Below are 106,706 nucleotides of genomic sequence, written 5' to 3'. Positions count from 1 at the left end.
GTAAATACACACAAACTTTAGGGCTACTTCTAAAAGTCATTGTGCTCTTTTTCTTTCTCTAAATAACATATACTGCCATTGTGATTGACAGACTCCCTTCAGTTTAATTTAGGCACATGCTTGAATTTATGGTTCTCCTGGATTTATGGTATCACTTTTAATGGCACTTTTCTTAGAATGTAATTTAATCAGTCATGAATACAACCCTCCAGCCTTGACACAAAATGGCGTATATGCACTTAATAACTGAAAAATGAAAAACTTTGAAAAAATATCAAGATTTGTGTGCTTCCATGTGAACAGACTGTAAATAGGCAATTTGGTCACTATACTTTGTTCAAATGAGCAGGAGTTAAGTAACTGTGAATCTTATCTACTGCAGAAACATGATTAAAGATAACAACGAAATTATTCCACTAATGGGCAAGAAATCAAATCCGTCTGGTATTCCCCCTTCAAACCAGCAAGAGAAAAAGCCGACTGAAGGCACTCCCACAAAGAAAAGGTAGGACTCTAGCTTAGTCTAAACCACTAAAAGTCCCCAGTTTATCTCCTTTAATAGATATTTGCACTGAAATACCACTAACATCTTTATTCACGCTGCATATATGAATGAGAGAGACCTGATGAACACAAGGTGCCTTTAAAAAAGCATATGCTTGTGTTGTTGAGAAGTGGAAAAGTATCCTGCTTGGGCAGACATATGATGTGTTTACCCTAATGGGCTAAATATTTAACCCCTATCCTAGAGACATCAGACTTATGCACCAGTCTTTTACGTTTGTGTCTCACCTGGGCTTTCTGCAACCACACTGTACACCCGTACAAGCTTACAAGAATGTGGTCTAACAGTGGTCTGTTTCAATAGGAGAAGGCAGAGTGATCTTTTTTTTTTTTTTTAAGACTTCACGTGGCAGGATACATCAGGTTTTATGTAAGAGATGCTGGCCTGAAAAAAGGGAGCATTTCAAACTTAGCCTCACATAAGAATGTGACAGATTATGGAGAGGCAGAGGTGAATTAAAAGATGAGGGCTGGGACAGCAGGAGATTTGAAAAATCCTATCACAAACAGAAACCTGAATTCACTTTATTTTTCATTGTTCTGATTAACAAGACTTCATTATTTTATTTTCTAAAATACTCACCTTCATGCATTATTTAAGCTAGAGAATTAATACAAGGATTAAGGGTTTGTATTTGTTATGAATGGGGAAATATAAGCAGTAATTCATCCCTGATACTATGCTACTGAAATCCATAAGTTACTGTACAGTGAGGATGAATTTTCATTCATAAACTTTTTGCTCTGTAGCTAATTACTAGCTATTAAGGCAATTTTTGAAACTCTGAAGGCCTAAGCAATTGTGGCTGTTCTGACATTTATAATTCTTAATAATCGGAGGAGTCACTTTCCACAGAATGGTGTCATTAGTTACCTGAGACCCACTGCCTGGGTGGCCCAATTTGTCCTTCTGTCATTAAATTCATAAAGAGAAGCTCTTTGGTTGTATAAGGGGGAGATAAGTGTCTGAACAGCTCACAATACACCCAGTACTTCAAAAAGAGGCAATTCCATGGAAGATTATGTAGTTAAAACAAATACTGGCAAACACTACCCCTCAATTACTTAAGTTCATATCTCCCACTCAGTTTAGTGGCATCAGTAACAGTAATCTTGGGGTTTTTCCCACCTCTCAACCAAGAGCTCAGGGTGCGGCCAACAACATTCCTGTAATATAAGAAACGAAGATCACGTGAATTTTAATGCAGAGGTTTAACGTGTTCTATTAATTATATGTTTCTATGCTGCTACACTTCTGTTGCTTCAAAATGCTTCCTTCACCTGTGCCACTAAGCAGCTAGTGCACCTCCATGGGTGGCACTTCTCACTTGACAAAATGTATTAGCAATATGCACTTTCTCAAAAGACGGTGACTTCCCCTTCTTGAAGGTCCTGGTGTTTGGGTGGACTAACAGTATATAATTAAGTACAGGAAAACCAACAGGCAGCCAGACTGGAAGGCAGAGTGCTGACAACATTGTCAGAGCCTAATTATATCTGTGGGTAGTGTTCCTGAGAGTGTGCACCATGGCCACGTAAGCTCTTGGGTATTTGTTGGCAACTGTCCACCTGCTTTGCACAGTGGCTTTTGGGTTTTTTTTTTTCCCCCATGGTATCCTCAGATAACCCACATGCCAGGATAGGTTAGGTATGTCAGCCTCCAGAACAGGGTCCACTTCATAGCTGCTGTACATCTACTGGATGCCAGAATCTTCAGCATGAACACACTTCTGCTGAGCCAAGGGCAGGTGATATGGTCCAGCAAAGCCTAGAGTGTGGCAATTCTGGCTTTCTGGAGGCTCATTGTGGCCTCCAACAGCTGTATGCCTGTTGCAACAGCTCCTGCACATCATGGTCAGGAAATGCAAAAAAGCAGGATGAAACCATGTTTTTCCCACTCCTTCGTAGTCTCTCTGCCAAGTGCAGGCTCCAGTAAAACAAGCATTTACAGCAGCGGTGAATCTGGCGAGCGTGGTAGAAACGGCAATGGTCCTGTTTCTGTCTAGGCTTTTCCCGTACTCTGAAAAGCACCCCTTGTCTAATTAATTTCAGGGACACTGTCCTGCTAAGCAGACGTGGCATTTGACTTGCTGCCTGCTTAGAATATATTCGCAGACAGATCTCAAATGTTAAGAGGTCATATAAGTTTAAACAACTACATAGTGAATTAACACTTTGATCAACAAAACACTGGAAAATGAGATGAACTAGGGCCATTAGATTATTATGCTAATTAACAGGTTGTTCAGTTTTGTCCTAATAATTTACTGCATTTTAGCATCACTATGTGTACTTTAGTTTAACAGGATTCTTTGGGGAAGATGCATTAAAATAAATAAATAAATACACTATGGACTAAACCATAAATACCAGGTGAATTGGAAACACTTTCCAGATGGAATATTTTAGAAATGTAACAGTTTCTGAACAATAGGCCATATGGGAGTCACTACATCCAGCACTTAAACTCCTCTGTCTTTGGTGAAATGTAGCGATGTTTTAATGAGGTCTAGTAATACCAAGTTATTGATGTTGCCTCTGTTAAAGGGCAAAATTTTCCTATGCTTCTCATGCTCACTTTTCTGTGTCATTTCAAATTTCATTTCTTTTCCCTGTAAACAATTATTTATAGGGAAAAGAAATAGTTAAATGTCATGCACTGACTGGCAAATTACACATTCAGTCTTGGATGGTGGAAATGCCTGATGTCATTTAATATGTGACCTTTCAAACTTTCTGACTTAATGATTATCACTGCTGATGGGTTTGAAATGATCCATCTTGATGGCTCCTGGCTGGAGAAAGAGGGACTAGAATGCAGTAGATTAAAAAGCATATGCATGTGTGTGTAGGCATACATGTATGGCTGTTCAGTGAATGTCTGGTGTTGCATTTAGCTCCTGCACAGAAGGTGGATGCAAGGCTGTTTTTAGGCTGCTGGGGTACCCGCTTAGACATGTCTGGATCTGATGCCATGTGTCTTAAAAATATCTCGGGATCTTTTGCCCATCTGCCAGCATGGAAGTACTGGAGACAGTGTTGGAGGTTGGGATCCCCCCAAGGAAAGTAGATAAGCCTATTCCAGCGTCCTATTAGGTATAATGCCAGAAAATACAAATTGTCAACCTTGTCCTAGGCACATATGTGTAGTGCTTTGCTTACTTTATGGTTGAGCTTGCTTTTTTAATAATTTTTTTTAAATGTCCTATGTTCAACAGTTCACACTTTTTTCTGGAGATTGATGGTTTTGAAAGCAATGCAACTCCAAATAATACGTCTCCCCCGGTGTTTTCAAAACCAATGGATTCAAATATTCGTCCATGGTAAGTTATAGATGCATATGCAGTAGTTGTAATGCAAATATATCTATTTTCTTTTCAGCAGCTACTCCTTATTTCTCCTTAGACTTTAGAGATAAAATTTCACATGGCTTTTCTTAGCTTTTGGTCACTTCAAAGACAGAATTCCACTGGCAGTCAGTTGTTGCTAGATGACTTATCTTTGAGCTTATCTACTGTTGTCATTTACACTGAATAAATCAGGCCTCAGATTTGAATAAATCTGAAGTCAGTACTGTCTTCTTTTTTAATCGTAGCCTCTCATTTATGGTATGTTAGGGCAAACTCCACGCATCCATTTGCGTATTTTCTACTGTGTGAAGACCACAGCTTAATTTAGCAAACCCTATTCCCAGCTGTGTGCTGACATCCTCCCTCTGTTGCTCATTAACTGTCAAATAATGTGAAGATGCTGAGTCTGAAATATTTAAAGGCAGCTATTTATGCTGAATGAATAGAGAAAAATTATGACTGGGAAGAATGCACTTAATTTTTAAAAACGTGTGGGATACTAACAGCCAATAATTACGAATAAGGGAAATATGCATCACATCTAGCATAAGGCCAGAATGACCAAATGTTTTTGTGTCTGATGGATGTCTGGCCAGCTTTTTGGAATTAGCTAACAGTCTTATTTTGGTTTCAGAGGAGAAGTATCCAAATTTCTCCCTCTTATTCAGGGACAGACCTGCACAAGACACACATACGCTTTGTCACCAGATTCCTCATGGTTTTCTGCAGAGAAGTGATGGACTGAATAAGAATGGACTCTGAGCTACTAGCCTTATTTTAAAGGGAAGGGAATATCTGCAGAGCAATGCTGAATCCGTGCAGTGCTGAATCCTTGCATTACTGTCCCTACATCTGTTTTGTCAATAACAAATAGTTCAGGTTCCCTAAGGAACCTGAGGTAGTTCATCACAACTGAATCTTATAGAAAACAAATATACAAGTAAGAAAAATTATAACAAATTAATTTTTAAGTCAGATCTACTTTTAGGAATGTCTGGAAATTATGTACAGCAATTACAAAATACCAATGCAATTGAAATCCTTTAAATTTATTACCTAAATATGTATTTAGGGCCCAGTCCTCAATTTCTTTTAGCTGAAGCTTCCATTCAAGTCAGTTGCAAAATGCTCCTGAATTGCCTACAGTGTACTGTGTAGTAAATCTTTAGGTAAATCACTTTCATTGTGTACTTGCAACTCATGCACGGTTACTGATTTAGCACTTGTTTTGTGGCAGATGACAAATTAATCATGTGAAAAGGAAGAATGGTAAGCTTCAAGCATTGAGTGATGCATGAAAAGCAGTAATCATTAAAAAAAAAACCAACTTCCCACAGTTTCAGGATCTGTAATGAAATAACATAGTAAAACACAAAACAGGTTGCTTTCCTAATGTTGTTTTTTTTTTTAATATAATAAAATCCTTTGTGTCTCTTCATTTTTACCGCTCACTTTAAAATTCATGCAGGAGATAATACGATAGAATTAAAAAGCAGAATGTCAAGTTAGACTAATTTCAGCTCTACTGTCAATACTGCTTCCTAGTATTGACTGATGCTTCATGCAATTTGCAAAAATGTCTTCCAGTATCTTCCTGACTTAGCACTTCTGCTTTTTGGTTTTCTCTAGTGCATCTGGAAATGGAGAAGATATGGATTCCCCACAGTCTCTTCAGGATGACGCAACTGAATATAGCCCTAATGTAGACAGTTGTTGGTGAGTGGAGACACAAAATATCTCTTAGTACATTTTCAACGGATTAAGTCTATGGATTAAGTCTATTTTGCCTGCTGTTTTAGAAATAAGGTCATACGTGCGCATGCATTTCTGATTCTTCAGTAATTACCTCTGCTTTTCTCAAATCTCATTTTTAGTGTGAGGATTCTTTATATATAATGTGTTCTTCCTAGATGACAACACAGGACCTAGACACCATGCACAACTAGGCATGAGCTAGGAGTATTTCTGACTGGGGGGAAAATGTTAAATCATTCTTACTCCAGAATCATGTATGATCAGGAAAGTTGTGTAAGAAGATGTGAGGTTAAAAATTATCTTCTGCTGTGAGTAGGAAGGTGGAGGTGCAGCATCAGGGAACTTCTGGCACAGAAGTCAAGTTGTGGACAGATCAGAGAAGTATTTCTTAGCCTTTGTTTTAGAAGAATGGATAAACTGGAAAAAATGCAAACCAAAAATCACTTGGAAATTGTATATTTTTATTATAAGAACCCTATCAATAGCCACTTATGTTCAAATAAGCAATCTACAGAAATATTTTGAGATCCACACAAAGATATATGTGGAAGCAGAGCAAGCATATCTAGTCTATGGCAAGTAATATATTCCTTTTTCCTCTTATGTAGAAAATAAAACACAGTGCTTTGAATCAATGATTTCCTTATTATTTCTCATCATTCAGTGCTAACATATCAGAAGGACCTGAGCAGACCAGTGCTCGGAAGAAGTTGAAAAAATACATATTTTGGGCAGTATCTGAGGGGAATATAGAAGAATTGCAACGTCTGCTCGCAGAGCTGAAGGAAAGATCAAATGCGTGTACAAACATGACCATGTCAGGTAAGCTGTGCAGCTTCCTAAAGGAAGATTGTTAGCTCTTCTGGCAGCATATGCATAGTCTAAAACTGGGAAATATCTCTGTGCAACAGCTACTTGCCTGTGTAAGGCAAGCTCAAGCTATTCCATCAGCCACCTCCCTGCTGCCTCCGAGACAACCCTGGAGAGTACTTGTCTCTACCTATGTTACACGGAGGGTCCGTGTCCACTATGTTCCCATAGCCACACCTAAGCCAGCCTTCTGCAGTGCGAGACTCAAAGCTGATGTCTCTCTTCAAATTGCAGTATAGCCAGGGCTTGTGATGCGTGCAGCATGGTAGAACAGGCAGAGAAGTTAGGAAAAGGTTCTGCATCTGGAGTTACCATGGCAGTGGGATATCCAAAAGAAAAACCATGTGCATTGGCTACCATATTAATTAGTACCGCATCTCTGAATGCATTGTCTCAGCAAGTATACATAGCTCAAGTACAAAGTGAATAGGATGGACTAATTGTTTGGCAAATAATTTATTTCATCTATATCCCTCAGATTCCACCCCTAATAAACAAAACATTAGAATTATTTTCCATCTGCTTTAATAACAAATGATGATCTAATCTTAAAATTCACTCTTGTAGATTATCTGATGAAAAAATTCACAGCTACAGATACTGGAAAAACTTGTCTGATGAAAGCTCTGCTGAACATCAACCAAAACACAAATGAGATAGTGAATATGCTACTATCCTTTGCAGAAGAAAATGGAATTTTGGAGAGATTTATCAATGCAGCATACACAGAGGAGGCATATAAAGGTACTGCCATCTGATACCAATTTCAGGTATATGGGTAAATATATCATCCATAAAAATAATGTTGTTTTTCAAACATTCTGATGGTTTAAATTCCTAAACCAACTTTTATTCATTATTATTGGTGCTATACATTGTGAAACATCACTAATATTTCATAATGTACTTAAGAGATTCAATGCTAAATACCTGTGTCTGTTGTTTCAGGCCAGACAGCTCTAAATATTGCCATTGAAAGGAGACAATATGAAATAACTCAGAGCCTTATCGAAAAAGGAGCTGATGTCAATGCTCATGCCCAGGGTATTTTCTTTAATCCCAAACATAAGCATGAAGGCTTTTATTTTGGTAAGTGGAAATGCAATGTCTCTGGAAAAGTTAGGACAGTATGGAAGACAGGCAAGTGTGAATCTTTACTGTAGCTAAACCTAGATTAGGAAACTCGCATCATAAGATATAAAAAATGGCATACTAACTTTTGTAAAAGTAACTTGCCAGAGTGCAGTGTATTATAAACACTCAGAAATAATTGTAAAATATTTACCAAAAAATTGTAAATGCTTAATGGCAAATAAAATGTAACATATTTGCTTTTGAATATTTTCTCCAAATAATGTTTTCATGCAAATTAAGCTTTTATAAAACAAGAGCTAAATTCAATACAATCAATATGTAAATGTGCTTTCATATATTAAGATGCTTAACGCAGTCAATCTTTTATAATATGATTTGAGTGCCTGTAATAAAACATGAACACATGTTACATTTTACAATTTTGCAGGTGAAACTGCACTGGCGTTAGCTGCATGTACCAATCAACCAGACATACTTCAACTGTTAATGGACAATACCAGGACTAACATTACTTCTCAGGATTCCAGAGGAAACAATATCCTCCACGCTTTAGTTACTGTGGCAGAGGACTTTAAAACTCAGAATGACTTCGTAATCAGAATGTATGATATGATTTTGTTGAAAAGTAAAGACAGAAATTTGGAAACAACAAAGAATAAGGAGGGTTTGACACCACTACAGTTAGCTGCAAAAACTGGGAAATTGGAGGTAGGTATTATTTCAGTAGCATCTAAGAGAAATTAAATATGGAGAAAGAGTCAAGGCCAACTACATACTCAGACATAAGTGCTCTGACGTGTAGTTTTCCATGCTGGTTATGCTGTGTACTGTGCATCAGTATTATTTGGTAAGCTAATTCTATTAAAAATAAAAGCAAGTATTTCTATTGCAGTGTTGCTTCTACCCTTCAAAGTTTCCCTCTAACAACCCCTCTGTATACAAAATATACATGCTATTTAAAAAGAGCCTTGCAAACCCTTCTGTTCTACAGAAACACTGCATTTATTACAATACTACACTTACAGCACATACAGTCTTTGCAAACTCACTAGAACTGCTCTGCTCTGCTGTTGGTAGAATTTGGCTCTCATAAATCAGCTGTATTGTGGGAAAGAATTGACAACAGGCTAATTTAGACAGTAATTGATTAAGTTAAAGGAAGATATAATATGAATACATGGAAAATTGTGCTTTCATCCTTTAGAAAAATGTCTGATAGAAAATCTGGAGGTATTAAAAATACATATTTATTTCCTAGAGGTCTGTGATCTGTAATGCTGCTTACTGAGTACCAGAATTACAAATACATTGAATTGCACTACTGTAGCAAATGTGGTAGTGCAAAAGGTAGGGGTTTTGGCAAATATATGTGTATGCTTTCTCCTTTCTCATGAAGAACACGTCAGCTTACAAATGATTCTGTTAATGTTTTAGATTCTGAAATACATCCTGAGCCGAGAGATAAGAGATAAGCCTAACAGGAGCCTGTCAAGAAAATTCACAGACTGGGCTTACGGTCCTGTTCAATCTTCTCTTTACGATCTGACAGAACTAGATACCACTGCAGACAACTCAGTATTGGAAATTATTGTCTATAATACAAATATTGGTGTAAGTTACCTGTTTCTAATTTTTTTTTTCTAGCAGCACACTAATCTTAGATGTGTCAGTGTATACGTTTGACTGAATTACTGGTAAAACAGTAACCAGTAATTTTTGGTTCTCAGTTTTGTATCAGGAACAAGATGAATTGTATACCTCTGTAGATTGTCAACTGTCAATGAATTCAGCTTCTCAAACACTGGCTAGGCATTTTGGGACTGTTTTTTTTTTCTTTCTACATTTGGAGCGTTAATTTCCTTTGCATAGAAACATAAATACGGCCCTGCTGGTCAGACCAAAGCTAGTGTCTGGTCTCCGTGAAGTGGCCACTAGCAGCTCCCAAAGTATGGCAGGCAGGTTATCTCAGCATGAGTTGGAGTCATCCCGTTGTATCTTGTCAGGTTGGGGTCTGACATGTATGATGTGTTAGAGTCTGAGCACAGATGTGTTTCTAGATCAGCAAGACCGGATGCTGAATGAACACATGCCTGAAACGCTCAGTTTCCTTACAGATGGCAAGTTCAAATCTTAATTTTTTTTTTTTTTTTTCCTACAGAATCGTCATGAAATGCTGACTTTGGAGCCTCTGAATTCACTCCTGCGAATGAAATGGAAGAAGTTTGCACGACATATGTTTTTTATGTCATGTTGTTTTTATTTCCTATACAACATAACACTAACATTAGTTTCCTACCACAGGCCTAATGAAAATGAAGTGAGTATTGCAACTTAATCTCAGCAAATTTTACTGCTTTAAAATGCAATAGTATTTTCTGAATTGTACTTAAAATGCTAAACCAAAATCAGGTGTCGAAATATTTGACTGTAGTGAGACCGGGTTCTCCCACATCAGGTCTTTGTATGTGGAAGGAAGAGCAGTAGTAATAGAGGAGATTTGCATTTTGTGAAAGTGACACAAAATAGAAATACATAATACAAAGACAGGTAGTTACATTTCTAAATGTGTGGGGAGAGGTTTTTGTTTTTATTTTAAGAAAGAAACTTTTGCTATTTCAAACATACATGTCAGGGGGCTGATTCTGTAAACCCACCGTGAAGAAAACTCTCAGTGAAAGGGAAGAAATCAGGTACCCAGGGAGCTACATACAGGAGGCTTCCTGTTACTTTGCCCTTTGCCCTTCAGGTACAAAACTAAAGTCTTTCATTTTGGACCTGTCTTGCAGGCTCCACCTTATCCACTAGCTCTAACGCATGGTGTGGGATGGCTGCAGTTATCGGCACAGGTGATGGTTATGTTAGCAGCAATATTTTTAGCCATAAAAGAGGTAAGACTTCTTAATAACAAATACATAATAAAATAGGTAAAGAACTTCTCTAGATTTATGAATCCACTGACGATGACCTTGGAAATATGTTTGGAATATCTTTATACGTGTAACATCTAAAAGTCTTTGGCACAGTACATCACTTATTCAGAATGACCTTGGATATATATTTGAATGCAATCGTATTACTCTGTGAAACAAATATGAGAGTTTTTTCCTTTCAAATTCTGAAGACTGAGATTTGATATTTGTATAACATCGATATTGTCAAATTACTGGCCTTAAGGATACTGTTGAATTAGAACTTGTAACGGGAAAAAAAAAAACAAGGTATAATTTTTACCATGTACTATAATTAAAAGCAGTAACTGTTAAATTATGCCAGAGGTGACAGATATTTACACTTGGAAGTTACAGCTCTATAAAAATATATTTTAATTCTAGAAGTTATAATGTCTTATCAGTAGATGGATTTTTTTTAGAACACCAACTTCAATTAAATTATTTTGAAAAATCAATTTTGAGACCTGCTTTCTCTTACTGCCATTTCTGTGTTTTATATATCTGTCTACACAGAGCGTAGCAATCTTTCTGCTTCGGCCGTCAGACCTGCAGTCAATTCTCTCTGATGCGTGGTTCCACTTCGCATTGTAAGTCTGTCATGCATATATTTTGTACTATATATAAAATGCTTATCTACCTCAGAAAATGTACTCTTCTGGCAGATGCTCGCTTTTTCTTTACATTATCAGTTTTTAGAGGGTTGGACTTAATCTTACATGCAGCTTTTCTGTAACACACACTAATGGTTGCACGGGTTGGTAACAATACTGGAGGTTGATGTGTATTGACTGGATTTTTTTCCAAAGTACAGTACTGTTTTCAGCTCCTCCTGATGCTGTATCGCTCTTTAGAGCTGTACATAGAGAAATGTGTCTAAGAAACCTCGTTAATAAACCTCCTATAGTTTCACACTCCTCTTGACTCCTTCAGGAAGGAAAAATAGCACAAAGCTGGTTCAGCTGGCTGCTGGGAGTGTCCCATCAGCTGGCCTAGATAAAGCACAGATGATTCCCTCTCATTTCTAGCATATGACTGTAGGATCAATCAATCAATACAGTAAGGTGGCTTAACTCTACCTTTCTTCCTTCTACAACCACACTGATATTGATCTTGTGCTTGTGAGAATCTGCTCTACATCCTATCACAGCACATCACACCTCCTAGTGTCTTCCTTGTTCATAGAAAATCTGTAATAATTCTAACAATTCATTAAGCTAAAGCTTGAATTAAATGCCTTCAAAGATACTATTAAGAATTCTTAATGTCTTTGTCAGCAAAATGTGCATTGACCAGATATTTTGGGGAGAACAGTTCACTTAAAGTAAGCTTTAATAAATATAATCCTAATATGATAATACACTTATACTGCCTCTACTAATCTATTTTATTGTTAAACTATAATGGTAATGTTCATAGGGGAGAACAGAATGTAGTATGACATTAGAATTGAAGCATAAGAAATAAAGAAGTCTTGTTTTCATATTTTTCCATTATGTTGTTGGTTTTGTGCTAGTAATTTCACTTTTACATACATGTGTTTGTTTTTTAACAGTTTTATACAAGCTTTGCTTGTGATCTTCTCTGTCTTTTTGTACTTGTTTTCCTACAAAGAACACCTAGTGTGTCTTGTTTTGGCAATGGCCCTAGGATGGGCTAACATGCTCTATTTCACCAGAGGCTTCCAGTCCATGGGCATTTACAGTGTGATGATTCAAAAGGTAGGTTTGTCTTGTTTTACCTGCCTTGTTATGATGCTTACTTGTTATGATACAATCCCAATCAAGCATATTCAGCAAGTTAGATGTATTTTGTAGTTCATGCTGAAATATCTTTTTTTTTCAGTTTATATGTATTATTTCAGCAGAATACACTATATAACTTCAATGGCAGAAACGAGTTTATAGCTTAAAATTAACATTTTATTACATTAAATATGTAAGTAACTTGTGTTTTCTCAGCTAATGTAGTTGTGCTATTTAACTGCATCATATGGTGTAATGCCTATATTGTACAGTCACCCTTAGAAGTACAAAACACATGAGGCTCTCAGTCGCGAGATAAAAAAATCAGACCTAAATCTTTTCTGGGTTTCACACTGAGACTACAACCAGTCTGCTCAGTGAAAGCAATCTGATACTTCAGTGTGCACCACACCTGTACCCCTGCAGAATTCATAAGCATAAAACTAGTTCTCAGGTTTCATGTCTGATAAATATTTAATTTGATTTTTAGGTCATCCTGCAAGATGTGATAAAATTTTTAGTTGTCTATATCGTGTTTTTGCTGGGATTTGGCGTAGGTAAATATTACTGGAGAAAAGCACTGATGCTCTGTGTGAGTAAATATTTTAGCATTATTACGAATAAGAACCCTATTGTCATGATGAGCGCTCATGTTGGGGTTTCTTCTGGATATTAAAAAGCCAAGTTTAGAGATTTAAACTGTCTAGAGACTATCTGAACAGATAAGGACTTTGACTCCTGCTTAGTTGTCTGCAATTTCATTTGGACGTGGGCTCTTTCTGCTTCCTGGTAATCTGTCATCTAGCAGCTGCTGGTGTATGTTGCTGGGCAGCTCTAGCTCTTTATTAAGCAGTGTGTTTTGAATTTTTTAGGATAAAATGCCACGTATACATAAAGCATTCTTGTGATTAAAGTTTTCTCGTGTTTCTTCTCAGCTCTTGCTGCGTTGATTGAAACTTGCCAAGATGGCAGTGAATGCCATTCCAACAGCCGTCTGGGACCTGTTCTGATGGATCTTTTTAAGCTCACCCTAGGACTGGGTGATCTGGAGATCCAGCAAAATTCAAAGTATCCTGTGCTATTTCTTCTGCTCCTCATAACTTTTGTTGTGTTGACTTTTGTTCTTCTCTTCAACATGCTGATTGCATTAATGGGAGAAACAGTGGAAGATATTTCTAAAGAGAGTGAGCACATCTGGAAACTCCAGGTTTGTTTGGGAGTTACTTTGCTTAGTGAAGTATAGGTGCATTGGCTAAAATCTTTAGAGCTGTCCCTATGGTAACTTACCATGCTGACAGAAGGGGTTGGGTCTGAACAATTATAATCCCCGTTTGTATATGTGTACAAATAATGGAAATGAGTCGTTCTAGTATTAGAGTATTGTAATAACTTCAGAATTAACAGCTATCCTAAGGGTAATCTTAGGGCTCAGATTTTCAACCTCATGCACTGTCACATGCCTTTATGACTTTCATTCTCCTTGATATGTCAGGAGGAAGCTGTGTTTCATTATCTGCCCAGGAATCTGTAACGCAGCACGCTCTGCTATTCCATCCCTTGAGTTTGAGCAATGCATGAGTTCATTCCAATTCCTCATACCTTATCTGAGCCTGGTCTTTTACCAAGGCTAGACAGCTCTGAGTCCCAAGCTGTCATGGAAAACACAGTCATAATTAGGACTGGAGCTGCTTTCTGCGGTGGGCAACATCCCACTACAGGTTATATATTTATCCCTGTGGCAGGGCGTTGCATGAAGGTGTTAGCATTAAACCCTAAACACTGAGTCTAGAGGGAGATTTCTTGATTCTTCTCTGAGTATGCCTTCTGCAGTGGGGCTAACTACAGAAAGCTGTGGACTCCCCGTTTGCGCAGGTCAAATAAGGGGCATATTAATTACTGTTGTTGGAATCAACGTTGGTTACGGATGGCTGTTGGAGGCATGAGATGTTATAATGAAAGGTGGAGCCTGCAAACTGTATCTGCTGTGAAATCAGACAATTCTTAATATGGTTAACTATATTCATGTTACTATTTATTGTTAATAGAGAGCCAGAACTATCTTGGAATTTGAAAAATTCTTACCAAAATGTTTGAGGAAAAAATTCCAACTGGGAGAACGGTGTAAAGTGGCAGAAAATGACACCAGGGTGTGTTTAAGGTAAACCAAAGCTAGGATATTCTGCTATCAATTCTGCTCTGTATGTTTCTTCAAGGTTATTTGTCCTCAAAAGCCTCTTTAAAATATTTCTACATCTCTACAAATTATACTAAGTGTACAAAAATACAATTTGTTTTGTTTTTTGGTTGTGACCAATTGTTTAAAAAGGGAAAATGTATAGGTTTTTTTATGTAGACAATTTTTTGGTAAGAAAACAGATTTTCAACTTCGTATGTTTTTAATGTGCAAGATTCAAGTCTATTTGCAGTAAATACCAATTTGCCATAATCTCCTTTGAATGTTAGCATAAAAGTAATTATATTTAAATTTATTGCTAATTGATAATTACCATACTAAAGAATATATTACTATGCTGTTTTATGAAAAAACACTTAAATATTCAAGGTGAGTTTCAAGACTGTACTCATAACGTGTGAAATTATAAAGTAGTTTTGTTATCATTCTCATCTTTGTACAGTACATAACACTGCAAAAGACATCCAGCCTTTTAGTACTAGCAAAGCAGATGTTGATGGTAAAGTATGGCAATCCCAAGAAGGAATAAAGAAATAAAAGGGGAAGTGAAGGTATGCAGCTGGGAGATAATGCATGCTAATAACACTACTTCTATACAATACAAACAGGATTAATGAAGTGAAATGGACCGAGTGGAAAACACATGTTTCATTTATTAATGAAGATCCAGGGCCAACAGGTACTGCAGAATTTTATGACGCCATATTTGTGAAATTGTTTTTTTCTTAGAAATGCTTTGATATAGTTTTATAGCTTTAAAAATATAAACTCTCATAATCTAGATATTCAACTACACTTTACTGCTAGGGAAACTCATGGCTAATGTGGCAGGGGTGTTAATTATTTTATAAAGATTTGGAGAGAGGGTTGGTTACAAACTCTCTATTTACACCTTGGCACTGAAACACGGTGGGTTTACCATTTCTTTATTTTTCTCTAAGCAGTTATGCTTGATCTAAGTTTTACATTCTCTTATGGCATTTGAATGGTGTAAAGCTGGAGAACTTTTTAATAAACAGAAAATATTATTTTGAAAAAGTTGTCATAAAGTACATTTAGTCCTTAAATATTACATATAGGATTGCAAAATTTGGCAAATCAGAATTATTCTACCTGACAGTACTACAGTCTGCTGTTTTTAACCCTAGAACATTAATGTTTATGTTCTGTGATGTATATTGGATGACAAACTGCCCCGGTGAATGTTGAGCAGGAAATTCAATATATCCATCTGCTGACAGTGTTGGAAGTCTAATAGAGAAATGACCTAACTTTGAGGTGTCAGATGTCCTGGCAGTGGGCGTCAGAGTTTGATAGGGGCATATGAGGATCTGGGAGACTCGTTCTGAAGTTTGTTCTCGAGTCAATTAGCATTTATATTGCTTGGTAGAATAATCTCAGTAACAATGGAAAGAGGCAGACAGAAATTTTTCTTATGGTATGGTAGTAAACTGACAACTGGCTGTTGAAATAAATGCATGGTTTTAAATAAAAAGTAGATGTGCAAAACTTTGATCTTGCATATGCAGTTTCTACCATATGTTGGTTTGTTTATAATGCATTTTTTTGCAGATCCAAGCAAAGTTCAAGATAATTCAAGAACTAATAGCAAAACCACCCTGAATACGTTTGAAGAAACGGATGATTTGCCTGAAACTTCTGTTTAGTTGTGCTGTATTTGACATGTGGTCGTTCTGAAGGTTAAAAGCATCAGCAGTGGATGTTGAAAGCTTTGTTGATATTTTGGACAGCTGTAACCAGCTGGAATACAAACTTTCAGTGACATGGCCTGATGACTTTAACCCATTTAATCAGGGCAGCTAAGCCAAAATAAAATGGACTATTTCACTGGTTCAGTTTTGAGCCTCTTGAAAACCGTTGCTGTCCAAGTTTGCGTGATGCTACTTAAACTTGGCTCTAGACTTTTTACTGGATAAAAAAGGTCAAATGTGAGATATTTCTTCCTTTTGTGGAAAACTAAGATCATCGTGATCCCAGTCCACTGTCTTTCATTTTGGAATCTCCAACTCATGAGAAACATTTTGTACACCCTAAAAAGTTAAGTTCTTGTCACGGAGAAAAGAAAGGCATTTCATTTCTGAAGACTGCTAAATGAAGTATACTATTCTGAAATAACAATGTTCTGGATATGTTTGAAGCTTTTGTATTGACTGCCAGTGTTACTGGAGGCTTGATCCCACAAGTTAGAGAAAAGACCTGCAGGTCTTGTTAGCTTTGCCTGGTCTGTTTTCCTGTGTGTAATAGTATGTATTTACTATGTATAAATGCCTTCCCATAAAATAACAGGGTAGAAACATAATTCATGGTGGAGAATATCTCTGAGTTTGTTTCATCACAAGGTCTTTACTTTTCTTGCTCAGCTTTTCCATGCTGTTGCATCTTGCCGCATAAAAAGGTTATTGCATCAGAAGTACTTTGAGCTTAAAAGTAAATTAATGTCTATATTCAACCACTTCAGGAAAATAAGTCAGTATTTCTTCCCCAAATTAACAAAATAAGTTAAAAGCAATGCAATTCCAGACTTTAAAACATTTTTTTTTTTTATTCAGAGGACTATGTAATGCATTTCTGTAGCACTTTTTATTTCACAACGTGTGATGACCTAGTACTATGAATTATATTTTTAGTTTTCTATTTTATGTGTGTATGTATAAAGAAATACTTGTTCTACGTACTTTTAAATTTCAATTAATACATTACGTGTCTTCAGTGTCATGGCTTTTCATCATGTCTATTCATTTGGTGCCTGTTTTAAAGGTGCTATTTAGGAAAGACTCAGGTGAATTCTGTTCTGCATTTGAATGATAATATGAATTGCATTGAATTCTTACAGCTAAGCCTGCTGTGGGCAAAATGATTCAAAAGACTTTCTTAACACAGAAGAGAGCGTGAGGGAACTCTCCAGCGGAAAGAAAAGCACAAAGCTATTTGCAGGAATGGTGAACATGGTTCTCGCTGCCTGACTGGTCTTCTATAGATGCCGGATCCTGTGTTTCCTACCGTGTGTGGCCGGGATGGATGGGATCAAATTGAAATCTTCAATTCAGTTATGCTTTTCCAGGGCACAGGAATTTGAGGGGAAGGACATTTATGCATATCAATAGACCAATGTAATATCTGAGCATTGTTTGGCCTTCTTAGTAGGATATGTGAGTACATGAGAAGAAAAATTCCTCTGGTCTTGGAATCTTTCATCTTTGCTAGGTAATTTTGCATTGAAACTGCCAGCAAAGAATATTGCCTCAGGACTATGCAGTTGTGTTTGGATACTTTGAGTGCCAGTTTTTGTAACAAAACAAAAACAAAATCCACCAAAACAAAACAAAACAAAAAACCCAAAACAAACCCCAAACCTCTTCACATACACTCAGGAATCAGAATAAACTAGCCTGCGCTGTAGTCCCTGCTGCTATACATAGACTTGTCACTGAAAACAAGTTCAGGTACCTCTGCGTTATACTGAGGTCACACTGTAGGTGTAGCCATAAAACAGGGAAGGCACAAAAAAACGTATGGAATGTGCTATGCCAAGGTCCAGGTACAAAACTGTGTAATAAAACTGAGGAAGAAGCTGGGATGTTGTTTCTAAAAGCTCTTTGCTAAGAAAATTACCTCCTTCTGTGGCCACAGAGCCTTGGTAGATCACACGTACTGTCTCTTATCTCAAGGGTCTTATCAAGAACAGTATGAATAATGACTAGAGCAGATAATGCTGTACTTTTTATACAATGTTTATTTAAATACAAAGAAATAAAACTTGTAAATTGATAAACATTCTGTCCTGTGTTTTTATTTTATTGCCATAGGAGTTACACAAAGCAAGGAAAAAAGGATTTTCGCTTAGAAGTGAATACAAAGACATCACTTTTGAAAAGATAAAAGTTTGAGGGTTATCTAGACAATGAACCTTTCAGTAAATAGCTAATTATTGTATCCTTCTGCAAAGTTCTTAATGTTTTCTCTGTCCTCGATTATTGTCAAACTATCTTTAAAACAACTTTAGAAAATTAATTAAATTTATATTTTCTTCTCTATTTCAGCTACTATGACAGGCTTTGTCTCTACAAATACAGGACAAGTCAGTCTCAAAATTCTGGGAAGTCTCTTGATATGGAATTCTTCTTAATTTCCATTCGGAAATGCTCAGGTATGATTTGTGCATTGCTCTTCATCAAAACCTGACTCATTACCGAACCTTGCCACCTTCATTGAAAACTTTTGGGCTACAACAGTTGATTAAAATTCTATTTGGAAAGTGTTATACGCAGTAAGTGGATATACTTAGAAAGTTATAATGCTATAAACTAATCTTGTCTCCATTGCAACAGAAATTTTCTTCAGACGTTTCCGCATCATTTTCCTGAAGCTGAATATTGCTCCAGTATGTTTCTGACTAGATACTGTCTAAATTCAGACCTTTTCGTCTTTAATGTTGAAATGGAAACAGCTTGAAATAATCTTGCAATACATTAAATTTTAAAAGCTTTACATTTCATTTTAGCATTTTTTTTTAGAAACCATGTTTTTATCTTATTTTGTATCTTCATAAATATAAAAACAAAACAAACCCTAAGGCTTCCACTTCAGCGCAGCAGGGGTTAGTCACATATGCAGATAATAGAAAAGAATTTTAACACACATACCCTCACTCTGTTTCTCTCTCCTTAGCTTTTCCTTTTTCTTGTATTTTTTATGTTTATCTGAGGAATTAGTTTCAAGGAACACCTCATTTTAAAAAGTGTTGGTTATTGGAGGTTTGGGTTATAAACTAGAAATGCTGTCAATTTTTTTTTGTGTAATGACTTTTTTATGTAATGACATGTAGTTTTGTGGATGAGCATCTTTGACACTGGATGTAAGTTTTATAACCACTAACCCATATGTAGTACATTGTTTAATCATTTTATATAGTCTGAACTAACAAACTTCATAAAAATAATATTTATTCTTTGCATCTATAGTCATGTATTAGAAGAAGTAAACAATCATAATTAGCATTATGACAGTATGCTTCATCTTAAAAGTGCTCAGCAATGTTAATTAAATTACAATTTAAAATTAGATTCTGCATTTATTTATTTATTCCATTAATTGCTACTGAATGACACTGGATTTCACAGAGAAGAAATCTGCTTTTTGTATTGAAAATCTGTTATAAGCCTTTATCAAGTGTTCTTGTCTAAGACTGACATCTGATGTGTCTTGCAGTGAGTTTCATTTTTACTGTTTTTACAAAAGCTTGTTTCTTTTCATAATATGCAGCTTCGTTAATAAATGTTGGATAGACTGTACAGTCCCCTTTATATGCAATAACTTCTCCATCAAGAGTCAAAAATAGAGGATCACCATTGTTCAGTGGCTGCCAGTCTTGATCCTTAGAGAAAGAAAATAAATAGAATATATTTACTTTGAAGTTTTTGTATATTTAATGCAGTTTCTGAGTTTACGCTCAATAATTAGATTCTCTCCAGTTTATGGCAAAAGCTTTTAAAATAATTCCAGTACGTAAATTCAGGTTTCTGGCTCCTGTTTTCAGGCTTGTATAGAATTGATTGGTAAAGGTGAACTAAAAGAAAACTGCATTGGCTCACGATGGATTAAAAACAGGCCCTATTTTAGAACTCAAAATTAGATTTCTGTTTTAGAATATAAAATATAAGCTATCCTACTGCCTTTTTCTTTTCAGTTTCAGGTTCAAAATTGATGTTAGATTCAGTGATTCCCAAGTCAGTCACTGAAATACTGTATGACGTTAGAGACAGAACTTACTATAGGGAAGGTGTGAAGTATTTAATAAACCCATTGGCTATACTGTTATTTAAAATATTTACTATTAAAATATACTACAATGTGGCAGAAGCAACACAGGAATACTTATAAATGTCACAAATTGAAACTATTTTAGAATTTACCTGCAGTTTAGGGTGAATAATAGCAATAACTTCATCATTCTTATTCCTCGGATAATCTACTTTCTCCATTATTTTAAAAACCTCTATTGTACATGGTGGAAATTCCTTTCCTAGAAAGAATAAGTGTAATTTAATATCAGAATGAACAACTGCCTGTTAAAAAGAACAATGCATTATTTATTTTCTTCAGAATGGCTTAAATCATTAGCTGATTTTCCCTGTCCATGGCAGGGTGGTTGGAACTAGATGATCTTTAAGATCTCTTCCAACCCAAACCATTCTGTCATTCTATGATTAGCTCATATATCATAAAAATGTCTAGCTCCAGATTTTTTGTCCCCTGTAAGATTAAGATCAGGTATACTTATTGAATCTTCAGAAAGAGGAAATATCCTTAAAGCTACCCAAAGGAGCTATACAGGAATTTTGACTTTCTGATGCCACACTTAGGTGGTCTAGAGAAATCCTCCCCCTCCCCCTTTTACCTGTTTGACTGTAAAATGTTGTAGCCCAACCTGTTTATTTTTTTAAAATATTCTCCTTAAATAGTCCACTGACATGACACAGGTGGTTACTACTCTACCTTCATTAAAAAGTTGCACAAAATCAAGGCCATGTTTGACAATCTTCCTCATTTTGTCCAAAATATCAGCTCTAGCAACACCTTGTGGCTGGGGACCCACCTCCACACCTGTTTGCAGATGAGGGAGATTATTCATATAGCCATAATACATCACAAGCTTAGATTACACAGCAAAAAGAGATGTCTGATTGGGTCTGTGTTTTATGTTTAGGAGGAATTTTAAAGTCCAGAGTTATGTGATTTTGTAAGGCAAACAGAAAATTTAGCTCACCCGTCAGGATCAGTTTAAAGAACCGTATGGACAATTTTGAGTGTGTTACTAGAGTAAGGGAAAGAGTCACTATATTTATTCATTTCTCTTACTCTTTTTCTCATCCTATCTTTCCATGCTGCGTTTTAGATAACTCATTGTTTAATATGAAAAGTAAACTAATGTTTTGGGTTTTTTTTTTTCTATGGTTATGCGTTTGATTCCAGAAATTAAAAACTTCACCAGTTCCATGCAGAATGTAATTTCTCTCTTCCTTCATCACATCATCTCTTTCCCCTGTCTTGGCTAACAACCAACACTTCAGCCAAGGCGTATTTAGAGGAAGTAAACAGGAAGCTGTTATTTCTTCCTTATCCTTATAAGGATATCTTTATATTTTATTATAAATATTTTTTGCAAACAGTGGGTTAGCAGAGTTTAAGAATTTCCATCTAGCTTCTGTATTTTGTAAGCCAAGCACAAATCAGAACTCTTCTGAAGAAGATAATTATACACATTTGATTCAGTAAATATATTGTCAAACAAATAGCTGCTGGTGATCAGAACACTCTGTGTAATGAAATGAACAGAGCTGCAAACAGGCATATTTAAAAATAATTTACGGTGGGTTAAAATGGTCTTTATTTTTCATATTTACCAACAGGATGTTTTGCTACAGATCGAGTTGTTGCGTATTTCAAGCTAGGATGTTCAATCAGCAAAACAGGACAGCGTTCTGGAGCCAAAGCGTTCTGTGGAGATTGTTTAAAAATAGCTTTGTTATGCAAATATTTTAAAATGTTGTGCCACAAAAGATTACTGATGCAGAAGTGATTTACACAATGTCTTCAAAATGTTGCCTTTATTTCATGGTCCTCAAAGAAGTAGGACACCTTTAGAAAACACACAAAGCTGTATTTGTTAGTCTCCTTTCCATTAACTCATGCTAGGCATGCTCCACTGAACTCTGCTGTCTCCTACTACAACTGAACACAGTTCTAGTCTTAAATTGCTAACAGGAAGACAAATTTACTCCTCAGTGTTCCAAAACTTGGAACCAAAATACCCTACAGCAGTTTTCAAGTATTTTTTTGTGTTAGACTGAGATTCTCTTATGGGTACATAGTAAATTAAGCCTTATTTTAACCTTTTTTGACACAGAAACCTTATTTCAGGCCTTTTCCCTAATATCTGCCTATCATTGATCTTCATATAATTTTAGTCATAAGCTTTCTGTATCTTCAAATATTTTATAAACATTTAAATGGGGATACATGTAGTAACTAAAAAAAAAGCAAATGTTGAAATATACTTTGTTTCTAAGGAAAAACAACAAAAAAAACCCAAACAAAAACCAAAATTCCACAGTGTCAGCCTAACCTCGATTTCATCAGTCATTGTGTAGGTCACTAGTACTGATAATTACTAGTACTAGGTTACTAGTAATCTGGTCACAACCAGATGATGCTTAAGCCAGCACTTTTGCAAACCTCACTCCACCAATACTTATCAGTTTCAGGAACAGCAGAATCAAACAGCTTCCAAAGACACATCACTATTCCTATAAATACTGATGAAGGGAACATTTGTCATTACCTAGTTCCATTATGTTTTCCATGTCTTTATTTCATGAAATTAATGTTTAACTATTTAGCATGTGACCCAAATTTATTCAAGTTCCTGACGGATCACTGTGAAAGCAGATTAAATTACATTCATTTTCATAGATGTTATTCTAAGCATTCCTCTTTGCCTGTCAGCCTTACTAACGCGCATTTTAATATATGAAGATTATGATGACTTCAAATCTGAATTACCTAATATTATAATCAAGTTATTAATTATCTCTGATTTTAAAAAATTCTATAAGTATTTTAGACAGTTTTGCAGAATAAAAAATAGTATATTTAAAGAAACTACAAAATAATATATAGTAATACAACATTACAACTAATAGTCTATTTTAATAGTTCATTTAAATTAGTTTTACCTTGATATAATGAAACATTTGAATTGTAAAGTCATCCCTGGAGTTTTCAAGAATAAGGGTACCACCCATGTTAGAAGTGGTGTTGTGAAGGTCAAAAATAAGGTCATACGCATCATCGCTACCTTTGGGACCAAATATCTGATTGATTTCCTGAGCCCTTCTCACTTCATATGGAATATCTTCCACCACTGTCCTGCTGTTAACATCAGTACAAAGAAATTAGTAAACTCATTCCATGGCTTTACAGTCAACAAAATATGTATACTCTTTTCTTTTTACTTTAATTCTATAATTGACTGGAGTGGAAATAATCTCTTTAATTACCAAACTGTTAAAAATTGATGAATTTGTGCTTGAGAAAAGCAAGTATGATTGTTAAACAGGTCTTACTATTATGTAGCTTGTGTAGAAGAGTGGTAAGAATTTTTCGATCTCATTTTAGCTGGACACTATTTACTTCCCTCTTACTTCTTTACACCCCAAATTTCCCCCTATGCAGAAAATGAACTCAAAGTTTATCAACAACTTCAACCACTTCCAAGACTGGATACACCTCCTACTGAGGACGGTATTTAAATATTGGTCCATGCTCTTTTACTGTGGACGTCAGTCACAAGGTCTTTTGTAACCTGCTTCATTTCTTGTCTTCTCATGTTCTGATCAGACTTCTACAGTCTATTGTTTTGAGCCCTCCTGAACTTCAAAGCTCATAAAAGATTTTGCTACCTCAAATCTATTCCTCCTAAGTTTTAATTCTTGTAATCTCAGGTGACTATGTCTGTGCTACACTTGAAAAAAAAAATTGTCTTAGGCTAAGGAAAAGTCTGAAATCTGCTTCCTTTCTGTATAAGGGCTCTATAGGAAACTGCCGTATGACACAAAGACATCTATCTTGCATATTAACAGTGTACAAAGCTGCTGTAACTTCTGTCTTGTTCCACATAGACAGCAAATCTGGTTTCGATGACAGGCTTGGGATACTACCCAAGTACAATATAGAAACACCTAATATACTTTGCGCTAAAATCAAGGGGTTTTTTTCCTCAATACAGCTCAAGCTTGGTAATATTTTAATTCTGTAAGAAATACCGGTATTAAGTTGCATAAAGAAAGGTTTGTTAAATACTAATAAAACACCTTACTAACTGCATGGATATTTAAGCATCAGAAGAGGTTGCTGAGGAAAATTAGGGGCTCACCACTGCTGGAGTGTAAGAAATGGCAAGACCTAATTTATAGGAATGTCTATCTGCAGTTGATCTACTGGTGGGACATGAGGTGGATTAGAATTTTTACATGAGTCCCTCAAGGTCCTTTTTCTATTTTTATGATTCTGTGTATCACATAATCTACCTTTGTATTCCTTAGTTCTGTCTCTGAAATTCAAAGTTTCTTCATGTAAGACTGTTAAATTAATACTTTTTATCAAAGCCAATGGGTCTTCCACCACTACTTTCAGTAGTATCAAGATTTCACCCTCCTTCTTCTTATTTTGTAAAATCATTTGTAATCTTAAAGGGTCTACACTGAAAGGGATCAGGTGAAGGTATTCCAAACATTCAGCAGTGTTGAAACAGGACTGGACCATTTAATAGGATTTACTAAGTAGTATTAGTTTAAAAATGAAAACAACCTGCAGGTGTCTTAGTCTGCTATTTTTTCAAGTGTTATATGTTCAAAGCAGCTGAAAACAAACACAACCCCTTTTTTTTTTTATAATGTCTGTCCTAAGAAAGCAATTAAAAGAATGGCCTCAACAGTTATGTGTTAAAAGGTCTGTTTATCTTATATGAAATAATCAACAACAAAATTCTAAGATGAAAAGCCAGATTAAAAGACTTCTAGGGTAAGAATAACCATGCTTACAAAATATATGTGAAACACATTTCTTTCACCCTTATCATTAAGACCTTTCTAAAACATAACTACTTATTTAGCATGCTACTATATCAAGTATAAGAGTGTTTACACAGCAAAGTACACATCTGGAATAGATATCTCAAAAGCAGAGAAACATAAAATCCCATTAAAATGTAAAATCAATTACTATTTTACAGTAATTATAGATTGTATTTCTTCTAAAATAACAAGTCAGTTAAATTACTGAGACTTTTAGGCTATCATTTTGCCATAGAATATATTATTTCTAACTTAGCTAACTTCATCTCTTATTGTATATAACGGAAATTAAATACACTTCCCTGATTTGTATGCCATATTTTCAAATACTCAGATGTCTACTCTTAAGTTGCTTTTATCTGCAATCTTCCTGCAAGTATAACTGTATTCAGAAGAGCTCCAAAGCTGAGTGCTCAAGAAGGCATGAGAGACATTATGACTTTGCAACTCAGAACAGCGATACTTAAGTTTACACAAATACAGCTAATTTAATACTAATTTAAAATGCTATGTTCAAGATTATGTGTTGGTTTGAGACTCATTCTACTAGCAGTAGTTTTAAAATGAATCTGTTAACACTCATGCAATTTGTTCTTTTTGAGTTAAAGGTCAGTAATTTCAGTTATGTGACTGCACAGTTAAAATAGTAATGGAACTTTTAATCTGGAAAGGAAGCTCTTTACAATTAAAAAAAAAACAAACCAGAAAAGTAAAACAACACAAAGTACAACTATTCTTACCCAAGATTATCAGAGTCAAAAACACGGTTCAGATCACAGTCAATGTATCTAGTACACTTCTTCACAGCTCTTGGGTTGGTAAGAAATGGTTTCACTTCCATTCCTGCTCTTTGAACCTCAGCTCCATTCTCTTGCCAGTGCTTGACCAAAAATACCCCTGATAACTCATTGCCATGAGTTCCCCCGAAGATAGCAACTCGTCTTACTGGAGGTTTATCAACAACAGAAGAGGAAGTCATGCTTTTCAGCAGCTCTAAGAATTGCTGAAAGCAAAACAGGAAATAATGATAAAGTAAAACTTCTGTCTCTGGAAAAAAAAATACTTTTTACTCTTTTTAATAGGAAATTATTTAAGCCAGATGTCAATGAAACTATATTAACAATTCTCTAAGAGTTTTAGACTCCCCTTGCAAGGCAGGGAGTTGCTAACCTGACACTCCCCCCTCTCCAAGAGCCCTCCCCTTCATTTACCATATTTAGTCTCCAAGTCTGTTAACGGTACCGTTTCACAGTTCAAAAGTTAACTTCTCCAGGCAATCTCTATTAATATATGGTATACAGGTAAATCTTGTACTAATGACAGTGTGAAAAGACTTTCTAAATGTAAATTTTAATAATGCACTTAAATATATCTGACATTTTTGCTTGGCAAACTAGGCATGACAAGTATAGTCATGTATGTTTATGTTTAAAGTTACATGAACATTAAAGTATACCACAGCAGAACGATTTAAAGTAAGCAAAACCAGTAAAATATGAATCATATCTTGGCTCTAGATCAACACATAATGCTGAAACATCAAGTACTTTCATCTAAAAAAACAAGAACAGCTGAGTTCCTTAAAGCATGTTGTTGCTTGTATGACTTTTTTTTTTTTTATAATATCTGAAGAACAGTGATTAGAAGGAACACTAGCTGAAATGAAAGCGCAATTTATCCACAACTGACTTACCCGGTATTCCTGCCTCTAGTTCTGTCTCGGGATCTGCTATCACAGACCTCTAACACATGAACAACTTTGTCAGTGATGACCCTTCTAACTTCTGCAATCTCTTAATAAAAATGAAACAGATAGAGACCACAATGGGACAATAGTTGTGTTCTCCCCTCAAAAAAAAACCTTAGTCAACAACTTGACTCCTCCCATTTCCAAAAGCATTGATAGGCTTCTGAAACAAGCCAAAGAGCAGCCGTAAATTCCAGCATGAGGATCAAAATATTTAGAATAAAAGGTCTTAACAACAGAAAATAAGTTTTAGTGCTGTAAATGACAGATTTATTTGCAATTAGTATGTGACACATGATATAAATACAAAAAAAAAGTTACATTGCAAGGGAATAAAGAACGTTTACTGAACAATTCCTTTTTATTAAGATTCTAGTCCAGTGACTGAGAGTATTTGGCTAGTACCTGGGAGAGGCTTTATAACCCAGGCTGACAGACTGTAGGTTTATGAAAAGAAAGCTAAACATAGGATTTATCTAGACAAATGCTGCCAGGAATACATTTCCTACAAAAGTTGCTCTCTTATGTTTCAGCTTAGGCACACAGATTTGCTGAACCTTACAGCGAGTTAATACAGAGACTGTTTACTTAAACACTCAACTGTATTACTGCTGTACTTAGAAGCTGTCAGATATTTAATCATAGTAGGTAATTTATTAAACAAAGCAGTAAAGTTGTATTTTACAGCACTGGACAGTCTGTACTGTCCTTTGAACCCAGTCTCTTCAGCAATGGTGCCAAACCGGCTATTTACACGCTGCCTGAAGAAATGACTCATGCTGTGGGTCTTGGTTTGCTGAATTTAAACACCCCAGCAGTTTGAAGAGTAAATGTCAAAATGCAAACACACAGTACTAGTACATGTAGTTTATCTTTTATTGCTGGTTGTACTGTAATGGTTATAATTCCTTGCAAAATGCTGAATGAAATTGATCATTTGTGCACTTACCTTATTTAACATGCAAGAAGTTTGTCTCCTAAGAAGAGCTTTCTTAGGACAGATACAGTGCATTTCCAAACATGAGTTTAGGAACTAAAGCCACGGAGGCTTCTTTTATACCCTTAGAGCAAGTTAACTTCCAAACAACTTTTAACTCCTGCTCTCCCAGGACATTACAAGCACTCATGAATTTGTGGCATAAATGCAGGCACTTGAAAATCTTTCACTCTTCCAAATTAAACACTGGGACCAATCGTTTATTCCTGTGCTTTGCCAATACTTGCACTTTGAGAAATTATGTAGGATCATATTTAGTTTATTAAGAATTTATTTTTTATGTACTACATACAAACATCTGGTAGTGCATCTGAAAGCTTCGAATGTGTGCCACAAGCTGAAAAAACATGTGTGACAATAAAATAGAAGTGAAATGAAGTCTAGTGATCAAAGCCACAAAGGTGTGTATATATAATGTGTGTAACATGGCTCATCAAAGCCTTCCAAGGCACTGGGTGAAGAAAAGGGATTGCTAAGAAAGGATAAGCTCCAATGCTGCCTAGTGCTAAGATTTCACACAGGAACCATTCAGAAGCTATATGGTTGCAAACAGCCACGTGTAAAACCCAGAACCATGGCTGAAGAGAAAAACAGGGTGAAGAATGCAGACAGTTTTATTTAAATCCATGTTTGTGTAACATTTCATAGGTATTCAGCTCCTGCCCTGGGTTCCCTAAGTACTGAACATGACACAACGTGGGCGACCACCACCACCACGGGTACGAAGATAATTAATTAAATCCTACAGAAGACCAATTTAATCATTCTTTCGAGCTGCCTCCTTCCTGCTCTCCCCCACCTTGCGACCGGGACCTGTAGCGCTCAGGCGCCCCCTCACTAACGGCCTCTCGCGGCCAAGTGCGCCTGCGCCAAGACGAGCGGGCGCCGCGCCCCGCCTTTGAAAGCAGGGCGAGGTGAGCCCCTTCCCGCCCTTTGCGCGCTCGCTCAGGCGCGAGAGGCTGGCCGTTTGGTCCGTTATTTTTGGCGGGCTTCGCCTCAGCTTTATTGCTCAGGCTGCAGCGAGGACTCCAGACGCCTTTAGCCTGTGACTGGTATTGCCGCTGTGTGAAGTACTGCGGAGGCATACCCTGGTATCTTCTGTTCTCCATCCTTAGCTTACTTTTTTTTTTTAATTTTCTTTTATTTATTTATTTATTTATTTTTCCCTACAGCTTTAGCTCTGGGTTTTAGTTGCTTATCTTCAAGAGAGGACAGAAAGCAAAACAATAGGGTTTGAAATCCTATGCAGCACCAAAACTGGCTTCATAAATTGAAATGTCAAGTTTATAGGGTTTTATTTTACAAGTATATCACTTACTCATGGTTGTTAGGCTTCATAGTGCTAGCAATATAGTTTAAATTGTAGCAGCAATGAACTCAAAGCTGCTGCAATGTTGTCACACATGTAATTGATGCATCTCAGGGAAATAAAGAGTAAATTGATCTGTAAGTCTAGCTGTGGTAGATACTTGTGCTTAACTCTTAGCAACATGTTTATTGGCTGCATATAGTTAACTGCCAGATCAAAATAAATGTAGAGGTAATGTCTTATATTATTTATACACACAATTATGCAGTATTATTCATATGCCACTAAAAGCAATATGCACCAGTAACTAACTTCGATAGAATAGCAACTAATGCTATACAACAATCTGTGTAGTATCCACAAGGTATACAGTAATACACAGACATTCACTATAGAAGTAGATTAATCAGAAAGCAAATATGGCAAACTATTTGTACCTAGTATGCTAATATACACTTTTTCTGTTCATAATAATTGGCTGATAATATTTTTTGTGTGTGTGAGTTATTTTATATATGGGAAAATTGGCTCAAGGTTTAAGGTCTGTACCATAAAGTACCAAAAAAGGATTTTTTTTTTTTTTAAGCGTGACACTATTTTTCACTGAATAGTTAAATCAGTTTTTCACTCAAAGCTGTGTACCTTGCTATTACACTTTGCAGCAATGTCTAAGTATACATTTTCTATTAGTATTCTATCCTTGTGTTTGAATGTGTATGTGCTTTTAAATTCAGAAGTGAATTCCATATTCTTAAACCACTTTTAAAAAGTAGATAATATAACTTTTACTTCAAGAATTCAATCACTTGAGTCCTTAATCTGCAAAGAGCAGTTGCACGTTACTTGTGTACCCATGAATCTTCTAAATTCAGTACAACTGCTCACATGTGTTAGGCTTGTGTCTGAAGTGATGCACGTAACTGGGTATAGAGAGAGTTAAGAGGAACCACAGAAAATTTGGAAATGTTTCCAATATTAATTAGTTTACTTTGTCTGCTTATCTAACTTCAATAGAGCAACTTTGGAGTAATCAATACAGTGTTGCCTATTAAGGTACAGCAAAGAAATGAAAAGGAGTCTAGCTGACCCTTCAACTCGCAGCACCGCAGGTACCATCCATTCTTTTGTGCTTTACAGTTCATACTTCATTATACTTTTATATTTATGAACGTATATAGACATATATGCAGTATTCATACAGGATATACAGTATTCAATCCTAGACCTCCATTTCCTGAGTGGACTTGTATGTGTTGTCTATTTTATTGCAGCACAGGGCAAGTTTTTGAATGGAGTCAGGTGACTGGTCACTAAGGGAAATGCTTCTTCATTCACAGGATTATTGGCAGGATAAAGAGCTAGGAGTATAAATTCTGTGAGGCAATGGCTGGTTATGTGTTTATGAACCATAAATTTTAATTCCTATGGATGCTGTAAAATAATTATTAAGTAATTTTATTTACATATTTTAAGTGCAGATTGTGTATTCTTTTCCTGTTGGTATAGTATTATTATTTGAATTTTAATTTTAGGTTATCTGCCTGTACCTCTTTTCAATCAGAAAAAAAGAACTAGACAGCCTCTCACTTCAAATCCACTTAAAAATGAGCCAGGTACCAGTTCTGGGACTCATACTTACGACTTTTCTCCCACATCATTCGGTAAATAAGACAGATATATATATAGAGAGATATAGATATATTTTTTTATGGCTCTAAGTCCAAATAGACCTTAACTTTATGATTGTGTCTTACTAAATTAGACATTGTCTTTATAAAGAACCATATGCATCCTTTATGTTTATTTCTGAAAAGTTCATTATGTAAAAAATGTCCTCCAGGAAATTTCTTTCTTCTCTGTACAATTGAGCTTTTTATACTTTGTGCCTAGAGGGAGTTTGACTCTTTGTGTGTTAGAGAATGAAGTAGCATTGGCATTTAAATAGAGTCTCTTGAAACTGACCTTTTGTTTTCAGTTGATTTCAATCAACATTCAAGTCCTGTGTTACAAGAAGAAACATTTCTAAGATGTCTTTCTTGTAATTCAGAAGAGAACTTTTGTTCTTCAAATTGTGCTTGGAAAGAATGATGCAGAATTCTGCCTTTATTTTTTTCATTATGTTTTACTTAAAGTAAAAAAGTTTACTTATAATAAAGTAAAAGTCTCTGTGCTAATAAGTCTAATGACTATACTTAACCATTGTCTAGAGATGTAACCTACTTGTTAGAAGTTGCCTTATAATTACAGATATCAAAGGATCACTTTTTTTTTTTTCTCCTTCTCCTTCCTGTGGGAGACTGTTTGTGCAGAAAAAAAAGTAGGAGCCCTGAGCAGACCTACTACCTTTCAAATACCTTTTTCAGTTTATATCCATATTCAATCCTTTGTCTTTTGAGAATTAGGCTGGGGAACTGCAAACCCAGAAGTGCCTGAACTACAGAAAGCAGCAAACAGTGGGTATGTAAAAGCAGATTATTTGTTGCTTATTGATTTTTATTTGGTTACTAATTGTTTCACAAACTATGATCCGTGTGTCTGTCTTACAATAAAGCTGCTATTATGTTACTGATACTTTAAACTTATCTTTGAAAGCCGAACAGAATATCAGATGGCTGCTTCCCTTGTGAAACCACCAAATGCATCAAAGTCTAGTTTAGCAAATGCTGGAAAAAACTGGTATGCCTGCAGGTTGGTGGAGTCTTTAATTTTTATTATCCTTCCTTAACCAAAATTATTCTCATGTGAAAATTTATCTTACATTTTTCCATGTTCCTGTGGCATTCAGAGAGACCCTTTTAATTCTCAGATCATCACTGTAGTCCTAAATAATTACATTGTGCTTATGAGCCAAAACCCACTGAAATGAAGTATCTTTCCAGTGTATGTAATGAGGCCTATTAATTAGACCCAATATCTGGTCTTATTGGCCTAAAATTCAGTCTTTCCATAGAAGCTGATTGAATCTTGCTGGTCTTGGATGTAATTTTTTGAGATTCCCCTTGAAGTTTTGCGCACTTTCAAACCAAATTTATCAATGGACTCGAATAAATTTCTATCAGTGTATGGCAATTTTATATCAAAACATTTAATCAAAACTGAATATAATTGTGAACTCCGTGCTTTGATAAACCAAGGTAAAGCTTACAGATTCAGATGCTTGAAGCTGGCAGGAAAACTTCCAGCAATGTTATAGTTGTCCTATTTCTCGCTTCCCTTCCTCCTGTTCCTTTCCATTGGCAAGAAGAGAGTGAATCTTTCAGACAACTGCCTTCAAAGGCAAAATGGAATGGAGGTGGAAGGAATTTCTGAGACAGCTTTGTAAAATGAAGGGTGTTAGAAATAATGTCAGCACTAGAGTTTGTTATTAAATTATTTCTTTGGAGATGGTGGTAGAAGAATTCGTAGATATCACTGTCAGAAGAAACTTTGCTTATTTTATTTTGGAGTTATGGAAAAGATGTGAATCTTAGGTCAGGATGGATCCCTTATACAGGGCAGGACAATAATTAAGCAAACTTTTAAGGCCTATTCAATTCAGCTGGATTTAAATACAGGTGTGATCACTGCCCTGTATATGGATAAATTTAAGTGTATACTCAAGTGCTTTGAGTCTGAATATTTAACAGATATATACATAGATTTCACTTATATAATTTAAGTACATATCTGACTATTCAGAATAGATACTGTGATATTGAACTTTGTTTAATGTTGTACTGCAGGGCAGAAGACAAGGCTCCCAGTACTAAAGTTTGGAACAGAAATGAGTATACTCCTTTAAGTGGCATAACAGATTCAAGATCTGATAGTGGAGTTATTCGAAAGTTTGAGAGCCTTTCAAATAGTTTGAAAACTGTTCAGCAGCAAAAAAACCCTGATAACCATAATTCATCTCAGCATATCAAAACAACAGAAACCAGCCAGACATATACATCTAAAGGACAATGGCCAGGGAAACCTAACACTGTTTCAAGAAGTCTGAAGGATCATAGTCTGGCATATAAATTTAACAACAATATTCAACAAAATAAAATGAATGAAAAACAATTTAATTGTGTTCCAGAAAACAACATTCAGGTAAATTTATGGAGAGAGTTAATAGGAAGAAACAATGAAGAAAACAGTAAAGAAAAGTGAGGAAACATGAGGCTTTCATCAGGTTCTAGTTAGTAAACCATTAAGTTTCTGAAAATTTAGAATTGAGATTTTCATACTATAATAACCTACAGACCTCAGCATGATTATATAAATTGCCAGGTAGCTGTTTGTATAATCCGAACAAATACTCTAATTTTAATGTAAATATTGGATATTTAATAAATCTGTAAATGTCTGTGTGCCTTTTAAAATTGCGTATCTCTAACTTGAGTTTTCATCTTCCTCTGAAAGGAAGCTTCATCGTCTCAATTAAAAATTAAAGAAAAAAATAATTCTTTGCGAATCATTTCTGCAGTCATTGAAAGTATGAGGCACTGGAGTCAATATGCTTATAAGACTGCACTACTATTTGAAGTTTTAGGTAAGCACGGTAGATTGTGCTGTACGTGATAATAATGGTAGGACAACAGCCAAAAGAAAGTGTTATTAACTGTAGGAACAATAGCCAAAATGCTTAAACCCACTGAATACTGGCCTGAGCACCACCTAATTTTCCTGCTGGGTGATCCATTCAGCTATCAAATATAACTAAAGTAGGTACAAAATTAATAATACAGTTATCCTCCAACATTTAAGCTCTTTCTATCCTGTATCTTTTATTTGCTTATTTTTAGAATGTATTATAATACATTTTCCTATGAAAAAGGAACGTTCTGTAGAGAGGTACAGTTTTATAGTAATTTTTAATACAGTTAATCTGGGAATAAATTCAAGTCTGGAGTATTTCTAAACATAGATGACTTAGTGTGTTTCACTTTGCATTTTAATTGTTATTATCTGTGAAATTAACATTACGAAAGACTTTGACTAAACTTTAACTCAGGGTGAATAAGAATATACAATGTAATGGCATCTCAGAAAACTATTGTTTTGACAAGGTTGCAAATATTTAAAGTTGATTTGCATATGAAGATAAATAAAACTTAGATAATTGTGTTGTGCTCTGCTTAACAAGGGAATAACCTGTTTACAGTGATGATTATGAAAACCACAGTTGGTGACTCAGTTTGGAGAGACATCATGTACAAATTTACTATTCAAAGACTATATAAAGCCCATAATTTGTATTGGAACTTCCAGTGCTGTCAGCACAACTTCTCACAGAAAGCTGATCTCATTTGATATATCTTAGTGCTTTTGGGCAGTAAATGTTGTCGTAGTATCTTTGTATATCATACTTACTACTGCTCTGATGCTTACGTAATGTTTGTTTTTTTTTTTTCTGAATGGTATAGGCACACTTGATTCTGCAGTCACACCTGGAGCATATGGGGCAAAGAATTTTCTTTTGAGAGATGGAAAGGAGAGTCTGCCTTGTGTATTTTACGAAATTGTAAGTATTCTGTGTCCCTACATAACACAGACACCAGTAGCTAGAATCCCTTTTATGAAGCCAACAATTTCTGATATGACAGAAAATTACTGTGCAGAAAGAAAGCTGGATACATATACCATATTGTTCCCAAAGTGGTCTATTTTGGCATCCTTAGACTTTTCTTTCAGCAAAAATGGTGAGAGTTTCAGTTCAGCTTCTAAGCAGCAGATAATAGCAAAAAAAAGCTGACGTAAATTGCTTCTGCATTTCATGTAGTCTTCAGAAATCCACTAATATCTAACAACTGGACGTTCTGAAAATATGTATGTTAGAAAGGTGATATAATTTTTTAATTTGTTTATTATGCTTTTGATGAAGGACCGGGAGCTTCCAAGACTAATTAGAGGTCGAGTGCACAGGTGCATGGGAAACTATGATGCAAAAAGGAACATTTTCAAGTGTGTCTCTGTAAGACCAGCAACTATTCAAGAACAAAACACTTTCCAAGAATTTGTTAAAATTGCAGATGTTGAGATGACAGCATATGTAAAAGCAATGAATGAAATATAAAAGTCAAAACGGTTGTCCAAAACTGATTTTCACTCATCGTTACCCATAGAGGCAGGACATCTTAAAGCATTTACCAAAACTAATACTGAAAATCTGATTAAATAATTGAAAATATCACTGTGCTGTGTTGTCCAGCAAATGTTAGTAACAATGTTTTGTTTCCACATTACTTTTCATAGCTTAACTTTTCTCGTTATATATGCAATAACAGGATTTTGTTATAAGTAGATTAGATTTTACCAGGGAACTCCTGTTTAAGTTTTGCAGTAGTGGAAGTGTCTTAGAAAAATATCATCCATACTAATTCAGATTGCCATTGCTTTTCATTATCTTCAATTTTTAGAAATTGCTTCAATATCTATTTCAAAATGTGGACAAAATACTTCTTTTGAGGAGTATTTGATCAAAGTTTAATAGCTAACAAACGTCAACTAAGATCTCTTTGGCTCTGCATATTGCATTAAAACTGCGCTTTGGTAGAAAGTAAGAAGATAGTCTTTATTCCACTTCAGTTCCAACTGACAGGTTTCCTTTCCTTTGCTGGGTTACAAGAACATGTGTAAATGCTTTTCTAGAAATGAACATAATAGATACTACAGAAAGATTTCACAGGATGCAGCTGTATATATTAGGTATTCATATGATTCCTGTTGATATGTTATCTGATTAATGTTTTTGTTTTAAATAAATAATCAGTATAACACCTGTATAAAATAGCAACAGACCCTGATGTTGTAGGAAGATTGCTCAAGGACACAGAGGAAGTTGGAGAGAAATAATTATTTGAACACAGAACTTCCTCACTTTTCCTATAGAAACATCTTTCATGTGGGATGGACGTGTTTATGTGCCTTTGCCTTTAAACATTAACTTTCATAGATTATTCCTGCTGTTTCTACTTCCTTTCCCCTTAGCTAGTTTCCCTACTTCAATAGCTTTGTACCAGATCTGTTGGGAATCGTAAAACAAAAGAGTTGTCAAGAAAATAGTGAACAGTGTGGTGTTGTTTTTTTTTTTTTTTTAATTTTATTATACAGTGTTGGCAATTGGAAATTTCACATTTAAAATAATTGAAAGATTGTACCCAACAAGTCAAATACAGAAAACAGTTAATATTCTAAAAAGGAGCCAGCTAGTCAACGCAGAAACACATTAATGGAAAATACAGCTTTTAGTTACACTTAAAAAATTATATATTTAGAATAAAACTTGAACCTGGTCCAGTAAATTGTTTGACTTATAACAAGAAAACGCTTTTACACAGTTTAACGCGCAGACAGTCATTATTTTAAAAAGTGATCTGTCAGTGTTAGCACATGTATTGTTAGCAACACCCCCCTTCATGTTCCAATTGAGGATCTAAAGTCTATGCTTTACTAACTGTTGTAAGAATCACTTGCACTATCATCTCTGCCTTCTGTGCGAAGCTGGTTCTGAGCATGGATGTTTCAAGGAGAGTTTCATCTATCCAGTTGTAGAGGTCATATACATATATTTCATTTCCTTTATATATTATAAATATTAAAGAAAGTTCCAAATGGAAGCATTAGCTTAACTCATAAAAGGTGCAGAGTATTACAGGATGTATAGCTTGACAATGTTCATAACAGAAGAAGCTGAGTTTTAAGAAGTAAAGGATTTGGTACAGCAGTGTTGTAAAATTGTAAGAGTCCATTGTAACAGTAATTTAAAACTACAAAGGAAGCTTGAACTATGGGACCAGACCTGCAGGCATCTGTGCATGTCATCAACATCACACAAATGTTGTAGTCCTACTGATTTCGGCTGAATGATTGATGGTTCCAGTTCTGCACATGTGAAAGTTTCGTTAATAAGTAATGACAGGAATAGGTCATTTGTGTCTACTAGGTATGTTATGGCTGTTAATAAAGCTCTAAAATAATTTTACTTTCAATAAGTGTTTAGATCTTTGCAAAAAAAGCTTTTTCTACTTCACACTAACAAATCACTTTTTCTAGTGAAACATTAAGTGAACAGTCGTAAACATTACACAAAACAGAAAAAAACCCTACGTAATACAGTTTATACACATTACTCAACATTTCTCAGTTGTTCGTTGTTTTGTGTTTTGTTTTGTTGGTTTTTTTTTTAACCCATATTGATCCTGTCTTGTATAATGGTTCTAGTATAAAGGCACAGCTTGGTTAGGAAAGAAAAGCCTGCATCTCCGTCTCTCTGCTTTGCGGTGATGGTTTTCTTTTTACATGTTGTTTGTTATTCCTCACTTTTCGGACTCTTATGAAAATTGTAAATTTCAGTCATTCATTAAAAGAAGTGTAAGACATTAGTGAAAAGTACATTACTATACAGAAGTGACTGAAATTTATTCTTCTTACTTTAGAGGTGTTCCTTCAGCCTATTTTGTTAAATATTTGGAAGATTTAATTCCTTAGTCACTGTGACTAAAAACGCATAGCATATACCCACGTTCTCTCTTTCTCAGTGTACTTAATTCTACATTGAAATCTGATTTTCAAAGATTAGTAATGGAACTTGCTAAGTTCGTGTGCAGAATTTGCTTTTAGAGTGCATGAAAATGTAACAACAGACAATTATTTTGGAAAACAATGCAAGGTTCCATTGAATTTTAGAAGGGTGAGGAATGTAAACAAGACTGCAGAAGTCTTTGACATTTGTTAAAATAACACAGTGATTGTTCTATCTGTTTGCATTTTCTTATACATCCTCAACATGTCTCTGTCTGTCCATGTACACTTTCCATTAAAAAAAAAAATAATAAATTCAGGAATAAGTTGGACTCAGCTAAGTGAAGAACAATAAATTTGATCACTTGGTTTGTGCCAAAATACAAAACTAAGTAGTACAGCTCTGAATTAAATATAATCTATGCGATTATTTCTTTTAAAATAAATAATAGAAAATAAAAGATGAGAATAGAATTAGAATTCAATTTTTATTTTAAATGAAAAACCTAATGGCGGGGTGAGATTAGAACCCAATGTTTCTTTTGCTTAAGGCAATCAAGTGCACTTATTTCAGTGCTTGATAGTGATGAATTCAGTGCTATTGTGGAAATCAGACTTCACAAATTTCACATACAAACTCACGAAATATGGCCATTTGCTAGTTCTGACGCCGCATCAGATTCTTATTAGTCCTGTTCAGTAGCATTTCACCTCACTTTTTATTTTTTTCTCTTTTTATCTTTTTTTTTTTTTTTTTTTTTTTTTTCCAATAATGGGCTCTTAATAGTAATGGAAATATTAGAATCTAGTTCATTCTGGCATACATTATCACTACATATAAGGGCCATTGGGCACATACATTTCTGTAAACGGAGATTTTTCTTTTCTGCCTTAAAAAACAAGCAACAAAACCCAAAATCTACAGTTGTAACAGTTCAAATAATGTTGTAAAAGTCCACCTAAAATTATAATATAAGAAATACTAAAACCAAATTCTTAGCATTTTTTTTTCCTGCTGTTAAACTCATGAAGCCTTTGGAAGTAGTTAGATCTCTCTCTCTGAAAAAAAATAACTTAAATTTTATGCAAGTCTTCATGAAGGTGACTCTAAATCTTGAGATCAGAGTCATGTTAAGAAGTGTGCTGACAACTTACAATATGCAGGTACTACTAATACATATAGATTAAAAAGAAACCTTTTTCTTGTATACAATTCTTTTTAGATATCAAGCATATTTTTAGGCTGTGGCTACTAGTAGGTGCTTTTTTTGCTAATCAAAATAATTGTAACAAAATACCATTATTGATTTTCAAATTATTGGGTTCATAAAAGTTTTGACATTTAATAATATATAAAAAGTGAATTGAAGCTTTTAAAAGAGTTACGATTTTGAGACACAAAAGAAACTGGGAGGTAGACAGATGTTTTGAGGATAAACAGATTTTTTTGTCTAAGGCATTATGCCGCTATATGTTTAGAGCAGTATAAAGGCTGCTGATTAATCTTATTTCAATTCCAGAGTGTTTGCTGCTCATACTTACGGAAGACTATCAATGCACTTTTGGTCTTTCTGAATCTGACCTTCTCTTCCCCATCTCCTTTTTCCTCTCTTTAGCAATACAGCTAAATGGAAGTGCTATCATAATTTCTGCCCATTGCCTGTAGACAGGAATGTTCTGTTCTTAAACAGTAATAAAATACTATAAAATAGTAGGTATTGGAGTTGGAGATATGTGCTCTTTTGGTGCATATTTTGCAAAGAATGGTAAAAAGACAGACAACATGACCCCGACAATTGCCAGCATATACCCCCAGCCAATCTGGCAGTCTCCTGCATAGTAGATGTCTGAATTCTCACAGAATCTCTTCACAGTAGCAGAGTTGAAACCAAAAGGGTAAACCAAAAGCCCAGAAGCCATTATGAACACTAGAGAGGAGAAAAAAAAAACACAACCATTATTATTGAGCACTTAGTTCCTTTGAAAAAAAAATCCTTCTTTTAGAAAGGCAAATATATGTTATATTAAAATCAGTGAAAAAAGTCATAGCTTAAAACTTATTATAGGCAAATTATCTTCCTTTTCATAATTACCTCTTATGGACAGCAGTGTCATAACATGGTAGCAAGTTGGCATTGGGATTTTTTTCAGGAGAACTCTTGCCCATTATATCACTTCAGAAACGTTGTAATCCCAATGATGTATCCATTAAAAAAGTAAGATGATTCAGATACAGTGGAATCCAAAGGAGAATTCCTAAATTTGCAGATTCCAAACCAGCTGGATTTTCTTCTCAATAGCATTCTTGTACTTGAGACAAACAATTACTTTGTTTTGCCAAATAAAAACTCAATGAAAGCATTTAAATGTAGTTTTTCAAATTCTGCTGATTAGGTTCTGATAATGTAAGAACTTTCTTATTATTGTCAGTATTACAAACCCAAAATTGTTTAAAAAATCCTGCATTTGACCCAAAGATTATGAGATGAAAAGCAATACAATGTCTTCTTTTTATTTGGCTTTTAGCACCAGTGTTTCAGTTTTGTTTTTTTTTTTTTAATTTTCTCTGTAAACTTGAGGATTAGAAAAATATTCGATGTAAGGTTGAGACCTAAATTACTAACCTGAAGTTCCTATATTACCTGTTATTGACAACTTAGGCTCTAAAAACACACAATAAACCTAACAGGGCATGCTGTAGAAATCTAAAGGTTCAGGAAGTAAAGGCACAGAGTTAAAGGAGCGGGAAAACTCTCCCAGTGAACGATGTTTTATTCCTTGTGGCCAAATACAGTAGCAGATTAATCCAGTGCATAATGGAGAAATGTGTCTAAAATACAAACGAAGCTTAAGCCACTTCTTGATGTTGGAAAGCCAGACTTGCCTCCTGCAATTACACTCTCTGCTTTTACTAGAACTCCAGAGATTTTACGGTCTTTAATGGATACGTTATATTGAAATACCATGGCTTATGCAATTAATTTCATGAACAGCAGAACTATTTTTCCAGCTTTGAAGATAAGACTGCCCAAGGTGTAAATCATGACTATCATAAAGACGCATTAAGATACTCCAGGTGCAGTTTTCGGAGCCTGTTTCTGCCCACCTTGGAAGGTAAGGAGTGCTGAGCTGGGCTGATGCAAAGGATTAGGCCATCCCACCCTTTGTTTGAGAGAACACTGAAAAACATTTTTTATTTTCTATCCTTCCTGCTAATGAATAACCACTGTATTAAAAACCTGTAGTCTATTTTAAAAAGCTTTATTTTATGTACCAAAAAGATACCATGAAGCAGTCCCTTTTCCTACCTTCCCATTCTTCCAGGTTAGTGTTTTGTTCAAATTCAGGGTGGATTGCTAGTGATTCAAGAATAGTCATAATCAGAATTAACTGTTATGTTTGAACTGGTAGATAATTCATAACCAGCAAACATCTAATGAAACATTAGGTTTATAAAACAAACAGTACATGCTATTCTCTGTATTCGTAATTGCCTTTCAGGTAGTGCATGTACATATTACTCCAATTATAATATTGAAGAAGCTTAATCTTAAAAGTATCCACTAAAAAAGGGCAATCACACATTAATCTTTTTTAATTAAAAAAAAAAAACTTTAATAAGCTTGAGGGCTAGATGAAGTCAAAAAGTTTAACACACTCAGCCTGTAAAGTCCCTGAATAATTTGAATTAAACCTTTCCTCCTAGTTTAAATGGAACTGCTGAGTTAATCCCTTGTAAAAAACATTAAGATCAAGAAAATGGAAATTAAAAGGAGAGTAACTGGAACAAAAGCAAACTTGCAAGTCTGTTTCCCTCTAGATAACTCATGTATTGGTACAAAGAGGAACCGCAGAGCTCTCTGAGAGCAAGGTGCTTCTACCTGCCCTTGCTCCCACAACCACTCTCTTTTCCTTTAAACCTTTATGAATTAAAGGTTTTCAGTGGTTCCCAAGGAAAGGACACTGTGGCCTTTGCCTCTTTCCAGGCTCCAGGTGTGCGAAGCTGGTGCTGCAGGAGCTAGTTAAGGGAAAGGCCCTCCCCACGCAGTCAAGGTCTTGCGGACCTCTCACACACATGATATTCAAGCAGCTGCACCTGCTGTGGGTGCCCAGGGCGGGAGGGAGCTTACAAAGCTTAGCACTGAGTTCTTAGCAGCTGTGCTTGTGCATTGAAGCTCTAACATGAAACAAACATACAGAAGTTAAAGCTAAATACAAAGAATTAAGGTTTATTATGCAGATCTCCCTTAACTACACAGATTGGACACCACTAAAAAAGATTACAAAATGAAAATACAATTAAAATGAAGCTAAGCTAGACGCACAGACAAAAATCTTGTCTATCAAAGGTCACTGAGCTTTCCCAAAAGAAGGACAAGAGCTAAGGGCCAGCACGCTTCCTTCGTTCACGGCCTGAAAGTTGTGTGACTCTCTTGCATGCCCAGGCAAATTCCCCAAGCCCACCTCTGTTGGCAGAAACATAGGAAGCAACCTTAGAGAACAACCAGAAGAAAGGGAGACTTTTCCTACTGCTGTTGTAAACTTTGAGAGTGTTAAACCACTAAGCTGATCAACAAACTAAGCCATGTTGATCCACAGACCTATGCAGGTTGCAGCATTCACTCGTGGGCCAGTACAGCCAGGAATGGGAGCAGTGTGCTACATAAGAGACCCAGGCTGCTCAACTGCATGAAGAATCTTGAAATAGCCCGTGGTGCAAAATTTTAAGGTAAAATGTTGGGCCCATTTGCAAAGGAAAGCGAGCCTTTTTTAAGAGAAACAGCAACTGCTCTAAGCAAGAAGCAGGTCTAAAATTAAAATTTCAGTTCATCTTTTCAAAGCCAAAATAGACCACACATCTCGTTCAGCAAAAGAAAACATTATGCAGAATTGGAGGCAGTTGTTTTATCATAAAATCCTTTGAAAATTTGCTAACTGTTAAAATTTGCTCATTTTCTGACACTGTCTCAACCCCTTGATCTACTTCACGTATCTGTCCATAGACATGTTTTCCTTTTGATTGGGTTACACAGAATTATTTTGAAGGTTGTCTTTTACAGTGTCACTAGTGTTTTGATTACTACTTGGTGCTGATGTTGTATGGTGTGATTTAATGGAAGAAGCTTTTTTTTTTTTGAAGGCTAGAAATAATCTGTCACAGTTGAATGTAATGTGTTCACATATCAAACGGGCTAAAAAGTTGCCCATGGTTTCATATCCTCAGGCATGTCATAGAATGACCTCATTATTCTTATTTAGGTGCCCTCTTTCTTACAAAGGCTCAAAATATTGAATAGCCTGTTATTATCAGCAGAAGCCAAGCTTTCAGGCATGGTGCTAATGACTGCTTAATAGTGCTGTCTGTCAGCAGTGCAGTTAGCTGGGAGAGCATACAAAGAGACAGTGGGGCTCCATTTAGGCTCCTCATATGACATTTATGCCTCTGCACAGTTTTCTAACAACAAACATCACTTTAAAAGGTGTCAGAATACAGTAGTGAGTGGATCTTACCATTATGTGTAGTGTAATCCCGCTGTCATGCAGGATGATGAGAAGGCTAGACAACATACTTGAGTCTGTTCTATAGTGTGAACATATGGAGCGTAGAAGGGACTTGCTGGTACAATGGATATTTGGAGTTATTTTTTTAACATAGCTTGACTGATCATTTGATTCATCTCCCATCAGCTATTGGGTCTTGTTAAAAACATGCTTTTTTTGTTTGCTTGTTTTGATATCTGACACATGGTGTTTGTTATTGCTAGGTCCTCAGCCTTTGAGTCCTCACCAGTAAATCACAGCCACTACTGACTGCAAGGCGGTTTAAAGTCAAGTCCACATGCATTGGTTAAACTGTAAGTCACTTTTTATTTCTACTTTCTAATCTTCTGCCCTCCCAAACAGTTACAGCACCCTCATCCTCCCGCATCCTCTTTACTTCACTGGTCTCCTCCAGCCAGATGGTAAATGGCAGTTTCTCCTCTGAAAGGTTTGCTAATCAAGGCAGCACCTCTGTGCTGTGCTTTTGCTCCCTGTGCAAGCCCAAAACTTAAAAAATAGAATTTACCTGTATTTTTTTAAAGTAGATTCCTGAATTTGTCAATTTCTAAATAAAATAACTTTAATTAACAGGAATAAGATATTATTAGAAAGGAGGACACTTCTTTTTAGGGAAAAGAGGGCACTTTGTAGAAAAAGTTGTAAATTGTTGGTGATAATACTACTGAATCAATGACACTTCTACTTAGGGAAAATAGCATTTTCTGGTATTTTAAAATCTAATAAGCTGTCATTGCAATGGTTCGTACATTTCATTGAGCTCCTGAAATACTGTTTAATTATTTAAATCTATCACATACAATTTTCACATTTATTTTAAAGCAGACAAACCAAGATAATGCAGTTCTCTAGAATGTGTGTAGAGGGCACCAATATACAACTCTCTTAAATACTATGCATAAAGAAATGGCTTTTTCCATTTCCACTTCTTTTGGCAAGACTGGTGGAATTTTCAACATATGAAACACAATAATTGAATAGTTTTCTATATTGTGAAGCAGAAATGTGAAAACCTGGCTAAGGTTATGTGTATATTTCTATATTAGTGTTGAAATGGATGGAAATCCAGAGGTAGACAGCAAATACTATAGAGATCAGAAAAAACTATTTTATTTTATTGTATTTGTTAATGTGTTTAGATTATGTGTAGTAGTGGTACTGATTACCAGTCATAAAATATGATGTGTGCATGAATTATCTTCCCGAAATTACCTGCTGTAAGAAGATTAGTTTGGCTTAGAAGTTTAATTTGCGTATTTTAGGAGTATATTATATTCCTGTTACTTGTGACAATGACAGATTAATTGCAAGATTGCGGGACGTATCAGACAATCACGAGAATTAGGGCTGAATCATAGGCGAGCAAGAGTATTATTCCAACTCTATTACAGATTATGACAGTCTCATCTCTTTTTAGAACATTTTTATTGACAGACCTTAATCTACCAAAGCAGTTTTCACTCATTTAGTGATTAGTGATTTCCTTTCGGCTGCTTCAGAAAAGGAGGAATTACCTAGAGTAATTTTGGTGAGAGCTGAAATACATCTAAAATCGGCAGGCATCATTTTAAATGTCAATTAAGTATAAATAAAATGAATGGGAAAGTGACCTGTCAAAGATAAAACAAACCAAAATCCTACTGTTACAGAAGCAAGATTTTCCAGGGGCAAGGCAAACAGGGACCACTGTTAAATGCCATTCTACTCTGCTGAACTCCTGGCAGGTGCATGTCAGGTACCTATAGTTCAAACTCTTGAAAGCAGCCCTAGCAATTACTCCCTCCAAGGAAAGCAAAATGGAGAGAGGGAAAAGGGATAATAACACCCCTATACTTGGTATCAAAATGTAGCTATTTTCCTTTGTAACTGAACAAAGAGCTGGAACTCTTAATAATGATACAGCCACTTCTCACATATTACACTTTAGCTTGTCTCCTTTGTAAAGAATTATTCCATTGGCTTCATTTCAGTCAAACATGTTGTGATTTGAAGAGCATGTATCAGTGCTGGGCTGTTGCCAAATAAGTAGATTATACCAGTTCTTTTTCGAGCTTTCCTAAATGGTACAACTCACAAGTCAGCACTTAGCAGCTATAATAGAAATGTGGTTGTAAGGAAAGCTATGTCGCTTGTCAAACCCCTTTGTTAGCTAACAAAGGAAATATATTAGTTTGTACAGTGTCTCCAAACTCTGTATTTAAATAAATGCTGACTGTGACTACGGCTCACAAGCTACGGAATTGCATCAGATATAGTAACTTGTGGTTTTATATATGTATATATACGCAAAACTCCTGGGAAATAGATGTATATAAAAAGCTGAACAGTGTTCTCCATTTCAGTTTATTTGGATTTAGTTGAGGTAGAATAGGAACAGGTTATTTTAAATAAAACTAGCACTGAAATAAGAATGCCCATGCACCTTTTTGCACATCTTTTTAGTACCACTTAAATACCCCATTCAAGTTCTGTTGGCACAACTTCCTTATTCGGATGAGCCCTTATTGCACAAATAGCCTGTTTCAGAAATGTCTAACAATTGTACGAATAGCTGAATCTGCCTCACTTTTTAACTGAAGGGAGTGGAACATAACTATCCAGACTTTAGAAAAGAAATTCTCTGAAGCCAACATAGAGGTAATTGGGCTTGGTAATTGCTGCATTAGCTGCAAGTTTATTAAGGGCCACAAAAGGAAATCCCATCCCAGTGACCTTTGAGGTTGCGTTTCACAGCATGTTTTCTACATGAGAACAAATGATGAAACTTCACTATTTCTGCCAACTGAGTGGTAGCTATGGTGAAGATTTATGGATGTAATCTGGTAATCTATGGGCCTAATCATGCAGTTATAGAGTTGCGTGTCATTTACTCAAAAAGGCTGAAATGATCTAGCACTGTGTGGACTATGGTGAAGGAGTACATTTTGTCACCTGCAAGGTTAGGAGATATACAGCCTATTTAGCAGACTGTAAAAGGGGGAGACAAGAGCTAATGTTTCTCAAAATAGCGGACAGTTACACAAAATTTTACAAGACTCAGAGAGCTAAGAAATGGGGACTGTCAGATGCACTCTAACTTGGAAGTCATTATGATTTTCCTTTTTTATATTGCTTCAATAATTATATAGATTTTCTATTTATTTTTTTTAAATTATGTAGGTCATGCTCACTTCATCTCTTTCAGAACAGCAAACACAGAAGCAGACTGATATTATAATATTGACATATTTAAGTGTTGGATTCTTTAGATAAGAGCAGCATGTTCAGAATGTATTGTGCCTTTAATGTGCCTGCATTCCCTTATCTCTGTGTTACATTTTATTCAGCAGTTAAGAAGTGCTAATAAGAAGTGCTAATAAAAAGTGCATATTTCAGTTGTTCTATTTTAGGTAAACATAATATGCTACACATTTTCTAAGCAATGCACATTGATTAACTGCTCGATTCCATTTCTACAAATAGAAATAAAGGTGGCAAATGCTTTGCTTCTCTTCTTAATTAACCTATCCATGCCAGGACCAGTATGTTCTCCAGCACAGGCAGGGAATTAAATTGATGACTGAAAATTTAAATTAATACTCCTTCATGTGATCTTTTGGCTAAGAACAAGTGCAGCTTCAGCTCACCATCTGATGCATTACCTAGCAAGGAACAGTATCAGCCTGGGTCCATATGCAGCTGGAAGTAGTGAGGGAGCAGAAACGTTTCCTTGCAGCATATTGTCTCTCCTTTGGAGCCAGCTCTCCTGGGAAGGGGAGATGCTGCCCAGCCTACAGCAGGGCTTGGCTCCTGCTCTGGCTGTCAGTTCCAAGTTCTTAAGTAGCTATTTAGAGCAGAGGCTGAGGTCCAAAAGATGGGCAGTGATGTGTAGATCACCTGAAATGTCATGATTTGACATGACACATTTGCTCCCTTCTCTTCCCCGCCTGCTCACCTCATAAGTCTGTTTTAAATCATTCTTTTCACCTATCCCAAGACTCACAATTTAAGCAAAGCAGATGCTCATGAGAACAGATTTATTATGAAGCTGGTGGCCGTTAAATACTAGCCTTACATCAGAGGTGACCTTATTGTAAAGCGTTGTACAGTGAATTTATTTTGACTTTGCATGTTCTGTACCTTGTCTCCCACATCGTGGAGACGCACGATGTGGCAGCCGAGTCAGTGGTGGTGGGAGGCCTGATGCCTGAGAATAATGCCCACGTCTCACTTCGTTACAGTTGCACTTCACATCTCAGCAGTCTTCAAGCCTCAGGGATATCGCATTCATTACCTCTTTCAGAGACACGTATTTTACATAAATGGCTGAAAGGTGATTAGAATCCCTGACAGAACAGCATTTTATCTAGAATGCAACCATGAAAAATACGTGCCTAAAACAAAAAAGGCATCCTACATCTTTCTCCTAATTGATTCAAGCTACAAAGAGCAGCTTCAGTTTTCCCAGGGCACAGAAACTACCAGGAAGACACAAATTGCATGTTTTCATATCTCCTAATAAAAACTCCTTGACAGGAGGTTGAAACCAGAGTTTTCTATTTCTCAGATGTCCTAGTCCTGTGAATGTCATCACTCAGCAGAAGCACACATATGGCCACCTGAGCATAAAAACAGTTCTGTAACAACCCTCATTTCACGCTACTGATTCCAGCCCACCATAAATCAGCCACACCACAAGTAATGTTGGAAATAATTGTCTGTTCCCGAGCTCCCCTCTTTTTACGGCCCAGGTGCCACACAGCTGTAGCCATATAGTAGTGCCTGTCCTACTGAAGTGGGTTCTAGCAGCATCTCCAACAGGAAATACCACCTGAGTACTTGCAAGCTTTCTAATGCTGCAAATTGGAAAAGTGCAGCTTGCACTTACGCAGTGGTTTTCCTAACCTTTAAAAATGTTATAAAAGGAATCAGCTCTGGCCTAAACCAGATGCTCTGCAGATAGGAAATAGGATAGCAACTGCTAATTCACTGAAAGCTGCCTGGAAATGCAGCAGGTGGTCCCAGGGCTGATCTGAAGAGAAGTCTGCCCGCGTGCTGCACTCTGACCTGTCCTCCCTCACTCAGTGCACCCTCTTTCTACCATCCAGCTTGGTTTTTTTCCTGAGCAAAGGTTGCTCATGCTGATTTCCAGCTGTGCAAATGAATTAGTGCAGCACAGCTAACATTTTGACTTGAGCCAGGAACTCCTATGTTCCTTAGCCACATCTTACGCAGCAACCTTTAGGAACATGTCCTGTTAAAGCAGATGGTCAAAGCAGTACCAAGCTGGTCGTGCTGGTGAAGCCACACACTCAATTAGCAGCAGACAAGTGTACTCTTAAGAACTACCAGCCACGTCCCACACAAGAGGCTGATTTAGAATCATAGAATAGAATAGAGTCATAGAGAAGAAGTAACTGAGTTCTGAGGCAGAGCTACTTACATTAGAAAAATAATGTAGAAATCCAGGGTAGTGATAGGAATGCCCAAAATTGCTAGCTAAAGAAAAGTGATCTGGGATACCTGATCATTTTTATCAGCTTGGCACAGCTATACCATTTCCCATCTTCAATTATACCAAAAGGCCCACACTTCCTCCTTCGTTAATGCATTTGAAGGATTTAATGAGTTACTTCATCACGTTAATAAATCCCTTCAATAACTTTATTACACTTTGATACAATTATTCAAGTGGTGCAGCTAACAAATGATCATCATTTATATTTCTTGACAGAATAACTCAGTTAATATATTTGGACCGTGAAATACAAAATCCATAAATAAACTATGTGGACAATTGAATGTCTTTGTGAGGGAGGGTTTTTTTCCTATCTCCAGTTAAGGTAGCATTGGAAATCCTCTGTCTCTTCTGCAAGTAACTTCAGGCAAGTGCTGAGAAGAACTGCAGGAGGTTGGTGCCTCCTAGCACTGTTCTGCTTCCCACTGAGTGCTTAGGAAGGAGGCAAGCTGCTGCAGGATATGTACCACTGCCTATAGGGAGATCTCTTAAAATGCATCGGAAGGGACATAACCTGTATTTATTTGTTCCAGCACTTTATCAGGTTTAAAACCCAGCTTCATAAAGGCTGTTCCATTTCTTGAGGTTAAGATCTTTGGCTAATTTTGACAAGGTGCAGTGACACCATCAGAAAATAACATTATATTCTGGAAATTATTTTAAAACTAAATTGAATTGGTTGCCATGCCATTTGTTTTTTTCTGTGGCATCATAGTAAATGACATCATCAATAGAATAACCTTAGGGGCAAGTATGTTTTCAGAATCTTAACTTCCGAATCGCCAGCAGTATTACAGCTTCCTATTACCAGAGTAATAATATTTATGGTAGGTAGACTGCAAGAATGGAACCATACCATTTATTTACTTATACTTGATAGCCACCTCTGGCAAGAACAAATTTCCCATTAATCAATCATCTTATCTCTGTAAGAAACAGTTACTTTCAAGGACATCTGTATTATTCCCTTTGTTTTATTAATACAGAAAATAGTGCTGCAATGAATCTTTTGACACTGAACTTTATTTATTTTGTAGACTTTCTTTTTTAAGGGGAGCTGAAATGCTTAAATAAAATAAACATTGATCTTTCTTCAAAAGCAGACTACTTAAGACCCCAATCATAGCAAGGAACACATGCATTAGAAATTTACCTGAATATATTTTTACATTAAAAATGGCAAATCAGTCTCTCTTCCTTCTCTTTTTTATCTGCTGAAACTCCAGTTGTGAAGTCTGAGTTTCTCTTGGGAGTACAGATGACCTTGTTAAAATGTGAGAGTGCCAGAAAAGCAGTGCCCTCCAGTCCAGGGAGTCAGGGAAGTAAAGACAATTTCTAAGCTCAGATCTTAGCTTGTAATAACAAAATGCATATTTCTCTTCCTTTTCACATAATCTTTAGTTAGCATTTTAAAAAATTGATATTATATTGAGCTCCAGGCTGATTTGTTTTTCTAATTTTTCAAGAGCACTGCATCATGTATTTTCATCTTTAAAAAGGAAATCAATATAGGCCCAGCAGGGGACAATATGAGACAGACGAATTCTCTTTCATGTGAGAAGCTTTTCTAGTGGAAAGACTTCCACAAGCTGAAATTTGTGGAAGTTTCTCCCAGTCAGTGGGTTTCATTCTGTTCAGTTTCCTAAACCAAAAGTTGATCACAAATAAGCACAGATCTCAGGTCAGCTCAGAAGGAGCAGGGCTCTTCCAACTAGCAGCAGACTGACTTCTGTGCAATCTGCTTTGAAAAAATGGAGCCACAGTTTGCCATTTCCTTTCATTTTGTCTCCAAGTGCCACACAGAGCGCAGGGCTGCAGGGCCACTCGAGTCCTGTGATTGCAGAGGAGATGCAAGCAGCGTTTAATGGCTGCTTTCCCATGCAGCCGCCTCTCAGCTCTGTCTCAGTGAGCGCTAACTGTTGGCAGCGGGATCTGGTGATGCTCGTGAGTTTTAGACAGAGCAAAGCAAAAGGCTCTGCCACCACCCAGCCCTGTGCCCCCTCCCTCTCCATCTGTCTCAGCCCAGGACACAGAAGGCAGCCTCCACATTGCCTGTCCTCATCCATCCTGCAGGCCTGAGTGTTCTTTCCATGGAGACCAGAGCCTGAAGATGGAGGAAAGGAAAGAAAGAAGAGACCCAGTCCATGCCCTCTATGGCATGATGGCCCCTCTTCAGGAGTGGCCAAGTCCTTGGCAGGAAGGAGATGCCCTGTTGGCCAGAAGCAAGTAATTTATCTTGCGATAGGACAAGCCTTCTGCAGCACCAGAATTAGGTGGTTATGCTAGTGGAAGGGGGACCTATTCATTTTAATTTGCTGTTTAATTAGGTGTCCAATAGCATACAATGGTGAGATGCTTGCTTGGATGGGATGAGCCACCTAATTGTCAGGCGAACGTGCAGTCACGCCTGCCTCCTAAACTCAAGCACTGCTCACACAGCAATTACTCTGGAGTCTGTCAAATGTGATTTAACCAGTAATTTGCTTGCAAAATGAAAGCTGCACTTTTGAATGTAGTAAAGGGCTCTATCCTCTGTCCTGCCCCTGTGCCACTGCTGGGTCCAAGCTATGCTGGTCCTGCCAAGGATGCTGCCCAGCACAACTGTCTGTATGGGATGGCAGGTGTGGGTAGGGTTGCCTGACCCAGGAGAGCAGAGCCCAGTATACCCTCCAGTGAATCTGTGCTAGAGTTTGGCAGGTTACGGCGACCCAGCGGTTCAGTGTGTGTCAGCAGGGATGTAAGGATGCTGTTGGGAGGAACGCCAGCCATGCAGCTGGGTTTCTCTGACTCCAGCGGGAGAGCAGGGCTCAGCCTCAGGCACTCCTGCTCAGCTGTGCCTGCCGAGCACCCCACCACCCTGCTGAGAGCTGGGACCCCCCTTTGCCGCAGGCAGCGGCACCGAGGCTGCAAGCCCCACAACACAGCAGCAAGAAACACCCCAGGCAGCTGCTGGTTAGTCCATGACAGGGGCCTCCTTCAGGGATGACAAAAATAACCCCACAGCATTTCCATCTTCCTGTATTTAAATGTTTGAGTTAATAACATTTACGGGGCAGCACAGAAAAATGAACTTACATCCATCACTTCTCGTCTCAGGATACCGAATCACACTGTTACTGAAAGAGGTACAGAGAAACCTGTCTAATAAACAGTCTATTTTGCACAATTTACTTTGCATTTTCCATATCCTGCAACGAGCACAGGATAGTAAGGCTTCTTAATGATGATAATATATGTGCAGAAAGAGCAGTTCCCTGAGGGCTACTGATTAATCAGGGAAATACTCATTTGTTCTGGCAGAAGTGATGTGCATCTAGGCAGGGCAAATGATGAACCCTAAGTGCATACAGCAGCCATCAGGGGCCAAAAGTTTCCATTCATTTAACTAATTTTCCCTCTAAGAAAAGAACACTTTTCAGCACAGCACCAGGACATAATGGCACTTGTTCTCCATCCTAATTCCTTTAGGGTCTTGTATGATAAAGGCATAAAGAGGCCCCATATTCATTTTAGAGACTATAAATGCGTAAGAGTCAGCTTTCAAACTAAGACATCCCTGCTGCTTCCTTAGATATGCTGTTCAGGGGAGGACAGAAGGTCTCAGCTGCAGTGTCTGATTACTGTGTGAGGGACTTGGGAACAAGTTAGAAGATTTAAAGGGTTTTTCATCAGCTGATCTAAATCCCTGCTTGGATTTTTAGTACCAGAGAAACACTACATGCCCACTGTCTGCAATCCTTCCTGCACTCCATCATAATCATAATCATTCTGTGGTTTGGCACAGTTGTTGCCACCTAGAAGTCTGCAACCTGGTGTTTGCTAGCAACGATGTGCAACCTCTGTGCTGTACACATATTTCTCTAGTGCTCATTTTCAAATTAGCCAGAGAAAGTACAAACTAAAAGCAGATGTGTCGTACTTTTCTCTGTACACTTGGAAGCTCAGTCATGGAAATATCTTTGTCAGATAAATGAATTCCAGGTCAATGGGATAAATAGATGCAATAAAATACTTTTATGTAGAAGAAATGCATACAAAAATGTGATCCAACAACTCTTCAAGGAAATTGCTGTGTAAGAGATCCAACTTTGAGGCTTACCTCAGGCTTTTGCATAACATGATAGTTAGTACTTTAAATTGGAGAAAATGTGATGGGATCTTTCCATTTTTTTCCACTTGCTTTTTCAAATTCGTGGGATCAGCAGAAAGCAAAGGGAACCAAAGCTGAACTAATGCTGCGCTTTTCACTCCACCGCTGCCTGAACACACGGCAGGGATCGTTTGGTGGAGAAAGGAGTATGTGTTACCCCTCTTATGGGCATCCCAAAATTGCCAGAAAATGTGGGTTTTTGAGTTGTTTTCAACATAGCATGAGAAAGAGGAAAACCAGAAATAAATGGGAAGGCTGAAACATAATTGGAAAACAGAAGTTATTTAGTTTGGCTACCAATTTATAAATGCATTACAGTTATGCACTCAGGAATAAACCCTCACTTTAAAATGTTCTTCAACTCTAGCAGGGATTATTTACAGGAAATAAAAACAGTTAAAGAATTAGAATGAGATCGTGCCTGTACTGAGTCAACAGAAATGTTGCCACTGACCTCATTAGGCCAGGTTTTGCCCCCAGATATCTACAAAGAGCCACAATTCTCTTGCAGTATAAGTATAATCTAGCAGATTAATATTTGACACCACCAGTTTATCTTTCCCTACAGAATCGTTCATTTTTATACAGCTGGCCTAAAAACTTTGCTCCGTAAGTCTGCATTTCAGTGCAAGACAGACACTGACCTGTGCTCCTTTTCAGCCTGTTTGCCCAACGTGGCCAGGCCCATTTGACTTAAGCACCTTCTGAAATTATTATTTTGCCTCCATGCTCCTTATAATAATTTTTTTCCTCTGAGGTATCTGCTTTCTCAGCAGCAACTTTAAGGCATTTCAGGCTACTGATGAACTATAAAATTAACACTGAGCTCATAAATATCATAAAGAACATGCTCCTTTAACCCTGTCCTTCAAAAATCCATACGCATTCGCTGTACTTCAGCAATTTGCCATATGCTTTTGCAAAGGAACATTTTGCACCTGCCACTACAATACAGGAAAAATGCCAGCTTTGCAGGAGAAAACATTAACTAATTTACACAAAGCCTTAGGTGGTCTATTAGCCCTGCATAAAAACAAGAACATGTAATTACTGGATCCACAGACAGAATTAAATTTGATTGACTACAAAGAAGCAATGAGTGGAGCAATTAACAACAAAGCCCAAGTAAACTCTCTGATCAGGAACCCATGGCCTGACTGAATGATGCTGACAGCACAGTATCTACCACTACTGTCCCAAGAGACATGTCCACACCAAATTTTAACTCAACGCAAACAGTTAAGCTTCTGTCAACAACACTTTTCAGCTGTCTGCTGAACTACTGTGGACTGTTTAAGATACAAACCAATAACCATATAACCAATTCAGCACAGTACTAGTCTTCTAGTATCGTTAATTTTGTCAAATCATTCTTTCTCCTGTGTTCCTGGATGTGGATAGCAGCCCCCCGAGGTGGTTGCTCTTCTGTGGCTGATGCCATCTGGGGAGGACGCAGTGTCACTCATTAGAGTGCCCAGCAGGGCAATGCAGCAGATACTGTCTTGCAAGCATGATGGAATAGTTGCTCCGTAGGCTTAAGTTCATTAAGATAATTGCAACTGGTCAGATATACAAGTGCACAGTTAAACTTGGGATGGCAAAATCCATCCAAAAGAAAAGCATCGCCACTTTGCAGCTCCCCAGCCACGCAGGTTAATTTTAAGTATTTTGCCAGCGCCTGCGGTAAGGGGGGAAGCTGAGGTGTTTCCGTCGCGGCTTCCATCCACGATTTGATTTAAGGCCCTCTATGAGCAATTGCATCTCAGTGCTTGTAATAAGAAAATGTCATAAAGGAACCCGCTGCCTGGTCCAACATCTTTTGGCTTTGACAGTTTAAATTTACAGCTTTAATTCAGGAGTCTGGAAGCCTGGTATTCTGTACACACTTAGCAAAGGGCTGAAGGAACAATATTTTATAAAATGTTCACCTGTGTTCAGTGACCCATGGAGGATATAACCCCTCAGACCTTGTGGAATGACTTGCAGACAAATTCATAGTCCAGGTTGTCCAGTGGCAAATTACAAAGTTCCAGTTAAACCCCTGCGTGCCTGGATGTCCTGACTTGAATGTTTTGCCTCCGTACAATAAAGAGATGAAGTTTGAAGCAGCTTAATTGAACAAGTGCACAACTGGGTTCTCTCAGCCTTTTATAAGATCCTCTCAAGCCTGATTTCTTGATCATGTATACAACAAGCTGCATTTCAAAATTTTCTCCTGTTCTTACGTTTCTACAACTTTTTTCCTAACAGAATTATTTTGCCGAGGAATGAGACAGCTGAAATACACAAGCAATTATCAATTAATTCACCACCAGCACCTGAATTGCTCTTGCTGCTTTTTGGGCAACTTCAGAGCAGGATGACTGAGCACACGAACTTATCAGGCTCTCCCATGGCCACAAGAGGTGGGTGGTGCAGAGGGCAGCTGCACCTATGCCATGTGCTTGGGTGCCATGGGCTGAGGGTCTGCCACAGCTCCAGATGTGTGCGGCATCCTCACTAAAACCTCAACCTGCCACTGAGTCAGAAAAACTGACTTTCTCTCTCCTGACTAAAATCAGTAGGACTCAGGGGATTTAGTGGTTTAAATTCTGACCTCTGATGCCTGCCCCTTGCAACATTTCCCTTATCAGCATTGGCACTAGCCCTTTTTCCAGGGAGTTTGGCCTGTTTCAGTGAGCCAGAATACGGGTGGCTCTGGGGCCAGGGCTAGGACAGCTTGCATGCTGAGAGCAGGTCAGATTTGGTGTGCCATAAAGATGGCTTCATCAAGCAGTTTCTGTAGCAATGGTGATTTGATTTTCCAGGTATTTCTTTGTGTTCTCCGAAATTGTTTATAAAATACTATGGAAGTGTTACTGTGCTGAACACTATTATAGATGTATAAGCCTTGTACAGTAAGCCTAACACAGCCCTGGATTTCTAAAGACTGAAAGAAACTGTCGAGGAGAAATGTACATATAATTTCACCAATTTCAGGAAAGATCAGATCCTTTCTCTCAGTTTTACAAAGTCTCAGAATATAACATTTAGAGAGTAGCATCAATCAAGTCACGATGTGCCGCAAATTTACTGGCACAAGACTGACTTGGAGCATAGGGCAGGCAAGAGAGGTCACAGCCCAGCCCGCACACCTCAACCTGTGAGGAAGAAGCCGGGAAAGAGGTCAGACGTGCTGTGAGCATCCACAGCAGGAGGAGGAAAGTGCCCTTCAGAGCTAGTGTGATCTTCCTAGCCCTGATAACAGAGTGAACCAGGCAGTTCATTACACGGGCACCGTGAAGGCAGACACGGAGTGCAGCTTTGCAGGCAGGGGCTGTGGCTTGCTCTCTGCAGGAGTCACAATATGTTTCACAAAACCAGCACAAGTGAAACACAGAGCTAAGTGCGCCCATATGAAAGGTGCTGACACACATCCCCCTCACTTGAGAGGCTCTGGACAAAACAGCTATGGGATTTCCTTTAGGAAAAGAGGAGCTGTGCGTGTGGCTGTCATGCACAGGACAATGTCACCCTGCTGAGCACAGCAGGTCGGCAGGAACTGAGTAACCAAGCGTTAAGCAGAGGTGAAGGGAGGCAGCACCCCAGCCATTGCCCAGACCGCTCCCCTGTCAAGGGGGGAGGCCAGCTTTGACACTCCTGCTCCTTTTGCAGTCCAATTTAAGTCCCACGTCTCTTTTACTGCTGTGTTCCCAGGGGTCACGTTTGGGGCTGTTATAAAATGCAGGCACGCTAGCATTGCAAACAGCCCCAATCTGTGCCGTATATGCAGCTGTTTAATGAGGCCTGCTGTCATTACAGCAAAATGACTCAAGGACTTTCTTAAAAAAGCCTCTTATTTATAGTGTCATAGATTACCTTAATGTCTTTTTACTGGGAGGTGCTTTGAAATACTGTGCAAACATTACAAAATGGTCCTGAAATAATATGAATTTAAACAGAATCTAACAAGGAAAACATAAATATTGGATGGAAGAGAAAGAATTTGTTGAAATTTCCTGAAATCTTCAGCAAAGGAGTATTTTAATGAAAAGTATATACTTCTGAGCTGGAGTTTTACAGCGTATCTTGCACATGGGAGTCAGTGCAAGTGTGCACTCTAGCACAAATTCCTGATGGAGAGATCTATGTGCAAAATATAAAGATTAGTAAGAATTTTATCCTACCAGCAAAACTACCTAAGAAACAACATTACAAGCAATGCTATTATTCACCCATAAAATTAAGAAAGCAAGAGTTACTTTTTCCAGGCAGTGTCTCAGTTTTCAAAGAGAATGTCAAAAACCTGTATTGATCTCCAGTCCTCCTCAAATCTTTACATAACCCTGACTATAATTTAATCTTTCACCTATGTCACCTCAGTCTGTAGTTTTCCTGCTTATGGAATTTCATGTGTTTTCTCTCTGCTCTCAGTTTTATACCTGTGGCTATGACTTACTCAGAATTATCTCCGACTTCTACTGGCACATCAAACTTCTTCCATCCTTTCCATCACATTTCAATGACATCCTCACTTTTTTTTTTTGTAAAATATAGACTAAACTTTTATATTGTGTCCGTTTTTTATTTTATGGCATTAGTTATAGCTTGTGGTTTAATCTGTAGTGGAGAGATGGAAAATTTGATTTGTACCAACCTCTGTGTGTGTTAATGCAGGCTTTCTCTTAACAGATAAACATAGCCTAGACAAGCCCTCCATGAACTATAGCTATACAGCCCTGTTTGAACAAGGAAAATATTTCAGGTATCTATCTGGTGGATAAAGGAGGTCTCTGGGGCATGCTGATTTGAACCTGGCCAGGTCCCCATGTTCCTACAGTGGATAATTACAGGTGGAATCTTAAACGGAAGTGTATTAACCAGAGTAGGATCTGCTGCCAATGCCTTTCCCATCAAAACTCAAGCAGCAAGGAAATGAAGCAGTAATGACAGGGCTTTCATTTAGCCTCCAAATCTTTTTTTCTTAGGTATCCATATTTTAATAAAATGTATGTGCTTTTTAATGTAAGACACATTTTGATGATCTTAAATACAGTCTCTAATTAAACATTCTGTAATTAAACTTCTTGGTTTATCTGTGTAAAATGCCAAGGAATTAGAACAAGCCTTATTCCTCCAGGTTAAGCCCTACTTTAACTCAAAGATATGCAGGGAAGACTGTGTCTAACACCAGGTTTTATAAAGCTGTCATGGGAGCAGAAAGATGTCCCTATTCCACAGAGGCTCCGTGGAGCAGAGCCAAGGAAAGCCCATGCCATTTGTGCCGTGTCAAGGCCGATGGGCTGGATGTGCTCCCAGCCCAACAGCCCACACGCCTCTTGGCCTGGCTCAGTTAGAAACTCTTTTCTCTCTTAACTATTTAATCATTTACATGTCCCCACCCTTTGATGAGATTCCCATATGGGATGCGGCATTTGTGAGCCATAGATTACTTTAATCTGAAAATAACGTTTTGGAAAACATGCAGAAGACACAAGTATATTGGGTTTTTAATGTATTAATTCTCACATGCCAAGGTATAACATTGTATCCCAAAAAAAAATTTTAAATAATAATTTTAATTAATTTGCGGAGGGTTTGGCTTCTGTCTTACAGTCAGATCTATGCCATACTCGCCTTTGTTTGATACATCTGTGAAACATCCATTATTTTTCCATGGTGTAAACGATCTCATTTCTGTTGCTTTCCCTGCAACACAGTGCCATGTTCATTCCTCCTTCGAAAATTTCAGAAAGAGAAGCAATTTGTAAGAATGACAAGAAAATGGCTTCTCATTTGTGTACACCACAGCAATCTGACACACAGAAAGAGGCTCTGGTGAGATTCACAAATCCTAATTCCCACTGAGTTTCAAGCAGTCTAGATTAAAAAAAAATACACATCGACCAATTTGATCTTAAAGATTCTAATTCAGCACAGGTTAATTGAGAAGTCAGATTTCCTGCTATCACTTCTGGAGAGGAGGGAGATAGGCGAACACAATGACTCTTTATCAACAATATGGGGACTTCATTTAAAGAGAGAGCATTAGGTTACAGGCTAGAAGATTAGTAGCAATCAGACTGCTCTCAGAAAAGAAAACGCGCTGGGTAATAAAGATAGAAAGCATGAAGCTGGATGCATAGAAATGAGGTTTGATGCCAAATATTACAGGTCAAATCTGAGCTATCTGTCAAGTTGGCACTGATCATTGCCGATGCACAATTATTATTATTCACCTGTGCTCAGGTCATTTACCACTATCAAGTCAATGGCTCCTCCCACCCATTCCATTTGTTAATAGCATTTTAATGAAAAAAAAAGTCCATCTATTATCTCTTTGAGACCACTAACCATTCTATTATAGTACATAGTATATGAAATACATTTACGTTTTCCCAATCACCCATAAAAAGATATCAGCTGTTATTCTGTTCCTGAGCCACAGCCCCATAAATCTGAGTGCAGTTCTGCATTTAAAGGTGGCAGGCTTATTTTCCCTTTTTCTTTGTGTGCCATGTGTTTTCCATACCAAAAAGTGCCTGTTTTGTTGCGAGTGACAGAAGGAGAATTTAAAGGGATGCTAGAGGATCATAAAGACTCCCCTCTACCCAATCCCAAGCATGCATTCGCCTTATTGTTCTGCTGACTAAAGAATTAGAAACTATTAATATTGTCTCTGCTGGCAGGTCAGAAAAATACTTATTCTGTAGTCGAGCAGATTAATCCGAGGGGGGAAATAACCCTGCAAAAGCTGGCTGTCTAACCAATCCATTTTCTAGACCCAGATGTTTTCAATCTGTTAAGTGTTAATCTCACGATACTTCTTTTTATGCCTAGAGAAATTATTTCAACATGTATTGAGCTATTAGAAAATTCATATAATTAGTGCAGTTATTATTCTTTATGAAGGAGCCTTTTGAACAAAACCCTATCTGTGAGTTTGTCAGTCAGACGCTCACATTAATTATCGAGGCATGCTAGGACCTCTTGCCATTAGCTTTTTTGATGGGGTCTGGATACTGCCCAACTTTGGATACTTTTTTCAAAGAAATATATAGTGAAATCAGAGGCGGTATAATGCCAGGTATGTCATAAATTAAATTCTGACATTCTTCTGTGATGAGAACCTGAATAAACTGAGATTCAGGCTTCAAATAAGATGATTGAAGGGTTTAGTTTAGGGAAGACATAGAGCACTTGTCCCCTCTGCACAAGGGCAGGGAATTTCTGACGCTCGGTGCCCTCCCTGGAGAGGTGATCTGAGTGAAACAGTTAAACTGTAAAGCAGTTATCACAGCATTACACCCGATGACTAGCTGAGGTTCCTGGGCTGACCAGGAGGAGTGGGCAGAGGTTGAGGTCAGAGGTACTGTTTTGCAGAGCCCGTCATGGGTGTGCAGAATAGATTTGCAAATGTAGGCACTGAAATACAGTCTCTGAGATTTAATCAAGCAAAAAATGAGTAACTCTATGAAATGTAGTTATAGTTAACCATTTTTTACGAAAACTGGAAAGAATTTTTTCCTTCTTACCACACATCCCTCTTACATCTTTTCTTGGCATGATTTTGGCCTCCTCTGATAAAGAGCTGATTTGAAATACGACAGCTAGACTGTGCGTTTTAAGCTGAGACCTCTTTCGTGACAAGTGCTGATGGGCCCTGCTGTCTGGGCTCACTGTGTGAAGAATAATGGTTTGTGAAAGGAAGGTTACAAATAAGGTCACGAAGCAGCTCAGGAAGTCTTGCATTTCATGTCAAGGATCTTAAAGGTTATAGGGAGGCTGCAAAACCTTTCCTCTGGGGCTGCAGACTGACAGATCAGTGTCATGATTATAGCCTGATTTTGATAAATCATGTTGATCTACCATTTGCAAAAGGCTTTAAGATCGCTGTTGGTGAGTCATGCGTTCCCGCGAAATACTAGATCAAGTCCATACAAAAAAAAAAAAAACCAGCTTATGCCTTCCTGTATGTCCTGCTGGCATACATACTGCATGGTAGCTGGCCCATGCCGTCCGAGAGCAGCACCTCCGCCCTGGGGAGCTGCCCAGCCTTAAAGTGCAGCACTCCGAGGAGATGCTTCCAGTTTTGTGAATCTCCGTAGACATCCCAGCCCTTGAATCCCTAAGCAAAGTCCCTTTGCCTAACAAGCAGCCATTAGATTTTGTCTGTGGGAACTGGCTGACCGAGAATACGTGTAGTTGCAAATGGCTATGCTTACCCACACAGGGTGAGGGGTTTATCATGGGGCTTAAGGATGCTTCTTTTCTAAGTCTGATCTGAGACAACGGAGAGGAAGAATCAGTTTTAAATTAAAATGAGGATTTTTCAACTCGTCCTTAATATTTATAAGGCTCTTTTTGCCTTACAGACAAATCCTTAAAGAGAAGATGGAAAGTTGCTCATCGTTATTTCTTGTGCCTTTAGTTCAGCTTCTCATTCTTTATACTATAAGCAAAATAACTGTTCTGGAAATGCAGTCATTTAAAAAATCCAGCCTACTAAGCCTTAAACAGCAAAGACATGTCCTGCTATGTTTGTTCCTTTGTTGTTGCTATGGCATTACCACACATTTTTCCATGTAGGAAGGGAAATCCCATGGAGACCAGATAATAAAGGCTTGAATTTCCAGGGCACAGTGTCCGTCTCGCCTCTTGACCTGTTTGACACCCTTTTTCACCAAACCTGCATTCACTGAATCCAAATAAACAGCCAGCCATCAAAGGAAATATCTTAAAAGGATTGCTCATGGTTAGCCTTGATGAAATATACATTGGAAGACCTGCATTTTAATCACGTTTGGAGTTCTGCATTTTAAAAATGGTTTTGTTTAACTACATCAGACTTGTCATTCAGGGAAGTTTCCTTCCGTAGGATGCCTGCATTTAAAAGTCAAGTTAACCAAACCCAAACAAATTTCCCAGGAGGCTATAACAAGCCAGACAAGCATCTCACACGCTCGGCGCCTGACCTCCACACTGTACCCGGTGTATCTGCCTGCTATCTGCAAGAGTCCGAGATGCTGCAAGTTAATACAGCCTCACCAATTCACAACAGGGTGTCATGAGGATTTGTCAAAATATCATCACTGCATGTTGCTTGTTGGCACAACCTTGGCTTAGACCCTGCACTTGGCTTGACATTAGTTTACAAAGATTATTGCTGTGTCCTAGGCTGCCTGCTCTGCCTAAAGCCCCTGGTCATTCTGGGTTGCACAGAATCATTGTGCCTTATTTTATTTTAGAAATAGCGATTTCATGGTGTTACCTGAAATGATCCTTTGCATATATGTTAAAATTGATGTGTTATTACAAGTCTGTAAAATGCTCTGGGCCATTCATCCTATGTAATTTTTCATTCAGGCCAATACATAACCTAGTTGTCATAGTCAGTGCCATCGATCTTCAGCTTATAGATTGTACATCTAGTTATAATTTAAGTAAGTGTCACCTGTTGATGTAGCTATTAGGGAAGAATGTACAGTTCACAACTGACTAAAGACCAAATGTCTCAGACTCAGAATTGTTCTGATGCAAAATGGCATGGTGTATTCTGGGCCAGACTTCTTGGGCTTAATTTGTTGTCTGTCTTCCACTGCTGTCGTTTTTGTGTAACATAATTCAAAGGCACTGGCCTAGCCATCCAGGCATATTAAAAGTGCCTTGTATCCTCTCATCTTTCAAATCCACATATCCATTTTGCATATAGGATATTGCAGCCAGAAGACACAGCCAGCCAGCAGAGGATAATCTGCCACAGGCAACATACAGCTTGTGGCCTTCCAAATTCTTCAGACGACACAGGAAAACAAACAGCAGCCTTACAGACTTAATGGACTTTTAATGGATTTGATGGATTCTGCATCAGCAGTTTCTAATGCAACATCTAAAGAGGAAATATTTCCTTCCTATAGAGATTCCTAGGAGAACGTGAACTGGCAAAGGCTCCTATTCGCAATGCTTTGATGCTGTGCAAGGGAACTCAATGGCAAGACTCAAAGTCTTCATCTCTTCTGAAAAGTCATTGACTTTTCAGCAGACAGTAACTGAGCCGTGTCCGTGCCATAGGCTTGTCACGTACCACAGCAGTCAGTAGTGACAAAAGGCACCAGTAAACCCCATGAAGTCTGTGGCCTCCTTGATCAGGGCCATTTAACTCAACTCCCCAGAGCCGGTGAAGAGGAGGCACAGAAACTGGGGCTAGAAGTCTGCTCTCATGCCCAGAGGGAGCAGACTGTGGTTTTAGATGGGGAGTTGTTCTGCAGTTATCAAAAAGAAGGCAAAGCCTAAAATTCCTTTGTTGAATCCAGATAGACAGCAGTGGTGATACATTCCTCTTAGTCACATATCCTTGACTTTGCTATTTGTGCATAATCTTTTAACTTCAACTATTGATAATTTGGTTTACAAACCAGAGAGTAAATCACCATTCACTGCTGGGCTACTATTGTGCCTCTGATTTGTAAGGCAGCTTCCAAGCTTGTTTTTTAATCAGTTTGGCTTGACATTTTGTTTTCCTACTATTATTTATGAGCTGTATCTTATGAATGGATTATGTAAAATAGTTTAATTCCAGTTGTTGCAATTTCTCAGATGCCATCACACAAAAGCTTGTTTCGAGTAGAACACTCAGGTCCAGATTTTGTTCTCAGTTGTGCTGATACAAATTAGACCATCATCCACTGAGATCAAAAGGGCTTTCCTCAGATTTACAACCGTTATAAGCTTTTAGGAAAAAAATCCAAGCAATTCTCTTCTCAGAGTAAGCAAAGGCACATCACTGCCTCCCAGCAGCAGATTTCACAGATGGGGTTAACCCACTTATCCAGTGTCCTCGGCTCAGTAAGTGAACCCAGTGATTCTTGTTGCAAGGAATTATCAACTGCATTCAGCTGTGACTTGACTGCTTTTGTTAGAATATGTCAGAAACCTGGATGGGTGGATTTTATAACATTTGCTTTCTAAGATTGTGGATGCACTCAGTCACTTTCAAGCAACTAAAACCTCAGTGACTAATTAAAGCAAGCACCATTAGTCCCCTTTTGATGGCAGGTGTTAGCTCTTTTCTGTAGAGAGGGCTACTACAGAAGTAAACCAGCAGCTCTTAAGTGTTTTCTTGCACAAACTATCTACAGATGCCAAAAATCTCACCAGTTATTACTCTCCATTTCACAGGTTTCTCTGATCTCTCAGCGTCTGACTTCACACCTGAGTGTGGAACAGAAAACGTGTGAAAACAAGAGTTTTGTTGCTAAGGAGCATTTGGTATGTATTTTTGCTATTTATTTCCCTGTACTAAATGCTAGTTCATTTCTCAGGATGAAGTGTATGATGTGGCCTGCAGCAGTTGTAGATAAGGTGCAGGATCACACAAAGGAGAGAGAAAAAACAGTAACTACAAATTTCTACTTCGCATTGGCTTGCTCAAGTTATTGCTCCGTGGTTGCCTGGACTCAGGTCAGTGGGCCAAGTGCCCAGTTGCTGTACTTGCCCAGCATTTTGTCCGAGCCCAACCCAGTGTCAGAGTGGCAGCTGGCCTGTGGGAAGCCCTGCAAGGAGGCAGCCTGTGCCCTGCCACTTGCAAGCCAAACCAGTTAGATTTTTCATCTCAGCACATGGAAATAGGTACGGTTAATTTGTATGACATTGTTGTGACAACACGGAGCTGTGAAGATGACGGATGCCACAAAAGCCATTACAGGGCAGTTTTTCAAAGATGACTACAGACACAGTGGAAAGGAAAAGGCACACAGTTTTTTGCATGTAAATGAGGAAATTACAACCAGAGGCATGCAGACTGCTCATTTGGAAAACTACAGATCCCTTGTCTGAAGAAGCGCCTCTCAGCTGAGTTACACACTGCTTTCCAAGCTTGCCTGGCTTTGCATTCAGACAAGGAGAGCAGGTGAGACCTGCATGGCCCGGACTGATGCTCGAGGCCTCACACTGCATGGCCAACGAGTTTTGCCTGTGCTCTGCTGGACCCAACACATCTCCTCCCTGTTTGAACTATAGGGTCCCAAATACCAGCCTTTCCTGGGAGTGGGGAATACTCCCGCACAAGGTCTTCAAGACTAATTTGTCCTTATTTAGAAAGGCATGTTATTCTAATGGCATACCATGCTAGGCAGGATACAGTTTAAATGTTCTTCACTGGTTACAAATGTGACCTTCATTAACTCGTCTTTGTGCGCATAGATCTACAGGAACAGCTCATTGCATTTTCAATTTAATTTAATTTGAATGATAATTTAAAAGTTGTTTGATGCAAATGCGACCATCTGCATCCTCACAGCTGACACAGTTTTCAAAGATGAGTTTGTTGGCAGGGGCGGGGGAGAGCTTGATGGAGGATAAGAGCTGGAGGCTTTGCAAGGTGGCTTCCTATGGGGTGTGGAGCATGCCAGGAGCAAGCTGTGAGTGCCTGGAGGGTGAGTTGGGGAGAGGAGCCAAGCCAAGAGATTGCTTGTTACCAAATTTGTATGTGACCATTTAAGTATGGAGCGGTGATCACAACTCATCAAGCCATCCCAGCTCACGGTGCTGCTTCTCATCTGAGCCAAGGTAACCACCCCATACATGGGCTAGCCAGACCTGCTGTGACACAAAACGCGTGGGAGCCTAAACTGCCAGGAGGGGCTGAGCCAGGTTCTCTGCTGCGTTGTGCATGGCACTCCAGTGCCTAGCAGAGACACTGGCTGTGGCTCTTGTTATAGTTTTTATTTCTGTCAGTAACAACACTGTCCTCAAACTAAGAGCTCACAGTGACTTTGATCGGGCAGGGGGGAGATGTAGAAAAACTCTCTTGTTTTGCTGTGACTAAATCTAAGCGGTAGGTTTCTGGGAGCAAGTGCCTGCCTATTCTTTCCCTCTGCTGTGCACTACACAGGCCTAGATGCTTGAGGACAGTAAATAATAATGATAACAGTGCTAATGGCTGTCCGTTCACAGTCACTACCTGGCTGTCAAACTTTGAAGAACTTGAAAAAACTGAGACCCTGAAATGTTGCACTGCCTTTTCCAGAATGTGATCTGGGTTCACTACTGATTTCCTCCTAAAGCAATATGATAAAATGGGCTCTGTGTCCAAATCAAGCTCTTGAAGAGGAGCCAGAGGAACCATTTTGCCCCTAATGCTTTCCTGTTGGCAGCCTCGGTCAGGTAGGATGGAAGGTGAGCTCCTTGCTGTGCCCTTGCTCTGCAGCAACAGTGCTTCTACCTGCACCTCAGGGAGTCATGCTTGGAGACTAGTGTCCCATGTGGCTCTGACAAAACCTATATGAACCTTACTGGAAGGGCTAGCAAAGGGAAGGGAGCTGGGGAAGGAATTAAAACAAATCACTTTCTGTCCTGTACCCTGAAAGTCTTCTGTACTTCAAATAATGCTTTTTTGGCACCTGTGTGCAACAGCCATTGCACTGGTGCTCAAGGGACCATGGTTGAAAGCTTTTAGCTAAATTTGCAAGCATCATCTCCCTTGCCATCGTGAATCTGGATAAGGGGAATGAGAAAAATGACCCCTTCTAATCAGGAGGAGTGGTTGGGTTAGCATTGTCTGTTGCTCAGGAGACCTGGTTTTAATTCTTAGTACAACTCTGTGTTCCTGAGAGGCTGAATTCTCTCTTCTGTTTTCTAGTGAAACTCAAGCACTACCACTCCTGCAAGAGCAGGCCACCCCCATCTCTGCTCTATTTTGGGGATACTGTTGTGTCCTGCTGTCTTCTCAAAAGCAAAAAAAACCAAGCATGTGCTGCTTCAGCACAGTGGGGCTGTAAGTGTGGTCTATGCCAAAGTGCTACTGAGGAAGACAGGTCCCTGATTAAAATGAGCGTGCGTGTTATGAACTGTAGAGTTTATTGTCTTCAACCTAGGAACCGGGATGAAATATTGTTAGAAAACCATCACAGCAGCTTTCTATTGCAGAGACTCAACTACTGATGCATACATCTAACATTTTTCTTGCCCTTCATTTAAAACCATGTTTCCGGCTGTTTTTCTTGTGCTCTCTAAATTGGGACATGAGAGATCACAACATCTTTGACAGCAAGAGCAATTGCCTAGAATTCCCCATATGGCTCAGTTGTGTTACTGCGTTGTATTTCAGGTGCCTTCGAGAGCTGTGTCAGTGGTCGCTCAAGAATACCAAAGCTTGGGGATACTTGTATGGCTGTGTCTTAGATGGAGAGATGCACAAATAACTCTGTTAAAACTTGGCCCAGTTTGAAGTTCACCTTACAAGCAGTCTGTCAGCACCCCTGGCGCTCTATCTGACAGTAGAAAACTAAGTGTAGCAACCTGATTTCTAACGGATGGTGCTTACTCTATAAATTATCTTTTAACTCTGTTTAAGGGCATTTAAAATGTTATGTAAGTCTGCCTCTGGACAGAAAGAAGAAAGGTACGTGGTTTTCTTATGAGAGATCAGACTGAGTGAATAAGGTGAACAGAAAAGCTGAGAAGGTGGTTGGGAACAGAAGCTTTAAATTGTGGCTGTAAGCCTGATTTCTGATCCTTCTGCTATGTGTCAGTACTGCTTCTCACCAAGCCCATTAGAGAAACACTTAACAGAAAAAGGCAACCCCGCCGCCCCCAGGAGAGCCTTCCACCTCCTGTAGAGATTTGGAAGAAAGCTCACATCTACCCATTAGAAAAAAAAAAAGTACTTTTAGCTTTTAAGTTCAAATTATGGATCCAAACAACATATGCTGGAACTGAACACAGTCTTGCTGGGAGGGGACTTGCCAAATCTAAGGCTGCTCTAGCAATAAATAATAAACCTAATTACGCTCCTTCTCTCTGCAGCATCCAATTTTGTGATAGTGATACAACAGGGCATGAGAGCCTGTCTTCTTAACAGATATTCAGAACAGGAAAAAAAAAACCAACCTAAAACCCACAAACAAACAACAAAACCCCCACTTTTCTTGAGAACAGCATTATAGACAGTCACATTACTTGTGGTTGTATTTTTCTACCACTGTACATCATCTACTTCTGAAAAAAAAATAAAGAAAAAAAAACAATTAAACAGCAGCTGCTCTGACTACTGTGCATTGCTTTGCAAGAGAGGGAAAGCAGCTATTTTATATGAATACTGATTGCAATGTGAGAAAACCATGGACACTCTTTATTTTTCTCACAATACTTAGTTTCCTGGTATCAAACATCTCTTTGATAGAAACCTTATAGTTTGGCTTTCAAGAGGCAAAATCACTTTAACTGGTGTGTTAGAAGGACTGCAGATTTCATCTGTCACTGAAAATCCTTCTGTGCTTCCTCTACAAACACACAAACATCAAATGGTGGAGCGCTTCCAAGGCTGTCAGCTCAAATATCCTTTTCTGGCCTGGAAGATGCTTAAAATGGGAAGTTTTAGAAACAGAGATGAGAGGACTCGTGTTCCACTTTCTTCATGCTTGCTGCAAAAACTCTCACTATGTGCGTTGCCCCTTGCTGGTAGTTCAGCTGCAAGGCTGGGAATTCATCTGTCTTTTCTCTCTGGATCTGTAAGCTTTGGCTCTTCCCTCTGCATAAACCTTGAAACCAGTCACAGGAAGTGAACGATGCTTTTCCACCTCCAGTTCTGCCAAGCCCCGTTGGCAAGCCGTTGCTGACATGCCATTTAGTCCCATGAACAGCCAGCAATACTGGTGCAAGGGGGGCTGTTAGTGCCTTTGTTGTAGGAGGAGAATTTTTGCAATGCTGGGGTTGGAACCCCCCAACAGCTTGGTAGCTGAGCCCTTTCCCCCTTGTGTCCTCATAAATTAAACATAACGGCTGCCGCCCGCTCCTGCTGACAGCCGTATTCTAATAAATCATGTAAATAGAGTCTTGGAGATTCACTGCCCTTTATTTCACTTGAGTCCCGTAACTCAGCTGTTAATTGGATCTGAGGTAAAATCTATTTTACCACATGTTCCCTAAGCAGGATTCTGAAAAGTCCTCTCCAGAATAATAACCTACAGCATTGCCCTCTTTGTTTTGCTCCTCTTCTGCACTGTGGAGGAGAGTGGTAAGGCAGCACAACTAAGCTCAAGAGAAATTTCCTTCCTCATGGTTCTCCCAGGTTGCTCCTTTTTGGCCGCTGGCTCCGAGCTACTGGCATCCTGGTAAAGATTTGCGCTTTTTTTTGCAATGGCAGCACAGCTGCCAACTCAGGGCTGCTTCTGCCTCCAGTCCCAAAGCAGTGGTTTCCAAGGGGCCTGGCAGAGCATAACCCCCTTGGAGCAATTATACGCAGCTGTTCTAACCAGCAAATATTTTATCCTAACAGTCAGCTTGTTTTTCAGAAAGATCTTAGGAAGTTCTGGTGGTTTAATTGGTGTAATGCACCTTTTCAGCTGGGAATTTCTTCGATGAAACAGACATGGGATGTACAACCAAAAAGGGGTTTGGGTTTTTTTTCCCTTGGGGAAAGGGAGCTCCAAATCTTCTGTTTGCTTCTTACTTTCTACCAACTGCCACACAGAAGAAATTTGAGGCCTTTTCAGGATAGCTGTTTAAGGAGATTAATAAAACCCGCACCTATGCAACTGAGGAAAGGCAAGCTCTTTTTCAATATTTTATCTCAAAAATGAAATCCTAAAAATTTTAGCCAGAAGATTTGCTGTGAGGTCTCTTGTCTAGAAACTGTCATCTCTCTGGTCCTGCCCTGTGCAGAGTGGGTGCCATCAGCTCAGGATGTAGCTCCTGTCCCCTGCAAAGCACCTGGCCTGTGCCTGCTGCACAGCAAGCATCAAGGGCAGAGCGATGCCTCCATCCAGCACTGTACAGAGCTTCAGCTTTGCCTGGGTCACACACCAGCACCACAGCGGTTTGGTTACTGTTTTTATTGTTTATAGACCTGACCTGAACCAGTATCTAGAAGCAACAGCAACATAATTAGCTTTGGCAATTAACACTGCTTAACTGAAGCTGTTGCAGGACCAAAGGCACTTTTTTAGACTGCAGAAGCAGCAATTAGCGTTTCATTAAAGTAACAAGCCTAGGTAGTCTTCTGAGCCTGCCAGGGTCTGTTGATCTAATTTTGGGATCCATCAATAAACCCTAGGGTCATTAAAGTGAGATGCATCAAGTCTTTCACCACCATGTTTGAAAAGCCTGACTGGAAAGCAACAGGAAGATTTTTATATTTTCTTTGTTAGTTGATGGTCATCTCAGTGTATGTGTGAGGAATCACAGGGCAGCACCAACTGAAAAAAAACCAACCAACCAAACAAACAAAAAAACAACCCAGATGGGTGCAATTGAGTTTGTACATCCCAAAGATTGCAATTTGGGCCTTGCTGGACCCTGGGAGGCAGAGGTCGTTCAGGGAGGCTCTTCCACCTACAGCTTTCAGGTTCTACCTCCAGTCTAGTAGTAAAAAAATCAATTTCTTTGCTGTCCATTCTGTACCCCCAAGTGAACATCCTTTTTGTTAGTTTCCTGAAGGAGAATATATTTCTGTGCCAGTTACGTATTCAGTTATTTGGCTGGTTTCTGTTTGAAAAATAATGCATGTGTTGGGAAACATACTTTTTTAAGTCTTGCCTGCAGCTGTGGCTTGATAGTTCCTTTACCTTAAATCTGAGGTCAGTTCTGCCTTGAAAGCAAGGGGCTGACACCACTCAGCCCAGTGTTAGTGCTCAGGGGTTGGTCCCCGCTGTGCTACTGCTGGGCAGCAGGCAGCCAGGATGGTAGAGATGCATTGTGTGCACACAGCTTTCAAGTGCCAGGTTTGAAAACCCATTAGCTGTAGTACAGTGATTCACATCTTGTGAAGCCATCTTTTGGATGCTTTCGTTACTTTGCATCCACGAGATGAGTTGGTAACCTTCAACAATTTGTTAAAGTTGTTCCAGATCCTACACAGAAGGCAGTCTCATTTTCTTAATTGACATCTGCTTTTCCTTATCTTTCTTGCTTGAAATACCGAAAACATGAGAAGCACGGTATGACTTATTATTTGCAGTGATTCTCATGATGAAAACCATAACGCAGCAGTTTATTGGGTTTTCCCTGGGAGTGTCTTCACTGTCCCCCGTTTTATACGGTGTTTAGTAGGTGTTCATGCCATGTTAGCCTCAGTTTGTGAAAAACACTTTGTCCTTTGGTGTACTGATTATATTTAAACTGGGCTGGATAAATAAGTGCACTGAAAAACATAGTGTTTCATTGGCAAAGGAATGAGATATATCTTGATAGATATTCCTGGTTTTGAAGATCCAGGATAAATATTTGCAGAGCACCTCCCTCCCTGCCATCATTCGTGCATATTAAACTCCAGCTAACATACCAAACAGTATTTAGTGGTTTTGCTAGGAAATACCACTATTGAATCAACAGAACATACCTTTTTTTTTTTTTTTTGACTATTCTTTGGCATAACACAGGGGAAAAAACATCCTGCTGTGAAGCTTTCTGATATCCGAAGGGTTATTACCCAGCGCAGCTGTTAATATAGCTGCTTTTCCTTGCAACCTGCTTTGCTGTTTTCTGTGCTTTACTATAACCAGTAATTTCCAGTAAACTGGAAGCTTGCTAAAAAAATAAGCACAGAGCCATACTTTTGCGAAACAGACAGATATGATAAAGTCAGGAACATTCTAAATAGCAGTTTTATTGGGAAGTGTTTCTCTTGCAGCCAACAACGGGGAGGGCTTTGCTGTGTCTCTTCTGAATCAATGCTGTTGGGGTTTGAAGAAACACTCCTCTGGGATCTGCACTTTGCGTTTCCTTAAGGACTTTCTCAAAAGAGCCTATTTCTAGATATGCCAGAAAAATAGGAATGCTTTCCTGTTTCCTGAAGACAAAAACTTATTATGGAGGAGAAAGCGTGTTTCCCCCATTCACTGTTTACTTTGATTATATGAGAATTTTTAATGCAGGGCTGTGTATCAGGCTGGGGGAATTTTGAAGCTGAGGAATAAGACAAAAGTCTCCAATCTGGTTTCCATGAAGTTTCTGCCACTGAGCTGCGTGGAGGGGAAGGGGCTTGGCAATGGGACACCCGTTTGGCTCCCTCCCAGTGACATTGGTGTTCAACGCCCACTGAAACTCTCTGACCCCAGCACTGGTCACAATCGGCAGCTTTTGTCACAGCTCATTACACAGCAGGAATGTGGAAGCCCAGTGACCTTTCCCAGAGGGACAGGCAAAAAAGCAACAACACAAAAGAAGGAAGAAAATATTGTACACTTTAGAAGAGAAATAATTGAATGTTATTGTGATGGAAAGCACTGGGCTGACAATGGGCAGGGACAAAGATTTTCCTTTTCGGGTGCTGGTTGTGGGACACGTGAGATTTGGACATCTATTCATTCAGCTGGGTTCAGCTTCCCTTCCTGCCCCCACCTTGGCTAGCAGGGAATTTTGGCAGGCTGGGGAACGGCTCTCAGGTCCCAGTGACACTGGGGCATGGGGGATCTGAGCACTCTAGTGATGCACTGGAGCAAGGATCAGAGGTGGGAATGCTGGGGCCGCTTTGCGTGGCCTCCTTCTGCCAGGCAAAGGAAGCAAGAGGCCTAAGTGTGATATTTCTAAACCTATGAGAGAATTAAAGGCAAACTTTCAGCGTTTCTTCCCAAGGCTCCTCAGCTTCTGTAGTGGGGGACTAGAGCCCCTGGGACTCCTCCTAGCCACGACTCCAGAGTTTCTCCTTCAGATAGGTCTGGGTTTCCAACCACCTTGTTCCCCCCTTCATTTCACTTCCAGTTTTTATTTAATCTGACTTCTCCAGTCTCCTGAGACAAACTGATTAATTCTTTTCCCCTCTGTAGTCCCCTGAGTCCCTTGTTCAATCTTTCCCACCTCAGTGAGATCTTAATAAATGCTGCCTGTGGCTGGAAGTGGGATTGGGTCTCAGAACTGTAATTAATTCTTTACTTCCTCCATTGCTTCAATATGTTATTTACAGCCGTCAGCCCATGCAGAAGGAGAGGTTTTCAGGCTTCCTCCAACTTCTTTTTCTGATTAATGTGTTATATCCACCTTTCTTTCTCCTTGTTCTCTTGCATTTTTGGGTTTGCTTTGTATCCAGTTTACTGTTGACACATGAAAACACTGATGGACTTCTAGTGAAAATGTAATCCCAGAGACAATTGCCAGGCTTTTCTATTTGCTCATGCTCTGTTATTCGAAAGCCTCTTAGTCTGGGCTGGCTGCTTGTGACGGGACATCCAGGCCTGCTGCAGCAGCATGACCATGGTCTATCTGTAATCTCCCTAATTGCTTTGTGTAGTCTCCTCTCCAGTAGCAGCTTGCAGGAGTTTAACGCCAGGACACTGATTTAGCAGCCCAGGGAGGCATTGCACAGGAGGAGGAGGATGTAAGCAACTTGGAGGGAGGTGGGTGAGACACAGCAGAAATGATGAAGAGAATCAGAAGGTCTGAATGAGAAAAAGCTATTTAAAGGGTTTGTGGTTGTTGGCAGATCAGTAGAGGGGAGCACAGTGAATGCTTGAAGCCTGTAAACATTACAGAATTATGTAGGGTGATACCACAGAATATAAATAAGAGACGATTGAAATTAATCTCGGGATAAGTGGGCTGAGTGGGAGAGCTGGTCTTTACTGGCTGTGGGAGCCTCCTCAGGCAGGGCTGGGAGCCCCTGGTGCTGGCCCTGTTTTATACTGAGGGAAGTGCCTCAGCCTTCTGCCTGGGACCCACTCAGGGTTTCAGCAGTGAACTGGAAAGCTGCATTCAATATGCCAGTGAGGGAGCGAATGCAAATTCCCTCCTTCTCTCTCTTTTGGGTGAGATTTATGCCACCTCCACATGCACAGCCTCCTGGCAGCGATAAATCACAGAGAGGGAGGGAATGCCGCAAGGAAACTGTTACCCTGCAGTTTGTGTGTGGGGAATCGGCCAGCCGCTCCCAGGCACATAGCCCCAGCATCGCAAACCTTCCCACTGCTACGCCAGAGACCACCCCCCAGAGCCTGGGGAAAGACAGATGGGATTTGCTTTTAAGCCATCCACCTTCCCTTCCCTCTTGTGTTGGTGTTGCATGTGTGCCCAGGTACCGGAGGCTGGGATGGAGCCGTCCACCTCATCTTGGCAGACAGGTTTATTACAGAGATCAGCACTTTGCCTGCTCTGTGCCAAAGCCATCCCTAGCGTGTGATGAGCTGGGCACGCCCCAGACCGGCAGGCGTGGGCTGCATCGCAGACCTACAGCTAGTCCATTAGCAGTCACCTCACCCATTGGGACTGGTCAAAAATACCAGTGGGATGGAGGGCTTGATTCAGCCTGAATTGTGGCAGAGCACAGTTCTGCCAGTAACTGGTGTGGGGTGGGAAGCTCTGCTTTGTCCCAGTGGGCGTTAACTCTGCTCGCTCTGCAGGTCCAGCACAGCCTCCTTGACCTCTCTGTCATCTGGCAGAGGTGTCTGGGTTCAGTCCAGGGAAAGCAGAAGAGCCACAGGGAGCAGGAGGTGCACGAAGCAAAATAATCAAATGTGCCCTAAGAGTCTCTCTCATCTGGGGACTGGAGAAGCTCCAGCAGACCCATCTCCTTCAGCATTTTAAGTATTGCTGTCAGGTGTCTTCACCTCTGCACTGCAAAGCAGAAATGGAGGCAGGGCGAGGCCATGGGCAGGCACTGCAGGAAAGCTCTCAGTACTTGTACCAACTCTGCAAGGCTCAGTGTGCTGCTCCATTTTCCAACTCCCTGACAAAAATGCCCAGCTGATCTCTGATAAAACCTTCTTCTCTTTCCCCAGTAGCCTCAGCCACATCCTTGCCTTACCTTGCAGCCCCCCTGCTCCTGGGACTCTGGCCGGGCAGCTGTCAGGACTGGAGACACAGGAGATGCTGAGTCCCCTTCACGCTGGCCACAAGCAGCAAGCGCAAGAAGACAAACTGGGGACAAGTTCCCTCCAGAGTGTCATGCTGAGCCCGAAACGCTCTGCTCCCCGCCTCCCTTGCAGCTTGGCAGGGCTCGGCCAGGGGAATGAGCCCTGCTCCAGAGGATCTGGGTTCAACCTCTGGGAAAGGCATTTGGCTGCTGCCTGTAAGCACCTGACTGCGGTTTAATCCACTTTCAGTGCAGAGCTCTGACAAGCCCCCAGCAGAACTAGGACAGCTAAAAATACTCAATGCAGAAAGAAAATAGTAATTCGGGTAGGACTGCACCAAAGTGATTTGTCTCAAAAGGTTCAAAAGGTGCAAAATGTCGTCTCATCAGGTCAAGCATCAGAAAAGGAAAAAAGATATGAACCAGTCACAGGGCTTAAGAAAAGCAGCAAACTCTGAAGATTTTGCTGAACTTCACAAGAGCAGCAGAGCCTGTACCAGCAACGCAGGGAGATGCATGCTGATTTCCCCACCATACACTGACTTTACCTTTGCTGTCAGTCTAAATTCTGCCAATTATTAAATTATCCAACTTGCAGCAGGAACGCAGTTAGATGTGATCCAAATGGTGTCACTACAATTATGGTAATTATCTGAAAACAAGCCAATTACCTCCCTCCTCTTCATGCCAGTTGGTACCAAGATAGCAGCTGTTCGAGGCAAATTTGTTATCACGTTACTGTACATTTGTTAAAGGTTGAGGTTATAGATTCTAGCCTTCTTTTAAATATTAAAATGCTGTAAAGTCATGGAGTGTATAACTTATTGCGATTTTTTTTTTTTTTAAATGTCAGAAAGGGAGAAATTTTTTATATGCCAAGAGAACCAATGGGAAAGTGATTTACTAATAATTCCTTGCTGGAAATGTGTACTTTGCAATCAGCATACAACTGAGCTATAAATTAACCTGTGTCAGCTTGTTTACCTCTACCCATGTAAAATGAACTAAATGCAGAAGTTTCCTGAGGATCTTTTACATTTCTCTTTCTTCAATTTTGGCATTCAGGATGCTTAACGCATCAGGAGGCATCTTGCAGGATTGGCCCCTCCACTGGATTCACTTTCAGCAGCTCATTCAGTTTGTCAAGTGCTTTGGCTCACTTAGTTGTGTGAGAAGCAGCAACGCTCACTGACAGAGAGCGAATGCAAAGGATGGCTCAGCTCTGCCCCAGGCGAAGCAAGTTGGGCCAACATCGGGCAGAGCCATGGGAAACTCTGCCCACATGAAGAGGCTCCTGAAGAGTCATGTTATCAAGGCATCTTTTACTTTTAAACCTGTTCATATTAAGGACAGCCTTGCTTAAATTGCTGAAGGTGTCACAATGTACAAAGCCCACCGCTTGCAGCTACTGTCAGAGGTGCAAATGAAGTGCCCTCAGACCACAGATCAGCGTGACCTCTCGTTTTGCACAGACCTTCCTTCTAGCAACTGGAGTCTTTCATCTCATGTTTGCTACCATATCCCCCCTTGGACTGACCTTAAAGGTTTTTTTTTTTTTTCATGTGATGTTTTGAAATCTTGGGCTTTGATTTGTGTAAAACACTTCTTTCAATAAATGTCAAGAGCAGATTAAAGAAAATTAAACGGTGGAAAGAAGAGATACTACCTTTTGGCTTGAACAGCATCTTCATGACAACTGAATGAATCAGCTATGAAAAATGTGTGTTTCACTCTGTGCTCAAGGTACATGCCAGTAGGATCTGTTTATATCTGTGGGCTTAACATACACCCCTGTACATCTGTAATTCCGTGCAGCTTGTGTGCGGCTACACAGTCAAGGCATAGGGCAGAGCTCAGTTCCCGGGAGCAGGTTAGTGGCATTAGCCTGCTGCTTTGCTTGAAATAATTAGCCTTGCTCACAGATGACCTTCACAGCAAGCCCTAAAGGCTGACAGATTTGGGTTATACTGGAGTAACAGAGAAGCACGTTTCAGAGTGCTCCTCTTGGAGAAATTCCTGCTGCTCACTCTGCCACCAGCCCCCAGGAACTGGAACTGGGCATCGTGGCACCCAGGCACGCACAGCAAGGGGGTTTCTCGCTCCTGCAGACCACAGGGTGCAGATGCAGCCACTGTGCTCTACCACCTCCCTGGTCATCCCTGGTACCTTCCTGCTGTTCTTAACTGATACCACCTGCTTTCCATTTTCCTTTCCCAGAAAGTCCCTGTTGCTGTCAGAGCAAAATGCCAGGGCTCTCTCCTTTCTGCATTTGGGGTTGTGTCCAGTTCCTACTAACGTGGCAGGATGAGAAATACCACCTCACACAGGAGAATGCAGGTAAGCTGTTCCTTACTGATTATTCAATTCTTACTCAGTTCTTCAAAACTTACTCAATTCTTCCTTGTTATAATTTAAAACTTATGTATTACCTTTATCCTTTTGCTTCACATAAAGTTATTTTTACATTTGTTACCCATTAAAACTGCCCAGTTCAGATTTCTCCCTGTTAAGCAGCAGCAAGACATTTTAGCCACAAGGATTACATTTGATAGTGTTGAGGGGGAAAAAAAAAGTTAAAAAAATAATTCAGGCAGTCCCCTGCCCAATTGTGGTATTAGATATGAGTGAGCGTGTAAACAGGTTTCTGCTTATCAGTCTGGCTGCTATCTGCTGCACACAAACTGCTCAGCCCCACAAAATCCAATTTCCAAGAGGTTAGAGGAGGGAACTGTTTGCAGAAACACAGCAATACAAATCTACAAAGCCACAGCCCTCATTATGCTGATGTTGAAGGAAGAAATGCTGCTTGACTCCTTCTGGCACCCAAAGGTGACATTTACTTTTGTGACTTTGATTGGAATCAGCTCAGCTTTGCCATGGGATTCTTTCCTCCTATTTTCCCCTGCTTGTGTGGCGGGTTGCCAAAAGCAGCTGAGCCCTCTCTGCAGCCACTGTGCCTGGAGCAGATGCTGGGCATGGGGGGTCTGCAGTGCACCCTGGCCCTGAGCACAACCATCACCTTTAGTTTCCCCCAAAATGGCTTGGAAACTTGACTTGGAAACACCAGTCACGCACCGGCAGGAGAGGCAGGAATGCAGCCTGCTGCCTCCCGTGGGGTGCCCTGCACCGGGCATGGAGCGAGAGGGTGAAGTCCTGTGTTCGAGGCTCCACTGTTTTGAGCTCTTGCCCAAAGCCTGGAAGCGGACAGATGCTGCAGCTCATTCCTGAAGGGACTGAACCCTCCAAGTGCCCTCTAGCATTGGGGAGGAAGGGACGTGGCACTGGGGATGCCATGGGCTGGACCCTGTGACCTGGCTGCTGTAGGTGACAGTGGGAGGGATACAGAAGCATCCAGTAGCAGCAAGGCTGTGAGGTGCAAAAGGCAAATGTGCCTCAGTCCCCGACACAGGCACAAGCTCGTTGTTTATTCCTAGATAGAGTGATCAGGCAGCAGGCAGCCCACCTCTACTCCCAACACCTCCTGTAAAGGGCTGTTGCACAGAAGTTCACTGCATCAGTAAAAATGCAAACTGTAAGCTGATTAGATATTCATAGATACTCTTTCTTGATTAGCTCACCATTAATATTTCAATGTCAGAACTGGATGCACACTGCCTCCCTGCTCTCTTCCTTCCTGCTTAATTAATTTTGACCATCACCAAAACCAGTCTCCGACAGATAGCAGAAATTAAAGTGGGCTGTTCCGTGACTTTGCTTGCTGTAAACAGCTATTTGCAATTCCTTTTCATATATCACCCACCCGCGACAAAGAGATCACAGTAGCAGAAAATGAGTCTTTCTTATAAGGACTTCAGAGCTCCAAAAGAATATTTGCTTATTGGATAAAAATAATCAAAATGACAATGCAGTAGGCACAACTCAACAACAAGATTTGTGTCTCACCTAGTAGTCAGCTGGCTGTTATGCCATTAAAAAAAAAAAAGAAAGGGAGAGAATTGTTAATTTATCTTTAAAAAGAAAGGGCCTTTGATTTAGGGTAGCTCATAAAAGCCATAGTATCACCCAGCTGTAAGGGGATGTGATAATTGCTGCAACCCCAGCAGTCATATGAGCAACTCACTTCATAAAATGCAGGCTGCATGGCTGCCCGATGCACAGCACACACATCCATGGCCGATAACACAACATGCTGCTAGTAGTCTGCTTGATTTTATTGACATGCTCAAGATATATGGGAGCAGGAGGAGCAGTGAGGCAGAAATTATACAGCGGCATTTGTTCCACCCCAGCCCAGGGGACTGTCTGTCTTTGTCCATCCTTCTCCTGGGCCCGGAGGGATGGGGAGCTCTCCTGCACGGCAGGGGGGCAATTTGCCACCTCCCAGGTCCACAGTGTCCTGACACAACACACACTGGAATTGCTTTCACAACGTGCCTACCTGGGACCAAAGCAGCACTGGGTTTGCAGAAAAAAAATTTTGCTGTGCTTTGCTGCCACCTGCATTGCACTCTGCTGCTGCAAAAGAAGCCCTCTGCTACTGGACACCTTCCACATCTCCGTCCATTCCTGCAAACCATCCTGCCCCATCCTCCAGCCTCTCCTTTCCCGGGGAATACACCATGATGGTGGCCCAAGGCAAGCAGAAAGGCAGGAGAGGCATGTTGCAGCCTTGCTCAGCTCCATCCCTTCCATGCAGTAACTCAGGCCATTAAACGCCTGGCCAGAGCTCGCCATCTGCTTCCAGTCTTCTAGGAATACTGCTGCATAATTCAATCAAAAAGGAGAAGATCCTTGTTTCACTAAATCATAAGTCACTCTTCAAGTAATTATATTTTTATACCCCTATCAGGAGCAACAGGGGCTGTTCATTTTATAGGCTTTAGCAGCCAGAGCCATACTTCTGCCAAGGTTACAGCTGGGACTGGAGAACGATTTAACGTTTCCTCAGCCACCCAAGGCTTATCCGTGATTTTAACTTTTTGGTTAGGCACGTGAATAAAGCCCTGCAGGACTAGGGCTTTTGTCCAGAATTGTTTTTATTATGGAGCATAAAAAATGCTCTGACTTGGACCAGAAGAGCTGACCAAACCATCAGCATGAAGCTGATTCCCAGTGGCATGAACATGCCAGACCTGCCCTTCCAGGGCAATGCACAGAGCAGCTCCTGCAGCACAGCGATTGCTGCCTGACCAGGGAGTAAAATCCTGCAGGAGACACACAACTGCCTCCCTCGCGTGCTGCCTTAGAAAGGTCAGATGAGATTAGTTCAGGGGAAAAGCCTACCAACTTGCTCCGTCTGAAGTGCCTGGGATGCAACTCAAAGGACTCAAAAAAAAAAAAAAAAAAAAAAAAAAAAAGTAACTTTGCTGGAGTCTTCTGCTGCTCTTTGGGGTAATTTCCCCACTTTAGACACTTCCACTACCCTACAGTTTGTGCCCTCTCCCCACACAGCCATCGCTTAGCACCACTGGCCTTTCTTGGGTTAGTTCTCCACCTGCTCTTTCACTGCCCCAGATGTTCAGTCTTTTAAACAGATTCATTCCCGCAACTTTGAAAAGGGCTTCACCATGTTTCCATCTGTGTTTATACTCAGCGCGGGGTAAATTTCTCCTCCTAGCAGATCTGTTCCATACCAGCAAAGAAATACGACTCAGCATAGATTAAGACAGGAAGGCAGAGCAAAACATTTCCGAACAAGCGCTCACTTGGGAGCTGTGCTACGTGCCCACACAAGGATGGAGACCTCCGCCAGACTACCTTCATTATCAGACTTTGCAAAAAGGAAGTGGGATCTGGCCCGGAGCCACTGCTCACACGTCCACTTTCACGGCCGGCTCCTCAGCTCACCCAGCAGCCCAGATCACACAGCAGCACCTGACAGTTGTTCAGGATGCTGAAGCCAAACGTTCATCTAGACCAGGACCTGCATCCCTCCAAAGGGTCTGACCCAGGCAGCTGGGACTCTGCCAGTCAGCTGGGGCTGGGGGTGTTGGGAAGACTCATTTTGTCACACCTTTGCAGCTTCTTTCTCAGGGAAATCCTCTCTCTGTGTATGCCTTCTCTTAAAGCAGGACTGGCTGATGCACGAAAGCAGCCGTTTTTAACTGCCTGGGCAATTTGCGACACAAAGGACAGTGAGCAGCTGCAGCTCAGATTTTTCACCTTGCTCACCAAGGCTAGGCCAACACATTCCCGCTGTACAACAGCAGCAAGGCCCCACAATCACTTCTCAGGTGGATCTACAGATAGCGTGAGATTCATCTAATCTCCAGAAAACAGATTTTGAGACATTTGTGGGCTCACTGCTGCACCCTAAACTGAAATAAACCTTCAGGTTTCAGGGCAGTAAGTTGGTGCTGGCAGACCGGTGTAGGTGCTGCTCTCAGTGCTGTATGCTGCCCTGCTCCGTGTCCTGACGGGTCCTTGCCCCCATGTTCAGATGCCTGCTAAATTACAGCCAGAATCCAACCCAGCAAACAGCCAGAGACTGTCTTCCGTGCTGCTAATATTGGTTCAGCCATCATAACAGGCCAAAAACTTCCAACACTGACAGAGAGGGCTGGACACTGGGGCTGGCCAAAGCTCCCTGACGTGCGTGTATCCTTCTCTTGAGCAAACCGAACTGCAAACTGCCCGTGACAGTTCCAAGCTCCCTGTTAGTATCAGAGAGGAAGGGGAGGGGTTTTTTTCTGTGTTACATTATACACTCAGTCCAGATGGATGAGTCAATAAAGATGATGTGACCTCTACACAATTGCTTTGGGATGCATGAAATTCAGCTAGGAGCTCCATTCCCCACAGCAAGGGAGGATATTCAGGTGGTCCTGGAGGGGGTTTGCAAGGGTCTGTCTCCATCTTCCCAGTGACAGCAGATGCAAACATGAGCCAAGCCAGGGGGAAAAAAGGGAAAAGACGAGCCGTTTATGAAGAGAAACATCAGCTGAAGCACATAATCATATAGCAAGGAGATAAGGAGACATGCTTCTTCCCAGTATTGTGGGCATGCCACTAATGACAGCTATTAAATGATAGATGCTCTGAAGCTTTGCAGGATCTGGTTTATTATGTCCCAGCTGTGCTAACAGGAGCCTGACCTTGCAAGGGAAGGAGGACCCTCTCATGCAGTGGTTCTCTCCTGAAGCAACCAACAAGTACAATGAAGCTCCATGAAAGGTGAACCACTATCAAAGCTGTATCTCCCAAAAAACTCATGTGAGCAAGCGAGCCTGCTTGGAAAGGTATGGCTCAAAGAGCTCTCCAGTAACACCCTTGAGCTCATACTGGTACCTTGAAAATGTTAGAATGAGAGTAAACGTCCTGTGTTGTAGAATAAGGCACAACTGCCTGCAAACTGAACGGAAAGTCACAGGCAAAGGGAAGCAAATTCCCTCTAAAACTGGAGCATGGGTTTCCCATCTGAAACACATGGTGCTGGCATGGTGCTGGAGTCCTTGGGGCTGGCTGATGTTTACTCAGAGGCAGCAGCTTTGGAGCCCCAGCGGCACTTGTTATTTGTTGTTCCCTTCTATTGCAAAGCACTCTTATTATTTACAAAATATACTTTTTATGGACTGTTACTGCATCCAAGTGCAATAACTGGTCTAAACTCAAATCCCTTAGAGAACTGTTGAAAGAGAAGCAATTGAGCCACATATTAATATGACAAGGATTTCCCCAGGTTTAAGGGAATAGAAAATATGTTTTGTACAAGTGAACTAGTTCTTTCTTGCAGTATAAAACTGCTTTTTTTTCCAATGACTGCAATGAAGGGATATTGCTTCTGTCACTGATGCCACTGGAAATGTATTGCCCCTCTCCAAGAAACCAATGAAAGGACATGGCTGGTTTATTCTCTAAATGAGACCACTGAGAAATACGCAGCTCCCGGCATTAGCCCAGGCAGGCTGCTACCGCTGTGTCCCCAGCCTGAAGGGAGGGCAAAGCCACCAAGTCAGCAGGTTTGTGCCAAATGGCAAAGCCATACCTGGAGAAAATCAAACTGTAGTTTGAGAACTAAGCAGAAGAAAGAAAAGTGTCCAAATGTTGGATGGAAATGAATCCCTAGCTTCTCTCACCGAGGGTGAAGCAGGGCTCAGCTGCTGTACGGCACAGCCAGGATCTGGCCCCTTCTCCTTCAGCAGCTCTGCACCTTGTATGAAATGAGCTTACGCCCTGGGGAAGGCTAATCTACACTTAACCTGTGGCAGGGAGCCTGGCCGTTAGGAAAGCAGCCAGCCCCTCTCCCTTTTACTGTGAAGTTTAATGGTCTGGCTCTCTGCTGAAGATTTTAGGTTTTGAAAGTAAAATCACAGAATGGTTCTTGAACAAAGATGATCTGTCACATGAATGTATGCACCAAAGTGAGCACGGAGAAATTACTCTTTCAGCAGAAGTAAAAATTTCCTCCATGAAAGGCTGAAGTTGAGTCGATGTTTGTGGTTTCTCTTTCATGCCCGTTGATCTGAGGATCTGGCAAGTTCATTTTGCTCCCCTGCAACATCCTCCCAGGTGACACCTCCCAGATGGAAAGTAGACAGAAAAAAAGTCAATTAAGTGGGAATTCATCAGATTCTTAAACATGCAGAGACTGGTAGAATAACATCATCTGGGCTTTGGTGCTGGTGCCCAGCATCTCCACAGGATTCAGAGCAGTCCCTCCTCCAGGACACACCAGCCCAGGGCCTAGGATGGTGATGGCTTTTACTGAAGTGAGTTATGAAGAAGATTGACAAAAAAAAAAAAGCAGCAAATTAGAGGATTTGCTTCAGTGGAAGTGGAAAAAAAATTAAAGTATGCGTTAAGTCAGGCATAAGTGATACTGGTGCTGGAGAAAACCACTTCTCAGGGTGAGCTGCGACAGAGCCCCCTCTCCAGCTCCTCGGCAGTGAGCTCCTACCATCAGTTAGTTATTAGTTGTGTCAGGAATTAGTGAGAGCTCACTGACCGAATAATAATGTGCCAAAGGCAGTTTTTCGACTTCGCTAATGTAATTAAAGAAAGCAGGGGGGAAAAGCCTTGCACTGGGGAAGGAACTGGGGCTTGCAGCAGTGTTGGTCACTGTCTCTGTTGCAAGGACGAGATGTGAAATGTGGAGGGGAAAGGACCTCAGCAGTGGCAAGGAACATGCAATTGCTCCCAGCTGTGATGGAAGCGCTGCTCTTCCCAGAAAAAGACAAGGGTAAAACAGAAGAGCTGCCTTTGTGACTCAGGAGCTGGACCCATCTCTGGGTTCAGGTTTTATGCTGCTGGTTTTTACTTTCATGCCAAGCACCTTGCATCAAGGCTGGACTTTGCTTTATTTTTGGCACTTCTCCTCTTGCTTAGCCCAGTCTTGCTGTTTTGGGGACCTCGTGTGAATGGGTGGAAACAGCTTTATGGCAACTTTTTTTAATGCTGCTCTGGTGATTGAACACAGCAAGCACTATCACTGTATTAGGCCTGAGCACATTTTTCAAGCCCCACAAGAAGAGGGACCACATGAGCTCTGCAATAAAAGCTAAGATGCTATTTTTAAAACAGGGATGAGGGAAGCTTTGGGTGACTTTAAATCAAATCAATGCCTGGACAACAGGGTGCTGCTCCCCCCCTGCCTCTGCTGCCAAGTTCCTCTTCCAAATCCCAGGGCTGTCTTCTGACAAACAACCCTCGGCGTCAACAGGATGGGGCTGTTTGGTGCCGCAGCCATGAAAACGCCCATCAGGAAATCAGCTGCGGGTCAGCCCCCAGCCCAGACTGTATGGGAGGGGGTGGGAAAGGCTGCACAGTCTGGGGCCAGCTCAGACCTTTGTCTCCTCGGCCATTCCTGAACATCTTTAGTGTCAGTCGCAGCGTTGGCCACCCAACTCCAAACTGTCCCCTGCCTTGGGCAGATGTCTGCTCCATTTGTCTCCTCAAAGAGGTGCTGCAGGGCCGTGACACTGCCTGCACCCCACAAGCAGTGGGCATGTCTCCACTGTCCAGTGGCCCCTGCAACATCCTTGGACATTGCTCTCCAGCATCCCAAACAGCTGCTGGTGCCACAAGTCCTTTAGGACATTGGACGGTGGTATTTGGCAGGGTGCCTTTCCCAGGCAATTATTTCAATTGTGATTTCTTGGTGAGGGGCAGGACGGGAGGGATCTGAGACCTCACCGGCAGCTGCTGAGGGTTGCAGGCTGGCCATGCGCCCTTGGCGTAACTGAAGCTCTGTCAGCTCACAGGATCTTTTGGCCCTAAAAATGCAGCACCCAAGCTACAGAGCAAAACTCAGGGAGGCAAGCAGGGCTTCTCTCTGCTGAGTCATAGCAACAGCACCACTGGTGCCCGGTCATCAGAGACCCCATCAGGCTGCGTTCTGAAACCACCTTGCATGGTAGTGATGACAGCAGGGAAGGGGAGATTTTCACAGTGTTTTTAATAGCAGGTCAGCAATTACCAGGCAGCCATGACCCCTCTATTTGCTGCCACTATGGAGATGCTAGCAAAGATCAGCGTACCCAGGCAGCTTGGTTGTACATCCTCTTGTGCTATTTTTATCTAAGTTCCTAATTACACATTACCTGTATGTCACCAGGCTAATCAATACTAGTCTGAGGAATCAATATGGATGTGGATGATGGTGCTGTTTGCCATTCAGAGCCTGCACAAGCTGGGAAAAACAGGGCACCATCGATCCCAAAGGTAGGCTGAGATGCAGGGTGGGATGGGAGACACAATGGGGCCAGTCACCACACGCTGCCTTCCTAAATAACACTGTGACACAGGCACTGGGCCAGCCTCCTGGCCAGGAACCTGCTATGTCCGTGCTGTCCCCCAGCACGTGCCTGCATCCCACTCGTCCCGCAGCACTCCCTTGGGAATGGCACAGTCGTATTTAATCTGGGTTGCTTTTCAGTCCTTGGGATGCGATGCATTTAAGATCCACACTGATATCTGATAATCAGTGTCTTAAGTGATCTCAGGCTACTTCAAAAAGCACAAAGTCTCCTGCATTTTGCCGTGTAGCTTAACTAACCAGAAGCTGAGGCCATCTTTGTAATGCTACCATGCTTCTGCCAGCAAGATGGATCTTGGCTGCAGAATGCAATCAAATTGTGCAGGAAGAAACTCTTGAGACTACCATGAAACTTGGAATTAAAGTGTGGCTAAGTACGGGAATTGTGTAACTGGGAGGTTCTGCCTGTCTTGCTGGAGTCTTGTGACTGTTCTGATTCTGTCGTAGCAATGCTGGGAAACTGCTCTTTGAAACCAAAAGAACCTTAGAAAGGCACAGGCAGGTCAAGATCATTTGCCTTCAGCACTGGATTTGTCTTGAGCAGTGAGTTGATGGTGGTAGGATTAGACAGAGAGCAGCGTGGGGTGAAAGCAGAACTCCTCCGAAAGCTTCCCTCACGCTTGACTGTGCCTGTGCCCTCGCTCAGGTGCAAAGCTCTGCCGCCTCTGTCAAGCCGCTTTGCAGGCACGTCTGGGAGACCAAGGAAAGGATCAGCAGCTGTGGGGCGGCTGGGGGTACATCCAGTTGCTGACCACCAATGGATCGTCCACCACTCACCAGCAAAGCAAGAACCCCTTGCCTGAGAAGTGCATGGTGCAAAACTTCCAAAAAGCAACACAATACTGGTTTTTATTGAGGTTTTCAGGGTAGCAAAAGGAGCTGTGGACAGAGCCTGCTAGTCCCCACTGCCTGCCTAGGAAGACTTGTTGCTTTTCCTAAGCAGCAGATGCAATCCGCTTTGGTGCCAGGACGCAGTCTCCAGCAGCTTTAATCCAACAGCAGACCCATAATCCTTCCCTTAGTCCCACAAGCCCCAAAAACAGAAAGCTGCCTGGATTTGCTGTTTGATGGGCTTTACTCAGCCTTGACTCAAATCTCAGTTTCCACCGGTAGCAAGCCTCACTCCCCCGGAAAGGCCATTCCCACCGGAGCGTAGATGCTTCCGGGCCAGGGAACAGACACGGTCCATGCTGGAAACCCAGCAGAGGCTGCTTTGGCTCTCAGCACCCCTGGCCTTCAGGACACTCTGCTAATGTGGTGGCACTGCTGGGGACTGTGTGGGCTGCAGCAGCTCTGAGTAGGGCCTCAGGGCTCCCCAGGGCATCACCAGTGGGTACCTGCGGGTGAAGCCGGTGCCTGAGACACTGTGATGGCCCCGCGCTCCTTCCAGCAGCTTCACCACTGGCAATCACTTGAAGACTGGTCTGAGAGCTTTGCAGAGATAGACTGTAATGTCCAGCTACAAACCCCAGCCTCCTGGCACAGCTCCTGGAAGCCACCAGAGAGGTTGTACAGGCACAGCCAGCCCTGGAGAACATCCCCTGCCCTTCCCTCACTGCCCTATGTGGGAGGACACATTTCTCCCTGGAATTAACTCCTATTTTTTAAATTCCAGCAAAGATTGACTTCTGCTGCAGAACAACTGTGCCAGGATTTCAGCTGTGCACCCCTGTCTCTGGGTTTGGCCCAAGGGCCCCTCTCCATCAGCAGCAATGGGCTGCAGCTGGGTGTTGGGGCCGCCTTGCTGACCCACACATAAATGGGGCCAGCTTGACTGCCCCGGCCTCTCTGGAGGTGCTGCTATGCAGGTTTGGGAGGAGGTATCATAGCAGAAATTTAATTTTAGTGAGCTGGCACCATGCTTAGGGAATGAGCCCCATCTCTAATCTCTCTGGGGCAGCTTTGAATTTGGTTGTAGGGTGCAAGAGCTAAGCAAATGTTTTGTCTTTTATCCTTCCTCTTTTCCTTGATGCTCTGCTGCTCATTTACCCTTTCATTAAGGATCATTCTCTTGCCATTTGTGTGGATATGGTTTGGTTTTTTATTTTCTAAGGGGTGGATGCCAGGCATTGGGAGTCATGTGTTCAACGTATGGTGGCAATTAGCCCAGCTCTGAACCCTGATGGCATGTCTGCATCTGCAATTAATGCTCTGCTCTATCTGTGTGAGGTTTCTATCTTCCTTCCTTCTGGGGCTGGAAAAGACACAGCCTGGATCTCTAAAAAAATAGCAGAAAAGTGTTAAAGACGTAGCTGGAGCCTGACTGCCCCTTGCTGTGGGGCTGTGCTCAGGACTGGGTCTTGTTTGGTTCAACTTGGCCTCTGTGCCTGGGTTTACATGAGTGTCGCTCAGAGCATCTGTCTGATACAGCACAAGAGCCTGCGGGGACTGATTCTGGCTCTGCCTGTGCCTCTGTTCCTGCACTTTATGGCATGTTTCATGCTCCTGGCTGAACACACCTGGCCCTTTATTGGGAAATTAGATTGCTTGATTCAGTGTTTTATAGTATTACGCTTATTTACTCACGCCTTTGGCGCTCTGCAAAATACCGGGAGTTGTTTTTGTGGGATGGGAAAGTGGGAACAGAACTCTGGTTTCAGAGGGAAAATGTCAAGACAGGCAAAGGGAAGGTGCCTGTGGGACCTGCTGTGCTTCAGGGAAGCCCAGGATTTGGGAGAAACAGGGTCCCCTCCTCCCTCTTGCTGCTCTGCCAGCATCTCATGGTGGTTTTACAGAGGTTCCCCTGGCAGAGCTGCCCCCCTGCCATCAGAAAGCTGCTCTACCAAACCTTACAGGCTTGCTCTGCTTTCCTTCTCTCCCATATAAATTCATCTACCCTAAAATCCCTCCTTTCATCTGTGAGAGAATGTGATTTTGGGGGAAGGAGTTTCTCTTGCTGTCACCTGACTGCAGCTGATTTCTAATGAAGAGCTTCCTCCTGGAGAGGAGGGGGGAACAGGGAGAGGAATTGGGAGGGGCAGCATTTCTGAATCCAAATACATTAAACCATTTAATTCTGTTGACTCAGGGCTGCCTGGCTTTGAATGGGAATTAATCCACAGCAAACCAAAATTAAAAAGAGCAATACAAAATGCTTAGCAAGGCACTGCCAGGGTTTAAAGCAACCCATTAGCTTGCTCGAACGTACCCAGTAAATTCTCATTTGTCAATAACGCTTAGAGCCTACAGTTTATTTACAGCCTGTTCAATATTACCAGAACCCCTCAGCACCTCATTTGTATTTCTCTGCGATGGTCTGTTTCCTTTCAAGGGACTCTTCCTAATCCCTTTCTTTGTACCTGCTTGTCTCTCGTTGCAGAGCCAGATGCAGCAGGGATGTGCCACCCTCCTGGGCAAAGGTAATGCAGGGTCACCCCTTGCCATCCCACTTATCTCCTGCACAGGGACCACCTGCAAGGCCACTCTGAGCCACTTCCCAGTGACCCATGCCATCCCCAGGTGGGGGCTGAGGCAGGTTGGCAAGGGGTTCTTACAACCTCTGTCCTGCACCCAGGGGACCTGTTGGCCACCATCTGACACAGAGGGGTGATGGGAATGCCCAAATCATGGCCTCCAAGGGATGTGTCAGTCACAAGCAGCTGTCTGTGCCCAGCTGAGCTGGAGCAGCTGTGGCTAACAGGCCAGGTCCTTCCATCTGTTCCCAAATCGGCTCCCGTGGGATGAGCCCTGGTGAGGAGAGCATGTAACAGGATTTCCCCCAAAAGCCGCTTGAATGCTGCTGGGCAGATAACGAAGTCTGGCTGGCCCTAAGGATTTCTCCAAGGAAAGCAGTTTATTCTCGGGCACAGACACGGATGGGCAGTTTAATCTTCTGTCATGGCTTGTGTCCAGCACAGCCACAGAGACATTGGTCAGGAACTGGGGTTGTTTGGTCCAACGCTTCAGCTCCTGGAGATGCAGCTCCCTGCAGTGGAGACAGACCTTGGGTGGGGTTTGTCCCTCCACAGGGAGCACAGGACAGGGACGGACCTTCCCCAGCTGCCTGCCTCCTCCCCTCTGCGTTAGAGCTTCTCAAAGGCAGAAGTATAAGCAATTACAATTCAAATATAAGCAAATACAGCATCAAGCAGGGTGCCCAGGGAGGCCAGGAGGAGATGTGGGACAGAGTGGGCAACAACCTGTCTTGAGTGTAAGGCTCAGTGAGGGAAATCCCTCCAGAGGCTTAACTCCAAAGATGGCCCAAATGGGACTGCAGACTTCACAGGAGGCATCTACTAGACCCCAGGAGATGCGGCAGCAGCCTGGTCTCTGTTACTCACCACAGCCCCCTGCCCTGTACAAGAGCCTGAGCAGAGGGCAGCAAGCAAGAGCTGCAGCCCAAGCTCTCCGCCACAGACACGCGTATTTGGGCCGAAGGGATTTTCAATAGATTTTAAAATGATAGATGCAGGAGGCAATTACTAAAGCAAAGGGCTCCTCTCTTCTCCCAGCAGTTAGGGTTTGCAAGCTCCTCTTGCTGCTGAGATCCGGTCCATGCTGTGAACGGCCAGGTAGCACCCTGGGGAAGCCCATCTTTCCACCCCAAAGAGTAAAGTCCCCGTCACTTGCCTGCTGCTGTCTGCATGTAGCCAGCCAGGGTGCAGACTCTTCTTTCGCAGGCTCCGCTGGGCAGCAGGACAGCAACGATGGCCAGCAGCGAGCTGAGGGCCAGCAGGACACAGCCGCCCGCACACAGCACGGCGCTCGTCTGAAAGGACACGCAGGGATGTCAGCGAGGTGATTCCCCCACCACCTTCCCTGTGACACCTCCCCATGAATTCCCCCTCTTGAAGTGAGAAGCGAGGAGCCGTCACGGACAGCGTCTCTCACCCTTTCCCTTCCACCTTCTGTTGCTTAAATTCACCGTTAAGTTTTGAGGCCATGGTTCACCCATCACCTGGTCCCAGGGGTTATTAGTATTCGGGCTGTGGTGATAATAGCAAAGGTATTACATGCACGAAGGGCTACGTCACTAATACAAGTGCCATTAGGTGCCTGCAACGCGTGTCAGTGCTTCCGAGCTGAAACGTATCTCATGATGGCGCCCGCCCTGCAAGCCTGGCAATTAGAAGGTGTTTTGCCAATGATGCTGCACAGTAGGGAACTCGCTGCTGCAAAGGTTCCATTGCAGCCAGCCTCTGCCGACACAGCAGGCTGCTCCTAGCCCAGCTCACCTCCAGCAGCCCCACTGGCTTCTCCCCACAGTGTCCTGTCTTTGATTTCTCTTCTTTTGCAACAAAACTGGGTCATTTGAGGCTGTTATCCAAACCCAGCTCATGGTGGGACGGTGCTTTGGGGTGTCAGAGGGTATAGGAGTGCCCTGTGGGCAGCGTTTTCCCCAGGGGCAGTGAAAGAGGAGGCCAGCACAGCAGCCCCTGTCCCCTTGTCATCACCTGGCCAGAGTGAAAGCAGTTTTGCTTCTTAGAATTCTGGCAGTAAGAGGCAAACTGCATCTGCATCTAAAACTGGGAAAAGCACTAATTCATGGCAAAACCAGATTGCCCTTTGGTATGGGCACCTGATTGCTGCACTGTTGCTGTTTCTGTCCCCACTGCAGGTGACACTTCCACCCCTGCCAACAGGATGGCACTGGCAGTAAGGTGGTTCCCATATGCCAGCCCAGCCAGGGGCACGGTGTGACCAGGAGCGGTGAGGGGACCCATGATGGGTGCCTCCTCCTCCAGCACCCAGCTCGTGGCAGCCTTCAAACAGCGTGAGGGCACCTCAGTCCCAGCATTGCAGCAGCCACGTCAAGTCCTGTCATTTCACAGCATCTCACAGCAAATTCTGCGAAACGCTCCTGGCTTTGGTGAGTCACCGTGCAGTAACCTCTGCCTCTTGGCTCCCTAAAGCAGTGCAGCTGTAAGGCAGATCTTGTTCCCGTTTTCCTAATAATCCATGTGGGAGTTGCTGTAAGGAGCTCAGGTCCCACCTCTACCTGCCCCTGTCCAGCCCTCTCACCCTGCTGAGATGTTCTGGTTAGAAATGCACAATTTTCCTTTTTTACTTTTCCCCCTGTATTTCAGCTTTTGGGCAACCCTGGTTACTAAAGGAACAAACCCAATATGTGTTTCCACTTGGCCCCCCTCACCAAGGAGGTTACAAATCAGGAGTAAATAATCTGCTAAATACAAGTTATACTGCAGGAGCCACAGGCTGGCTGGTGTGGGGGAAGAGGAACTGGGTTTACCCTGTGATGGTTATGAGGGGTCCAAGCAGCTAAAAAACCCTCCCGACCCTCCAGCACTAGCGGTGCTGCCCCATAGGTCTGGCACTGCCCTACATCTACCTGAGTTATTTACTGCTGAGCTGCTTTTTGGCAGCTGGACTGGCTGGTGCCGTGGTGGCAGAGCCACTGCCTGCAGGGTCCTGCTGGGGAGCTGCCACCACTCCAAAAAGGGACACGTGAGTGCTGGCAAGGGACGGGCCAGGGCAGCACGGGCACTGCCCCAACACCCTGGTGTGAGCACTTCCCGTGGTGCTGTGCAGTGATTAGAAATCAGTGTCTTCTTATTTACAGCCTATTTATACACCGCACAAGCAATGCAAACGCTGTCCTGGCAATAAATTCATTCCTGATATGCATTGTAAAAGGCACAGCAGTACAAACGGCTACCGAGAGAAACAGAGAGGCTGTTTTGGCAGGGACTGTGGCAGCAGGGGTATCTGCTCCTCTCTGGTGCCTTCCAAGCCACGGAGACCCAAAGAGACAAGTGCTTCTTCAGGGCAAAAGAGATGAGGTGGGGACCAGCCCCTTGCCCTGTCCATACCACGGAAGGGACCCACGGGGTTTGAGGTGGGATGTGCAACACCATTGTGCAGGCATCCACACGACGTGGGCCCTGTGGGGAGAGCGGCCACAGCCCCGCTCCCTACCACGCCCAGGGCACCAGCGTGGCAAGGAAATACAGTCTTATAAAAAAAAAGAGAAGGATTACTCTGCTCGGCATCTGAATTTCACCTTCCACCCCGCAATACCATCCTCCTTTGCAAGAACCATTAATTATTTAGAGCAATGAATTTTTCAGCAGAAGGGGGTCTTGTGAAGCATGCTTGTTCCTCTCTTGTGCAAAGCATATTATTTTTAATGATCTAGGTTCTTCTTAATTATGGTAGTGCAAATTCCCTAAAAATGCACAGCTACTGCTGGAAATGACCTATGAGCTGCTCAGGCTGCTAATCCTCGCAAAAAGCTGCAAAAATGTTTTTCAGGACACAAAAAAAGGCCCAAACAGGATGGGTACAGGTGAGCATTGCACTGAAAGAAGAGCTGGGTCTGGTTTGGGTCCTGCCATCAGGGTTCATACAGGCAGCAGCAAAACTGTGGGGTCCCGGAGCCGTCAGCACCCTGATGCGCAGAGTGGTGGCCAAAACCCAACCAAATCCAACCAGGCCTTGCAAAGGGAACTAAGGTCTCATTTTGGATAAATGTGTTAAAATTCATGTGGGCAAGAGGCGTAGGTAAATGGTGAGGTTTGTTTTCTGACATGTGGGCCAGGAATGCTGAGCCACCGAACGACTGCGGGGCAGCTCTGGAGCCAAAAGGGGTAATGCAGCCGAGTGGTTTTGTTGCGGCGCACAAGGAATGGCCCTAAAATAGGTGGCAATAGGGAAAGGCACGGGGCATTCCAGGGGAGATTTCAAGAGACCCTGTTGCAAGTCGGCAGTTTTAGTCTGGCTCCTCCATTATCCTGCTACCCTGGCCAGAGCTGCTTAAACACAAGGTGTGAGTTTCTTTTCCTAGTGAGTTGGCATTACCTGCCAAAACACTGGATAAGGTCTTGTAAAACAGAAATTTGAGTTTTGTGTAACCTTTCCAGGGCCTTGGCTGGGAATTATCTCAAGTGCTCCTGCCCTGTACTGGAATTGCACCTGCAGATCAAACAGCCGCTTCTGAAGAAAAATAATGAGCCTCAAGTTTGAAGAAGTCCATGGAGCAAAGGTACCAAACAGTGGCAGCTAAAACTCTCTTTTCAGCTGCGCGGCACCTCCCTCTCTCTTCCCTGTTTGTTCCTGTTGCATCTTGAGCGGAAAGGAGAGGACGCAGGAAACAGGATGTAAAGGCTGAAACCCAAAAATAGACAGCGAGGGGAAACAAAGGGGATACATCAAGGCCGTCTGTGAGAGCCCAGCTCAGACAGGGGCAGGAAAAAGCCCATTGATCACAGCAGAGAGCGCAGCTCCCAGTGCAAAACCAGCCAGGGAGGATCAGGACCTCGCTGCCTGGTGGGCTGCCTCTCCCCAGGCACCGCAGACCTGCGTCCCTGCCAGGGGAGACACCCACCCCAGGGAGCCCAGCAGCCCCAGGGCTGTGCGAGCTATCCTGCCTCTGCCGTGCTGGGAAAAGACATAAAACCATGTCAGATTTTCTGCTCCCACTCCCAGGGAGATTAATTGTTTATCCCCAAACAAATTAATAGTCCCCTGGTGGGACTGTAAATATTCTTTTATGTAGCATAATAAATTCTGATTAACAACAATCCCCTACCCATTATTTTAATATTTTACAGGTCTGACACGTGCCATGGCTATGCCATTCACTAAGCAATAAATCTGATGAAGATGCTGTTTCGTTCACAAAAAAAAATCAAAATTAAAATATCACACAATGACCATCCTGGGAAGAATCACTTAATATCCCTAATGAAAATTAAAAAAAAAAAAAAAAAAAAAGACAAACAGTTAACCCATCTTTTGAAACTAGCATCCATGATCTTTACAGTTTAAAGTGAAAAGGGCAAAGGGAGAAAAAATTGTCCAGTCTAACGAGTTAGTGCTGCAAAATGGTACCCAGCATTTGGCTTGACCAAGATAAACCAAATTGGTAAAGCTCCTGCCATTGTGTCCTGTGCACTGGGTCACACCACAATGCACATTAGTTTATTAATGCAATTTATTAATTGCAACTTGACCAACCCTGAGAGCTGCCATCCCAGATGGGCCCTGTGGTACCCGGAGCAGTAGGCTGAAGGCAAGGTTACAGACTGCTTGGATATTTCAGCCCTGCTCAAATGCTTAGGCATCTTTGCATATGGAGACAGAAAATACATACTCTAAATAATTAGGAAATAAAGCCATAGGCTAAGCGAGAAAAAGAAAGAGTGAAGGTCACAGCATGTCTGGCTTTCTTGGGGTGCCTGTTGAGGCAGAAAAGGTCTGAGAAACCCCAAATGAGCTGGGGAAAAACTGGCTGTAAAATCAACTGTAAGAGGGGGTAAAATTAATCAAACCGTTTTCTCTTTTTACTTGTGGTCCCTTCCCATCAGAGCTCTGTGTGATTAAATAATTAATTTAGGGAATACATTTTGGGGTTAAACTGCAGAGCGCTGTACCTGGAGAGGCAGAAAGTGAATGGACACAAGAGTTTTTAACCTTGTTAAAAAATCAGTCAGTGCTGGATGGAGGTGTTGAGTGGGGATCTGGGTTTTGGGATTTGCAACAGTGCTGGCAAGGACCCGGGAGGCCACACCGGGGGCTGATGCTGGGAAGTGGATGCAGATGTTGGCAGCTGGTTCTAGCTTTGCTGCGTGGCTCGAGATGCCCCTGGCCAGGTTCCTGGTAGAGGAGGAGCAGTCGCCACCGCCTGTTGGAGGGCAAATAAAGAGGGCTGGAAAGTATCAGTGCAAATTCTCAGACTGATATCTATCTGCAGGACAGCAGCAGCGCTGGAGTGGCAAAGCTGCCTTCCCTCCACCTTGGTGCCTGACGGAGTCCCCGCGTGCCCTTGCACCCCATGAGTCGCTGTCACCGGCACCACACAGCCACCAAGTCCTTCGCTCCTCCCAAACCTTCCTGTGAGTTTTGCACTGGACCCTAAGACCCCTGCTTTCATCCACACCACACTGAGCGAGACTACCCTGCACCCATAACAGCAGGACAAAAGAGATCTTGGTAAAAACCAGGAATACCCACCTAGCACAACAGAGAGGCGCCTGCCTCTGCAGGAGACGCTGCATGCACAGGGGTGGGTGGATCGAGCCTCGCAGCTTGTTCATATTTCCCCCACATAAGTCACAGAAACAAACATCCGCCATCTGGTCGGCATTAAAGCGACGGCCAGGAAGAGGATCCCACACATCCTCATCTTCTCCTCCCCGGCAATTACCTTCCTTTCGGTGCCATCTGAGAGCTTTCTCCTTCCTATTTGATCTTCCCTCTCCATCCTGCTCCCATGCAGATGCTATCCCCTGCCCAGCAGCACTGGGAAGTGCCTGCTGTCATCCGATGGGAATCGTGAGAGCGGTTCTAACTTCCCCAAACCAGCCCAGCCGTAACACAGAGCCCCAGACGTGATGCTGCCCAGGAGATGGCTGATGTCTAAGAGTCCCCTGAGCCAGGGTGCTTTGGGCTGGGGCACAGGGATGCAGAGAGGTATGGAGGCTCCAGACCCCATTTCTTGGGGAAGGATTTGGTTGATGAGGACCTGCCCATGTCACAACACACGCAGGGGAGTATTTCTCCCAAGCCCAGATTTAGCTGCTCACACACAGAATTCCACAAAAAACCCACAACCCAGACACAGCTTGGCCAGTCCTGGCCTTCTAGGTAATTTTCCCATTTTCAAGCTGATCAGGACATTCAACACAAACATCAGAGGGGTTAACGCCCAGACCAATTCAAGAAAAAAAAAAAAAGTATGTTTTTAATTAGGGAGAAAATAAGAGACAGATAATAAGTCTGATGAATTACGGCTGTCTTTCTTCCAGAGCCATTGCATCTGGGAATGCTGGAAAGCAGTTCCTAATAGCACTGCTTTATCTAAGAGGATGATGGATAGTGGTGAAAGAGAAAAAAAAAGGGGGAAAGTAAGACATTAGCACATCAATGGTGTGCCTGTGACCTCCATCAAGGGATGTGAACCAACTTAATAAAATTTTAATTAGGCAGCAAGCAGTGTGCTGTCGCTGGGTAGCAGATCAGACCTTCTTACCCGCACTCTGTTATTATCCTTCCTTGGGATGAGCCCTTTCCGGCGCCAGCAGCAAAGCTGGGCTCATCATCCTGGGCCAGGGAACACCCCCACCGGTCACAAAGCTCTCCCATCTGGTTTCTCCTTACAGAGCCAGTGGAGAAAAGCCCGAAGGGAGGGGACTTACAGCCTCAAGGGGATGGAGGGAATGTCCCACCATCAAAACCCCTGAGCCAGACTCTGCTCTGGGCGCTACAAAAGAGAAATGCAATGTTCAGCCCAAAATGTCTCTGACGGGCACAGGGTTCAGGACTCCCTGTTTGTCGAGCAGGCTTGTGGGCAGGTGACCCAGTGTGAAGCCATCATTGTCACGAGCAGCCACATCTCAGCAGCCCAAGCAGCAACGCTGCAGCTAGTGCCCAGCTCTCCGTGCCTTTCTTTAAGCAAAGCAGCTTCCATCTTCTGTTGAGCGGAGTTGATAGAATTAATCTTGAGAGCATCTTGTCTGTATTTTCAATCAGCTTGACCTTCCACAGCCCACCCATAAGCTGATCCTGTCTCAGCACCCATTTCAGCCCTGCTTAGTGGTGAGTGGTTCACTGGTCAGTGAGTCCTGGTTATGGTTATGAGGCCAGAGCCTAGGAATTACAGGTTTCTCCAACAGCGCCTATTTTCTGTTGTATTAATGTAGGTCAAAAAACTCTGGGTGGCTAATGAAAGGAGATAAAGTCTATTCTAAAGTAATATGCATAAAGAGGAAGATGGTGATTTCAAGAATTGCTGAGCGCTTGTACCTCTTGCCAAGGTTGTGTAAGTGCAATTAAAAATCAAACTTACTGGTAGACAGAGTAAGCTGGGAACGGTCTGCTCTCTTGGGAAGTTCTTAGGGTGGGGAGCTAAACCTTGATTTCCCAGTAATCCCAAATTAACATGCTGGCCTGATACATGGCCCCTGGAGGTAGAGCAGACTCTGCCCCAGAGCCAGTCTTGCACGTGGCTCCCTGCTTGGGTCACATCACAAGCCAGGGACTCCCAAAACGCTGAGCTCTCCCTTGAGTCAGAGCCTGTGCTAAAAGAAGAGCGACAGCTTTTCCAGAAACCTTCTCCTTCCCGTCTGTATGAGCACCCCATGTGCTTTTTCACCAGGAATGGAGCTGCTGCATAGCTCCGCAAATTTGACTCCAACTGGCAAACCTCAGATTACACCAGGAATCCAGTGCTGAACTGACACAGTGAGAAACCGGCAATGAAGGTTTATGACACCTTTCAACGTCTTCTAGTAAAAGGGTAAGCAGGTTTACTGTGCTTTTTCACTAATCTGCACTGAATCTTTTCAAGTCCTGTTATGGGCACAAATCCAGGAAAGACCCACTCAGGGAACTCCTGGGGCTGTGCAAAGTCTTTCCCCCTGTCCTGAGTGGGTCATTTTGTGCTCTGCTCCAGCAGGCCATCAGGGGCTTCATAGGCAAATGGTCCATGTGGTTTTAACCTGAATATCATGGGCTGATCAGATTCTTTTATTTTAGATTACATGCTTGGCAAAGCCTGAAAATAATTGGAGACTATCTGGAAAAATAAAAATAGAAATTTGAAATGAAGCAGCACTAGCTTCCGAAGTGCAGCATTGAGACAGGAACCCATGAGCCAAATGCTCCCACTGAAAGAGAAAATAAATTAGCTCAGGGTAAAGCACTATTTTGCATGCACACATATGCACACAGGGATCTGGCACCAAAAAAAAAAGGAAAGTTGTGAGATGCAATGAAGAAGCTCAGAGCTCAGAAGCTCACCTGCTTTTCCCAACGCTACCGGTTGGCCTCCCAAGAGCAATGCCCTCTCCCCACGGTGCCTGCACCCCTCGGGATGGCCCTTTCCAGCCCTGACAGCTCAGGTCCTCCCACAACGAATCCTCCTTTCCATTAATTGTCCATGTAAGGGCCCTGCTCACAAACTGGCTGTGGCCCGTGGGCAACAGCACCAGCACCATCCTCTCTCTTCACCTGGCTCCAGCCAGACCCTCTCCAGTTTCCATCAGCTCCTGTGAGGTCTCAGCCCACACAAGAGCCTAGCCGCAACATCTCCAGGCGACAGGGGTATTTTATCATCTTCCACCCCATCAAATCACCATCACGATGCTGAGCACGGCATAAATCCCCAGCAGCCTGAGCACTGACAGGGTTAAATTAAAGGTACCCATGATATCAGAGAGCTGCAAAGTAATTATGAAAGGAAGCAGAAAAAAGCCAGCAACTCTAAGCGGACGTGAAGGCCCTCTTAAGAGAAGAAAGGCATGTTAATTAACCTCTAGACATGATTCAAAGCATCATTTGTAGCATGATTAACATAATCCCCCAAGTGCAAACACACAACTGGCATTAACGATCATTTGCAGGGCTGAACGCTCCCCCACCCCATCACCAAATCGGCACATTTGAGCAGGGAAACATTTGAAACACGGTAACCGTGCACGTTTCAGGAAACAAAAAGAAAAACGTTCCCCAAGGATGGACATCCTGGCTGTGGGCTGCTCCCACCCCCTCTGTGCTGCAGGTGGGCATCCTCCCCAGATGTGCCACCAGCTAGAAGAGCTCCTGATCCCTATGTTGGCTTTTGCTTCCTTTGCCCCCATCGCCACAGCTTCACATCCTTCTTGGCAGCCTCCACCACTTCAGCAAAAAGCCAGTGGCTGTTTTCAAAAGCTCCTAAATTCCCCTCCATGTTAGGCTCTTGGCTTTCATTTAAAAAAGGAGCTGCCCACAAGATTCCTTGAAAGATGGGAAATGAATGTCACAAGTTCTGAAAGCAAAGAAAAAGGAGTCATGATTTCCCCATCTCTCCAAAAAGGAGAATCACCTGCTTGAACTTGCGCACGGAGCTCATAGCACTCGGCTCCCCCTGTCCCGAGCACCGAGGCGTGCGGGTTTGGAGGCTGCTCATGCATGAAAGCCAAAGCTGTTGCCTGCCTTAGCAAAGCTGTCAGGGATATTTTATTATATTCCACCTCATCAAATCACCATCACAACAGGTATTCTCATCCTCATCGTGGCAGCAAGCTAGTAAGGGAGCATTTTCCCCTGAAAGAGACCGCACTGTTTGTTGTTCATGAATTATTTGGGTGGCGTTAATGAAGGTGACAAGGATGTGTCACCAAAATCCCTTGAAAACTCCACTCGGTTCCCTGATATTATTCATCCCTACCACAGCCCAAGCTCAGGAGCTCAGAGGCTTTGCGTTGTGTTATATTTTGGATCTAAAGTCTTTTCAGAGGCTATTAGTTGGCTGAGGCTGTGAGTAGCTGAAGCTTGCTCAAATGAGTCACTGCTGAGCTTCACCCTTATCTTTAAAGTTTGTTATTACTTGGAAGTGTTTATCTGAATTACGTTTGCAAAAACATCAGAACAAAGGCCAACTTACGGAAACAACAGCATTTTTGCACATTTTTATATAAATAGGAAGGATTTTATGCAGCCGGTGCTTTTCTTTGCAAATCACAATATTTGTCTTTAATGACATTTTTAAGGACCATGATGGGATTTAAGCAATCGCACGCAGACCTGGCATCCTGGGAGAGATAACAGCGTAGCTTCACAGCAGGCTGCGAAATTCAACTACTGACCCCCATTGTGCCGGACACAGCCACCACCTCTCGGGGATTTAGCCCTCGTGCTGGGATTTCTGCAACGTAGCAACCCAGAGCAAGTCAAATCTCGTCTCTTTTGAGCAGTGGTAGCGAAATCACATGCACAACCTCAGGGTAAGAAGCTAAGAATAAAAGACAAGGAGAGGAGAGGAGGAAGAAAGGGGGCAAGAGGGTGGTGGGATGCTGGGGCCGGGCTTTGTGTGATCCCCGTGCACACCTAGCAGGGATGAGTGGCTCTGTCACCAGGACATCATAGCAACCCCAGGCTCCATGGGGCAAGTGGGGAGGCTTTGGCCCCCTTCCTCCCAAAACCTGGCAAGGGCATCACCCCGGGCTGGCCAGGCAGAAGAACAGCCGCAGTCCCCCACGTCCAGGCTTGATTTCTGGATCCTCGTGTCCCAGGGGCAGAAGTTTCAACCATCCCACTTAGCAAATTCAGCTGACAAGTGATGCTCAGTATCCCGCTGGGGAGCATCAAACCGCTCCCTTTTCTCCCCCAGCTCCCGCATGCCCAAGTGGGAGCTTGCCCGGGAGGGCTGGAGGGATTTGAGGCCTCGGCGACACGGCCAGCAGCCCTGGCAGGGCAGGGTGGCCGGGTCAGACCTGCGGCACTGCTGGGGCCACGGCCGGGATGTGCACGGCAGCCACGTTCAGGCTGCACTGACCACCACGCCGGCACGAACCCGGGGAGGTTTTTGTGCAGCATCCCAAAAAGGGATGTAGCCCCACGGGGACCACGGGACACGCAGGAGGTGCTCCGGGGTAGGATGGGGGATGCAGGCAATGAAAGGGATGCTTGAGAGCAGCATGGGGAGATGCAGAGAATGTTTGGGGGCAGCATGCAGGATGCGGGAGATGCCAGGGATGCTCAGGGCAGGACAGGGATGCTGGAGCAGGTCTGGGGGATAGGATGAGGGGATGCTGGGGAGCCTGGGTCAGAACGGGGGATGCTAGGGTGATGACAGAGGGACCTTAGGGAGGTGAGGAGGATAGAGAGATAGTGGAGAGCCTGGGGCAGACCTGGCGCGATGTGGGAGGGATGATGGAGGGAGGGTAGCAGGGAGCCCGGGCCACGTCGGAGGGATGCCGGGGAGGCGTCGGAGTGACGCCGGGGAGCTGGGAGCATGTCGAAGGGATGCCAGGGAGCCCGGGGAAGGGCAGGGGGGACGCCGGGGAGGTGATGGGGGATGCCGGGGAGCCTGGGGCATGTCGAGGGGATGGGGGGGAGCCCGAAGTAGACGGTGGGGGACGCCGCGAGGGGGTAGGCGCTCACCTGCCAGGAGCCGGAGGGGATGTCTCCGAAGCCGCCGGGGCCGGCGGAACCGTGGCAGGCGCGGGGCGGCCCGGCGCAGCGCCAGAGCAAACCGAAACCGGCGGCGGCGCGGCCGGGCGGCAGCAGCCAGGCCGGGGAGAGGAAGGCGGCAGCGCAGGCGGCCAAGAGGCCGGCGGAGAGCAGAGCCCAGAAACAACCGACGCCGCTGCACATGGTGCCCCGGCGGGGCAGGGAGCCCGCGCCCCGCGCCGCCCCCGCCACCGGCACCGGCACCGACAGCATCCGCGCCGCCGCAGCGCGGCCGCGCAGCCACCGCGGCGCGGGGCCGGGCGCGGGGCCGGCAGCGCTGCCCGAGCCCCCCCCCCGCTTCCCCTGCGCGCTGCCTGCGCGCTGCTTGCGCGCCGCCTTCCCCCCACCTCCTCCCCGCGGGGCGCGGCTGAGGCCGGGCGCGGTTGCGACACCCGCGGCGGGCGAGGACGGGGGGGGGAAGCGGGGCCCCCCCTCACCTGCGCACACGTTTTAGGGTGTTTTGTGCCGTTTTCCCTGCCCCTGCGGAGCAGCCCCTAAAGAGTCATTTTCCTCCTGCCGTTATCATTAATATTTTTAACACACACCCACCCGGGGTGCTCGCGGGCGGCGATGCTACGGCTCTAGCCTCCCCGGGCAGGGACACGCGTGGGGGCTGCGGGTTTGCGGGGAATTTCTCGTGAGGAGGGGGAATTTAAAGCGCACGTACAGCCCAGGGAATCCGCAGACCCCGCTCTGCGAGATTCCTTTCTGGGGGTCTGCTCGCTCGAGCAACGTTCATTTTATCCCGTAACCCCGCAGGTTTCTCCGAAGGGTGCTAAGGGTAGGGTGGAGAGCCCGGCAGAGCGGCTGCCCGGGAATTTGGGCTTATCCTTTAGGGATAAAAGCTGCGCCTCCCAGTGCCGGTGATTTTTTCCTCTCATATATATATATATAAAACCAGTAATTCTGAAAGTTCATGGGTCAGGTTCTGTTTCTGATAAACCTCCCGGTCGCTTCGCAGTAGGAATTGATCTCCTATGCTCCTGCCTCGCAGATCTTACGAGGTTACATCGATCTCCAGAAGCTCGGCCGCTCCCACCCTCCACCCCCCTCCCACGAGCGGTACCCACGTCCACCGCAAGCCAAAAGCGCCAGCTCCTTTTTTAAATATAGCCAAAAAAAAAAACCCCAAAACATTTATCCTGCCCTGATGTCCTCAGGCGAGTTTCAGGCACTTTCTGCCCATACCGCTGAAAGAGAGTTAAAGGCATTTGGGCAACTTTGGGTCACAATTAGGAGCTTTCGCTCCAGACCTGGGGTGCGCTGGTCGGTGTTTTGATCGCAGCCCTTGGAGAGGGATGGCTCAGGGATGCCGGAGCCGGGCTTTGCTGGTGAAATCCGTGCAGAAGCCGGGAGCTTGGCACCCTCTCCTGGCGTGCGGGGAGAGTGCGGGCACGGGCCGCGGTGCTGAGCTCCCCGAGGGGCTGCCCCGGGAGCAAAGTGCTGGGCAGAGAATTTGCACTCTACAGCTGAATTCACGGGCACAAAGTCCGGGATAAAATGTTGCAGTTGTGTCTGGGGGCAGTGTTTGAGTTTCATGGCGGGGTTTCTCTTTCTTGCATTTAAAAATGTGCGTGCCTGTTGTGCTGTAACTTCAGGAGAGTTCTGAAGGGGCAAAGTCACCTCAGCCTTGTCTCTCCCAGTATCCCTGGTTTGTAGAAACATCCGACTGCTGGCATGTGCTGCTCCACTTCTCATACTCTTTGAGGCATTTAGAGGAACAAAAAGGGAAAAAAAGCATAAATGGAGAAACAGAGATAGTGGGTTTTAACTAGATTTCTTTTATTTAAACTTGGTTTTATTAAAGTATTTATGACACCATAAGTGGCCAAGAATTTGGGAAAAACACTGTGAATTGGAGAAAGGTCATCTGAGGTGAGTCACACACAATGCTGGCAATACCACCTGCACAGACAAGGTAGGAACCATTCTGTTTGTTTTCAGTAAACCACAATAATTCCAGAGTGACGCGAAAGCTCTGGAGAAAAGGCTGCAAGGAACAGCCTGCAGCAGGGTCAGGGCTGGGGAAAAGCTGCAGAAACTGCGGTGAGGGCTTTTCTGTTCCCCATGTCTATGCTCCTGCTCAGTGCTCCTTCCCAGAGCTCATCTGCCCAGAGGTCAGCAGCAGGAGGTCACACACGCAGCTCTTTCTGCTGGGAGTGAGGATTTTTAATTTTTTTTTCCCTCCCCATTTTGTTCTGTATTACACTGCAAGGCTCAGGTTTTAACCCACCCACTGAGAGTCAGACAGAAACCCCTCACCCCTTACTTATGCCCAACTGCCAGGCGCAGCAGAACAAACCTTCCTCCTTGGGCATGTGCTCAGTGGAAGGAGACAAGGAGGGATCACAATGTTTTAATAAAATCAGTTAATTTTTGCCTGGCTGGGATGTGGGATAATTCCCTTCTTTGAAATCCTCAGCACAGCTGAGAAGCCAGTACCAACCCTCCCGTCCCCATTAAGGCTAATGGACTGAGGTGAGCCACATCCAAATTTGCAATGCATTTTGTGTGCATGCAGCCACTTGTTTTTCCATTTAAAATATATATATATAAAAATACAAGTCTGTAACTGAAGCTGCTGTGACTGCAGTTTTGGAGCACCCCTACTGCAATGGTATCAGTTGTGCCTTCTCCGTTTTACAGCTTTCCCGGCATCCTGTTGTGTGCCGTTGTATGTACGTGCTGCATCTTTCCCACTCTCCCCCACCATTAATTCTTGGATAATTAGCGATTAGTATTTGTATTGCTTATTTTGCAAATTCATCTAAGATGCCTAATTATTTGTTTGAAATAATATTCGATATTTTTAGCAATACTAATGGCAATGTTTAGAATATATGATTTTTAAGCTTGTAGTGTGTTTCTGTACAAAGGCATCTCTGACTCCTTATATCTTTTGGACTCCAGAGTGAGATCCAGGCTATGAAAGCCCGTAGTTTTTATTGTTTGTGTTCCCAAAGCAGTGAGAAGTCTATGTATCAGATAGAATCCCATCATGTAAATACATGTAAATAAATGAACAGACTGCCCGGAAGATGTGAGAAATGGCAATGCCCTGTAACATGATTTGTTACATTTGTGTTTTTCTGAATGCTGTAATTGAGGAGAGGAGTTCCCTGTGATTAATTATCTGAGTCAAAGACACCAAGCTATCAACGAAGTCTTGTTCTGCTTTATTAATTCTGTCCAAACAAGAGCATCCCATTTAGGTCTTTTGAAATATTAAAGTTTGTTTATTTTTCTAGCTATGGAGAGGGGAAAAATCACCAAGCAGTGAGGCTTTTTTTAATCTTTGAATTTTTTAATTTAGGGATGTGCCGCCCAGGTTCTCTGATGTTGGCCAGCCTATGTCCTGAAGTCACATTTCAACTGATTGCTCAGTTAATTAAACTGTCACATTCTGTTAAAAACCCTAGAACCTGATGTTATTCGTGTTTCCAGTTCAGATCTCCAGAGTCCGAGGCTGAGTGACTAACTGTGGATTGGAGCTTCAGCCCTTCTGCACGTTCCCAAAAGGGGAAGAAAATTTCAGTCCAGGAAATGTAATTCATGCCAAACATACTTGTAGCTTGAGGTTTCATCAATTATCTAGAATCTGATGCAAAGATAATTGAATTATCCCAAAGATTTTGACAGGTTGGATGATGTTTTTGGAAAAGGAGCTGCTGCTTGAAAATTAATTGCAGCATAAAAGGTCTTTCTCATTGAGCGTGATGAGGGATGCTTACAGTTTACCCACCCCAAAATCACGCTGCCAGCTGGCTGGGTTTCTGACAGCCTCGCCTTGTTGATAGTAGCAGTTGTCACTTTGCAGCTGGTAGTGCAGTCTCGGGAGACTGCGTGTCCCAGCATGGAAGGGTCCACTCCGATTGAAGCAGATACGCGTAGCTAAATAAACCTCTTAGAAAGCACGCCTGCTTCCACCACTGTTCAGCCAGAGGAGCAACAGCAGGCGGCAGCTGTGGGCTTGGCGGTAGAAAAAAGATCAGTGTGTAAGGTCAGAAAGAGGGTCCAGAATACAGACTGCCTTGGGAATTTTACCACCAACTGCATCTTAGGCAGCCTGGCAGACCAGGACTCTGTAACACATTGAGTCTTGCTTCAGTCCCAACATATAAATTGAAACCTACAGCTTGATCTGCAAAACCAGAGCCTTTAACCACACACAGCTACATGGAAATAAAGAGAAAACTGTGTGCTGTCAGTTATCACGCATGTTTGTAGAGGACTGGGTGCAAACCTTTTTGACAGAAGATGTTAATTTAGTGTTCCCTTACTGAGTCATCCCGTTCTTTCAAATATTCTCACCTTTGGAACATTTCGGTCTATTACCAGCCTCTTACTAGCCAAATAAATAATTCAGTTCATTATGCAAAAGCCATATATAATACGTTCATTATCCTCAAACCAGCCTCTGGGCACATGTACAAAAATGTATCAGAGACCATCAGTTAACAAAATAATATCAAAAGAGGAAATGCAATTGCTATAGGACGTCAATCAGCTGCAACATCCTGCCCAAGAGATGGCTTCATCTCAGCCCTGAAGAGATCCCCATATACCTTTTATGCAATTCACAATTTATGAGTCTTAATTACTGACTGTAAAGAGCTTTGGATCACTTGGATGAAAGATGCTGCAGAAATCTACATAATTATTATTAATTACATAATTTTCTCATGGCTCAAGCACTGACAGCAGAACAGTTACAACGCAGAGGGACGAGACAGCATCGATCCACCATGACACAGGGATGTAAGAGGAAGAACTGCAGTCCCTGCAGCACTCGTAGGGTTTGTTTCGGGTTCCTCATGGTGTCTTGCTCACTGGACCTCGCAAGAAAAGATCCTGGAGATCAAGCCCAGAAACGTTGTGACATAAAGGAGCTTGAAAAGGAATTGGGCTGAGTTGTCTGTTTGGAAAGCTAATGCCTGTCTGGTACGGAGTGCCAAAGCTCACAGGAAAGCAGACGCGGTTTGTTTCTTCCATGCTCACCATCACTGCTCTCAGCTGGCTCCCCAGCAATCACAGCAATTTCAAAGGCGTAAGGTTGTATGGTTTGCTGCACGGATCACGTGTAGCTGTGTGATTTTGGGAGAGCTGCTTTCTGGTGTCATCCCTCAGTTTCCTCATGCATAAACCAGAATTCATAATAATAAAGTGTTTGTAAAGCATTCCTATCATATACTGTTCTTCAGAGACCAACGTAAGCAATGTGTTATAACTACAAACATCCTTCACAGCTGAGAAAAGAGAAGATTTGCCTCAGGAGAATAATTAAGAGGATTTTTGTGGCAGGATCCAGGACGCAGACGGAACTGACTTATCACTCTGCTTTCTAGCCCCCGTGCGGTGTCTCCGCACCCTGGCCGGCACTATGCCGCGCAGCAGGCTTTTCTGGTAACGCTGCACC

The 106,706-nt window shown here is 41.9% G+C and overlaps 4 protein-coding genes across 6 annotated transcripts; 2 read left to right on the top strand and 2 right to left on the bottom strand.

Moving 5' to 3' along the window:
- Nucleotides 1-377: 377 nt before the first annotated feature.
- On the top strand, nucleotides 378-16,188 carry TRPV3 (transient receptor potential cation channel subfamily V member 3). The gene is made up of 17 exons (XM_010123067.2): nucleotides 378-505; nucleotides 3,783-3,887; nucleotides 5,544-5,630; nucleotides 6,334-6,491; nucleotides 7,107-7,283; nucleotides 7,488-7,628; nucleotides 8,062-8,342; nucleotides 9,069-9,245; nucleotides 9,793-9,951; nucleotides 10,421-10,522; nucleotides 11,099-11,172; nucleotides 12,138-12,303; nucleotides 12,818-12,884; nucleotides 13,263-13,534; nucleotides 14,373-14,485; nucleotides 15,130-15,200; nucleotides 16,094-16,188. Exons 1-17 carry the CDS (start codon nucleotides 387-389, stop codon nucleotides 16,186-16,188), a joined length of 2,364 nt encoding a protein of 787 aa, XP_010121369.1. The 5' UTR covers nucleotides 378-386.
- A 3,168-nt stretch (nucleotides 16,189-19,356) lies between these two features.
- Nucleotides 19,357-26,282, bottom strand: ASPA (aspartoacylase). The gene is made up of 6 exons (XM_010123065.2): nucleotides 25,917-26,282; nucleotides 23,278-23,473; nucleotides 21,946-22,039; nucleotides 21,038-21,145; nucleotides 20,455-20,564; nucleotides 19,357-19,916 (listed from the first exon to the last, which is right to left on the bottom strand). Exons 1-6 carry the CDS (start codon nucleotides 26,153-26,155, stop codon nucleotides 19,722-19,724), a joined length of 942 nt encoding a protein of 313 aa, XP_010121367.2. The 5' UTR covers nucleotides 26,156-26,282; the 3' UTR covers nucleotides 19,357-19,721.
- A 4,013-nt stretch (nucleotides 26,283-30,295) lies between these two features.
- Nucleotides 30,296-35,272, top strand: SPATA22 (spermatogenesis associated 22). 3 transcript variants are annotated; one of them, XM_086763168.1, is made up of 8 exons: nucleotides 30,296-30,338; nucleotides 30,762-30,890; nucleotides 31,632-31,686; nucleotides 31,822-31,917; nucleotides 32,952-33,306; nucleotides 33,619-33,748; nucleotides 34,623-34,720; nucleotides 35,081-35,272. In XM_086763168.1, exons 1-8 carry the CDS (start codon nucleotides 30,296-30,298, stop codon nucleotides 35,270-35,272), a joined length of 1,098 nt encoding a protein of 365 aa, XP_086619294.1. The 3 variants fall into 3 exon arrangements, with proteins under 3 accessions (XP_086619294.1, XP_086619295.1, XP_010121366.2); XM_086763169.1 differs by having other exon boundaries at nucleotides 31,822-31,926; nucleotides 32,973-33,306; XM_010123064.2 differs by having other exon boundaries at nucleotides 31,626-31,686.
- A 1,006-nt stretch (nucleotides 35,273-36,278) lies between these two features.
- Nucleotides 36,279-101,553, bottom strand: LHFPL7 (LHFPL tetraspan subfamily member 7). The gene is made up of 3 exons (XM_086763147.1): nucleotides 101,222-101,553; nucleotides 89,969-90,107; nucleotides 36,279-39,647 (listed from the first exon to the last, which is right to left on the bottom strand). Exons 1-3 carry the CDS (start codon nucleotides 101,501-101,503, stop codon nucleotides 39,421-39,423), a joined length of 648 nt encoding a protein of 215 aa, XP_086619273.1. The 5' UTR covers nucleotides 101,504-101,553; the 3' UTR covers nucleotides 36,279-39,420.
- Between the last annotated feature and the right edge of the window lie 5,153 nt (nucleotides 101,554-106,706).

This window comes from Chlamydotis macqueenii, chromosome 19 (assembly GCF_036417535.1).
Source record: "Chlamydotis macqueenii isolate bChlMac1 chromosome 19, bChlMac1.mat, whole genome shotgun sequence".
NCBI lineage: Eukaryota > Metazoa > Chordata > Aves > Otidiformes > Otididae > Chlamydotis > Chlamydotis macqueenii.
The sequence above is the reverse complement of the archived record's forward strand: the minus strand, read 5'-3'. Positions and strand labels throughout refer to the sequence as shown.

What these genes read in the sequence shown, in the direction of transcription:
- SPATA22 (XM_010123064.2), top strand. Translation starts at nt 30,296, where the DNA reads ATGAAAAGGAGTCTAGCTGACCCTTCAACTCGCAGCACCGCAG. An exon ending in TTCAACTCGCAGCACCGCAG is followed by an intron (nt 30,339 to 30,761) that starts GTACCATCCATT and finishes TTTTAATTTTAG; the next exon opens with GTTATCTGCCTGTACCTCTT. An exon ending in CTTGTGTATTTTACGAAATT is followed by an intron (nt 34,721 to 35,080) that starts GTAAGTATTCTG and finishes CTTTTGATGAAG; the next exon opens with GACCGGGAGCTTCCAAGACT.
- ASPA (XM_010123065.2), bottom strand. Translation starts at nt 26,155, where the DNA reads ATGACTTCCTCTTCTGTTGTTGATAAACCTCCAGTAAGACGAGTTGCT. An exon ending in AAATGTTTCATTATATCAAG is followed by an intron (nt 22,040 to 23,277) that starts GTAAAACTAATT and finishes CAATCTCCACAG; the next exon opens with AACGCTTTGGCTCCAGAACG. An exon ending in TGTAGCAAAACATCCTGTTG is followed by an intron (nt 21,146 to 21,945) that starts GTAAATATGAAA and finishes ATCTGCAAACAG; the next exon opens with GTGTGGAGGTGGGTCCCCAG.
- LHFPL7 (XM_086763147.1), bottom strand. Translation starts at nt 101,503, where the DNA reads ATGCTGTCGGTGCCGGTGCCGGTGGCGGGGGCGGCGCGGGGCGCGGGC. An exon ending in TCCCCTCCGGCTCCTGGCAG is followed by an intron (nt 90,108 to 101,221) that starts GTGAGCGCCTAC and finishes GTGTCCTTTCAG; the next exon opens with ACGAGCGCCGTGCTGTGTGC. An exon ending in CTACATGCAGACAGCAGCAG is followed by an intron (nt 39,648 to 89,968) that starts GCAAGTGACGGG and finishes TCTCCTCTCTAG; the next exon opens with TGTTCATAATGGCTTCTGGG.
- TRPV3 (XM_010123067.2), top strand. Translation starts at nt 387, where the DNA reads ATGATTAAAGATAACAACGAAATTATTCCACTAATGGGCAAGAAATCA. An exon ending in CAAAAACTGGGAAATTGGAG is followed by an intron (nt 8,343 to 9,068) that starts GTAGGTATTATT and finishes TTAATGTTTTAG; the next exon opens with ATTCTGAAATACATCCTGAG. An exon ending in GACACCAGGGTGTGTTTAAG is followed by an intron (nt 14,486 to 15,129) that starts GTAAACCAAAGC and finishes CAATACAAACAG; the next exon opens with GATTAATGAAGTGAAATGGA.